Raw genomic sequence first — 125,000 nt, forward strand, 5'->3', positions numbered from 1 at the left:
TATACCCTACAAAGAACTCTTGCATTTTCCTTTCGCCAACTTGCAAGACAGATGCAGCATTGAGAGCTACGATGCTAACGTGGTGATTAGACCACAACGTGTACACTTGTACTGCACTGAGTCATATTCAGTTACGCCTTCTGCTTTTCAACGGAAAATACGACGGTTGGTGTGGAATGCAGTACATCGTGTTTACTTGTTTAATGATCTCTCTCTCTCTCTCTCTCTCTCTCTCTCTCTCTCTCTCTCTCTACATATATACATACATATATACATGCATATATATATATATATATATATATATATATATATATATATATATATATATATATATATATATATATATATATATATATATATATATATATATATATATATATATATATATATATATATATATATATATTACATATATGTATGTATATATACACCCATACAGGCATACATACATATGTAAAAAACTATGTGATTATTATTACTCTGACACGTGATTTATATGTCTCAGTACCACTAGGGTTTAGACCCAGTCTTTAATTTTCCTAGTTGTAATGTGTTCGTTTCCATATATATGTATACACATGCTATACACAAACCTCTGAACCCAAAAATTACTACCCGCTGAAAACTTTAAATTGGTCCTTGTTTGAAAAGCTTAGGAACACCACGAACTGTAAGAAACCAAATGTTGACAAAAAGCACTGAGAGAAAGCACGCGGATGAACTGTAAAGAGGTGACGCCACACCATCCCACATAAGGGAACCGTATTCTTACCTAGAGAGGTGGCGCAGTTCTATCGGCCACAAGAAGTCTTAGAGAAATATCTTTTGGAAGGAAGAAGTTTAACCTTTATGATTGCAAAAGCACACTGTTTTGCATAAGCGTTACCAATTCGACTGATGACGATTTTTAGATTTGGGATCTATAAGAGAGTGAGAGGGCCAGAGGAATGAATTTCTGTTTTCAGTTACAGGAGGATAGCTGACGGAATTTGTGTGTGCGTGTCTGTGTGTGTGTGTGTGTGTGAGAGAGAGAGAGAGATATGAGAATTTAAGTCCCCAATGATACTGGATGGTTGTTAAATAAGCTATGTGAGACAGACAGACAAACACACACACACACAGATAAATTTAGTCCTCGATGCTACTGGAGGATTGTTACGTTAGCTGAGAGAGAGAGAGAATTTTAGTTCTCAGCGTTATGGGAAGGTTGTTAAGTTAGCCGAGAGAGAGAGAGAATTTCTGTTTCAAACCTACGAGAGAGAGAGAGAAATTTGTTTCAAACTCACGGGAGAGTAGTTACTAGAGAGAGAGAGAGAGAGAAAATTTTAGTTCTCAGCGTTACGGGAAGGTTGTTAAGATAGCCGAGAGAGAGAGAGAGAATTTCTGTTTCAAACTTACGAGAGAGAGAGAGAGAGAGAGAGAGAGAGAGAGGAGAGAGTTAGAGAGAGAGAGAGAAATTTTAGTCCTCAGCGTTACGGGAAGGTTGTTATGTTAGCAGAGAGAGAGAGAGAGAGAATTTGTTTCAAACTCACGGGAGAGTAGTTAAGAGAGAGAGAGAGAGAATTTTAGTCCTCAGCGTTAAGTTAGCCGAGAGAGAATTTCTGTTTCAAACTCACGGAAGGTTGTTTCAAACTGTTAGCAGAGAGAGAGAGAATTTGTTTCAAACTCACGGGAGAGTAGTTAAGAGAGAGAGAGAATTTTAGTCCTCAACATTACGGGAAGGTTGTTAAGTTAGCCGAGAGAGAGAGAATTTCTGTTTCAAACTCACGAGAGAGAGAGAGAGAGAATTTGTTTCAAACTCGCGGGAGAGTAGTTAAGAGAGAGAGAGAGAGAGAGAGAGAGAGAGAGAGAGAGAGAGAGAGAGAATTTGTTTCAAACTCACGGGAGAGTTGTTGAGAGAGAGAGAGAATTTTAGCCCTCGGCGTTACGGGAAGGTTGTTAAGCTAGCTGAGAGAGAGAGAGAGAGAGAGAGAGAGAGAGTTTCAAAGAGGGAGAGTTGTTGAGACCTCGGCGTTACAGAGAGAGAGCTGAGAGAGAGAGAGAGAGAGAGAGAGAGAGAAATTTGTTTCAAACTCACGGGAGAGTTGTTGAGAGAGAGAGAATTTTAGCCCTCGGCGTTAAAATTTAGCTGAGAGAAGAGAGGAGAATTGTTGTTTCAAACTCAAGGGAGAATTGTTAATTTAGCTGAGAGAAAGAGAGGGAGAATTTGTTTCAAACTCACGGGAGAGTAGTTAAGAGAGAGAGAGAGAGGTTGTTAGAGAGAGAGAGAGAGAGAGAGAGAGAGAGAGAGAGAGAGAATTTTAGTCCTCAGCGTTACGGGAAGGTTGTTATGTTAGCAGAGAGAGAGAGAGTTTGTTTCAAACTCACGGGAGAGTAGTTAAGAGAGAGAGAGAATTTTAGTCCTCAGCGTTACGGGAAGGTTGTTATGTTAGCAGAGAGAGAGAGAGAGAGAGAGAGAGAGAGAGAATTTGTTTCAAACTCACGAGAGAGTAGTTACGAGAGAGAGGAATTTTAGTCCTCAGCGTTGCAGGAAGGTTGGAAGGTTGTTAAGATTGCTGAGAGAGAGAGAATTTGTTTCAAATTCACAGGAGAGTAGTTAAGAGAGAGAGAGAGAGAGAGAGAGAGAGAGAGAGAGAGAGAGAGAGAGAGAGAGAGAGAGAGAGAATTTTAGTCCTCAGCGTTACGGGAAGGTTGTTAAATAAGCTGAGAGAGAGAGAGAGAGAGATTATTGATAGTTAAAACCCGAAGAATTTAATTTACTTTGTCGTCACCAGCGATCCCGAGCAGCAATAGTCTTTTCTCTGTACCTATAAAAATAAATAAATAAAGAAATAGAAAACGTGTGTTTTTTAAGCAGGTGAGTTAAAGGGTAAATAATAACCGATTATAATATCATCATTCGTAGCAAGAGAGTCAGAAAAACAATTGACAACTGACAGAAATTTCAGACATAATGAATGCGGTCTATTGCCATAAAAAAACCTGTTTTGTTTTGCAGTATCAGTTCCTCAATAAATCTTTTACATCTGCCTTTTGATGATGATCTGAAGGTAACCAGTTTTTGCATCATTGCTCCTGCTGTGCTGCTGAGTTCATTTGCCTGCTGCCTCTCTCTCTCTCTCTCTCTCTCTCTCTCTCTCTCTCTCTTCTCTTCATATATATATATATATATATATATATATATATATATATATATATATATATATATATATATATATATATATATATACTACTGTATATATATACACATATATATATATATATATATATATGTCATGCATATACACATGTATATCATATATATGTATATATATATGTATGTATGTCTGTCAATGCGATTATACAGCTACTGAAGCATTGTTACAAATCTATTTTGCTATTTTTACAAATAACCTTTTAGCAGAGTGATTCAAATCTATCTGTCTATCTATCTATATATTGCTTGCTTGCTCGCATGACTGCGCATTCATAGAACCTAATATACGGTTCAATTCTGTGAATATTATATCGAGATTTTTCTGGGTATATTAAACAGATCCTTTCTCTTAAAATATTGCCTCATGCGTCCTAGATTTGTTACACCTAATAATGAATATCGTTGGAGGAGAGTTGCTATTTTATACACATAAATCTTTTATCTCTCTCTCTCTCTCTCTCTCTCTCTCTCTCTCTGTTTTTTCTTCCTTCATGGAGTTAGTCTCTCTCTCTCTCTCTCTCTCTCTTTTTCTTCCTTCATGGAGTTAGTTTCTCTCTCTCTCTCTCTCTCTCTCTCTCTCTCTCTCTCTCTCTCTCTCCTTCTGCTCCAGATTCTGTATCAGAGGTAACACCAGCAGCGGTTGCATACCTGTTGCTGAAGTGACTCTCCTCGCGGAGATGCAAGTCTGTATGCTAGAAGTATTCACCTTCATATTCATGTGTTCGGACGAACGTCGTTCAATACATTTTTGCAGGACGAGTGATAGTCATTCGTCTTCGGGTAAACAAAACCTTTTTAATTCATCGTCTTCTCCTTTAATTAAAAGGATATCTTTTCGGCGATGGATTAGAATTCGTTGTGACAAATTGATAAACTGATAAGTTTAATATATTTTTTTAGTTTTCTGTAGAAGAAAACTATTGTGCTAGCTTTGTCTGTCCGTCCGCACTTTTTTCTGTCCGCACTTTTTTCCTGTCCGCACTTTTCCTGTCCGCCCTCAGAGCTTAAAAACTACTGAGGTTAGAGGGCTGCAAATTGGTATGTTGATCATCCACCCTCCAGTCATCAAACACACCAAATTGCAGCCCTCTAGCCTCAGTAGTTTTTATTTTATTTAAGGTTAAAGTTAGCCATAATCGTACTTCTGGCAACGATATAGGATAGGCCACCACCAGGCCGTGGTTAAAGTTTCATGGGCCGCGGTTCATACAGCATTATACCAAGACCACCAAAAGATAGATCTGTTTTCGGTGGCCTTGATTATACGCTGTCCAGAGGACTCGATTACTCCGAAGAAACTTCGGCGCATTATATAATTGCTTGTTTGTAGTAGAAATCTCTCGTAATAATATAAAACTGTAGTTCACTCATAACAGGTTAAATGGTTTAAGGGTTTAGTTCTAATTGATATATTTATATATCATATATATATATATATATATATATATATATATATATATATATATATATATATATATATATATATACATATATATATATTATTTAAATTATATATATTCTTTAAATTTCCACGAGTCAGATTTGAGAAACTTTAGGCCGGAGACACATTTGTATCAATTGCCTTATTTAAAAAACACCCATAGGAACGTGAGTCCTAAAATTGGTAAGAAAAAAAATCCATAATTATGTAACTTTATAAATACTTCAGAAAACACATCCACAGTTATGCATCTGTACAAATATTTTTGAAAAGTTAAACTACAAAGAGAGTTTTTGAGAACCTGTACCATTCTTTTCAACAGGAGAATCTTACAGATTCTCGCAGCATCGCATTGTAGTTTAACCTATTGAACATATTTGTACAATTTATATAACTGTGGACTTGTTTACACCAATTACCCTATTATTAACAACTACGTAACCTTACGCATGCCATCCCATATACAGTAAACAACGAGACATTACTTGAATCAAGAGAAAAGTCGAAACAGTAAAAAAAAAAAAAAAATAAATAAATAACATATTCCGTTTGAAGGTTTTCATTTTAAAGGATCTAGTTTCCCTCCAAAATGAGCCGGTAAGACGAAACAGTTTTGCAGCCGTGTGAAGATAATAGGAAGGTCATTCAGAGCAAAAGCTCTTCACGGCCAGGCTCTATTGACCTAAACGAAGTGGGGCATCGGTGATGTGAGGCCTCGTTGTTGACGGCATGAAAGGCATGCCTGGTGAGCTTGCGACTGACGAGTCTCTCGCCGTTTTACCTAGTCTTAGAAGCTACGAGCGATTGAGACACTTTTAGACCTATAGTGTTCCCAACCTTCAGGTTCTCGTCTAGTCTCTATGGATGAGGTTGCTAGACCTATGTCCTTTCCTTGACCCCAGCCGGGTCGACTGGTCGGCGGAAATCTAAGGATATGGTCACACACCTTGCGAACTCAAGCCAAGTGCTGTACCACTGAGTTATGGCTGTGTGTATATTTGTGTCAATGTGGTAGATACTATTATCATGTTTATTTCTCTACAGCCACCCACTATGAAAGGAAACTTCTTATTTCTTTCTCTCTCTCTCTCTCTCCACACACACGCACACACACATGCACAGTATATATAGAGAGAGATTTATAGGATGCCAACAACATATTCCTATCGCATGAAAGGATCGAAATGTCAGAACTACTCAATTCACAGAATCTAATGTGACTGACTTTCTGGGTAAAACATGAGGCAATTGGGAGGTTATATTTCATCTCCGTCTGATCCTGTATGTATGTACTTTATGTATGTATTGTGTTATAGCAAGAAGTGAATGTAGGCACTATAAATGTAAGCAGACTGTGCTATATCCTTTAATCAACGTGCAGTACATGTCTAAGTATTCAAATGTTTATAGACATATGTATTATGCTGTAAATATTCTTTCATGTATTCGTAAACACCTATTTAAATAAGCTTAGTTCCCTGTGTGCACATTTATTGATAATATACACATGTACGTGTACGTAAAACAGCCACGTTTACCCATGCTGTACATGTGCTCCTGTGTTCATAAGAAACATCTCTATTGACTAAAGAACACGAAGAAGAAGAAGAAGAAGAAGAAGAAGAAGAAGAAGAAGAAGAAGAAGAAGAAGAAAAGATAGTTATTTCCGGAGGACGTTCACCTTTTATCGGAATTCAGGTTATCACTGATGAACGTTGGATTCCAAACCGTCGTTTTTGTTGCCATATTTTAATGGAATGACTGATTTTGGTAATGTGGCAGCCACTCTGACGTTCAAACACGGATAAGCATTAGTTTTAACGAGATATTTACATTCATTTATCAAGGAGATATCTCTAACTGCGTGTAGTGTGACGTAGAATTTAGATAAAAACTGAGCTTTAGACCGAGGAAGCTGGTCAGTTATAAGAGAAAGTTCTAAGCTCCACTTTTTATTTATCAAAATTTGAAGGGAAACTCGTATATGATTAAAGACTAATCTTTGATATTTCTTATATGACGGTGTACTTGTCTTTTACTAACATCTGATATAGAGGAGTATGCATGAGTGTCTGCATGTACATAAATGATATAGGTGTTCGTGTGTGAGTGTGTGTGTGTGTGAGTGTGTGTGTGTGTGTTGGCCGACGGTGAACAATGACACAGGATAGAAAGCTAATTTTTTAAGAAAAAATTCCAAACGAAAGCTTCGAATCCAGACTTAACAAGAAAATTATAATATACATTAAATATGGAATAATGATTTAGTTTAACTTCGGTGAAAGTAATTGTTACGGCATTTGAATGAGAGAAGAATATAGGATATTAAAAGCATTAGGAGAATTCCGCATGGAGATAAAAGGGAGCTGATGTTTCTATTGCAAGACATATGAGGAGAGGTTACTTGGTAGGTGTTACGTGGCTGCATGTAGCGAAGAAGGATTCTTTTTATGTGCTCAGTAGAGTGATAACCAAAATACTTCCTGCTAAAAAAAAAAAGGCTAGGTCCTCTTGCTACATAGAAAAAATGAGATCTTATATAGAACTTAGGACAATGTTAACAAACGAAATACCTTTGATTACAATCTTATCACAAAGAAGAAGAAGAAGAAGGGACCCCCCAGATATAAGAAAAATAAACACTAACATATTTTTGGAATCACATTTAACATCTGAATTATGAATCCTTCCAATACAAGGCTGAACCAATTTGAAAATCTATAAAAGACATTGGATGAGAAAGGTTGTGTGTTACGATCACAGCTAAAGGATACTGATGAGTAGATCTAGAAAACCTGGTGAAGTGACAGCACTCAGAGGAGCATCATTAGACCCGTAAAAGGGAGTACAACTGAGCCTTGAAACAACAGTGGATATAAACCCTTCAGACAATAATTTTAAAATTAATTTGTTGACCATCAATTCTGACCTGCGTTAAGCTCTGTCCAGTTCGTTAGGGTTGTCAAGATCGCTCACCAAGTATGCTCCTAAGGTTTTCTAAGAGTCTGAACGAATGTCATGAAAATGGAATGAATGTTCCCCGCAGAGCCCTCCTTAGAACAATGACCAGAAAGAAACACACAAGGACATAGAACATATAACTAAGTAAAATTTCGAGTTCGTAACCAACAGTAGCAGAAGAAACGAAAGGTGACACCTTTAACGTTCAGTTTCAAATCCAGGAAATGCTGTGTTAGTAATCTTACATGTGCAGAACAAGTAAAGATCTTTTGGGCAGTACCATCAGACTATAACCTTTATATTAAGTGATTCTTCACAATAATTCGCTCCTAACTCGGTCTAAACTGAACAATAAAGTCCACACATGACTCTTGACATAACATTGCTTCACTGATGAGAGACAATTTTCAGTGGAATATTTGTTCATTTAACAGAATTAATATTTCGAAAGCGATAGAACCTTGTAGAGAAATGGCGTTCTAGACATGCTACCTTCTGTGAATACATTAGCATCTCTACAAAGAACCACCCCATGTAAATAGGCACAAAATTATTTAAATTCTGAACCACGATTTATTTTTAAAAAAAGCTACACTTACTTCATTAGATGAAATCATGTCAGACAGACATGGTGTATATTTCTCATGTAGACCATATAGTGCCTCAGCAGCAAAGGTCATCGTCATTGTAAGAAAGGTTTAACTGACAGAACAAAGTTAGGTCTATTATGCGGTGCCCTTGGGGCGTGATTCCCCATTGATTTCATGGCACAACAGTTGTTGGTCTGGGCCGAATACCTTGGCAATTGTGTTTGGAAGCTTGTTGCTTTCATTATTCGAAGGATGCATTTGATTATTTGGTTATTTGAGAAGTATTTGTTTGGTTATACAGCCATTAGATATCAGGGGATTTTTCTTTTTTTAGGAAATGTCTTTCCATCGTTCTAGCATCCTTTTTAGTTTCTTTGTGGTTCTCTCGCGTCTAGCAATATCTTGCAACCATACCCTAGACCATATTGACAATATCGGTTATGAGTGTCCCAGCAAACATTCACGGATTCAATTTTGGCGCCAATAACGACTTCTTGGTGCAATGTTTGGCGGCAAAACTCTAAAAGGGAACAGAATAAGTGTTCGTATGATGATGTCTTTACTCTATTCTTGGAAGGAGATGCGTTGCCCTTCAACTCCAAAAATGTTGCCGGATGTGACATTGATGAACTGGGACAGGAAACTGGAATTCCTTCATGATAATTGTTTCGTGTCTATGAATGTACGAAAGATATATATATATATATATATATATATATATATATATATATATATATATATATATATATATATATATATATATATATAAAGGCCACGCGAAGACTCGTAATGGTATTATTGTTCACCGTAAGTGAAAGTTGTAACAGAGAATAGTTTTCAAGCCAAGTCCTCAATACACTAGAGTTTGCTTCCTTCGTATAGCTCACAATCTGATCATATTTGCAGATTTCAATCCTGATCACCATTGCTCAACATCGCTACCGATAACTTAAACTCATGCCCATATGTTTCGTTAATGACTGACAACTTAGCCGAGTCTGTTTTCATTACTACAGTATATTCATGGCCCAAGAATACTATATTTTTGCCCTTTATCAAACATAACCAACAATCAGTTGCTTTTACAGAGCAAAATGGGAGAGCAACAACTTCAATAACGTTTTAAGGTTGATTCTTCCCTTGGTCTCATATTAGAGAGACTGCATTCCGATTCCCATTTTCTGTAAATTTCCCTCAATTAAATCTAACGTTTTCACGATTTCCGGTAGAAAGCAATTGATCATTTTCCCTCCGGTAAACAAAGCGCATAACTACAAATCATCATCATTTGTAAATAATGGCCTCTCGCATCTTCGTAATCGTGATGATTATTTCCATTAAAGAAGAATTACCCGTGGTGGTCGGGCAGTAGCCTATGTGTGTCAGCGGGACGAAAACTCGCAATTCGGAAGCTCCAGCTGTCATCCATTACGCTTCTAAATAGGAAATTGGGGAAGACCGCTCTTCGAAAATTAGGGAATAGTCTGCACCGAAGCAGGTGGAAAATCTTTCGTTTCTGTAACCTGTTTACCAACAATTTTTACAGGAAGATCTCCGCTTTACATGACCTGTTTGCCTACGCTGTTTCGCCTTTTTATATAAATATCTCTTGCTTGTAAGATCAAGTCACTTGAACTTTTTCCATAAAAGCTCTTGTTTGTAGGGTCAAGTTACTTGCATTTTATACGTAAAAATCTCTTGTTTGCAATACTTGTTTGTTTACACTATGTACCGTACACTAAAATCTCTTGTTTGTATTACATATTTACCTACATAATTTTCGCAAAAATCTTTTTGCTTTAACGACCTATTGCCTACACGTTTTACATAAACATCTCTTGTAAGTGCCATCCATTCCTTTACATTTTTTTTAACAAGAAATCTCCGTTATGAGACTTTATTTACCTACACTTTTACAAACAACTTTTTTTTATTATATTTTTAAGTTTCCTTCCTTTTGCTTTGTTTACTTCCATTTTTTTACGTTTGCGTCTACACAGGTGATGCATTTAAAGGTGTATTTACTTCTAGAAGGAAGTGTTTCAGGATCATTAGTGAGGAAACATTTCATTCATCTTGACTCCTAATTTCAATCTGTGCTTTAGCAAGAGAAAGTGCGCAAGAAAAACTCTTCAGAAATCTTGTAGGGGTGAAATAATGATTTGCCACAAAGAAAAAGTCATAAGTAATTGCAAGCTTGAATTTCCAGATCATGTCAAGATTAGTGAACCCAACATCTCCATGTCAAGAACAGCGAAATTATTCCATGTCAAGAATAACGAACCCAATAATCTTCTTGTAAAGAATAGCGAACCCTGCTGCGAGTGTGTTCGCTAATCTTGACATGATCCGAATTTCTTTACATGCTGATAAGTATTATATCGTGAAACAAGTGGTAACTAATGTATTGGGTCCTTGACTGTGCATTCCCCGTAGGAGTTTATTGCCGTCAGTGCACCTCACGTGGTGCACTGTAGACATTACCTAAGGTTCTTTGCAGCGTCCCTTCGGCCCCTAGTGCAACCCCTTTCATTCCCTTTACTGTACCTCCGTTCATATTCTTTCTTCCATTTTACTTTCCACCCTCGTCTAACTATTGTTTCACAATGCAACTGATAGGTTTTCCTCCTGTTCCACATTTTAAACCTATTACTCTCAATTTTCCTTTCAGCGCTGCATGACCTCATAGGTCCCAGCGCTTGGCCTTCCGCCTAAATTGTATATTCTTTGACTGTGTATTACCGAAAGCTGCTATCTGGCACGGTATTCATTCCAAATAGTAGTAGTAGCAGTATTTTATTTTTCAGTCGAATTATTGCAGTCTGAAATATCAATACGGGTTCTCTCGAAAATCCTGTGTCGATGGAGAAATGAATATCTCTGGCACTGATGTGTCTCAGAACTACCTGTTACATAATGCATTTGCCGCTATGATGAACTAGCTTTTATATTTTTTTTTATTATTTAGAAAGCGTATGCAAAGCACAATTTCATGTTTCATCTCAAATATTTCTGTGCCATGAAGACACCACCAAACCTAGTCCATCTATGCATGTGCACGCGAGTACAGTGTGCATCACAAACTTAGATTTGCATCGGTCAACATGTTGTAAAAGGAAATGAAGAGTCCCCATGACGGGACAGCGTCGCCACTCTAGAAGAGACCTGCGCTCACGATGATATAACCTCCTTCCATTCGCTGACTTTCATAGTTTACTTCGCACGGTCTTCGATCAAACCTCATTTGATTCATCAGAGAGGGGTCCATTTTTCTTCGTCACTTGTTTATGACTTTCTTATACAACTTCTACAGTTTGTACTTATGTGACAATGGCCCTCTTGTGACAACACTGTATCTTCATTGAAGTTTTCTTAAGTACACACGCACACACTGCATACACACACACACACACACACACACACACACACACACACACACACACACACACACACACATATATATATATATATATATATATATATATATATATATATATATATATATATATATATATATATGAAAGGCCCATAAAACACTGTTTTGAACGTTTCAACCATATGTTTCGAGCACTTCCTTCTGTGCCCTGTTGGGCATAGAAGGAAGTGCTCAAATATATGGTTGCAACCTTCAAATAGTGTTTTATGGGTCTTCTTATCTTCATATTACACTGTGGTATTACAGTAAAAGACATTCATATATATATATACATATATATATATATATATATATATATATATATATATATATATATATATATATATATATATATATATATATTGGCATTTCTTATTGTGGTTTTAGTTTTATTTGCATTATAGAATGATCCAATTCCTTTCCACTAAAAAATTAAGCATAATAATTCCTTTCCTTACTTTCTCTGCGATGCTAAATAGGACCCACACAGACAAGCCCTTTTTAAAGCTTTCTGTCCTGTTGAGTACTTAAAGGATTCCTGCTAAACAATTCACCGTCACAAAAAATAACGTTGGTGTTATCCGTTCATTTGACAAATGAAGTTTGAGAAAGTTTATATAAGATCCAGGATCCACTAAGAACTTCGTACGCAGACGAAGAAAAAGTTAGACTCTCCATCAAGCCAGCGAAGGTAACTGAGAAAATCAGATGCTGAAAACATTTATGAAATAACTTATGTAGGAAAAAGAACAGATGTAATGCCATCAACTGTTAAGTGGTTACGTAAATATTAATAGAATAAAAAGCTCAATGGGGAGTAAGAGCGCTGTATTCAGGTTAGGAAGGACCTCAATGCGAGAGCTATATTGCGTTATCAATCCTAATCTGTGGCTTACGGCTAGTTATGATCTCTATGATAGATCATTGTATATACTCTCTCTCCACACAAAAAAAAAAACACACACACAGACACACTGTACAGGTGTGTGTGGAGAGAGAGAGAGAGCGAGCGAGGGAATCTACACAGTGATCTGTCGCAGGAATCATAACTAACCCTAAGCCACAGATTAGAACTGATAACTTAATATGGCTCTCATATTTCATGTCCGTCCCAACCACACTGCTCCTAATCCCCGACTGAACTTTTAAGTCTATTAACGCTTATGTAATCACGTCACAGTTGATGGCACTAAGTATTTTTTTTTACATGAGCTATTTCATAAATGGTTTCAACATTTATTTTTTTTAAGTTCATTCATTGGCTTGATGGAGATCTTATTTTCGTTTCCGTACGAATGTCTTAAATAAACTTCTCCGAGTTTCATTTGTCAAATGAACTGAAAAAACCAGCGCTGTTCTTTGTGACGGTGAATTACTTACAGAGATATTCTCTTAAGAAATCATAAGCATTAACACATAACTGTTAAGTGAATAAGGTAAAGCAAATAAAAATAAAACCACATTAAGAATTACCATAGAGGTGAGAAGGATAGAATGATAATCGAGGGAGCTAACAAGAGAATACGATAATACAAGATAAATATGAACTGGAGAGGATGTCCAGAAAGATAGGCAGAGTAAAAATGCAAAAAAATGAGAGGATTGTTGGGAAGTCACGCTAAAGAAGGGCAAGATTATTTACAATACGAAACTCAGGAAAATATGGCGAATAAAGAAGAAATTAACTGGAAACTGTAAACTGGTAAGGAGGTAAAGTGGAGAAAACGGAAAAAAACGGATTGTAGAGGACAGAGGCATGCGGAAAGGAAGTGATAAATTGAAGCTAAATGAATCTGGATTAAAAGGTTCTCAAGTTTTAAGTTCTCGTAACCCCTGGTGGAAGTTGTAAAGACTATTCGTTAGACTGTTAATACTCTTGAATAGTAAAGATAAGAAAGACTAAGGAAGTGAAAAATATAATTTGTTTTCAAAATGAATCAGTATTTTAAAGGGTTTTTGACAATTATATGAACCAAGACTCTAAATGGTTTTTAAAAATTAAGTTGTTCCTCTTTTCATCCTGTTCATTTCTAGAGCGCTGGAAAATTTCATTTAAATAATTTAAAAAAAGAATATGGTCTTTAATTCCTTTCCCACTTCAGATAAGGAACTGATTTTGAATGGCGGTGATAAGAATTATGAGTATGCAGGGATAAAGATAAGAAGTTTACGTTATTTACCATATTTGAATATTTAAGACTAAGGGTAGCCGATGTCTAGTTTCCTTTTATAATTAATCAGTTACAATGAAAAATGAACGAAGACTAACGACAACGAACGTTGCTCGAATGTGAAAAAGAAGAAAAGGGAAAAGCACCCCTAAAACGAGTATGGTATATACGGAAATCCTGGAGGCATGCCTCTTCTCTAATCATCCCCAATTTTGTCAAATTAGGACCGTTAGAATGCAATGAAATAAATAGAACACTTCCTTGTTATTGCCTCCCCCGATGAAATCATGGCTGCCACCAATGCCAAAATATGAGAATAGATTTTAGATAACAACTTCCAGTATTTAAATGCAAATACATCTATAATATTTTAAATTAAAGAAATAAATTTTAAAAATTATTAGGATTATCGACAGTGCTTGATATATTTGTGAGTGTCCAGTTATCTGTTTATACTTATTCTTGTTGGCAGTTCTGGACTGTAAATACCCTTGTAACCGTTCGTTTTTAAGAGTCTTCAAACCTAGCAAAAAATCATAATTATTTTCATTTTAACGCATTTAAAAATAATAAAAATCTTTAAAAGGACTCTATAAAAATATAAAGAGTTTAAATTTAACTCTTTTCTGTAAATAATTTGGAAAAATAGAATAATACTTTAATAAACGCATCCTGCTGTGTGCAAGTTTCTTGCGTGTCCAACGAAAGGCGTTTATGACCGTCAATTTCGAATAATTGTAGCAAGTGTACACAAAGTGTCAGAGTGGTTTTGACTCGATTCTGCTGGCGTTTTGGATGTTATATAAAAAAAATCTGTCACACGCGACTGATTTAGCATATTTCTAAACGCCAGGCACAAATGAAAATGTGGAATTGATACTCGTAAGAGAAAATAAAGGCATTCAAATGCTGATCCCCATCGGAAACCAAGATTGATTCTCCTCGACAAAGACATTGTTGTCATTCACCCGAGAAGTTATTTCGAAGTTATTTTTTGACAATGGTGAAGAAGCGCAGACGATGTATCCACTTGGCGAAGTGGCTACAGACGCGTATCAGATGCTGAGTGGGATTTAATCGTATCAACGACTAATAAGTCATCGTAGGTAGCTTAGTAGGCCTGATGAGCGGGAAGAAGACGACCATACTCTCGGGCCCATACCGAGCTACGAAGTTGGTAGGTTTTGCTTGAGTTTTTCTAAATTCATAGGTAAGATTGCGTAGGTTTTGCTTGAGTTTTTCTAAATTCATAGGTAAGATTGCGTAGGTTTTGCTTGAGTTTTTCTAAATTCATAGGTAAGATTGCGTAGGTTTTGCTTGAGTTTTTCTAGATTCATAGGTAAGATTGTTTAGGTTTTGCTCGAGTTTTTCTAAATTCATAGATAAGATTGCGTAGGTTTTGCTTGAGTTTTTCTAAATTCATAGGTAAGATTGCGTAGGTTTTGCTTGAGTTTTTCTAAATTCATAGGTAAGATTGCGTAGGTTTTGCTTGAGTTTTTCTAAATTCATAGGTAAGATTGCGTAGGTTTTGCTTGAGTTTTTCTAAATTCATAGGTAAGATTGCGTAGGTTTTGCTTGAGTTTTCTAAATTCATAGGTAAGATTGCGTGAGGTTTTGCTTGAGTTTTCTAAATTCATAGGTAAGATTGCGTAGGTTTTGCTTGAGTTTTCTAAATTCATAGATAAGATTGCGTAGGTTTTGCTTGAGTTTTCTAAATTCATAGGTAAGATTGCGTAGGTTTTGCTTGAGCTTTTCTAAATTCATAGGTAAGATTAGTAGGTTTTGCTTGAGTTTTTCTAAATTCATAGGTAAGATTAAATGGGTTTTGCTTGAGTTTTTCTAAATTCATAGGTAAGATTGCGTAGGTTTTGCTTGAGTTTTCTAAATTCATAGGTAAGATTGCGTAGGTTTTGCCTTGAGTTTTCTAAATTCATAGATAAGATTATGTAGGTTTTGCTTGAGTTTTCTAAATTCATAGGTAGGTAAGAGTTTTCTAAATTCATAGGTAAGATTTTAAGAGTTTTGCTTGAGTTTTCTAGATTCATAGGTAAGATTGTTTAGGTTTTTGCTCGAGTTTTCTAAATTCATAGATAAGATTAGCGTAGGTTTTGCTTGAGTTTTCTAAATTCATAGGTAAGATTGCGTAGGTTTTGCTTGAGTTTTCTAAATTCATAGGTAAGATTGCGTAGGTTTTGCTTGAGTTTTCTAAATTCATAGGTAAGATTGCGTAGGTTTTGCTTGAGTTTTCTAAATTCATAGGCAAGATTGCGTAGGTTTTGCTCGAGTTTTTCTAAATTCATAGGTAAGATGCGTAGGTTTTGCTTGAGTTTTCTAAATTCATAGGTAAGATTGCGTAGGTTTTTGCTTGAGTTTTCTAAATTCATAGGTAAGATTAAGTAGGTTTTGCTTGAGTTTTCTAGATTCATAGGTAAGATTGCGTAGGTTTTGCTTGAGTTTTCTAAATTCATAGGTAAGATTGCGTAGGTTTTGCTTGAGTTTTCTAAATTCATAGGTAAGATTGTTTAGGTTTTGCTCGCGTTTTCTAAATTCATAGATAAGATTAAACTTTTGCAGGTTTTCTAAATTCATAGGTAAGATTGCGTAGGTTTTTGAGTTTTTCTAAATTCATAGGTAAGATTGCGTAGGTTTTGTTGAGTTTTCTAAATTCATAGGTAAGATTGCGTAGGTTTTGCTTGAGTTTTCTAGATTCATAGGTAAGATTGTTTAGGTTATGCTTGAGTTTTCTAAATTCATAGATAAGATTTAGGTTTTGCTTGAGTTTTTCTAGATTCATAGATAAGATTATTAGGTTTTGCTTGAGTTTTCTAGATTCATAGATAGGATTGCGTAGGTTTTGCTTGAGTTTTTCTGATTCATAGATAGGATTGCGTAGGTTTTGCTTGATTTTTTTAGATTCATAGATAGGATTGCGTAGGTTTTGCTTGAGTTTTTCTAGATTCATAGATAAGATTGTAGGTTTTGCTAGAGTTTTCTAAATTCATAGATAAGATTGCATAGGTTTTGCTTGAGTTTTTTCTAAATTCATAGAAAAGATTGACCTAAGCCTGTGCTAGGGTTTTCCAGGAAAATATTCTCATGGATAGGCCAGTTGTCACTAGCCTCTTATCCAGTTTAAGAAATCTAGCTTATGAACTGCAATGTTTCAGTAAAACTGAAGACTACTACCGCACTCCTCTGGTTTGGCAACTGGGCCTACCAGTGGCAAATTTAAGTAAAAGCTCCACATGGGTTAATACCTTGATTTTGCCTATAGACCTAGGTTACTTTTAGTGTTGCTGATGAAGGAGGTGGTGGTGTTTATTGTCGGTCAGTTATTGGCCTGTTAACCTCTTAACCTCATATCTATCCAGCATGGTTGGGGACCGTATGGGAACGCGGGGTTTTGGGTGGGGGAAAATGTTGGAAGAAAGACTGGACTTCCATGTTGTTGTTATGGATTGGCTCCGCACATGCAGAAGTCATTAGGGAGCCATATGGTTAAGAAGGGATTGGCTAAGGAAACTTTTTATAAAGAACTATACTAACCTAACATAACTTAATCTAACCTAACCTAGCAGGCCGTGTTACTTAGTAGGGGGACTCAGCCCCTCGGACCCCCCAGTGAAGGAAACTCCACTTTATACTGAAAGCTCCCCTATAACCCAGCACATGTCTGATAGCATTCCAGGATGGCCAGCGTACAACTTCTGAGGTTAATTACAGGTTAATACAGTCGACCGACAAAAAATAATGTAAATTTGTTATAAGCAACCAACATACTATAGGAAAAATCAATTTTCAAAGTAATAACCCATGCAGAGCTATTGCTTAGTTCTGCCAAACATTGTCTTGTGGATAGGCTAATTAGCCAATTTTCATTAGCCTCTTACCCAGTTTGTTAATCATTCCAGCTTAGCCTATGAACTGTAATGTTTCGGTAAAACTGAAGACCTACTACCACACTCCTCTGGTTTGGTAACCGGGCCCACCAATTTACTTGCAAAATAATCACTGTTTAGTAGGCCTACCAGGCCCTTTGAGATGAACTTGAAAACACAAACCAAAGACTAAATACACTTACAAGCTAAATATATACATAAATGGAAAATGGTAAATATAACAGTTGGTGACTATTGGAACCAGGCTGTGGTTGTAGTCTTCAGTTTTATTGGCTATCCATGTTGTCCAAAAAGGATATTAAGATAGTGTTATTAGCCTAGTAGGCTAGTGGTAACAGCCAATAATGTAGGAATTAGCCCATAATTGATGTTTGTTAACATACCCTTTGGCACCATAGGCTAGCCTAGCCAGTTTGTTACTAAGTTGCATTTGGTTAAATTGCAGACTTACAGTATATTGCAGCCTTCTAGCTCACCAAATACCAGTTTACATGCAAAATGGGTTCTGTGTTGAATATAAGCCCACAAGGATGAATGTGAAAACATATACAAAAAACAGCAAATGTCATAGTAAAATTGCCAACTACTGCTGTGGCCTGATTCCCACCAGCCGCTGACCGAAGTTTTTACCAACTTTTGTTCATGTTTTTCTGTATTTGTTTTTATTTAATGTTTTTACATTCATCCTTACGGTGCTGATACTAAACATGTTGCTCGCTTTGCACATAAACTGGTAGTTAGCGAACTAGAGGGATGTGGTAGTAGTCTGCTTTATCATAAATATAAGCAGGATACGGTAATCATCTCTGTTGGTGACTGGTGGGAATCAGGCCGCGGTAGTATGCAATTTTACAATTGCATTTAATGTCATGCACAGCCATCAATCTTATCTTCTCTTGATTTTGACCAGCCCAATGTATTTGACTAGAACAAACTTTCTTCCTAAAATGCACAGGCTATAAATGGGAATCAGGCAAATATTTTTATGAATTGTGTTGGAAATAGCAAACTTAAATTTTTTTTCTCCCCATTTGCTGCAAAAATATTAAATTTTGTGGGATGCCTAAGGGGTAATTGCTTTATGCTAACGGTTTTTTTTTGTATAGATTTAACTTTTAAGCTTAGCCTGTAATTATGTACTATTATAAAATGTTTATCTGATAGTTTTTATGTAATTTAGTTGAATTTATCATTTTAGCTGAACTTTCAATTCTGTCAGAAAAGCTTCCTTAACCATCAACATCCCTGGCTCCTTAAACAGAAATGATTAGGATTGATGTTTATTTTTACTGTTAGTCTGATCTTTTTCATTACCTAGACTAAAGTAATAGACAAAATTAAAGGAGTCTTAAAATCCTCATTAAATGGAGCTCCCTTTAATACATATAAATCTGTATAAAACTTTTCAGCTCTTAATAGCCTATCTCAAGAGGGCATCTGACACATTTCCTGCAGGCAAGAAAGTGAGGCTGAGGCCTCATTGTCACCCATTGCTAGCCGAACAATACTTTTTGCCTGTGTTAAGTTTCTAGTTTCACTGATTTTTGGGAAGGGGTTGCTTGTCCATGCCAGGATGTTTATGTAGAAACTTGGAGAGACCCCATCTCTCATTGCTACTGCAGTTGACAATACAGCAGTGGAAACAGTGGTACTGTTTAGAACTTCCCTCTTCAAGTGGTTCTTAGGATCTCTAGCAATTATCTGTTACTTTCAAAGCAAAGGGTGTCTTAGACCCTTATTTGCTTGGTATTTCAATGCCATTTGCTTTTGCTTATTTGTCTTTCAATACTTTTGGGATATATTGTTTAGAAAATCACCCATCTGGTAACTTTGAAATCATGTAAATTTTCGAAGGTATATAGTTTTTAGGCCAATGCATAATCAATTTTCCAACATGTGTTTAATGATACTACTTTTGTAACAGAACAAGTGATTGCCTAAATGAAAAGGGAAACAGATCTAGGTAAGATGTCTGCTCTCTCCCCCAGTGGAATGATGCTGTTAGAGGTTTCTACAATGGCATGCCAGTTTCTCGACATTGGCGTGGACTCCGGCAGTATGAACGGTGTTTTACAGCATCTGAAGCGATTGACTGGCTACACGTGCATCTCAAAAATAATCCCAACTTTGGCAGCAGTGTGTCACGAGAACAAACAACCAAATTGTTGAGGTAAGATATTTTCATGAAATAAGCATATAAAATACATTTTTGAAATGAACCTTACCTCTCCATTATAAAGCTTTTACTTCCATGCCAGTGGGAGTTTGACAGGTTGAAACAAAACTAAGATCACTCAGTTTTCTAGGAATATCCTTCCTCTGTCCACCTATTTCCCCCTTCCCCCACCAGGGGATTAATAGGTACTGTAAAGTTTGGGCTATGAGCCCCTCAGTATGAGACATTGTCTTCTGCAACAAAAAATACTAAATACTCTGGAGAAAGGAAGCTCATGACTCGTTCCTTCGTTCGTTTATTCCCTTCTCAATCTCACAACAAAAATTCAAAACAGCTTGGGGAGCATGCAGGTCCCTCAGTTATCTTTTTAAGTATCTCAGTTCATTCAAAAATTCACAAAAATGGTACAGACCAGACACACACACAATTAAATTGATACCTCAAATCACAGTTTCAACATCAAAAATGGCAATAAACAGCAAAATAAAAGGTATAAACACAACAAGGCATAGGGGTTGAGCCTAAAGGCACGGGGGATAAATATGCATCACTAAACAAAAGGGGAAACTCAACATTTGTTTTACAACACAAATACAATTTTCAAGGATTACACATTGTACAATTGTCATATAAGAAAATAGTTAATAATAATTTAATGTGTTCCTTAAAAAGGGTAGAATTTAAGAATAATTCAAATTGATACAATGTAAACACAAAACTGGGAGCGTTTTCTAGGACAATACAATGTACATTTAACGCAATGTAAACACAATACCAGCAGCGTTCTTATTGAACAAAAACATACATTTTGTACATGCAACTTACCCGTCAGATATATACTTAGCTATAGTCTCCGGCGTTCCCGACAGAAATTCAAATTTCGCGGCACACGCGACAGGTAGGTCAGGTGATCTACCATACCGCCGCTGGGTGGCGGGAATAGGAACCATTCCGTTTTCTAATCAGATTTTCTCTGTCGCTGGTTCCGGCAACATCTGTTGTTGGTTCCTCCTGCTTAGATTTTCATTTTTCGCTTGCTGAGGATTATTTTGGACTGACCTTTGGTGACGTATTGGATCTTTGGCTTGGCATATGCTTTTGTGGATTGATTTTGATTTTGGCTTTGGTGTTTTCTGTAAGAATGTCTGATCAGAGTGTTGCACCAGTGTTTCGTGTGTGTGTTAGGTCTGATTGTAAGGTGAGACTACCGAAAGCTTTGGTAGATCCTCATACTGTGTGTTCGAGGTGTAGGGGGAATGATTGCTTGATTGAGAACACTTGTGTTGAATGTGAGAATCTCACTGATCTGGAATGGAAAGCTTTGAACTCTTATGTACGCAAGTTGGAGAAGGATAGAGTTAGGAAGGCTTCTTCTAGAAGCTCAAGTAGGTCTCTTTCTAAGGAGGTAGAATTAGAACCTAACACTCTTCCAGATTCGCCTGTCACTCCTGTTGTTTCAGCTCCTTCACCCTTTGTCGAACCTGTGGATTCGTCGTCGGAGATGGCTGCAATGAAGGCCACGATCCGCAAGATGCAGTTGCAGATGCGTGCTTTGGAGGAAAAGAAAGTGAGAAGTGATAGTGATGTGTGTAGTGTCCCCAGTGTAGTGGAGGGGGCGTCTGACCGGCTCCGCATCGCTCCTAGGCCTAGACCTCTTCCAAACTCCCAGACCCAGTGGAGGAGGAATGTCGACAGCCGCAATGGGGATGAAGAGCGCTCCCAACGGTCAGGCGTCCCTTCGGCAGCGCCTGTTGACGCGTCCCAGGCTGCCTTAGATCGCCGTAGAAAAGGGATCTTGAAGAAGTGTTTCTTGTCTTCTGCTTCTTCTTCACCTAAGCGTGGTTGGAGTTCGGCTGAGGAGTCGCGCCCTTTGAAGAGGACTTGGAAGGCTCCTAGAGGAGACGCATTGGACTCTAGCCCTGACCGTTCTCCTGTTTCTAAGAGGGTTCTCCTTCTGTTTCAAAAACAGAAGAGAACTCGCGAAGATCTCCCTCCTCTTCTTCTGGTGGTCAGGAGTCCACCAAGCAGATCCTGGTGGGCCTCCAGGCTCAGGCTCTCCTCCTGGTAGGCGCTCTCTCCTTGCAGGCGCTCCCCTCGCTGCTCTTGCTGGCTCTTTATCAAAGAGCTCTTCTCCTGGTAGGAAGGATGCCTCTCTTCGATCAAGTCCTCAAGAGACACTCTTCTCCCAGCAAGTCGTCTTTTCTGATTACAAGAGGTTGACAGCTTTGCTGGTTCAGGAGCTCTTCTCCAGCCTCCTTCTCGGAGAATCCCCTCAAGCCTGCTTCTCCTCCTTCTCCTGGCTCCATGCTTTCTCCAGTGGACCAAGGCCTCTCCTTCCAGTCCTCCTCTTTGGTTGAAATGCCCCTGCTGCTACGATCTCGATGAAGAAAGCGCAAAGGCTTCACCATTTCAGAGTGGCTCTTCTTTCGAAGAAGGATGCCGCAAGACTGTCTTCTCCTTGCCTCCCCGGGTTCCAGGCTTTCGGGCAGAGCGGGAATGTGGTCTTTAGTCAAGAGACTAAGGAACCGATGGTTAGCCCTCCCCTCATCGGCTGGCTCAGACTTCTCTTCACTGCTGGCTCTGAGTGGATTCTTCCAGAAGACTCTCCCTTAATTCGGCCAAGGCTTCTTGGGGACTTTGTGAATTGGATCATTTCCTCAAGGGCCTTTTCCGCGTTCTGGAAGTTTTTAACTTTATGGACTGGTCTCTAGGGGCCTTAGCTAAGAGGAGTCTTGAAGAGGACTCAGTCAGTATGGAGGACCTCAGCAGTGTGTTGTCTTGTTTGGACAAGGCTGTTAAGGACGGCTCTATGGAGATCGCTTCCCTGTTCGGCACTGGCCTGCTTAAGAAGAGATCAGTCTTCAGTGCTTTCCTCTCCAAGTCAGTTTCTCCTCTCCAGAGGTCTTCCCTCTTGTACGCTCCGCTGTCAAGCCATCTTTTCCCGCAAGAGACTGTTAAGGAGGTCTCTCGTTCTTTGTCTGAGAAAGCTTCTCAGGATCTTCTAGCGCAGCCGTCTAAGAGGATGAGACTTACTGCTCCCCTTGCTAAGAAGGAGAAGGCCCCCTTTCAGGAGCCCTTTCGAGGATCCAGGTCTATCAGGAGGCGTAGGCCTGAAAGAAGATCAAGACCTTCAGGACTCCCTGCCAGGAAGTCAAGTGAGAAGCAAGTCCTCCAGACTCCAGTAGGTGCCAGACTTCTGAAGTTCGCCGAAGCCTGGGCACAGAAGGGGCGGACAAATGGTCCCTCTCTATCTTGAGGAAGGGTTACCTCATTCCCTTCATCTCGAAGCCTCCCTTGACAACAACTCCGAGGAGTTATCGGCGAGATACAAGGATCCTGTGTGGAGGCAAGCCCTTCTGCTAGCCGTCGAGCAAATGCTAGCAAAAGCTGCCATAGAACCGGTGCAAGATCTTCACTCCTGGGATTTTACAATCGGCTTTTTCTTGTGCCAAAATCTTCGGGGGGTGGAGACCGGTCTTGGATGTGAGCTCCTGAACTCGTTCGTCATCAAGAAGAAGTTCTCTATGGAGACGACGTCCTCTGTTCTGTCGTCACTTCGTCAGGAGATTGGATGGTGTCCCTGGACCTTCAGGATGCTTACTTCCACGTTCCCATCCATCCCTCCTCCAGGAAGTTCCTGAGGTTCATGGTAGGCGGAAGAACCTTTCAGTTCAGGGCTCTGTGCTTCGGACTTTCCACAGCTCCCCAAGTGTTCACGACCATTCTCAGGAATGTAGCTCACTGGTTGCATTTGGAGGGGTGAGGATTTCCTTGTATCTCGACGACTGGCTAATTCGGCCAATTCGAAAAACCGTTGTCTGGAGGACCTTTCGTACGTTAAAACTGGTTCAGTCTCTAGGACTTCTTGTGAACCTCGAGAAGTCTCAGATGATTCCTCAGCAGGAAATTGTCTACCTGGGGATTCTGATGGATTCTCGGGGTTTTAGCGTTTCCTCCTGGAAAGAAGGGAACGCTGCCTTCAAAAGGTGACAGACTTTCTAGGGAAAGACAGATGTTCGGCGAGGAATGGATGAGTCTGCTGGGGACCATTTCCTCGCTGGAACAGTTCGTTTCTCTAGGAAGGCTTCACCTAAGACCTCTTCAGTTCTTCCTGAAAAATCTTGGGATCGGAAGTCCCAAGAGTTGTCATACTCCTTTCAGATCACAAATCAAGTAAAGGAACATCTCCGTTGGTGGTTAGACCCCAGAAACTGGGTCTAGGAATTCCTCTGCAACCGCCGAACCCTCGCCTAGTGTTGTTCTCAGGCGCGCGTCGGAGTCGGGTTGGGGAGCAACACTAGGCTCGGAAGAAGTGTCAGGCACCTGGGACACAGATCAGAGGTCCTGGCACATCAACAAGAAGGAGCTAGTAGCCATTCACCTGGCTCTTGCCCGATTCGAACTTCTGGTCAAGGGGTCAGTAGTCCTTGTCAATTCAGACAACACCACAGCCCTGGCTTATATCAGGAAGCAGGAGGGACTCATTCCTTCTCCCTGTACATTGCAGCAAGGAACCTTCTGTTATGGGCGGGGAGAGAACATCGTTCTCCTCACCAGATTTGTTCAGGAGAAAGGAATGTGAGAGCGGATCTGCTCAGCAGGAAAGACCAGATTCTTCCCACGGAATGGTCTCTTCATCAAGAGGTTTCGAAAAGGCTGTGGTTCCTGTGGGGAGACCTCATAGACCTCTTCGCCACCCATTGGAACAAGAGATTGGAGAACTACTGCTCCCCAATCTCGGACCCCAGAGCAGTAGCAATAGACGGCCTTCTCCTAGATTGGGATGGTCTAGACGGTTATGCTTTTCCCCCGTTCAAGATTCTAGGGAGGTGATAAGAAAGTTCATTTCTTCAAAGGGCACCAAGCTCACCCTGATCGCTCCCTTTTGGCCATCCCGAGACTGGTTCACAGAGGTACTGGAATGGATGATAGACTTTCCCAGGTCGCTCCCTCTCAGGAGCGATCTTCTCAAACAACCCCACTTCGACAGATATCACAAGAACCTTCCCGCTCTAAACCTAACTGCCTTCAGACTGTCGAAGGACTGGTTAGAGCGAAGGGATTTTCTCGCAAGGCTGCGAGGGCTATCGCCAGAGCCAGAAGATCCTCTACCTTGCGCCTCTACCAGTCGAAGTGGGAAGTCTTTAGGAGATGGTGTCGAGCTCAGAAAGTGTCCTCTTCCAGTACCTCTGTAATGGAGATAGCGGATTTCCTTCTTTATCTAAAGGAACAGTGTAACCTGGCGGTTTCTACCATCAAGGGATATAGAAGCATGCTTTCCTCAGTTTTTAGACACAGAGGTCTTAACATCTCCGATAATAAGGACCTTCACGACCTTATAAGGTCTTTTGAAACGTCTAAAATCAAGTCCCCTAGACCTCCCAGCTGGAATTTGGACGTGGTCTTAAGATTCTTAATGTCTGATAAATTTGAGCCTCCTCGATCTGCCTCTTTCAGGGATTTAACCAGAAAATCGTTGTTTCTTTTTGCTCTTGCATCTGCTAAAAGATTGAGCGAATTACAGGCTTTGGAAGGTTCAGTCGGCTTTAAGAAGGACTCTGCGATCTGCTCCTTTCAGCCTCTCTTCTTAGCAAAGAATGAGAACCCTTCAAAACCTTGGCCTAGGAGTTTTGAGGTCAAGGGACTCTCCGATCTTTCAGGACAGGAGCTAGAGCACACTCTCTGTCCAGTAAGAAGTCTCAGATGTTATCTGGAGAAAAGAAACAGCTCGGAGGTAACACTGAAAGTCTTTGGTGCTCTGTCAAGGATCCTTCAAGAGCAATTTCTAAGAATGCCCAGGCTTTCTTCATTAAGGATGTTATCAAGGAGGCTCATCTTTCTTGCAAAGACGAACATTTACAGCTCCTAAGAGTGAATGCTCATGAGGTGAGAGCCATAGCTACTTCTCTGGCTTTCCACAAGTCTTGGTCCCTCCAGTCTATTGTGGACTCTACATACTGGAGATGTAACTCAGTGTTTGCTTCTCATTATTTGAGAGATGTTCGTGTGACATATGAGAAGTGCTTCTCTCTTGGAGCTTACGTATCTGCGGATTGATGCTGGGTCAAGGAGCTGAAGCTAATCCTTTTTAGTCTAGCTATTTGGTTGTTTCTTTTAATTGTTTGTTGTGTTTTTATGGTCGGCTGGAAGAGAGTGTGGAGATACTCTCTCTTTCATCTCGTATCAATAACAAGGTTAGGCTTGGTCAGGTGGTCGGTTTTTGGTTGTTAGCTCCTTGTAGTTGTTATTATTACTAGCTCTGTCATGTAAGAGGGATAGCCCCATTGGTATGATTCAGGTAGAGGGCTCTGTCTTGTAAGTGGGTTAATCCCCATTGACACGATCCATAACAGGCTCTGTCATGTAAGTGGGTCTTCCCCATTGATATGATCCAGAAGGGCTGTCAGTCATAGGTCTCTTCCTCGCTGAAGCTCTTGAGGCATGCAGACTCATAGACAGTATCCATGAAGTCTTCTGCCCAATCAGGTAAGAACCATGGTTTTTGTTTATCCTGCAACATATGTTGTTTTCCCGTTTTTTAGTAATTAGCTGTCTCTTGCCCTCCTCCAAGGGTGCCAATCAGCTAAGTATATATCTGACGGGTAAGTTGCATGTACAAAAATGATATTTTTATGATAAAATAAAGTTTTGTACATACTTACCCGGCAGATATATACGATTATGGCCCTCCCAGCCTCCCCTCAGGAGACAGGTGGAAGAGAAAATCTGATTAGAAAACGGGAATGGTTCCTATTCCCGCCACCCAGCGGCGGGTATGGTAGATCACCTGACCTACCTGTCGCGTGTGCCGCGAAATTTGAATTTCTGTCGAGAACGTCGGAGACTATAGCTAAGTATATATCTGCCGGGTAAGTATGTACAAAACTTTATTTTATCATAAAAATATCATTTTTATATAAATAACTTGCCCAGTAATTACATGGATATTAGTTTCTTTTTACTGGCAGCTTAAAATTTTGAAATTGCCGGTCATCCTCGTTTGTTTTGGTTATGGTGATGTGCCCCGCCCACTTTCGGGTGTAAGAAGAGGCACAACATAGCAAAGAGCTTCAGTTTGTTTCTGCCGGCTGTGGTTGGCAGCAGCTTGAATTTTGAAATTTATATTTTGCTGGTTGTTTGCTCTATCTTCGATTGGTGAAGTACTTATTTTCGTAGCCTTTTGGCACAATTTAGATAGTGTTAGGCGAGTTTTGATCATTGGTTTACAACTTTTTGCCTGTTTTTGGACTTGTTTAGAATTTTCCAGGATGTCTGACACTAGTAGTTCTAGTATTAGGTATTGTAGCAAAGGCTGCAATACTAGACTGACTAAAGAATCTTACGACTCTCACACTGTTTGTGTTCAGTGTAGGGAACAAACATGTTTAGTGGACTTACGTTGGGAGGATTGTAGCGACTGGGATTTAAAGAAATGGAAGACTTTAGATTCACATCTTAAGAAACTATCTAGAGATAGGATGAGGAAAGCTATTGCTAGGGAATCTAGTAAAGCTTTAGCTAGTTAGGATTCCTCCACTAAGTCAGATGCAATTGCACCTGGAATTTCTTCCGATCCTGTTCCATCTCCTCCACCTGCGCAACCCTCTCCTTTACCCGGCTCTCATGTTTCTGATCCCAACACCATTGTCAGTCTGGAATCGAAAATTGGCACTCGCTTTGAGTTAATTGTGCAATCGATCACTAAATTAGTGTCATCGGTGAAAGTGTTAATGGATAAGAGTGAGTCAGAATGCCCCGTGGCGCCCAGTGCAAGTGCAGTGGTAGTGGAGGAGGTGGCTATTCGGCCCGCCTATTCTCCTAGGCCAAGGTCCCTGACATACTCCCCAGCACCTGGGAGGAGTCAAACTGGTAGCCTAAGGAAGGTTGGTGGGGTCTGCCCCCGAACAGTCTGTTCAGCCAGTTCAGTCTGTTGATGAATCCAGACTGCAACCAAGGGCCGTTGGAAAGGCCTTCAAGTGAGTGCTCACTGTATGTCCTCCAGCTTCGAAGATTTTAGCCCCAGCCGTTCACATCATTATGCGGACAAGTCACGCCCACTGAAAAGGCGTGCAGTGGATTTCGAGATTTCTTCTGTTCCTTGTAAGAAGGGCAAGCATTCAGCCTGCTCCTTGTGCAGTCACTGGGATAGCCCAGAGCAATTCTCTTCTGCTTCTTTAGACGACGGTTGTAAATTGGCACCGAAGCGCCTTGTGGTGCGTAGACGTTCTTTGTTGAATAAAGGAACCCCTTCATCAGGAGTTGCTCACCCAGCACCTTCATCTCTGCAATCAGCACCCGAGTGGCCAGCAACTATCGTCAAAGCGCCCAAGCTCCCGTTTGCAGATGAGCGCCCACTGGCGCCCGTTCGCCATCAGGGTTCATCACTGGCTCCTGTCTCTATAGTGCTCCCCGAGCACCCATTGTTATCCTCTCCTCCACCGCTTCATGGCAGTGTCGTCTCGGACATTGTTCCTCCTTCAGTTGACCTGATCCAGAACAAACGATAATATTCTAAGTTTGCTCCAGAAGGCTCATCCTACAGCCCACATGACAGCGGACATATCGCTTTCTCTTGTTTCTTCTGAAGAAGAGGTTGTTCCAGATCAAGATGCTCCTTCGTTGGCTTACTCTGCGTTGTTAAGGTTCCTGCTAGTGACTTTCTAAGCTTCTTTTCGCCAGCTACTCCCTTGTCTCCTGCTTCGACTTTCTTTATGGAAGCCCCCTCTAGGTTACTGAAATTGGTTCTCTCCTCTTCGGCGAAGAAGTCGCTGAATGAAGTAGAAGGGTGGTTTTCTGAGAAGAGGGAGCATGGTAAAGCAGTAGATTTTTGTTTCCCACTTTCCAAGTTGTCCAGATCAAGTTATATTTTTTATGCAACCGGAGAAGAGCCTTCCCTGGGAGTCTCTGCCTCCTCTCATGGAGACTTCTCCGGCCTTATTGACTCGGCTAGATCAGCTTTCTCCTCAGCCAAAATTATGTTTTGAGCTTCGGAACTAGGGCACCTTCTCAAGAATATTTTTAAGGTTTTCGAAGTGATGAGCTTCCTAGACTGGGCGGTGGGCGCACTAGCACGCTAGCTTAGAGACGGCCCCCTGTTGGCACAAGAAATTTCTTCAGATCTCTTAGGAGTACTTTCCTGTATTGACAGGGGTGTTTGTGATAGTACGCAGGAGTTAGCTAGTCTTTACCCCATGGGTGTGCTTAAGAAAAGAGAGTTTTGGTGTTCTTTTACTTCGAAAGGCGTCACTCCGTCTCAGAGATCAGCCCTCCTCTTCTTCCCCTTGGACAAGACGCATCTTTTTCCCCAGGCTACAGTACTGGACATTGCCTCTGACCTGCAGAAAAAGAACACTCAGAACCTGCTCTCCCAGTCTCAATTTCCATTTCAAGTCTTCCTCTAAGAAATGAAGTCATAATCCTCCGTGGCCAGGTAGGCCTACTCCTCTGCTTTTTGGGAACGGTGGGAACAAAAGGGAGCGGAACCCTGGATAGTGTCTGTCCTGAAGGAGGACTACTCTATCCCCTTTTTGAACAAACCTCCTCTAGTCCCCAAGCCTGTCGAATTGACAGCTTACTCTCCAGGCTCAGAGAGATTTGCTGCTCTCTTGCTAGAGGTTGAGTCTCTTGTTCAGAAAGAGGCTATAGAGGTACAGTAGTACATTACATCCATTCTCCGGGATTCTACAACTATCTCTGTAGTGCCCTAGTCATCGGGGGGGCTGGAGACCCGTTTTGGACGTAAGTGCTCTAAATGTCCCTGTCAAAAAGACAACATTCAAGATGGAAATAAACCAATCGGTCCTTGCATCCATTCTCCAGGGAGAATGGATGGCATCCATCAACATGCAGGACGCGTACTTTCATATTCCAGTGCATCCGACGTCGAGAAAGTGCCTCAGGTATGTGTTTCAGGGCAAGGTGTTCCAATTTCGGGTTCTGTGCTTCGGTCTCTCGAAGGCTCCACAAGTGTTCACCAGGGTATTGGCTCCCCTAACGAAATGGCTTCATTTGATGGGGATAAAGATCTCCCTATTTGTAGACAACTGGTTACTATGTTCCTGCTCAAAAGCTCAGTGTACAGAGGACATTCACACAACTCTTCTCTTAGCCCAAGAATTGGGTCTTCTCATAAATCAGGGCAAGTCTCTCCTGATGCCTTCTCAGGAGATCCTTATTTAGGAATGAGGATCAACTCTCGGGATTTTCGGGTTTTTCCAGTCCCGAAGAGAACAGACAGTGGGAGAATTTCTGCAATTAAACCTTTGCTCGGCCAATCAATGGACGAGTCTTCTAGGCACCCTCTCGTCCATGGAACACTTCGTCACTCTGGGAAGACTTCACCTGAGACCTCTCCAATTCTTCCTCAGAGCCAGCTGGAACAGGAAAAAGTTTCAGGACTCGTTTGTGTTCCTGATAACGATGGAAATCAAGGAGGACCTTCGTTGGAATTCCAGGAAGAGGCTATCAGAAGGGAAATCTTCAACCTCTGAACCCCACCCTAGAGTTCTTTTCAGATGCGTGAAACCTAGGTTGGGGAGCTCTTTTGGGGTTAAAAAAAGTGTCAGGTACCTTGTCTCAGGAACAGCAAAAGTGGCACATCAGTGTACAAGAGTTACAGGCGATATTTCTGGGTCTACAGTGCTTCGCGTCAGATGTTTGCAGGAAGACAGTAGCAGTGCATTCAGGCAGCACGACGGCACTGGCTTACATCAAGAAACAAGGGGGAACCCACTCTTTCTCTGTACGAAGCGGCAAGTGGTCTTCTTTGGTTACACCAGAATGACACTCAAGTGACAATGTGTTTTATCCAGGGGAGACTCAACGTTCTGGCAAACGAATTGAGCCGTCAGAGACAGATCCTTCCCACAGAATGGATGTTAGACCCATTAGTTTGTCTGGATCTGTGGAAGCGGGCGAAACCCATGATAGATTTGTTTGCATCCTCCAGGATTCACTGACTTCCTCTCTTCTGCTCACCAGTACCAGATCCCTTAGCATGGACGACCGATGCAATGGTGCAGGACTGGTGGGGCAAAGATCTGTATACCTTTCCCCCATTCAGTTTAGTGAGACAAGTCATCAACAAATTCCAGTCTCATCAAAACCTGTCCATGATTTTGATAGCCCCCTTCTGGTCAGGAGTGGTTCCCGGATCTGGTGGAACTTCTCGCAGACTTCCCTAGACTGCTGCCACAGAAGCAACAACTCGGGCAACCTCACTTCCGACGGTTCCACCAAAACCTGTCTGGTCTGGCCCTAACAGGATTCAAACTGTTAGGCGACTGCTCCGAAAGAAGAGCTTTCCAAGAGCGGCTGCAGACGCGATTGCGAAGTGAAGAAGACAGTCACCAGATAATGTCTACCAGGCTAAATGGTCCAGCTTCAGGTGTTGGTGTAGACAAAATAATGTGTCCTTTTCTAACACCTCTGTAGCAGAAGTAGCAGACTTTCTTCTGTTCCTATGCTCCACTAAAGGACTTCCCACCTCTACCATTAAAGGCTATAGAGATATGCTTAGCTCGGTTTTCTGCCATAAAGGAATGGACTTATCGTCTAACCAGGATTTTTTCGACCTTATCAAGTCCTTTGATACCACAAAGCTTAAGGAAAAACCTTTGCTGTCCTGGAATCTAGACGTGTACTTAAGTGGCTGGCCAGTTCACATTTTGAGCCCATGCAATCTATCTCTTTAAGGGATCTTATCAGGTAAACTCGTTTTCTGGTGGCCTTTGCCACTGCCAAAAGATCCAGTGAAATCCATGCTTTGGAGAGAAATATTGGATTTTCTCAGGGGAATGCAGTTTGCTCCTTTTCCCTAGACTTTTTAGCTAAGAATGAATCGCCACCGAATCCATGGCCTCTTTCTTTTACAATCGGGAGCTTGTCCAAGGTAGTAGGCCCGTCTGAAGAAGAAAGAGCTCTGTCCAGTAAGGGCCCTTAAGTTTTATCTTCACAGAACGAAGAACATTCGTGGTACTTCAAGGAACCTTTGGTGTTCTGTGAAATATCCTTTTTGATCCTTGTCTAAGAATGCCCTGGCATTCTTTCTCAGGAACTTGATTTCAGAGGCACATTCCATGGTGAGCGAAGACTCTCTCTCCCCTTGCAAGGTAAAAGCCCATGAGATAAGAGCAGTCACTACATCTTTGGCATTTAATTGCAATTTATCCCTCACATCAGTTATGCAAGCGATATTTTGGAAGTGTAAGTCGGTGTTTGCATTGCATTGCGTAAGGGGTATCGAAACTACTTACAATCAGTCCATTTTACGTGGCTTGCATGGTGTTGGGGAAGGAAATGTAGAAAGCAGTGTCCTTTCTTTAATCTCTGCCTTGCTTGCTTAGGGTGTTGAGTTTTTTGGGGAGCCTGGGAGTACTACATACTTGGAGTACCCTCCAGTCTGTTGGTTTCAATGGTTGGGTATTGGCGTTTTTAATTTGGTTTTTTGGTGGTTATGGTGACTATTTGCTCTGGTTATTTTGTGCAGTACTGCGTCCTGGGCAGGGGCACCTTGTTTGACTTTGCTAGCCCTCGGAAATTAGTCTGTTGCTACAAAGCACCTGCTGTAGTAGTAGGCCCTCAAGGCTTTACCACCTCGCCTCTACTGGATAAGATGAGCGCCAACCAGAGGCAGTATCTACCTATAGCAGCTCTCTTATCAGGTAAGGTTCAACAACATTAATTCAATGTTAGCAAATTTCTATTGTCAAACTCATTATCACTATTAATAATGTTTTGGGGTAGATATGTCCAACCTTCCCACCTCCATTCAATGTGGGAATCAGGTATGTAATTACTGGGTAAGTTACTTATATAAAAATGACATTTTTATAATAAAATAAAATTTATATACACTTACCCAGTAATTACATGATCAGAGCAGCCCCACCCCCGCCTCCCCTCACTTGGACATAAGGGCATAAACAAATTGAAGCGCTTTGCTATGTTATACCTCTTCTTACACCCGAAAGTGGCCGGGGCACATTGCCATAACCAAAACAAACTAGCGTGACTCGCAATTTGAAAATTTTAAGCTGCTGGTTAAAAGAAACTAATAGCTATGTAATTACTGGGTAAGTATATATAAAACTTGATTTTATTATAAAAATGTCATTTTAACATCCTTCCCACTGTAGGAGTGTGTCATAGGAAAATCCACTATAGTATCAGTAACCTAAAAATTTTACAAGTCAAGATTAACAGGTACCTTGATAGACCTCCTCCTTTGGGTATTACCTACATTAGACTCAGAGGATGATTCAACAGGATCCACATGATCCTCTAAAATCAGACTCCTTTATTTCATTAAGGGGACTACAAATCTCTACCTCACTGACATCTGATATTTCCAAATTATACAAGTTTTGCCAAGGTCTAGTTATAAAATCGCATATTTTAAAAGTAAAATGCATTTTTCCTAACATACAAACCCTTGGTCCTTTACTTATATGGGGGATTGCTTTCGACGATGCCGAACTGGCCGCTAAAGACTTAACACGGCATTGTGGTGGTATTACTACTGGCTGGGTAGTTGTTTGGTAACAGTGGGGAACCCACAGTACCAACTTCCCGGTGTCACGCATCCACTTTACTTTCCGGCCTCGTCTGATGCGGACGTGTTTTGCTGCTCTCTGCTCGGACCTTCCTGGGTGCTAAAGCTTCACCTTTTTCACGGTGTTTTTGTTCCTGTTTTTCTTTTGATTGTTACTTCAGGATAACTGAGTGTTTGTAATTATGGACGATCTATTACAAACCCATGATTTGGATAAGCTTGTGCGCTGGGTATGTCCTGGTAAGGATAAGAAATGTGGCGCTTTCCGCTGAAGTGCGGATTCGGACCCTCACTCCCTTTGCTTAAAATGTAGGAAAGGGAGCAAGGACCCCCCTGACTGTACTGTTGATGAACCTTGCGATGAGTGTAGGCTTTGGTCCCCCAAGCAGTGGGGTAGGTACTCTCGGAGGCCTAGATACAAATGTAAGGAGACTAAGGTGTCGGAAGGTCTGTCTTCGGCTCCTTCGACTGCTAATCCTTCACAGTTGTATCTGAGCCCTGAAGGCCTTCCCTTGCTGCCTATTCACAGCGCTGAATCTGTCTTCCTGTCCCGTGTCTGCATCCGCAGTCACAGAGGAGGCGAGATTGGTGGACATAGCCTACACTCCTCTCAGCTCTCCCCCTCACCCAGGGTCACTGATCCCTGGGTTAGGGGGTGCCCCATACCCGTCTTTGTGTTCCACAGGATTGGTGTCTGTGCTGGGTTTAAGTCAGGCGTGGGAGTCGCTCGAGATGGTTGGCAGCCCTTATCTTCCTTAGCTCCTCGAGCACATCAACTCTGCTGCGCTGGCGGGATTACTGCTCCCTCCCCCCACTAGCCACACGGTTGACGCTCTCACAACCACCTCCGTCACTGCTGTGCTGCTGGGGAGCATGATGACCTCGGTGGGAATGCATGGTGCGGTTCCAACTCCAGCCATCTCAGTGTCGACGGTAGCCAGACCAGTCTGCTCGGTCACTCCGCCCCCACCCGGCTACGCTCCCATGCCTCCCGCCTCGCTTCCACCGTTGCCTGTGCCTGTGATCCAGCCGACCCATCCAACTTTCCTGTGCCTCCAGTTGTTCCTGCCACCATTGTACGCCCACGGCATGAGTCTCCTGATGGTTCTCGGACTCTTGTGCCATCTGCTGTTCCTGCCCCAGCCCCCGTCGACCCCTGGTCTTTCTTCAGTAAGCTGGGGGATGTGATGCTGTCGTTGATTGAGAAGAAGAAGAAGAAAAAGCAAGCACGCCAACCGTCCCCATCTTCGTCTTCCTCTTCATCGTCGTCGTCCTTGTCTTCGTCTTCGTCTGCCTCTTCCCCCCCTCTCTTCTAAGTCCAGTTGGTCTAAGAAGGGGAGGGTGGTTCCTCCTCCCCCTAAGAAGACTGCTGGGGGAAGACTGCTGGGTCTCTCACAGGGAAGGGTACTTCAGTACCCTCCTGAGACGGTTCAGAAGCTTCATCATCTCGGACTGGTTCCGTTTCGGCGCCTTCTAATCGAGTGTTGCCGAAGGCACGGTCTCCTACGGGAGACCGTGCAGTCTCGAACCGCTCCTCTCCTATAGCGAGCTCGAGCACGGAACAGGAGAAGGGAAAGAGCCTTCAGGCTTCTCCTCCACCCAAACCATTATCCTTGCCCAAGTAGGACAAAGGATTGTCGGGGAAGGTGCCCAAGGACGTCTCAACTCCGAAGACGTCGGGAGGAACCAAGAAGGGGTCCCCGCAGCCTTCTTCGTCTGTTTCGGTGTCGAAGAAGGCTGGAACACGCCTGGACGGTAGTGACAGGGGTCTCCAATCGGCAGTCCACGCCCCTGCGTTGGTCTCCTCTGCACGCTCCAGTGTGGAGGATCGTCCAGCGTCGGAGCGTGGATCTGCTGTGAGGAGGCCGTCCCCTGATCGTCAAGACGGTTGCTCACCCAGACGAGTAAGTCTATCTAGACCCTCTCGCGATGCTCCACTGCGGGTTGGAGATTTCGAGGGGTCCGTGGCCTCCACTGGTAATACCAGCGGATGCGATGGTAGTGTTCGCTCTGCCTCTCCCGCCCCCTCAACTTCCTCGGGATTCTCTAGGAGGAAACAGGGTTAGTAGGATTGCTTGGGCTGAGGCCCTTGTGCAGTCAACATCAGGGGCGTCCAGGTCTTCCTCACTCCAAGCGAGCGAGAGGTCGTACGCCTCTGTTGTACAGGCCAGAGAGACAGGGACTGTCTCAGGCTCTCCTGCGGGTGGGGCCTTTCTGGATGACCGTCTCTCGGAAGGTCCTCTTCCGAGAGCCCCGGGCTCTCCAGAAATGCAGAGGGCTTTTGTCGAGGTCGTTGCGCTGATACGTCAGCACAGTGGTTGGAAGAGCGGTCGTCTAGGTTGGAGGAGTTTTACGCTTCCAAGAGGGAGCCCAAACCCTCCCTTGGTCTGCCGTGTCTCCCTTAGCGGATAGCGTCCTCAAGCAGGTGAACGACTTGGTCTCCGGACCATCGTCTTCGCTTCGCTCGACTCGCTCCACCAAGCTGTTGCCTCCCTCTCTCCCGAGACAGAAGAGATACTATGTGCCCTCGGAGGGAGCACTGCAGCAGAAGGTTGTGGAACCGGGGCTAACTCGTCCAGCTCCTGGGGCCACTTCAGCTCAGCTAACGGGGGAGCCTGTGCTTCTCACGCAAGCTGAGCTGAACGCCTTGGAGGGTATGGCTCTATCTGCCCTCCAAGCGATCTTCTGGCTTGACAACTGGGCCTTCACGTTGTCGAGAGTCATATCTTCGTCTGGCGCTCAGAGCGAAGACCCGACCTTCAGGAGTCTTTGCCAGTCTGGTGGGAAAGCCATTTCCTTTATAACCCACCAGACGGCAAACCTGGTACTGAAGAGAAGGGATGCGGTGTTGTCCTGGGTCTACAGACCAGTGGGCGCTGAAGCTGTAGTCTCCCTGCACAATGGACCCATTCTGGATGCCACCTCCCTTTTCCCCAGGGGAGAGGTGGATGCTGCAGTGGACAAGAGGAAGGTTGACGATCGCGACTGTCTTGTCCACCAGGCAGCGACGAAAGGTGTCACAAAGCCTTCTCGTCCTGCGGCCTGGACTGTGAGCCAGGCTAGCACCCCAGTCCCGAAGAGGTTGGGTGCTTTGGCGGGCACTGGGGAAAGTCCAGGCCTCTTCTTCTTTGCCTCTGCAGAAGGAACCGCGGGGTCCCTTTCGCCAGCCTGTCTACCCCAAGAGGAAAGGTAAGGCGAAGAAGAAGAGGGGAGGAGCTCACTAGGGATGGCGAGCCCCCTCAGATGCTGCCGTCGGTGGGGGGTTGCCTATCAAGCCACTGGGCAACTTGGCAGCCATATGGAGCGGAGACCTGGGTAGCGGATGTCCTCCGGGAGGGATATTCTCTACCCTTCGAGTCACCGCCTCCTCTCACCGACACACCAGTCCAGTTCCCATCTTACCTTCAAGACCCCAGAAGAAACAGGCCCTTCTTCAGGAGGTCGAAACTATGTTGAGCAAGGGAGCCATCGAAGTCATCGAGGATCGGTCTCTGGGCTTCTACAGCAGGATCCTTTCTCATGGAGGAAGCTTCCAGCGGGTGGAGGCCAGTGGTCGACCTCTCCCCCCTGAATCGTTTCGTTCACCAGACACGGTTCAGGATGGAGATGGTGCGAACAGTACTGTCAGCCATCAGGGAGGGCGACTTCATGCTGACGATGGACTTGATGGACGCGTACTTCCAGGTACCAGTTCATCCATCATCTCGTCGGTACCTTTGCTTTGTCCTCAACGGAGTGGTCTACCAATTCAAGGTACTGTGTTTCGGGCTGTCGACTGCTCCGCAGGTGTTCACGAGAGTGTTCACCCTGGTTTTAGTTTGGGCCCATTCGCATGGGATACGTCTGCTGAGGTATCTCGATGATTGGTTGATCTTGGCAAACTCCCGCTTGCAGTTACTACAGGACAGAGATCACCTCCTCGGGTTGTGTTGTGAACTAGGTGTCATGATCAACTTCTGGAAGTCGGATCTCATTCCCAAACAGAGGACTCAGTATCTGGGCATACTGAGCGACACGGCAGCAAGCAGAGTCTTTCCTTCACAGGCTTGGATCAGCACATTCAGGAACGTGGCAAGGCAGTTCCTAGCGAAGCAGGACCAGCCAGCTCAACAGTGGCAAGTCATGATTGGTCACCTGTCGTCACTGGAGAAGCTCGTTCCACACGGTCGGCTCCACCTTCGGTCTCTCCAGTGGAGACTGAGGGACTTCTTGGATCAGTCTCAGGAGCCCCAGTCGTTTCTCATTCCCATCTCTCAGGAGGTGAGGAACGATCTCGACTGGTGGATGGATGACAGGAACCTCTGCACAGGGACACCTCTGTCTTCTCGCCCTCCAGACATGCTGCTCTTCTCAGACACATCGAAGGAGGGCTGGGGTGCTCACCTGGAGGAGTTGCTGACTTCAGGTGTGGGACCATCACAACAAGCACCTTCACATCAACGTCCTGGAGATGAAAGCAGCATTCTTAGGTATTCATTGCTTCCAGGACCGTCTGATGGGACACTCGGTGGAGTTGATGAGTGACAACACGACCATAGTGGCATACATCAACAAGCAAGGGGGTCTTGTCTCCCGCGCTCTCCACGCGTTGATGTTGCAGATGCACCAATGTGCAGTAGCCCACTCCGTGGAGCTGTCGGCCAGATAAATTCCAGGCAAGGGGAACATTCTGGCGGACACGCTCAGCCGTTGGGATCAGGTGGTGGGGTCCGAATGGTCCCTTCACCAGTGTGGCGGACAGGCTGTTCGGCCTTTGGGGGCCTCCAGTAGTGGATCTGTTCAGCACCCAGTACAACAGGAAGCTTCCAACCTCCTTCTCCGTCGTACCGGACCCATTGGCAGCCGCAGAAGACGCCTTCCAACACTCGTGGGACAACCTCAAGGTGTATGCCTTTCCCCCATTCTGTCTGCTTCGCCCAGTTCTCAGTTGAGTTCTGGTGTCAACGAACCTTCGAATGATCCAGGTGGCTCCCAAGCATCCAGAGGCCGCTTGGTATCCGGACCTGCTGGCTCTACTCTCTGAGGTACCGAGAGAGTTTCCCCTCTGGCACAACCTTCTATGTCAGCCGCATGTAGAACGGTACCACCAGGCCGTGACCTCCCTGTCACTTCTCGCCTGGAGGTTATCCACCATCTCTTGCGAGCGAGAGGCTTTTCTCGCCGAGCAGCGACAAAGATGGCAGGATACCTCAGGAAGTCTTCTGCAGCGGTTTACCAGGGTAAGTGGGCCGTCTTCTGTGGTTGGTGTCGTAGACGGGGTTACTCTCCAGCAGGTAGCGGATTTTCTCGTCTATCTTTGTTGGGAGAAGCTCCTGTCAGTTTCAGCGGTAAAAGGATGCAGGGCTGCGTTGGCCCTGGTCCTGAAGTTGAAAGGCATTGATATCTCGTCCTCCCTGGAGGTCGTTGCTGATGAGGAGCTTCGAACGGTCTTGCGCTCCCAGGGAACTCAGGCCCCCTGAGTGGGATGTGTCTCTCGTTCTGTGGAGCCTGACTCGTGCCCCATACGAGCCACTGCGAGAGGCCACAGACAGGGATCTTACTCTCAAGACCGTCTTCTTGCTAGCCCTGGCATCGGCGAAGATGTTTAGCGAATTACAGGGACATTCCTTTGCAGTTAAACACTGAAGGAGGTGGGCATCAGTGATGCTCGAGTTTGTCCCGGAGTTTGTAGCAAAGACACAGAATCCAGCGGTCCCTGACACTCAATTTGAGTCTTTCACGATCTCATCCTGAGTGACTTCGTAGATAATGACCCTGTCGAGTTGCTACTCTGTCCTGTACGGGCGCTATCTAAAGAGAACTCGGCGTCTCAGGCCTGAGTGTCGACGACTCTTCGTTAGCACTGGGACCCCTAAGAAGGAGGTGTCCAGAAACACGATCTCCTTCTGGCTCTGTGAGGTTATCAAGAAAGCGTGTTCAGCAGCTGGGGAGGACGACACCAGTGCTCTGCGCCCCCACGCTCACGAAATCAGAGGGATTGCGCCTACTTTGGCATTCAAGAAGAACTTGTCGGTTCAGCAGGTACTGAGAGCGGGTGTGTGGTCATGCCAGACCACATTCACCTCTTTTTACCTATGGGATGTTACCCATCGGTCCTTGGATACCCTCTCCTTGGGGCCAGTGGTGGCTGCTCAACAAGTTGTGTAACTTACCCAGCTCCTGTACAGGACAGTGTTGTGTCTTGTCTATTGTACGTGCATGATTGGGCGTGAAAGGTGAGTGACTGGCTCTCTCTTCCTTCCTGTTATCCGAATTTTTACCTTTGGGCAGAGAGTTTGGGCCGTACAAGCTGAACCAGACATCAGACGCAGGTGAGTTTCATATCTTGAGTATCCTATTCTTTGTTGCCTTCCAGGTACACATTAGATGTAATGTCCCCTCTTTCCCCTACAAGGCGGGGAAGGGGTTGCGGACTAACTACCAAACCCATTCTTCATTTTGGTCCTTAGTCCCCGACATCCTCCGGTCACCCCTTCCGTGGCTGGGGAAGGTTCTCTCTGTCTTTCACCTTGCTGTACGTTTGCTTACCTACCGTAACCTCGTCACAGCAAGGGCGGTCTAGTAGACTGGTTCGTGACACTCCAGTTCTCATAACAGTGATCATGGTCCGGTGGCTATGTCCTCCTGGCTCTTACCCCAGGAGAACATAAGGTGCGGTTGAACTTCCAGTCGTTCAGAGACCTACACTCAGGTTCCTCCCACCGAATCATGAGTCCCCATATAAGTAAAGGACAAGGGTTTGTATTTGTATAGGAACAAATTGCATTTTTTAAAAGTAAAATGCATTTTTCTTAACATACAAACCCGAGATCCTTTACTCAGATTACCTACCTCAGCCTCCCCACAATCTGCCCTAGACCAGAAAGTAAAGTGAATGTGTGACGCTGGGAGGTTGGTACCGTGGGTTCCCCACTGTTACCAACCAACTACCCGGCCGGTAGTAATACCACCACAATGCCTTGTTAAGTCTTAGCAGCCAGTTCAGCTTCACCAAAAGTAATTCCCCATATAAGTAAAGGACCTCGGGTTTGTATGTTAGGAAAAATGCATTTGACTTTTAAAAAATGCGATTTCCCTTCACAGTAAAACTTTTCACTGGGATGCAGTTTTCCACAGAATGCACTCTGTGGCTTTGAAGCACTTTCTTCTGATGAGGTTTGAAGGGCAGAGGCCGAACCCTGGCTGAGCTTTTTTCGCCTTTTTTCCGTGCCGGGATCCTTGGTTTTTCTGTGGTTGAGCCCCTTAAGAACCTCAGCCTTTTCTCACCCTTCAACTTCTCATTGCAGGAATTTCAGCATCCCCTCTAGGTGTCCTCCTTTAAGTCCACTGCAAGACCAATCCAACCACATCTTGTGGGGAAGCAGGGAAAAGATCATGGGTGCCAATACCCGTCCATACTGGTCCCCTCCAACTGCAAGAGCCTCTAAACTGCAGACATGGCCTACTAACTTGTCTTATAATTTCTGCAACGCTATGATTTGGTTATCAGACTTCAGTTTCCCACATAAGGCGAGTTGCATAAGGCCCTGAACGTGGGCCCCATTGATCTCATAGGGGTCGAAGAACGTCTCTTCTAACACCTGGCAGGCTATTTTGCAATGGTCTTCTTTCTGGGTTAGGCCCTGTATTACATTTTTGCCTCACCCTCCAATACAGAACTAAGGTACATAAATTTGGAGACCAGAGGCATAGGCTAGTCATCAACAATAGCCTTGAACTGGTCTGAAATTGGCCTCCACTCTGTTAGAAAGCACAAGACTGTCCTTACCTAGCCTTTCTAGGGTTTCCGCAGCAGTAACGCAGATTTTTCCTACCTCTTGGAGAAAACTGTTGGTCTCACGTACTGCTCTTTTAACTTCTTCAGGATTCTTGATTATGCATTGCACCCTTTGATTTGTTTTTTCCCAGTCAGCCTTCTTGGAGTCGTAAAGGTCCACTAGGTTTGTCATTTCGTGCCATGAAAGATTGCCTGTTAAGGGATCACTTAAATTTTCCATGGCACAAGTCAGCCATGTTTTCACCCTCAATTGTGCCAATTCGAGTTCTAATTCTGTAGAATTTTCTGTAAAACCGTGAAATTCTTCATCACTCGGTTGTTCTCCCGGGTCTTGGGCTCCATGTAAAGTTTGGGCCATGAGCCCCTCAGTATGAGACATTGTCTCCTGCAACAAAAAATACTAAATACTCTGGAGAAAGGAAACTTGTGATACGTTCCTTCATTTGTTTATTCCCTTCTCAATCTCACAACAAAGATTCAAAATGGCTTGAGGAGCACACAGGTCAAACTGATAAAGAACTAGATTACCGTCTAAAACAGCATCGTTATGCAGTTCCAACAGGTCAACTGACAAGTGCTTTATTTGTACATATGAATGATGACTGATTTTAACCATTGCATAGACTGGAAAAATTCATCTGAGATAATTTTTTGTAACCACATTGTTAAAAGAAATATAATTGAATCTACCTTTATTAAGCATTTTAACAATCAACTTATGAATCTTAGTTCAGGTTTTTTAAATTAGATAGTTACCTTGTTCATAAAATTGTAGGGAAGTACAATGTCACCTTTTAGCAACAGCCTGTTCCAACTGCAGTTTCGGTTCTTAAGCATTTTTAAAGTATTTTTACTTATTGTTTGGTAGTGACAATTTATTTTCTTCAAACCAGTAAATATATACAATAATGATGTTTTGCTTGTTAATGGCTTTGATCTTTGTTTTGTAAAGTTTTCTTGTTTATGTCTATTTATTTATTTAATTTGTACCCTGAAGAAGTGTACGCAATACACGAAAGCGCTTGGTACATGGTCTTTAATTTTCACCTCTCATGTGGTTGTCTAGGTACATATATATACTGATACACATACTGTATATAGGTATACAATATATACATAATGTGTAGGTGTTATATTTATACGTTATATATATATATATATACAGTATATATATATATATATATATATATATATATATATATATATATATATATATATATATATATATATATATATATATATATATATATATATATATATATATATATATATATATATATATATATACAGGCAGTCCTCGGTTATTGGCGGGGTCCCGTTCTGGGTGCGTGATGATAACCGAAAATCTGCGATTTCTGGCGCTTTTTCGGGGCTTATTGGCGCCGAAAAGCGCCAATTTTTGGTTATTGGCACCTCAGAGAGGTATGTATCAGCACCAATACCCAATTATTGGTGCCGATAAGCAGAAATCAGCGATTTTCAGCGCCGAAAATTGCTGATTTTCGTTGTTAGACAAGCGCCGTAAAACTGGGTCACCATTAACCGGGGACTGCTTGTATATATATATATATGTGTGTGTGTGTGTGTGTATGTATATATAGTATTTATGACATTCATTAAACATTTATTATCCAACTAGATGTTGATGTCATTATTGTTTATTACTTTTTACTCAAAATAGGAAAGACCCTTCTTTGAACAGAAGCAGGGAAGATTGTACTTGCTTTGGCTTATCTTCATGATGCAGAGATTAAATACAATTATTGCAGAGCATTAACTCTCTGGTTTTTGCAGAGGGTGTTATGTCCTTTTAGACCTGGTTGTGGTTTTTGGGAAGCTTGGAGGTAGAAGTATATCTTTTTGTACATATGTACTTGTTAGTTATCCATCATTGGCTCTGCAGAGTTTTCGCACAGTAACCCAACCCCTCCTTCTGCTGGAGGGGGCATCCTCCAAAGAGACCTCAGCTGTCTTCATAGTGAGGATCTCATACCTGATACAAATATTTTGTTACTATGTATGGTAGCCTTTAAAGGTTGGCTGATTTTCACTTTACCCACCTCCTGTTTTAAATGTGGGAATCAGCTATATAATGGAGAGGTAAGGTTCATTTAAAAAATATAAATACTTAAGATTTATTTTTTAAATACTTACCTCTTCATTATATAGATTGCCCTCCTTATCTCTCCACATTCAAAGTGGACAGAAGTAGACTGACCGGCTACGGGTGTTTGTACCTATTAGTCCCAGGGTGGGGGGAAAAAAAGCTATACAGTGGAGAGGTAAGTATTTAAAAAATAAATCTTAAAATAAGTATTTATATTTTTCAGCAAGGTTAATTTAACTATTATTGCTTGCTTTGCTGTAACTGATATTTAATCAGCCATTTTCAAAAGGTACAGATGAAATGTTAAGTATAAAGTTTCGAGTAACAGAGTATTGTAAGACTTTCCTTTGAAATTCACATTGTTAATTTACCATTTGTTGAGTGGACATAGTTTTTATCACCTCATAGTTTTGCCTGAGTTATCAGATGATAAGATGGAAAATGCCTAAAGCTTTATCCATTTCATAAAGTAATAGTGTTCCATACTCATCACTAAAAGTACCTTTGTATTTTAGAGGAGTTTCTCTGATAATGAAAATCGTCATTAGATACAGTACAGTGAGAAAGACTTGGTTTATGGATAGACTCAGTTATTGAAAAACTACAGTATATACCCACAAGTGAGTTTTGAATATAGTAGCACTTGGTAAGTAGGGCTGTCATTAATGTGCATTATATTGCAATTGTTTACAGGAAATTTGTGAAAGCAGGGCTGATTGAGGATATTCATGGTAGCAGCTCTCATTCAGAAAATTTCAAGGATAACAGAGATTTGTATAGGTAAGCTCTTGTGATGTTTTATTCTCTGTTGTGTTGAAATTATTTCTTATTTGACATTATGCTATTTGGGACATGTCTAGTCTAGATTGATGAGATGCATGTAGTATCAGGCATACTGAGTGACGTAGCTGTGGTAACCGTACTGTACTTACATTTACAGATGCTGGTTGATAGACAATAAGATCCTAAGGTTTTGCTACTTTGAATTTTTCTTTTTTTAGTATATTTCAACTTTGTCATTTCTTGTCATGTACCTACTGTATTTTACCTGGGAGGGCATTTTTTAAGCCCCTGAACCTGCTGTTTTCAGTTGTTGGAATTTAAATCAATTACCTTATATTTTCCATGCACTGAGATTTTAATTTCCATTTATAATTTCCATTTTGGCCTCAATGACCCAGTCCACCACGTGGAATAGGTTTTAAATTGCTGTTTTCTCAAGCTACACAGAGACCTTCATTTTATATACAGTACTAACTAATTACTAACAGGACCTCATTAAAAGTGGATGGTATCTAGCAGAGATATTTATTTAAAGAAGGTTACAAGCTTTCTAGGACTAACAGTCCTCATTGTCAAGAACAATTGTGTAAGTGATAAAGTATTAACTAATTATGTACCCAGATATATGCATTTACTGTATTTCCTTGTAAACCCCACTCCACCTACATAGGATGGATACTATTTCTAACTTTCATTTTCAAAAATAGACAGTAGCACATTGAAATTTCAGTGTCTTAATGCTGACCTAATCAATTCATTATTCATTCCTGTGACAAATGATGCAGCAAGGTACAGTATTAGAAGGTGCACACTGTGATGCTGTTAACAACTTTTAAATGGAAATAGGAATAGAAATGTCATAACTGACTTCATCATTTCATTATTAAGAACCCTACTCATGGATATGTACTGCAGGGGCAAATGATAGAGATAGGTAGTAGAAGGTGCACACTGCAGTAATGTTACAACGATTAAACTAAAACAGTTAGGCTACTTCTAACCACACAAAGAGAAAAGCTTGTGTGAAAATGTTTATGATGATATTAAACTACGTAAATCATAAAATGAAGCATCATCATGCTGACTAATTAAGTAGAGAGGCTGGTTCTTTGGTTTCTAGTTCTGCATTATAGTGCAGGCTGGCTAAAAAATATTGAATTCTGCATTTATGTTCCCATCCTGTTGTCTTTGAATAGCATTAATCCTTTGGTTACCTCTTGGCATTTGAGTCCAGAGTTATCACAAACCTCTATTCTAACTTGCTGCTCTTGTTGATGTAATGGTCACTAACCTTCCTAGATGCCCCTTACCCTTTTTAGCTGAATTTTTATGGTGACTTCCTAGTGGCACTGAATTTCTTAAGAGAGAATGGTCAAATATTTAGCTCTTAAGTTATGGATGTCATGACACAGGCTTTTATGGAAAAGTTAGGAAGACAATGGTAAGGAATAAGTGGTATCCTAGAGGCTTTAAATATGTCTTCAAGTACCAGCCACTTTATAACTAGTTTTAGGTGGTGGAGCTTCTCAACTTTTGAAAAAGTCATGATATGAGATAGTTTTCTTTCTTTTTTCGTAGTCATAAGACATCGTCAGTCTGGGTTTTGAGGTTTTGGGCATGAACTCTCAAAACAACACAGCATTGCCTACATTGTACACTTCAGAGTATCATATTCTTTATTCTTTGACAGATATGACATCATAATGGTTCAGTAACCTCTATCAGTGAAATGGAGACTTCTCTGTCACCATCTATTTTGAGACTTCCTTTTTATCTCTTTTAGATAGAATGGGTTGTGATGTTAGGTTTTTGTTTTCTAACATTAGCAGTTATGACCTGGACCATCAATGGATGGTTTCGTTTGTCAATTTCGAAAATTGTATTTTAACAGAAGTCTTTCACATTTACAATTGAGCCCTGATCCTCTTTTCCTTCTGAGAGCAACCAGATTTACTGAACAGCAGCACCATCATACAATAAGTGTCCCTTGCTGTCAAACTTCTCGGTTCTAGAGGTCCTTGTTCCTCACATTGTTAAACTATGGAAGTCTCCCTGAGGATGTTGTACAATTGGAACCTCAAAAGTTCAATAGAAGATGCAATGCATTACTACTGTAAAACAATTCCCCTTGTATTTTACCTACATTTTTATGTGTTTATTTACTTTTAAATTTTTTTTATTTTTTAATATTGCAATACACTCCCTGAACACCTGAATTAGCCCTGGTCACCTACCAGCCCGAACTACATCCCTCTAGCTTTTACCCACTAAGTGGGTAATTAACCCTTTAACGCCGACTGGACATACTTTACGTCAACAAAAGTTGTCTGTCGGGTGCCGAGTGGACGTAAAATACGTTGACTACAAAAATTTTTTTTTAAATATTCGCGGAAAATACTTATAGGCATCGTTTGCGAAAAATTTTAAATCGCGCTTGAGGATGCTGGGAGTTCACGGATCACGCTGTTGTTTTGTTTACAAGTGTGACCCAGCTGCGCATCTGTAATTTCTTTCTTATCCCAAAAGAAAGCATCAGCTAACTCTGCTGAAAATTTCAGAAATTCTTTTGTCACTTTGTCGTAATTTTTGCACCGTTTTCTGTTAGCCTTTACATAAAGTTTTATATATGAAAATGTGCGCAATTTCATGTAGAATACAACAAAAAATAATTCATGGTTGTAGCTGTGATCAATTTTGACATATTTTCATATAAATCACGATAAGTGCCAAAATTTCAAGCTTCGGTCAGCTTTGACTCGACCGAAATGGTAAAAAAATGCAATTGTAAGCTAAAACTCTTACATTCTAGTAATATTCAATCATTTGCCTTCATTTTGCAACAAACGGGAAGTCTCTAGCACAATATTTCGATTCATGGTGAATTTTTGAAAAACAAATTTTTTACGTCCGCACGTTACAAATTCATGCATCATTTTGTGATAATATTTTCTCTGTGTTGCTTTGATTGTTTTACAATTTGTTATATACCAAAATCATCGCAATTTAGTGTACAATACAAAAAAAAAAAGTCATTAGCTTTAACTGTTTTGCTCACAGCGTGATTTGTATACAATTACATATGAAATTTTTTTCACTCAGTCATATATTCCAATATTTATATATGATAATGATATTTTTTTCATTTCTGATGGTTGCTTACTAAACTTCAGGCAATGAGAAAAAAGGGAGCCAAAAATGAACTCTTAATCTTAAAAACTAAGCTTACTGTGATTTTATGAAAAAACTTTCTTTCTGCTTTGGCGCTAACTCTCAAACCGTGCCGGCATACGGCAGACACTTTTGTAAATAGAGGCTCGGCGTTTAAGGGTTAACTGCCAGCATTACCAACGCTTACAGGAAAATCTTGTCAAGTGAGTTACCTGAAGTACTGTTGGCAACGCTGCTGCAAGTCCTGGCAGAGTGAGGCCGAGATCCCCAATTGCTTTCTGTTCGCCATGCTGTGTGGGTGTGTCCCACATCAGGCAAACTTTTGGTCATTTAGCCCGACCCCCATTCAAAGAATTCGGACATCAGATTATGATTTGGACTGTTTTCAGTGCATTTTCTCCTGGATAGATACTTCATTGATTGGATTTGGAACTTCTCTCCCAATTTTGACTTTGGGATCGGTACTTTGGACTCGACTGGATAAGTCAGACAAGAAAACGTCGCTGTCTGCTAGTGCCGATGCTTCCACTTTGTTTACATCTTCGACAACAGAGCCTTCTACTGCTGGAGATGCTGATGCTCATCGGTCCTACACGTCCTGCAAGCGTAGGATGAGTACCCTCTAACACAATCGACATTGTTTGTTTTTTATGTAGGAAGATCCAGTGTAGTATCAGTCAGATAGGCGGTGAGTCTTGGTCAGTAGATCAGATGGAAGAATTATTCAAAAAGTTAGAGGACAAGTTACCTGCTAGTGTGTCTAGTCTGTTTTCTAGCTTTATGACTAAATTAACGGAAACTAAAGATAAGGATAGTAGTACTAGTGTTGTAGATACTAATCGTTCTTTTTCTGCCCCCTGCCTGTTCCAGAACCTGCCCTAACGGGTGCCAGGGGTCATGGAGAACTGCAAACCTCGAAGGTAGGATCTGCTGGCCCCCCTGGCACGGAGCAGGCAGTGTTGGCAGCAGATTTCCCCCCCTTCCCTCTAAAAGCGTAAGTTCTTAGGTGGATTTAGAATTAGGAATCACTCAGACGAGTAGGAATACTACTTTAGGAAGTATTCAGGAAGAGTAGTTGAATGTGCAGTCTTCTTTGGGTTCAGGTTGGGTTGGGGTCGCTAATGTTTAGGCCTCTCATTTGGATCAATCGTCGGTTGTCGGTTTTATTTCCTGCTTCATGCTCTGTGCAACAAAAGGTTTCCAGATCCGTGGAGGGTCGTTCAGATTTGGTTTCTGATATATCTGGTTCTGAATTTGTTTTGTTTTTCGTTGAATACTCCTACTTCGAAGGTTCATATTCCTTCAGGGGTTAAAATTCCTTTTGTCTTGCGATGGTGGTAATTCTGGCGATCAAGTTTACCAATATTCATGATCATGTCTTAAAGAATTTTCTAAATTTGATAATGATGTCTATCAAGATTATCAGGGGGGCAGGGGAACAGAATCAGTCTATTTTCTTTCTTTGAAATCTATGGCCTCTTTGGCTGGTATGGAATTTTCCTTTTTTCCCCATTTTCTTCCAAGCCTTCTTCCATTGCCTTACTCAATCTTCTTTTTTGGTCTGCTCTTCAGAGGGCTCTTCAGGGTCTTGGTTTGCTCATCCTGTTTTCTTGGCTTTTAACTCAGCAGAGCAAAGGCTTTTCTTGGTTCAACCCTGTGATATTAGAGCTTCAGCAGCTCCCTCTCTCTTTGTGGTTAAGGGAAGTGGTATTTTTAACGGATCCTTCTTCTTTATCATCTTTTGCAAATCCTGTAGTTTCTCAGGCATCCGATCTAGTTGCTTCTCAGGTGTTTGCGGAGGCGTCAGCAACTCCTTATTTTCATTCTTCATGGGTTTCTAACCGTAATGTATCCTCCACAATTCTTGCGGGTGCTACGGCAGTTGGTGGTTTGCGTGCGCCAGCGTTCAGTGTATCAGCACCGATAGTTTCCTCAGCCTTTCCATTCTCTAGGATAGCTGGTAATTTGCCTTCCTCTGTTACCTTGGGTTCAGTACCTCGTAACTTCCCTGTCGAAACTACTTTGAGTTCTGGTCTAGTTGGTACCTTCTCCATCTGTCCAACGTCGGTGTTTGGCGCCCCGGTGGTTACTCCGAGTGTGGCTTCTTCCTTCTTCCCTTCTTCGGCCTCTTCTTTCTCAACTTTCCTGCAGGTTTCTCTGTCCCTCTGTCTAAGGCGTCCATGTAGGTTTGGGGTTGATTCCGGGTCATCTTCTTCATTAACCAGCAAGTCTTCAGTTCTGGATTCCCATTCTCATGCTGTTTTGATACATCCGGATTTGCGTGGTTCGGGTGTTGCAGCCTCTTCGCTCTCAGGAGTGGGCATTGTCCGCCCAGGTGTGGCCTGCCCAGGTGTTGTGTCATCGTCATTGGGTGGTGCAGGGTTTGCGCAAACTACTTTGGTGCTTCCAGTATGTTCGCAATTGATTCGTCAGGTGTCTGTCTCGCGCACCCAGGGTTTTTGAGTTCGGCGTTTGCTAGGGGTCGACCTGTCTCTTTTCCTGTTCCGGCTCGGTCGGACCAGTCCGACAAGGATTGTTCATTTGAAGAGGATGTGGTACTGGATATTAGTTTTCCTTAAGCTAATGAGAATGAGTATAAGTGGATGGTGGACTTTATCCATACTCTTTATCCTCAGTCCAAGGCTCTGGAGGAGCCTCCATTACTGAATCAAGCGATGTTCGAGTCACTATATGTGATGGAACCAGTAGTTGCTCAATCGTCAAAGAATCTGGTCTGGTTTGGCCGTGTCTGGCAGGCATTGAGGGAGGCAGACGTAGGTTAGTGGCTTTGATAGGGTCGAGCAAGTAGGATTCAATCTTGCTTCCTATTCGGGAGGGGTTTCTTACAAGGTAGTGGGTAACCCTTCTGCAGGTTTCAGGGTTCCTCTCATCGTATCTGTTGAGGCTCTTCACTCTCAGATTCCTTTGTCAAATTGTCTGGTCTCAGTTTCATCTGGGGAGGCTTGTATCTTGGAGGACACTTTTCGCAGCCAGTCAGAGGCCTTGTCCCACTCTATGTGGGTATGGTCTGGGTTGATAGGGTTTTCTCAAACAAGTTGGATATACTCCCTCCAATCCTGTACTGCCTGACACTTCATCACTTCGGTTTCAATGGGGCTGGCATACCAGGTTAACATTTCGTCTGACTGTACAACGTTCTTTGGCAAGAAGAGGAGGGACTTCTTTTTAAGATTCCACCACACTATCCGGACATTTGAAGAAGGTTCTGTTGAGGGCGCCTTTTGCACTCTGCAACAGTCTCTTAGGGAGGAGGATATCCCCTCCATGTTCAATTTTGTGTAGCCGTTGTTAGCAATAGCGTCACAGCAGCCTATGATTAGTGTGGCTGCTCAGGGTTAAGGGTATGTGGCCAGTATAACGAACTTGTTGGTTCGAGTTCGAGTCTCCGGCCGCCCAATGAAGAATTAGAGGAATTTATTTCTGGTGATAGAAATTCATTTCTCGGTATAATGTGGTTCGGATTCCACAATAAGCTGTAGGTCCCGTTGCTAGGTAACCAATTGGTTCTTAGCCACATAAAATAAGTCTAATCCTTCGGGCCAGCCCTAGGAGAGCTGTTAATCAGCTCAGTGGTCTGGTTAAACTAAGGTATACTTAACTTTTCTAACTCATGTCTCCAGTGTTGGCAATTATGCATCGTCAAGGGTACAAAATGTTGAAGCAGAGGTGCCCCTGTCCAACAGGGAACAGCTGGTACCCATTGGAGAAGCCTCTTAGGGAGAATGTCTCTCTCTCTCTCTCTCTCTCTCTCTCTCTCTCTCTCTCTCTCTCTCTCTCTCTCTCTCTCTTCCAGGGTCTTGTTGTCTCCATATGCTTTTCTCTTCGGGTATGTCTCAGGAATCGCTGGGACTTCCATATCGAGAATGCAGGTTTAGTCTGGAGCAATTCTCGCTTGTCGGATCTTCTGTGATAGTCAGAAGAAGTGCATCTGACATCCGGAAGGTCTATAGTCTCCCCTCTTCCCGGCGTTCATCTGTACTCAGATGCCTCATATCAAGGTTGGGGAGCAACCTTAGAGGAACCGAGTCTTCGGGCCTCTGGAAGGATTGGGAATGAGAGGAGTCATAATCTTCGGGAACTCAGGGCTGTAAAGGAAGCCCTCAGGTGCTTTTCAGTCTTAGTTCACAACAGATATGGTGGGTCTGCTTTGCGACATCGTAACTGCCGTGTCGTATCTGAGAACTCGGGGGAAACAAGGTCATTAGAACTTTAGAGGTGTATGCTTTCCGCCATTCGGTCTCATTCATCAGGTAATCAGGAATTGCAGGAGTGACAAGACGTCTATGACTCTAGCTCCTTGCTGGCCCTAACGCCCTTGGTTTCCGGAACTCCTAATGCTCCTTACGGAAGTTCCAATGTTCCTTCTCATGCGGAAGATCTTCTAGACAACCGCATTTTCACCATTATCATCCAAACTCTTGTGTGATGAACCTAGTTTCAGGCGACTGCCGAGCGAACAGCTAGACAGACCGGACTCTCTAAAGCTATGTCTAGATGGTGTTTCTTTCAGCTTGAGAAAGTCAACCCGTAAGCTTTACCAGGTCAGCTGGACATGTGGAAGTCGGTGTCGTAAGGAAGGTCATTCCATCTTTAGGCTTGCCATAACCAAAATAGCTGATTTTCTCTCATTCCTTCGGAAAATCAAGATTCTTCCGTTTTTGGTTGTTGCTGGCTACTGCTCAACACTTAGCAGTACATTTTTCCATCTTCCCGAAAATTTCTAGTAGTAAGATCTTCTATGATTTATTACATTCCTTTAAGTTTAACGTCCGGTCTTGCCGACTCGGGCTCCTTCGTGAGATTTGTCGGAAGCTCTAACGTTAAGACAACTGATTAGGTGTTTTCTTTCTTTTGGCTTTAGCTGCAGATAGAAAGGTGGGCGAGCTTCAGGAAGTTTTCTAGGCTGGTTTCCTAGGCGGGAAATGATATGTATTTCTCTTCTTCTGGAATTCATGGCGAAGACAGAGTCGGAGGCTGAAACTCTTGCCTCGTTCGCTTAAGGTTCTTTATCTGCAAGTGTTCGATTCCGGCGATCAAGCGGGGATGTCTTTATGTCCGATGTAAATATTAAAGTCTATTTATCAAAGGTTGAGAAACTGTCCACTTTTGTGTACACTTCTTGTCTCTTCACAGAATTCTTCCTGTCCGCTGTCAAAGAATGCGATTAGTTACTTTCGGAAAGAGGGCTCCTGGTTCCTGGTTCATAAGCGGTCACTCCACAAACACAATTGTGGGCACACTACGCGATTCTCATGTGGTGCGATCTTTATGCCCTTGAATACAATTTAATTTTGACTTTACATTATATTTAGCATTTAACAGATTTTTTTTTTCATTACCACACGGTATTCGGAGTATGTTCACTTTATCTTCCTTTCTAAGGAATTGTTCAGAGTCTTCTATTCTGGAGGCAGTTTACTTGGGAGTCCATCTCAGTTTTTTCTTCCTTTACTCGAGACGTTCAATTTGCCGCAGCGCATATACCGGCGAAGTCTCCTATCTAGGGTGCATTCATTTAGCTGTGGTGGTATTCTCTTAGTGCGAAGGCTCGGAAGGTTATTCTCTTAGTCCATATGTAACGGCAAAGTCTATTATCTAGGGTGCGCTCATTTAGCTAAGGTGGTATTCACGTAGTGCGGTGGTTATTAGGTTAACCAGATAGAGGAATTCCTTATAGGCTTTAGAATCTTAAGCAACAGTGATAGTATAATCACATGAAGTTAAGTTTAGTATGTTTTAAGTATCCTAGTCTTTGATAGTTTCCCTATGAGAGTCCAAGGGGGTGCTCTCGTAGGCTAGCCTAGGCTGTTTCGTCGGTGCTGAGATACTTCTTCGCTCGTTGGTCGTCGGCCTTTGCTGCAACCTGCAGGCCGGAAGGTCAACAGCTCGGCACACTACCTCATTCCCTCCATACAGGGTAGGCTCTGAATAGCCACTTGGGAGATTCATCGTTCTCCTCCTTACATGAGAGTTATTCTCTTAGTTCATGTGTAGCAGCTAACTCTATTATCGAGGGTGCGTTCATTTAGCTGAGGGGGTACTCTCTTAGTACAGAGGCTCTTACAGGCGGCCACTTGGAAGTCGGTGTCGGTTTTCACGACTTTCTACCTCAGAGACATTCAATTTTCTTCGGAGAGGAGTTACTCGCTGGGTCCCTTTGTGGCGACCAACTTGATCTTATAATTATGTATTAATGTCAAGGGCGGGGAGGGAACTTTAAGTGATGAATGTAGTCTAAGGAACTTAGGATTCTCTCTTGGTCAGGATTCATGGTGAGAGTATTAAGTTGGCGTTAGTACTGTGAAGTTAGGCAGATCCAGTGGACAGGTTTGGTTTCTTCAACCTCTTCTGCGCAGACAGCGGTGGCAACAGGCGGCGAAGAACTCAAAGATCCTGCACACTCAACTTCTCCTCCATACATGAGAGGCTACAATAGCCACATGGGAGGTTCTTTGTACCCCTCCATACATGAGAGTGCTTTGATTAGCCACATGGGAGGTTCATCGATGCCCTCCATACATGAGAGTGCTTTGATTAGCCACATGGGAGGTTCATCGTACCCTTCCATACATGAGAGTGCTTTGATTAGCCACATGGGAGGTTCATCGTACCCCTCCATACATGAGAGTGCTTTGATTAGCCACATGAGAGGTTCATCATTCTCTGCTATTCATGGGAGGCTGTGTTTAGCCACATGGTAGGTTGGTTTTTCGCTACCCTCTATCCATGAGGAGGTTTGAATACCACATGAGAGGTAGCTTGACTCAGACAGTACCTAGACATGAGACTGACATCGGGGGTACTTTCTCTACAGGCATCCTCACCTGCCGAGTGGGATAACCAGGTGAGGATACACTCATTTATGTAGAGTAGGCGTATAATGAGTTACCTGCTTTCCCTGTTGGCAGGTGGGAGTGAATTAGGTTGATCCCACATCCTTAAAATTTTGTTAATCTGGCTAATTCAGGTGTTCAGGAAGTGTATTGCAATATGAAGTTTTCATAATAAAACTTATATTCTAATACTTACCTGAACCACCTGAAAGATTCCTACTCTCCTCCCCACTTCAATTTGAATAGTGAATAACGCAATTGGGGATGTCAGCCTCACTTGGCCGGGAGTTGCAGCAGCGTTGCTAACGGTACTTCAGGTAACTCATTTGACAAGATTTTCCTGTAAGCGTTGGTAATGCTGACAGTTGATTACCCACATGGTGGGTAAAAGCTAGGGGGATGTAGTTCGGGCTGGTAGGTGACCAGGGCTAATTCAGGTGTTCAGGTAAGTATTACAATATTAGTTTTATTATGAAAACTTCATAACTGACCTCTTCTTTCTGTGTTTCCTATTACCTCCTGTAACTTCTTTCTAATGAACACCATATTCTTTGGAAGCTTGAATTTCAAGTCAGTGGCCCCTGTGTGCTTGTTCTGTATGAATAGGGTTCATCTTCTGAATAATGATATTAATAATGCAGCCACAAACTACCAGGAACAGAGACTGGAATGTCAGATGCATTTTTGGATTCTGTGATATAGTAGCTAATTTGTAAGCTTTTGTTTTGTTTGGTATTAACCCTGAGTTGTATGGTAAACTCCAGGTTTTCCTTGACCTTCTCTTTCACAGTATACATCTTTATACAATACTGTCCATGGCTGTTGTTATAGCTTATGCAGCATTCACTTTGCCCTGCAATTTTTAGCATTAGAACCACATAAAGATAAATGAAATGAGCTTTTTCTTGAAGTGTTGTAAATGTCCTCAAAATTATTCGGAACACAAGTAAAAATATTTTCATTATATTATTCATGGGTAGTAATGGATCACAAGTTCTCAACAAATGCAAGGGGTACACATAATGAATGTTTTCTGCTTTTTATAAAGAGATAGAGACCAAAGTTATCATAATAAGTTTTTATGACATAATCAAAATAGATGCACAAGCTTCTTAGCAATCATATAACATTTAAAAAAAGTGATTGCAAAGACCAGTGCAGCAGAGAATAATGCATATTATAAACTGATGCGTAGATGGTCAGTAAGAAAAGAGACCGAGGAATGGTGAAGGTTAGACTGTGCTTAACTGCATGACCATTGCTTTGTATGCAGCAATAAGATGACCACCTAATCTCACATCATTCGTACACCATTAAGTGATGCACCATGCAAGATTGCCTCACTTATGCACTTCTGAATGGTAACCTTTCACAGGAATTTCGGTCAGTCTAATATAAGGGAGGTTTAATGTATCATGATTTGCATTGCGAAAGAGTTTTTGTCATGACACAATATTGTCCTTAAGATATTTGCTAGTACAGTAGTCTAATGAAGAGTTGACAGATGGGATCAACATTTATTTTTTTTATGCTTTAATTTTTTTGTACTTTACAGGTTTTGTAACAAATCACCACTGAAGGCACTTCGTACCCCGCGAACTCCTGGTCGCATTGCTTTGGGTACTCTCAGCTCTAATAACCCCAATTATGTGGATGCCAATGAAGGAGCATCTCCAGAGTTAAGAAAGAGATGGGACAATTCCCCCAAGCAGGTTAGCAGTGTTTTGTATTTATCTTACTCTTGTGTGAGTAATATGAAGGTGATTTTGCTTCAGTATTACTGTATATGGCAAATGCAAACAAAAAATCAGTTGTAAACTAAATTTTTTTAACTTGTGCACATGCATGTACGATTTATGGATAAAAGGTTTGTATTGTGACTATTTTTTCATTGTTGATGTTGAGCTTTTCAAGTTTAGGGGATTAAAATTGGCAAGGCACCTCAATTAAATGATGGCCATTTTAAAAATGAATGGGAAGGGCAGTTGCATTTTTATATATTCAGATCTTAAAATTCTTAAGCTGGAGGACTTGTAGACTTGGGAAACGAAACATGGTGAAGAGTTTATATTTGTGATCCGCTTTAAGATTTTTTTATATTTCCTTCTCAGATTTTCAGATATTGTTTTTATTGACAAAACTTTAAATTAAATTCTTGATTCCTCTAGAATTATGTATCAAGGTTACTAGAGACTTTTATGTAAAAGACAGTTTCACATTGCTAAGTCTGCTTGTAGAAAATTCATCCCTGTTTAGAGTACTGTATTGCTCTCATACTTGGGATTCTCTATCCTTTGTTTCCACTAATCAAAGAGTCAAAGGCAGTTTGTGTGATTAATGTAAAATCTCCCTCTCTCTCTGCCTTAAGGTAGGATTTCTATATTTGTTATTTTGGGTAGTTTTATTTTACTGTATGAGGATAGAGTACCCACAGTTAAGAGTAAGCTGTCAATAATTGTCATGCACCCTTTTCCCATGTTTACTCAGAAACCTGTTAATCCTTAGACTGGTAACTTCCCCTTCATGTTTCTATTTTCTGTAGCTTAATATCTTTTACCCTCCAAAAGACATGTTAATGACTGCTTTCACTCAAGGTTAGGCACTACAGTTTTTGTTTTTCCCCCCTTTCTTTTCTTTGTCCCTAGGCTAAGAGCTAGAATAATAGATGAAGGTATGAGATTGCCTCTTTAATTGGTTTTGGCATAAAAGCCCTCTTGTTTGTTGTTCCTCATACTTCTCATGAAATGAACTCACTACTTAGAATTATGCTTATATATCTGCATTGATAAATCTGTTCCTTCCTCCTTTGCCCTTTGTGTTCCCTTTACCCTATTTCTTGGTGTATTGCATTTAGGATATTGATTATAAATTTTTGTTCAGTATTTCCTACCCATTTACTGAGCACTGCTGTGTTTTATGGTATTGTAAGTGGCACCCCCTTTTTTTTTATTATTCCAGCTCATTCTCCTCTTTTCCAATACCTGGGATGTTGTTTATTTTCAGTTTTGCAATGGCTCTGTAATCTTTAATGTATGAGAGGAGTCTAAAGCAATGCCATAAAGTAAAGATACTCTTCCAAAGGATGTATACTCCATCCTTTATGAAATTGTATTTTCTGCCAAGATTCTTATCAACTTTGTTACATTGTATATGCATAATTTTAAGCCAGTTAGTGCTTGTGTAATTACCAGAAGCTTTAGTGTCATATCACCTTATTTTTTGTATGCGTGCAACTGCCTATAATATGAGATGTATTAGTTTTGACAGATCAATAATTGAATTTGGTATGGTAAAATATTTTTCACCAGTCTAAGGTTACATGTTTATTTATTGCTCTGTTCAGTTTCAGTTAAAAAAATTAGATGAAAATGTGATCAACGAGGCTAAGGATAATGGAGGCATGCAAAAATGCCACGTTGTTACCAAGCCTTTAACAAAAGAGGAAACCAACAATGTATGGAAATGGGTGTTTATGGAGAGGTAAGTGTTTAATAAATATGTTTATGTTTCAATAAACTTATCATTCTTCTTACAGGAAATTCTGTTTTAAGTACAAGGTGGTTGATATAGTGAATGAATGGGATTGCATTTTATATACAGTTAAAATCTTGGTACTGAATACCATGTTTTTACAACTCAAAACCAATTTTTTAATACAGACCCACCAGTCATATGTCATATTCTCTATATAGTATTCATGTCCTGAATGTTCCCAGATTTATGTCTTTTGTATGCCAGACAGAGGACAGTCACATTATGAAAGTAGTGAGATTTGTAGGGCTGGGAGGATGGCAATCATGTAATTAATTGGTTTGTTTGACAAGTTTGTTTTGTGTTATATAAAGAGTAATTTTTTTCATCCTAATAATATTAACCCTTAAACTCCAACTGGACATATCTTACGTCGACTAAAGTTGTCTGTAGGATGCCGAGTGGACGTACGGTACGTCGACTACAAAAAGTTTTTAAAAATATTTGCGGAAAAATAGTTATAGGCCTAGTTTGCGAAAGATTTTAAATCACGCACCTTGAGGGATGCTGGAAGTTCACGGATCACACTGTTGTTTTGTTTACAAGTGTTACCCAGCTGCGCATGTGCGAATTTCTTTCTTCTCGCACTACAGAACATCAGCGACGCATCTCAGAAATTCTTTTGTCACTTTGTCGTAATATTTGCGCTGTTTTATATTAGCCGTTACATAAAGTTTTATGTGTGAAAATGTGTGCAATTTGATGTAGAATACAACAAAAAACAACCCATGGTTGTAGCTTTTATCAGTTTTGAAATATTTTCATATGTCAAGATAAGTGCCAAAATTTCAACCTTCGGTCAACTTTGACTCGACCGAAATGGTCGAAAAACACAATTGTAAGCTAAAACTTGTAAATTCTAGTCATATTCAATCATTTACCTTCATTTTGCAACAAATTGAAGTCTCTAGCACAATATTTTGATTTATGGTGAATTTTTGAAAAAAAAACTTTATCCTTATGTCCGCGTGGGGTAACTCGGCCGAAAATCTCAGAAATTCTTTCGTCACTTTGTCGTAATGTTTGCACCATTTTATATTAGCCGTTACATAAAGTTTTATATATGAAAATGTGCGCAATTACATGTAAAATGCAACATAAAACAACCCATGGTTGTAGCTTTTATCAGTTTTGAAATATTTTCATATAAATCATGATAAGTGCCAAAATTTCAACCTTCCGTCAACTTTGACTCGACTGAAATGGTCGAAAAACGCAATTGTAAGCTAAAACTCTTACATTCTAGTAATATTCAATCATTTACCTTCATTTTTGCAACAAATTGGAAGTCTCTAACAATATTTCAATTTATGGTGAATTTTTAAAAAAAACTTTTTCTTACGTCTGCTGCGCGGTAACTCGGCCGAACATCTCAGAAATTCTTTCGTCACTTTGTTGTAATGTTTGCACCATTTTATATTATCCGTTACATAAAGTTTTATATATGAAAATGTGTGTAATTTCATGTAAAATACAACAAAAAATAACTCATGGTTGTAGCTTTTATCAGTTTTGAAATATTTTCATATAAATCTTGATGTGCCAAAATTTCAACCTTCGGTCAACTTTCACTCGACTGAAATTGTCGAAAAATGCAATTTTAAGCTAAAACTCTTACATTCTAGTAACATTCAATCATTTACCTTCATTTTGCAACAAACGGGAAGTCTCTAGCACAATGTTTTGATTTATGGTGAATTTTTTAAAAAACTTTTTCCTTACGTCCGGGCGTTGTAACTCTGCTGAAAATTTCAGAATTTCTTGTCACCTTGTCGTAATTTTTGCACCGTTTTATATTAGGCCTTACATAAAGTGTTATACATGAAAATGTGCGCAATATCATGTAGAATACAACAAAAAATAACTCATGGTTGTAGCTTTTATCAGTTTTGAAATATTTTCATATAAATCACGATAAATAGAAAAAATTCGACCTTCGGTCAACTTTAACTCGACCGAAATGGTCGAAAACTGCAGTTGTAAGCTAAAACACTTACATTCTAGTAATATTTAATCAATTACATTCATTTTGTAACAAACGGGAAGTCTCTAGCACAATATTTCGATTAATGGTGAATTTGAGAAAAAAACTTGTTTTTACGTCCGCGCGTTACGAATTCATGCATCATTTTGTGATAATATTTTCTCTGTGTTGCTTTGATTGTTTTACAATTTGTTATATACCAAAATCATGGCAATTTAGTGTACAATACAACAAAAAAACATAACTCATTAGCTTTAACCGTTTTGCTCACAGCGCAATTTGTAAACAATTATATATAAAATTTTTTTTTGCACTGTCATATATTCCAATATTTATATATGATAATGATATTTTTTTTCATTTCTGATGGTTGCATACTAAACTTCAGGCAATGAGAAAAAAAGGAGCCAAAAATTAACTCTTAATCTTAAAAACTAAGTGTGCTGTGATTTAAAAAAAAAAAACTGTTTTTCCGCTTCGGCGCTAACTCCCGAACGCCGCCGGCATACGACAGACATTTTTGTAAATAGAGGCTCGGCGTTTAAGGGTTAATCATATATATATCTGTATATACACTGTGTACCTGAATCAGTGTTTGGGTGGAAAGCTGAAATGCTGAATTCTCCAGAGTGTTTGAGCATGCCATTATGGTCCAGTAGAGCTTGTGAACTGTATGAATTAGTCAGGAACAAAGTCTGATAGCTCATAGGTTTATAGATAGTATGGTCATAAAACCTGTGGTGAGCATTTTAGGTAATAGTTGTTGCAGGTTAGGAAAGGGAGTATATTCCCCATCATTGTTAATACTAGCTACTTTGACTCCCATAGAACTGGCCAATACATACATCATCATCATGCAACTTAAAAATCAGTAACCCCAGAAGTCTACATCACATGGTAGTAGGCTACTATGAATGAGAGATGGAAATGTGTTATGAAGATGGAAATATTTAAAAAGAATAATAAACTTGCTTTCTATGTATAAAACCATAAAGGACTGTATTTTACATTTTCAGACTTGACACTATTTGCAAGCGCTTGCTATTTGGTGATCTGTCTACCCTACTTGATCCTAGTGTGATTAATGGGGAAATATTGCACCATAACATGACCCAGATAACAGTCAGAGGGGTTGTCCAGGCTCCTGAAGGTCATCCTGATAATCTACCAAACTGGATACTGACTGCCATGAAATGTATGGCACACTGTAAGTATAATGTTTATAACAAAATATAATCCATTGTAGTGGAAAGTTAGTGCAATGCAATTTATGGTGATTTTGTATCTTTTTTATACAGTACTTCAAAGTAAATGTTATTTAATTATGATTATCTTTACTATGTTTTCATTTGTTATAACCCCATTAATCATACATTGCCTTTCTTCTGCAGAATGGATCCCAGTCACATCATATGTATTTGTTCATTATAAACTTGTTAATCATGTACAGTATTGTCTTTCTTCTGCATAATGGATCCCAGGTGTACCTTATGTATTTGTTCAGTATAACCTCATTAATGATACGTTGTCTTCTGCATAAAGGATCCCAGTCACACCATATGTATTTGTTCATTGTAACCTCATTGATCATATAGTCTTTGCATAATGAATCCCAGTCATACCATATGTATTTGTTCATTGTAACCCCATTAATCATATATTGTCCTTCTATGTACTGGATCCCATTTGCACCAGCTTCTACCAATTAAGATTAAGAGGCCTTCACTGTGTATGCCCTGACTATCTGGGACATCTCAGTTACTTTTTGTTCTTTATTGCTGTTTATGGGTGTGTATTTGGATATCAGATATAAGCCATTACTTTCTGTAATTAATGTCTCCTTTGTTTGAAGTGGGTATAATGATTTACATATTTAAGAACTGAGTTTCAGTTGAAATCACACAAATGTGTGTTTACTTGACCTGCAATGCATTTGGTAAGCATACCAACCTGACTGATAAAAGGCTACTGTACTTGTTTTTCCCAATGAAATCAGAACAGGAAGTTGGAGATACCTCATTCAGCACTTTCCAAATGAACCCATCTTCTCAAAGGGTGAGAGATATGAGAAGACTGACCCTCAAAGAATAGTAGGGAACTTTATTATGCTTCAGAGGTATTGGACAGCTGTTTATCTTTTTTTGTAGTAGCAAAACAAGAACAGAGACTGTCTGCCCTTAAGCATAGACTGCTGATGGAACCTCTGTGGGTGTTAAACAAATACTTCTTGCGGTTGCTCAGGTTCTGTGTTTAAACACAAAGTAATGATCCTATTGGTACCAGTGGCTTGTGAAACCTTTGAAGTGCAGTGGAGAGATGAAATTGAACTGAAAAACTAATTTATAAGTTTTTTTACTTTATGCAGACCCATTAATCATGCTTTTTGTATACAAACCATATACTATATATACCTATATTTGTGCCATGGTTGTTCCCAAGTTCACTAATCTATTCTGTCAGACATGCTGTAGGTAGTCTCAGTAAGCATGCACCCCTCTGAATCCACAGGTGTGTCCCAACCAATACCTCACTTTTTGTGCAAACTGTATGTAAGGAAGGAAGATTTTTGGGGCCTTGGAGGAGGGCAGTCATTATAGAAATAATGATTTTGTATGCAAAATCGTGTTTTGCCATGAAAACCTAATTTATTTCATCATGAATTAATTCATTAAGTCTATGGCTGAAGTGCTATTTTTGCTAGAGGCCAAGATGCAGAATTCTCCAATTTGTGTGTATGTGCCTGTTGGGTCAACTAGATTACTTGGAGACTAATAAGCCAAAAGCCACTTGTATCTGGTACGAGACTTGTAGAATAGGAGGGAAGGCACATGACTTAACACGAGACAGTAGCAAGTAACCCTGGAAGTCTACATTTCTTGACAGTGTAGTGAATGTGAAATGACGGTGAGTTATGAAGAACTGGAAGATGATGAATCCCAGGCTTCTTCCCTCTCTTGGTCTCATTAAATACACTTCCAACTACTTATGATAAGAATCTATCAAATAAAAAGTGGTGAAGTGAACTGCCATTGCCAGATACTTGTATGCAAAACAAAATAATTTGAGATTATGCACAAAGCCACATTATCATAGGTTTTCAAATTCACCTGCTGTATCTAGTAGAAGACTGTTTATTTTTGGATTGGGGTAACAGGAGACTAAAAAATGGTGAAAGGTTCCATAGACCAGTTTTGGATGCTGGTTGTTTAGGAGGAAATGGTAAAATCACTGCTGATCAGCTTACGGTGTGACCTTCCCAGTGTATAAATATAAATCTCACAAACAATAGTGAAAATACTGTCCTCAGTGTGAGGTGTAGCAAAGAGTCTTCCTGGATTGGTCCTTAAGGATGCTTTGTTAGATAAGGGGAGGTACTGCTTCGTCATTTCACCAACTTTGTGGAAATCTCATAAGATAACAAAAAGTTATGGATGTTTTTCAGTTGCACTGTGTTGGATGTCTACCACTCACCTTTGCCAGAGAAAGTAGGTGAGATTTGTTGCTTGGTGTAATGAATGGGGTACTTGTCATCTAAGTTTCTGTTCCTCATTAGCATTTCTCATAAATGTGAAGACATTATTTTTAGGAATTAAAGGATACAGAGAGGGGTCTCACACATATCTTTTAACGTGGTTTAGACTTCAAAAATGATGATGTTTCAGACCTGCTTCAAAATTTTAGCCAGTCAATTTCCAGGTTGGCAGTTCAACTGCTTTCTTGGGATTTGGCTTTGATGCTTCACAGCTTGTCCAGGTTGTCTTAGGCTCTTTTGGAACTCTTCAACACTGACATCCTTGGAAATAATTTTAATCCCTTGGGAAAATTCAAATTGATTATTTTCATTTTCTTAATCATTATGTGCCACATAATGAAAAAAATTTCTACTGGTGTATACTGAATGATATTAGAAGTATATTGTATTATTAAAGGTGTGTCAGGTCTAACTGTTACACTTTCAAGATAATTGCAGTTATCATACTTGTGAGGATTATGACAGCCCAATACAGTATTTTATATTATATCTGCGATGAATAATCTGAAAAGCTGTGTCAGTGTTTAAAACCAATTTTATTCTTTATTTTGAACAGGGCCAAATGCAGCAGATGCAACATGTAACATTCCAAACTACCCTGGTGTTGAAAGAGATGTTTTCAAGATTGTTCGGGATTTTTTTACAAATTTGGCAAGTATTTAATTTTGGTATATATTCTTTATAGCTTTATCAAGTATCCAAGACTTTCAGATTTCTCTACAAACTTGACAAGTTTACAAATTGATCTCAGTGGTTTCATCAAACTAACTAATGACAGTACTACAAGATAAAATAAAAATCATGAAATTGGAGTGATCTTCATGGTTGGAGATGTAAAATTTTTCAAGTAATGGTAATATTCTTTTTTCAGGTGGTACCATTGGTACCTTGTGAACTCTATGATGCCGTCATCAGACTCTATATTGGAGCTGAATTTCTAGATATTGCATGTAGATCATCCAGTTCAGATGGGAAAGGTAGCGTGACATATAAAGGAAATGAGGGGAGCTACATACACAACAATCTGGAAGGAAGTGATTCTGTGGAAAATTTGATTTTGAATATGAGTATTTCCAGTCAACAGAAAACCTCCACCCCATGTATTGAAACTGGAGGCCTCACATATGATGCAAATAACTCACATCACTGCAATAATAAAATGCATCGAAGGGGAGAATCAGAAAAGAAAGCTGGAAATGAACTTTACACACCTGTACTCCCTCATAAGGATTTCGAGAGTTTATCAAACCCTCAATCACTGAAGTTGCAGAAACTGAAAAACTACACAGATTTCAAAGAGGACAATCTGTACCCAACACTTTTAGAAGGGAGCTGTGAAACTTCTAGTCTTGGGCTTTACTCTAATAACTTAGATAAGTCTAAAAATGGCAGTTTCCCTGCAAAAGTTTTAGGTGAATCTGTAGTTTCAAAACAAGCAGAGACGGTGAGATCTGTGAAAACAAATGACCTTGCCAGGAGAATGAAGAAAGAGAAAGAAACAGCTGTTGAAAACTTCAATATTCTTAAGAGTAATGAAATTGAAAGATTTTCTCTGCCTCAGAACTGTTGCTTTGAAACGGCCTTTACATCTGATAGCCCAAAAACTCGTATCATTCCACAGAAATCTGTGGACACCGTGCACTTAAGAGATAGGGAAAGAAACGGAAATTCCCGCCCAAGACCCGTGAGTATCGCAGTAACATCCTTAGCAGGGCTGGATGTTCATTCATCTGATATTCACTACCCTTGGGATACTACTGTGGGAGAAAATATGTCAGATGCCTTAGACATGATGAGCAAATCCAGTGTTTTATCTTCAACTGTTAGTGGCAAGTATGTGACTGCTCCCATCAACTCCCCTCTAAGTCGTTCAAGATCAGCAGGAAATTTGCGAAGTCTAGTAGAGTGTAACACCTCTCAGAGACCCTCTGAATCTCCTGCTGTCAGTAGCAATCCTTATAAAACTTTGGCCAGTAGATTGTTGGATTCAGTGAAGAGAAGATCTTCCCAAAATACATCCATTTGCCAAAAGCAAATTAATCACAACCGAAGCCTCAATGAAAAGCATTCTGGGAACAAGTTACGTCATCTCCGAACAAAATCTGGTGGATACATGAACCCTGTTCTTGTTACTGGATCAGATAATGATGAAGTAAGGAGTATTCAGTCTTATGTTTCTGATAAAGAGAATAATCCTAGGGCAAGTCATTTCCGAACCAAATCTGGAGGATTTTTGAATTTGGCATTAGCACCATTGCAGCATAGTGTTGACCAGATGGATTCCTTTGAAACTGTTTCTTCTGCACCCACAGTGAACACAGATTTGTCCCTCCATGATGGCATTCCCACCTGTGCTTCACAGAGTTCCAGCTATCATGGTTACTGCAAGCCCGCAGATTCTGCCAACCAAAGTCGAAGTCGAATTTCCACACCTGATGGTTGTCTTAGTCATGTCTTGTCGTCCTCTTCCTCCATTGGTTCATCTGGTAATAGTATTTACTATTCTGTATGTTCACATGCAAGCAGAAATAATACGCCAACTCTGCCTGATCATCCATTTTCAGAAAGGGGAAGACGTCCAATTAGGGACAGTGAGAGTGTTTGTTCTTCACACAAAACTGTAGGTAAGGAAGTTATTGTTTTTTCTACCCATATGTTATTTTTTTCTTAGTGTCATTACTAAAAGACTGAAGTCCTCATTCTTATCAGTAAGCAAATTCAAATTTTATATAAGTAACTTACCAAGTAATTACATAGCTATAGTTTCCACTTAATGGCAGCTTAGATTCAAAATTTCGTGGGTAGCACTTCAGTATAGTTTGTGTAGGTGATCAGTCCATCCCACTAATGGAATATTGGAACGATCTAGCAAATAATTCTCATTTGTTTCCTGCCGTCTGTGGTGGCAACACCTGGTCTGGTGGTAGCATTTTCATTATTTTCCATTTATTTTACTGGATTCTGATGGAGGATTCTTTAAATCAACCATTGGAACACATATATTATAGCCTTCAAGCTGAAATCTTTCAGGATGAGTTTTTTCTCATTTTGTTTTACGTTGATTCAGTCATCATGGAGCCGCCGGTAAATGACGCCATTTGCATTGATAGCTTGTTTACCAGTTAGGCTTCTGGCAGCGTTGATAATAGTTTTGCATTAAAAGTAATTCTTGTATGTTTTGACATTCTATTATAAAAGTAAACTGTATGTTACGCATTTTCATTAGGCCATAACTTTGGCAATTTATGAATTGTTTTTCGGCTATAAACAGCTAGCGAGCTGCCAATAATAGTTTTGTTTTTAAAAGTAATTCTCGAGTGTTACGACACTCCGTTACAAAGTAATTGGCCTAGAGACTCTATTATTATAAAATAACTGGTGTTTGTTAGGCCTTATTATAAAATAACTGGTGTTTGTTAGGCCTTTCATTAGGCCATAATCTTTGCAATTTATGAATTGTTTCACGGCCTTAATATAGTGGCGAGCTGTAGATAATAGTTTTGCCTTAAAAGTAGTTCTTGGATGTTACAGCATTCCTTTATAGAGTAATCAACGTATGTTACGCCTTTTCATTAGGCATTAGCTTTTACAATTCATGAACTGTTTACTGACCAATAATGTTTTTGCTTTAAAGTAATTTTCAGATGCTACAGCATGTATTACTATCTTTCATTAGCCCATAATTTTAGCAATTTATGATTTGTTTATCGGCCATATGCTTCATGCAAGCTACCGATAATTGCCTTGATAATAGTTCTTGGGTATTTTGCCATTTCATTAAGCCTGTATCTTTTGCAACTATGATTTATTTACCGGCCCTGTGCTTCCTGGAAGCCTCCAGTAAATAAATTTCTGACATAACCATCACACCTTCCTTTGCAGAACTGAAAGTGCTAGGCAGAAAGTAGCAAGGAGAGAATTGGGGGTTTTTGTTGGCGGCTACAAGTTGACGTTCTCAACAGCCGAGAACCAGCTCATGCTACGAACCTTGTTAGTGCCGATCTCTTGCGCCAGCTTTGCCCCCAGCACCCTCTCTCATGTGCTCGGTGCCAGTGTTAGCGCCCTAGCACCAATTCTCTCTTACTAGCCGTCTTACCACATGCTCCCATGCCTGGCTCCCTTGCTTCCCTTTCCTTACCTTTGCCACTCTTATGTCTTGGTTAACAGATGTTAACCTTGTTATAGTGAAGTGTACTGCAGTGAAGGAGGTGACTACTTGTCCCCCGATGCTCCTAGACAGAAGGTCCCTGTCAAACTCCCCTGCAAACCTGGGAGGAGGCAAACTGGAAGTCCAAGGGAGGTCGGGGGGTTTCACGTGGGTTGTTGCCCCCTCAGTCAAGCCTGTTGCGGTCCCAGGTATCGGCAGACAGCCACTGGAAAGGCGTCTTGTTGGATGTGTAGTGGAGGAGGTAACTATCCGGCCCTATCGGATTTCATAAACCCAGTCCCTGTCAAACTCACCTGCAACCTGGGAGGAGGCATACTGTCGGTCCATGCGAGTCCGAAAGGGTTTGCCCCCAGATAGTTACCCGAGTGTATCCTGTTGTCTGCAGGTCTCGATGGACAGCCATTGAAAAGACGTCCACAAAGATGTGTTTACCTTGGCCGTAGTGGCGCCGATGACGTTTTTTCGGTTTACAGATCCCAGTGTGAACAAGATTAGGATTCCAGTGTGGACAAGAGGCTCCATTGACACTTTCAGGATCCCAATGTGGTTAGTTATGGATCAAAGTGTAGACTAGTGAGTCAATGGCATTTTTTTGGATTTATCTCAGCCATTGTAAAGATATATTCCCCAGTGTTATTACATCAGTGGTTGTCGTCATTGCTCTCCAAATCTGGACAGTCAGAGAGCGCCCAAATTCCAAGCTACCTAGTTCTGAGTTCCAAGCACCCAAATTCCGAGCTCCCAACTTCTGAGCGCCCGAGTTCCGAGTTCAGAGTTCCAAGCGCCCAAGTTCCGAACTTCCAACTTTCAAGCTCCCAGCTTCTGAGTGCCCAAATTCCGAGTTCCAAGTTCTGAGTTCTGAGTTCCAAGTTCTGAACTCCCGAGTTCCGAGTTCCAAGCGTCCGAGTTCCAAGCTCCCAACTTCCAAGCTCCCAACTTCCGAGCCCCCAGGTTCTGAGCTTCCGAATTCCAAGCTCCCAACTCCCGAGAGCCCAGTTTCGAGCGTCCATATGTGTTCGAGTGCCCAGTGTCCGAGCTCATGTTTGCCCGGCCACCTGTGTCCCTTGTCCACTCGTCCTCCTGTCCGTTTTGAGCCAGCTATCAGTTATCTGACACCACACTTGGGACTACAGACGCTACCTCTTCACTTTTTTACGTCGGTTTTGTCCATTCCTTTGCTTTGTTGGAGACCATTCAGCACCAACTTAGTAATTTGTTAGGCCTGTTACACTGTCCACCGAAAGTCTAGTGTCCAGTGTCAGAGCATCCAGTGCCAGAGGCTCAGTGCCTTGGATTTTTCCCATGCTCTGTCATGTACGGACTTGGAAGAGTTTTTTTTCCTTTCTTGTTTTGTATTCTCTAGAAGGGAATCTCTGGTGCTCTCTTCTTCTGCGAGATTCACACAATTGCAAAGGGTTGTCGCTCCTAAACAACAACGTTCCGACTCTAGTTTTGGAGCGCTCAACATTTTATCTTGAACTCTGCTCCTGACGATGGGCTGCCTGACCACAGTTCTTCATTTCTCTCTCTTAGACAGTAGATGAAGGTCAAGAGGGAGACGACCTCCTGATTACTAGCTCTTCCTGCATTTGGCTTCCCCTTTTGTCTGTGCATTACTTCAGTCTTTACATGTCAACTGACTTCATTATCTTTGAAAAAAAGGGGCATGGAGGCTCTTGACAGTAACTTTCACCAAGACAGGGGAAACAGTCGGACACCTCCGTGTTGTTTCTTAGCCCAGGTTTCTGAGAAGATCTAGGTTCTTTCACTTTCCTTGAAGAGGTACCGATCTATGCTTATCTCTGGTTAAGTACAGAGACCTGGATCTTTCATCTTCTTCTCAAAGATCTCACAAGCCTTTTTCACACCCAGTTAGGAAGCAAGAGATGTGTTATCCCCATTTTTTCCTTTGATTTTAGCCAAGAACAAGGATCCATCTGAGACCTGAATCCGTTCTTTCTCCCTTAGAGCTTAACGGAGATCCTTGGCTTCCAGGAGCTCCGGCCAGCTCCTGAATTCCTAACTCACCTGGTGTCCAGCTCGCTTGACACCAGCTACAACCTGGCGCAGCGCATGCTCGTAGCACCCAGGAGCGCTCACCAACTCTAAGGGAAAGAGTGAACTCTGTCCAATTGGAGTTTTTTTTAGGTATTTACCTGAACAGGACTTGATAATCTAGAGGGCTTTCTTGTCCTTTGTTGATTGGTCAAGAACACCTCTCCCTTGGATTAAGATCGCATTGTCCTTCATCCTTAAGAGAATTTCTGGAAACACTCAGATTCAGAAGAACAACTTTGCCTTCTTTTAGTGAAAGCTAAGGTTATCTGAGCAGGCTCTACGTCTTTAGCTTTCAGCTTTCAGGCACATATGTCCCTTACTTACATTTGGCATCAACCTATTGGAAGCATATTGTCTTTCATGTCTCACAGGCACATATGGCCATTACTTCCATTCTGCATCAACCTACTGGAAGTGTAATCGTCCTTCACATCTCACTACCTTAGAAGTGAAACTTTAACTTCTAGCTCTGCTGGCACCCAGCTCTTCGGGTGCCAGCTTTAGAGCTTCCAGAGCCTTGAGCTGCTTGCTTGCCTGGCAGCCAGCTCACCTGGTGCCAGCTACAAGTCTCGCCCCAGCTATAGAACCCCCAGCGCCCAGAGCTTCGGGCTTCCCTGATGCACAGCTTGCCTGGCACCAGCTACAGTCTGGCGCCAACTTTAGCGCTTAAGGCTTTCGTGATCTCCCAGCTTGCTTGGCACCAGTGATGTTTATACCAATCCGCGAGTTTCCACAGCTCACCTGGTGCCAACTCCAGACTGGCGCCAGCTAAGTAGTGTGTAACTTCTGCAGTACCATAGGATAGTGACTGGCATGGTATAGCAGGAGGAAGCATAAGATTTTTTCCTACTCTCTCTTCACCTTCTGGTGAGGCATAGAGTTTTTTAGGAGCCAGGAGGTACAAAGTACCTGGAACACCCACCACTCTCAGTGGATGAGTTGTGGTGTTATTTCAGTGTAGGAGACAGTGTATCTGGTTGTTTTTACATTGGTACTGCACCCAGGGCAAGGGCACCTATTAAAGTTTTGCTAGCTATTGGATAACAACTTAGCTGCATAACTTCTACTGATGCTTTGGTAGCCATCAGAGTACTCCTTCGCTACAAAGCCCTCACTTAAGTAGAGGCAACCCTTGGCTCTATTGCCACGCCACTACAGGTTAGGTTGAGCATCAACCAGTTGCAGTTTTATACTTCAGGCTCTCTTAACTAATAAGGAACGACAAGCTTTGCATTCATGCTAGCAACTTTTCTATTTCAAATTCATTATATGACTTAATGTTTTTGGAGTAGAATACTATGTCCATGTATCCCATGCCCTGTCAATGTGGGATTTAGCTATGTAAAGTAATTTCTTGGTAAGTTATGGGGCATAAAACGAATGAGAATTGTTTGCTAGGTCGTTCCAATATTCCGTTAGTGGGACGGGCTGATCACCTACACAAACTATACTGAAGTGCCATGTAATTACTTGGTAAGTATATATAAAACTATTTTATCATAAAAATGTCATATTTTAATGACTGTGGTTTTAATATTTTGGTAGTGTTGCAAAGTGATTTTTTAGGAGAATTTTCAGGAATGCTCATATAATAACACTGAGAGAATTAAGTTCTTAATAGAACAGATACATCACTAATATTATCACTAATATGGAGGGTTCTTTTGTCACATCATAATTTTATATCAAATGGCTAATGCTTTGCTGATTGACATGTTTCGTATGTTTACAGGGAATGAAGCATCCACTTCTTCAGCTGATGTCGAACTTTCAAAACGCCTTTCCCTCTCAGCCAATGAACTCAGTGATGGATGGGCTGATAGAACCCCTTATGGACAGGTTCCACCTTATGCACAGGGTGGAGTGTGGCGTCATTATCATTCCTCCCCAAGTAAGCGGCTGATTGGAAGGAAAAGAGGGACAGAAAGTTTCTTTGGGAGCAAAGCTTGTTTGCCTGGTATGCTTCAGCTGCTAATTGCATGTTATTAATTTTTTACATTTTATCCTTTCATGAAGCTCTGCCTCTAACACCAAGTCATTTGTGTGATTTGATTAACAAATTAGCCACATTTACACAGTTTGGAGGAAATTTTCATGGTCCTAACCTCATGTCCTTGAGTGAAAATTGTTGCATTTACTAGATTTTTACCAATGATACCAGAATACTTTTCTAATGAGAGTGCTGACATATTTTTCAATGAAAAAAGTACAAACCATTGTTAACAGATCCCCTTTATTGATTTTCACTGTTGGACCATAACTGACTGTACAGCCTTAAGTAAACTTATGACTGACTGCCGGTAAACAGGAACATTTTCTCCTTTGTTTTGCTTTAATGTGCTTTGCTTTTCAGCAGGACTTCGCTGAGACAAGACTGTTGCAAAAGCTAACCACATACTATATGTGATTTTGTTTATTGGAACACATGATCTTTTTGAGATCTAATTATATCAATATAACCCCATTATTTATAGGCCTATTTTCTTTTGTCAAGAAAGGTTCCCACAGAGAAATTCTTAGAAGGAACAAGGAAAGGAGTAGCAGTATAGTGTATGTGAGCAGTGTGCATATGCAATGAGATCCATCATGTCTCATGTGACAAATTGGTTTGTTATTTGATTAAGCTCTGACAGCAAGAATGTGTAACAGCCAGAAGGTAGTATTTTTAGTTTCTGGATCTGAATTTAGTCCAAAGGCTGATATTTAAGAGAGAAGATCTGACTGGAGCATGAGGTAAGATATAAGGAAAATTCATCGCGTTATGACATTGGGGTGCCATAATGGGATAAAGAGAGAGAGATTACCCAGATGATGATTTAGCTTATCTGCTTAGAACTCTCCCCTGAAAGAGAAACACTTGTCCTGCTGCTACCTTGGGGCCTGTCATAGTCATCACCCTCATTTTGGTGCAACAAAAAGAGCCTCTTAAATTCTGCCTCTCATGTCTTTCCTGTGTTTTCACTTCACAAAGCTCCACTCATCTCCAGCCTCCCATTTCATTGTACTCATCCAAGTAGGTCTGGGACTCCTAGCTTTTCTGGTGCCCACAGAAGTGTAGCTGACACCGTTAAATGCAATTGTCTCTGAGGAGATGTGTAGGGCATGTCTAAACCATTCTCTTCTCCCTTTATCATTATCACATGTGCATATGGAACTTCTGTAAATCTCCTTGTGGGCCTCCAACTAACTTTTATTCTTACAGCTTTACTCTTATATTACAAAATATTTCAGATACAGTTTCATTTCATTTTCTTAGCCTGATTCACTTATAACAAATACAGATCAAGCTAGACTATTGAATACAAATCCAGCCACCGGTTAGATACTTCCCTCAGATTAAAATGAGTGAGAGGCATTAGGTATATATATGAATTTGTCATTAAAACTGCATTAAAATCTAAGTTATGTTTAAAATTTAGGGATGTGGATAAGGTTCTTATCCAATGTGCACCAACATGGACTTTGTAGTTTCATCTTTGATTGCAGCATCATATGTTCTTAAACTGACCGTACTAAGCCAGCAAAAAAAAAAAAAAAAAATTTTTTTTTGGCGGGCGTCAACTGCTTCCTGAAGATTCTAGATGTAACTGCTCTGGAGTCCCTTGTCTATGGAAATACAGTTGTAAAGAGAAGATCTTTGTGGGTTTGACCCACAGGTATCAGTGTTCAAAGGCGCAGTAGAACAGACTTCCTTTCTTGAGGTTTGGGCCTTTGCAACAAAGCCACTAACAAAAGACAGACCTTTAGACCTCAAGCCTGCCATGTGAGTGACCCCACTCATCAATGCATGAATCTGATTAACTCACATTGAAAATACAAACATAAGAGACATACTGTCTTGGCAGTAAGGATGAAAGTACTGTAAAATTTCTTAGGACTTTGGAGACATTTTATATACTATAGTTTGGAGGCTCAGTGGTTTTCTCAGAATAGTCTTCTCCCAAGTTTAATCCTGATGCCTTTGAAGGAAAAATAGGCATTCTCTTACTTGGGAGAACAGTGGTATTGTCTGTAACTTTGACTTCTACCTCATATTCAGTCTTATTTTCAACATGAACTGTAATATTCTAGCCAATGCTGTATTATGATTGCAAAGGAGAATTGTAATAGTGTAGTTATCTGTGTACAGCACTTAATTCATTTTAGAATGCTAGATTTCCCCATGATGATTTTAATTATGGTTCCATAAAGCTAAAGAGGATTTGTTTTTTTGAATGATGGTGTCTCACTGATTATATGACATTCAAAAGCTAAGATGTTTCACACTCACAAATGATAAAAGAATTCATTCCAAATTAAGTCTGCTTAGATAGGATTTAGGTGTTAACTATCCTACTTTAAAGGGTATGTTATTCATTAGGAATATTCTCCAGTATTGTGCAATTACTTCGTTTACACAGGCAGTCTTTATCCTCATGAAAAGTAAGTCATGATAAGTTTCTAAAAAGTAGAGCTCATCAAAACACCATGTGCCCTTGAGAAATGTCATTGAGTATTTTACCAATTAAGGCATTTAGATACTCAAGGTGTTGACTTGAATCCCAAGAAGCACATAATAAGCCCTTAATTTACTTATTCTTGTTAACTGGTCTAAAATTAATTTTAGTTCATTGCCAGACATTCTTTATAACTACAGTAAACCCCCTGTATTCGTGGGTGATGCGTACCACACCCCCCCCCCCAACAAATAGCTAAAATCCGCAAATACTTAAAACCCCACTAAAAACACTTAGAACTGCCTATTTTGATAGTTTAAACACAAGAAAAACCCTCTAAAAATGCTTATATCTGAGTGTTTTAATAGTTTTATTAGAAAAAGTGCATTTAGTCATGAAAATTATATGAAAATACAGTAATTAGTGAATATTTCTCGGTGAAAAATACCGCGAATGGGTGAATTTTCCATGAATAATGGGTAGATACGTTCCACAGAGAAATCTGCGAATCGTGAGAACACGAATATGGGGGGTTTACAACCTAAACGATGTAGGACCATATAGTGCTTACAGGATAACATTATCTGTTTTTAAAACTAATGATTTGTTTGTTAAGGTAAGAAAGTCGCCCTTGTCATGAAGATTGTTGTTTAAAACTAAGGTTCTCACCTTCATCTATTTTTCTAGTTCTCATTACATGAAGGAGACATATACTTGCAGTGTAAGTGTTGCATTCGCCAAATACTGTACCTTGTATTTTTCATTAATTTTCATTTAAAAGCATTGACTTTTAAAATATGTTTTGAATTAATATGGAAAGTTTTGTGTTAAAAGTATTGAAGAGTAATATGTTCTTATTCAAATGGTTAAAAACTCTGAACTCATTTTGGTAATGACAATAATGAAAAATATATATACATCTTTTTGTGATATATATTTTCTTCAGTACCTGTTTTTATATATATATTTACCAAGTAATTACATAGCTATAGTTTCTACTTTAAATGGCAGCTTAAGAATTGAAAATTTGCAGTAGCACTTTTGTTTTGGTGCAGGTAAGTGCCCTGCCCACTTTTGAGGAAGAATAGGCACAGTGTAACTAAAGAGCTCAGTTCGTTTCTGCCATTGATGACCGAACATCAGTCGTTCAGCAGCTGTGTTTTGTTAATTCAGGAGTAGTTTCACCGCATGGTTTGGTTGTCTGTCGAAGGATTTGGTGAAGTAGTCTTTCATTTGGTAGCCTCCGAGCTATATTTTTATCGCTTAGCTTAGCTTAGCCTAGCCTTTTTTCAATTTTTGGACTATTATGTCAGAATGAGTGTGACCAGTAACCGGTATTGCAGCAAAGGCTGTAATACTAGGTTGACAGCATTTAAATATGACGAACATTCTGTTTGTTTTCACTACCGTGGACAGTAATGTTCCCCCGACTTTACTTGTGAGGAATGTAAGGATTGGGCCGTAAGTAAATGGAAAGTGTTGACCAATCATTTGGATAAATTAGAGAAAGCTAGGCTTAGGAAAGTGGCTGCTAGAGCTGAGGCTGGAGCTTCTGTGTCCTCTACCCCTAAACTGGCTTTTTCTACATCTTTGACTTCTCATTCCCCGATTCCTACTTCTCTTGCTCTCCCTACAATTCTGTTACCAGGCTCCCTTCCCTCTGAACCCAGTGCCATCGCCAGTCTCGAAGCTCGGATGGATAAGAAATTCGACGTTTTAGTAAGTACTGTTGCTCAGATAGGATCATAGTGCAACTATCAGTGCAAGTGCTAATGCCTGCACCCGGGTTAGTGTTGTGGAGGGGGTGGCTACTCATCCCACCAGTGCTCCTAGATGGAGGTCCCTGCCAAACTCCCCTGCACCTGGGAGGCGGCAAACCATAAGTCCAAGGGAGGTTGGTGGGGTTTGCCCACGAGTAGTTGCTTCCTCAATCGAGCCTGTTGCTGGTCCCAGGTATCGACAGACAGCCACTGGAAAGGAGTCTTACGGATCTCCTAAATTCGGTCACTGTCAGACTCTCCTGCACCTAGGAGGAGGCAAACCGTAAGTCCAAGGGAGGTTGGTGGGATTTGCCCACAAGTAGTTGCTTCCTCACCCGAACACGTTGCTATTGCCCAGGTTTCAGCAACCAAACGCTTGAAAGGTGTCCAATTGGATCACACCTTATCTTCCAGTGGTTCGGATTCCGAACCCAAAAGACACAGTTGACGTTTTCAGGAGTCTTCTAGGCCCCTGAAGAGGCATGTTACAGACATGCGTACAGCGGTACCTCTCAAGCACCATAGGGATCAAGAGCCCTCTTGCAGCTATTAGGATGACAGAGAGTTCCCATTGGCTCGTAAGAGCTCATTGACTCGTAAGCACCCGTAGGCTCACAAGCGCTAATTGGCTTCCAAGCGCCAATTGGCTCCCAAGTGCCAATTGGCTACCAAGAGCCAATTGGCTCATAAGCGCGCTTTGGGATCTCCCTCTCCCATTGGATCCGAGCTTCCAGTGGCTCATAAGCTTGCTGCAGGTTCATTTCACGCTGTAGCTCCAGACATCCCATTGGCTCCTAGCTCTCCAGCATTGGGATACGAGTCTGAGACTCCATATTCAGACGTCCCGGTTGCTGCAGGTCAACCTATTTTGGCGCCTTCTGTGTCACAGATCCCCAAGGCTGCATCCTCTTCACCTGTCGCTGATCGTGTGAAGTCTGCAAGTACATCAGCACCCCAAGACACTTTGCTTCCCATTCACCAATGTTTGGACAACATCCTGGAACTGTTGAAGAACCCTCATCTTTGAAACCAGAAGAACCACAACAAGATTTGGCCCTTTCCGCTGTATCTTCAGCAGAGGAGGAACCTGAACCAGAAAAGCGTTCATCAGCTTATACCTCATTATTGAATTATTTTCTGTTCTGCTTCCCAGCATATTCCTCTACTCCAGCCCCTTCTTCCCCGGGATCGGCGTTCTTGGCATGTCAATCCTCGAGTACCACTGGACTCCCGTGGATGGCCCTCTCTGTTTCGTCCAAGAAAGCGTTTTCGGGTATCGACTCTTGGCTGTCTGAGAAGAGGTAGTTGGGCAAAGCTGTATTTTGTTCTCCTCCTCCTCGGTTTTCCGAAAGGAGGTATGTATTTTATACAACCAGGGAAGCTCCCTCCTTGGGAGTTTCTGCTATATTCATACATACAGACTGGCTCAGAGTCCTGTTGTGTGAGGACAAGGCAATTCAAGATGGGGCACAGGAGTTAGCTGCTCTTTTTCGTCATGTACACTGAGGAAAAGAGACATGGTGTTCTTTCACCACTAAAGGAGTGACACCGTCCCAGAGATCTGCTCTTCTTTTCGCTCGTCTGTACAAACCAGCCTTTTTTCCTCGAATGATATTAGAGTGGGTAGCTACGGAATTGCAAAAGGCTACTCTCGACTTGCTTGTGCAGTCGTCCAAGCGAATGATGGAGTCTAACCAAACACCTGCTGTTTCATTTAATCCTCGGCCTCTCTCTCTCTCTTTGCGCCCATGGGCAAATCCCAGATCAGCTTGCCCTATCAGCAAGAAGTCCTCTTCTAGACCAGTCTCTAGCAAGTGAGACTTCAGTCCTCCATCTGCCTGTGGGTGCCAGACTCCCACACTTCTGGAGACAGCGAGAGGCCAGATCAATAGAACCATGGGTACTATGGGTTCTCAAGGAAGGATGTGCGATTCCCTTCAAAAAGGAAGTCACAGCTCCTCTCCACAAGAGAGCTATAGAAGAGGTAGAAGACTTGTCATCAGGAGGGTTTTGCAATCACCTCTTTGTAGTCCCCAAAACCTCCAGGGTTGGAGGCCGGTCCTGGATGTAAGCAGTCTGAACATCTTCGTCCAAACCACGAAGTTCAGGATGGAGACGAACAGCTGAGTTCTTGCTGCAATTTCCCAAGAAGATTGGATGGTCTCGATAGACATGAGAGATGCTTACTTTCGTACCCCAATACACCGGGATTCCAGGAAATTCCTGTGATTTGCTCTCAGGACAAAGTTTTCCAATTTCGGGCTCTAAGCTTTGGGTTGTCAACAGCCCCTCAAGTCTTCACCAGGGCAAATGGGCATGAGAGTTTGTCTATATCTGGATGACTGGCCCAATGTTCATCATCCCAGAAGAAATGCACGGAGGACCCTCTCAGAACCCTTCAGTTAGCCCAGGAGTTGGGCAGGAAAAGTCCCGAGTCCCTTCTCAGATGATAGACTCTTGGGTTTTTTGGGGTTTTTCCATTAGAGAAGAGAATATTACCATGCACCCAAAGAAGTCCATCATTTTCAGAGTCTTCAGACTTGCTCAGCCAATGACTGGATGAGCCTGCTACGGACTCTCTCCTCTATAGAGATGTTCTTTCCTTTGGGGATACTGCATGTGAGGCCTTTGCAGTTCTTTCTGAAGGTCAGTTGGAACAAGAAGATTCTTTCAGGTTCCTTTGTATTCCCCATCACACAGAAAATAAAAGATCTTCAGTGGTGGCTCGTAGAAGGAAGGTTTCACTCACGGAAGTCCCTATGTCATCCAAACCCGGACCTCTCATTATTCTCCGACACATTGGACCTAGGTTGGGGAGTGACACTAGGATGATTGGAAGTGTCAGGGAAGTGGTCCCTTCAAAAAGGGAAACTGCACATAAGTCTGTCACTGTGCGAGTTAGCCAAGGATCTCTTTCTTTGGGTGCACAACAATAATACAGAGACACTCACCTGCTGGGTTTAGGGCAAGTTAAGCGTATTAGTGGACGAATTGAGCCGTTGCAGACAGGTTCTACCCACGGAATGGTCGCTGAATCCACGGATGTGCACCGACCTGTTGAAACGGTGGGGAACACTGTTGATAGATTTGTTTGCAACATCCAGGATCCATCGCCTCTCCCTGTATTGCTCTCTGGTGCCAAACCCTCAGACTTGGGCAACGGAGGCGATACCTCAGGATTGGTCACACCTGGAAATGTATGCCTTCCCTCTGTTCAGTCTAGTAAGAGACATGATCAACAAATTTAAGACTTCTCATCACACATCAGTGATCCTAGTAGCTCCCTTTTGGCCTCAAAAGGAGTGGTTTCCAGACCTTCTGGCACTTCTGTCGGACTTTCCGTGGCTCCTTCCACAGAGGAAAGATCTTCTCAGACAACCTCACTTCAACAGATATCATCAAGGTTCATCCATTCTTGCTCTGACAGACTTTAAACTGTCAGGAAGCTTGTTAGAGCAAAAGGATTTTCAAGGAAAGTTGCGAATGTTATCGCAAAATGTAGATGCGACTGTTCTTCAAAGCACTATCAGGATAAGTTGGCAGTTTGTAGGAGATGGGGTAAAGAACATAGCATCTCGTCTTCTACCTCTGTAGCCCAACTAGCCAAATTTTAACTTTACCCAGGATCCTCGAGAGGCCTTTCAACGTCTACGATAAAGGGTTACAGATCCATGCTGAACTCAGTATTCAAGCATAGAGGTGTGAACATTTCCTCAGACCCAGACATTTCAGGCTTAGTCAAGTCTTTTGACACCAGGAAACGGAAGTCTCAGCAGCCAGTGTCTTGGAACCTAGACGTAGTTCTACATTGGTTGTCAGGCCTGCCTTTTGAACCTATGCAGATGTCCTCCTTTAGGGATCTATCTAGAAAGACACTTTTCATAATTGCTTTATCACAGCGAAAGAGTCAGCGAGTTACAAGCCCTGGAAAAACAAGTTGCTCGTTTGCAAGAGACAGCTATTTGCTCGTATATATTTTAGGCTTCTTAGCCAAAAATGAGTACCTGTCTTAACCCTTGGCCTCATTCTTTTTTGGTCCAGAGTCTTGTAGAACTAGGAGGACTGTCTGAACAAGAGAGAGTATTATGCCCAGTGAGATCATTAAGACTTTAATAACATCGAGAGACCCAAGAATATTAGAGGGAATTCTCATAACCTCTGGTGTTCTGTCAAGAACCCTTTATGTCCTCTCTCCAAGAATGCTATCTCTTTCTTTTTGGAGACATTATTGTAGAATCTCACTTGGGAGTTCAGGAGAATAATTTACCGCTGTTAAAGGTAGAAGCACTTGAAGTATGGGCAGTAGCCCTTCATTGCCTTTTTAACACAATCTCTCTCTAACTATCATAATCCAATCAACTTATTGGAAGTGTCACTCGGTCTTTGCCAACTATTATCTACGTGACGTTGAAACTGCGTTCAAGGACTGCAGTACATTGGGTCCATTCTCTGTGGCTGGTGTGGCACTAGGGAATGAGGGGTAGGAGTGATCCTCCTATTTCTCTGTCTCCTAGCCTTAATTAAGGTTGTTGAATTTTTGGGAAGCTGGGGTTACTTAGTACCTGAAGTACCCTCCAATCTTCATTTTTAATGGATGGGTAATATATGTTTTTTAAATAGTGTACAAGGAGTATAATTTTTGGTCGTATGTTAGTCAATGTCTATTTTTCGCCCAGGGCAGGGGCAATGGTTGTGTTTAAGCTTTGTTGAGTCATAGAAGCACTCCCTGACCACAAAGCTCCCACTGAAGTAGGGACAATCCTGACACTACTGGTCATGTCCCTACGGGTCGAGATGAGCAACGACCAAGAGTCAATATCTTCCTGCTCTTGCTCTCTCCCCAGGTAAGGTTACAGCAAGCATTACCACAATGCTAGCTTTTCTTTTCTATTTCAAATTGCATTTCTTTATAATGTTTTTGGAGTAGCACATGTCCATTCTTCCCTCCTCCTATCAGTGTGGGATTCAGCTATGTAATTACTTGGTAAATATATATAAAACCTTATTTTGTAATAAAAATGTCATTTTTGTATTTTATATAGAATATTTCCTGATTTCTTTATTGCCAGTTGTTTTGGTGTGCAGTTAAGACTTTGGATACTTAACTTGTTAAAAATGGGCTTTAACCTTAGTTTGGAATGCATTAATTGTATCTTGAAACTTATTTCAAGATACAGGTTGACCATCACTAATCCAGCATCATTGGGACCTGGAGGGTGCCGGATTAGCCATTTGTTAGGCTAGAATACATGAAACCCAGTAGCTAAGCACCTCATCTTAGAATTAAAGTATCCCATAAATCAGTAGAAGTTGGTTAATAAAGAAAAGACAATTATCAAATACAGGTAGTGCTCGAGCTACGATAATTCGACTTACGATATTTCGAGTTTACGATGGGGTTTGCAATTAATACCGATATGAAAATATTTAGGGAAAATATTTTTAGATTTCGCGCAGGCAGCAAGAGAGACCAACTTACAATAGACCAACTTCTTTTCCTGCATCTCTTTATTCCATCTGCTAGTTAAAAAAGTAAAAGAGAATGATAAAAGTATTGTTAGTAACGTTATACTCTTGCGTAAATCGCATGCCATAAACAACCGAACAGGAAACTTTGTTTTGCTAATAATCGTATCGGATAACAACTGTTGTGCTTGTATTTCAACCATCGTATGGTAATACACAATTACTGTAATTATGTTACAAATGACATTAAGTAATGTACAATAGGACTGATATATTTTTTACACTATACCCTTATTCGCTTTGGAGAAAAGATCGGCAGGGAAATATACTGCTACAGTAACTTTAAGCTGTAAGTTGTAGCTGAAGCTGAGAAAACAATGTTAAAGCTGCCAATGACTATAAATTATCGTGCATCGGCAACATGGATGAAACTCAACCGTAAATAAAACTGGAGAGAATGTATTTTAATCAAAACTACTGGTCATGAAAGAATACAAATTACTACTGTTTTCACACCGATAAAAGATAAATACGTAAAGCTCGTATTATGATGAAATCAAGAGAAAATAGCGAACGGAATCTTGATTTTTTTTACACAAAACAAACATTCCCCCAAAACGACCAGCCGCGATTCCCAAGAACATCATATATTAACAGAAAAATAGCTAAGTTAGTTTCACAACGAGACGTATTTAAGTTATATTTCAACTTAAAAACACTTCGTATAACGAAAAATATCCTTGCCCCAAATAAATAAAGTATCCATATTCATTTACGCTAACTAGAAGAAAGAAAAGCGCTTTGAACTTAGTCAAATGCGGCGAAATAAACACCGCGATATCGATTCTGAAAACAAAACACTGATCGCAATTTATATTACAAAAGCAATATGAGAATATACGCAATTGGAAACAATGTATTAAAGCATAACTTTTTAAAAGATCCATGAAAAAGATGCACATTTGCTATTTTGATGTTTGTATAATGTGAATGGAGTTCAGTATCATGTAGGCTAGGCTACCAGTTTGTTGATGCAGCACACTGAGCCACCAAATCGAAGCGGCCGGCGAGCGAGATAGCGCAGCGACCCGGGAAATTTGAAAATCAGTTCGGAAACATTAGAAATTACTCTAGCCGAAATTTGTGCTGGATTACTGATTGTTCTGGACTGCTGATTGCCGGATTAGTGATGGTCAACCTGTACTTGCATTGGTGGAATTTGGCTCACGTGCATGTTTTTTACCATAATTGTAACATTAACATGTGTATGATAAACACGTTGCTCAAATGCGTACACAGCAGTCATAAGAAATATTACTTCATTCTTTCTGTAAAATGCCTTTGCTATATTAAAATTGTTAAAAAATTATAACTTCGTTGACATCATAATTGCCAGTCAAGTAAATATTGTATGATTGTTAGCTGGCAAACAAGATCTTGCAAACGGAATTGCTGTCCCACTTCCTAGAGCTTGTACTTCATTGCTTGGTCTAAAGCAAAGCTGATCCTTTCTTGTGTGCTCAGATACTTGCAGAAAACATATTTTAAGCACCAGACACCTTAGTTATTTTGTTTGTGCATGGAGTTAAATTGATGAATCTTGGTGTTGTAGTCTGCTAAATATAGATAATGTATTTGTTGGCTGAATTTTGTTTTGCAACCTTCATTTGATTTGATTTTAAAAAAAGTATAGGAGTATGACATAATTCAAAATATGGGTAAGTTAGACCTGTGAGAATCCTGTGTTTTGACATAGTGGTCTTGTTAAACTACCTAATAATGGTAAGTATATGAGTAAATTTGGTTAAAATACAGTATTGTCTATGTTTTTTTCCACCAGGACTCTTAACCAGAGAAGGGAAAGAGGCAGCCATCACTTCCATACAACTCATGATATTGATGCTTGAACCAGTTCGACGTAGAAAACTGCATCTTCTTTTGAGAATGATGAAGAAGATGTCACATAATGAAAAGCTGGCTATCTCAGATAAACAGACAACAAGGGCTATGGTAAATGTTTGTGCTTTATATCAGGGATCTCAAAGTCTACATATATTTTATTTTAAGTTACCTGCATGTTGTCAGTGTACTTGTTTACAGGTTGTTTGTGACATGACTGTTTGAGTACTTCTTCATTGCACATTGTATCCCTTAAAGTTGGCAACCATAAAATGCCCACTATATTCTGCCTCTTTCTATCTGCAACAGATCTATCACTGTATGGTCTTCTTATGCCAATCTAAATTTAATACCACTTGTAGAGTTTCACGACCTTCATGTACTTAGAACTTGCCAGTAAAGGTTGATAGTGTTATTTTCGAAGGGAAATCCTTTTAATATGTGAATTGTTGTGAGATTTGTTAACATTACAGTATTTTGGCAAAATAAGAAATGTTGAATGCTATCACTTATATTGTCATTTTTTACCCTTTTAGTTTTTTGTTCTTAAAATGACTAAATATTTTTGCAGGTTCTTGATACTTTCACACGTAGTATTCTTTTGTGTAATCAAGAAGCTGACTATGATGAACTTTTGTCATTGCGAATCGTATCTTTCATGATGGACAACCATGAAGAGATTATGCGTCCTCCACAAGATATGGCAGTTGTAGTGCATCGTAAACTCACACAAATGCAGCGTAGCCAGGTAAAAGGAACTTCATTCTAGTTTTCATTTGTACTGTATGGTTTGAAAACAAATCCTAAAGCAGAACAGTGTGTGAATACACAAATATAAGCCTTATGTAATTGGTGCTCTGATAGACATTTTTGATAGTTTACCATGCCCTTGCTTCTATTTGGATTCCTTGTACTTTGTTTCCAGAAAAGTCCTGTACTTTTTTCATACAGATGTGAAAATTTGACAGTATTTCTTCCTCAGCATTTTTTTTTATGCTCACACAAAAGCAGCAAGGCTATATGTGTTTGTTACAGTGATGTAACACACAAAGGAGCGAAATTGAATTAAGATGCTAGCAATTATTCTCCTGTGATCCCTCTCTCATCCTTTGGGTTTCCATGACTTCTATAACCTTTTTCAACCTTCTTTGTCTAGGTCTTAGCCAGATATAAGTACTTGGTTGTCCACCCTGTAGCATTTAGAAATATGTCATTATATGATAGTTTAGAAATACTTCATTATAAGATAGAGTTAGTGTTAATGTATAGTGATTGTTTCACATTTAGTTGATTTCATGGAAATTGTAGAAGATATATATGTTGCTAACTTGAGTTTTTATTTTGTAAGAAAACATGCATGGAGCCAGAGTAATAGTACAAGTAATGGATGTGCATGGAAATCAAGTGAAGTAGATTATTTTGGAATATTTTGTTAAATGGTTAGGTTTTAGTTGTTATTGTCATTTATATCCACATATGTATCTCAGAGAAGGGGTTTTATGATAGTACTGAATCTCAGGGACAAAAGGAGGTTTTTGACATTTCCTGAGAAACCAGTTGCTCCATGTGCTTGTCTGTGGAAGAATTTATAGTCACTGCATGGCTTCATTTATATGATGTAGACTAGGCTGTTTGAAGCCTAACTCCTGTTTGTCTGTACAGTACAGTATATTCTTTTCTGATAATAGTCCCAGGGAGTTTATAGCATACTGTGTGTCTTGAGTAGCACACTGTAAGGTAAGTTTTGTGGGAGCTTCTGCCCCCAGCTGCATTTCTTTCTATTTGTTTTGTTATTGGCGTGACTAATTCTAGATGTTATTTCCAGGAACATTAAAATATTCTTGAAACCTGAGTAAGATGGTAAATCCCATTTATTTATATTTTAAAGCAAGATTGGTCATTAGAAAGGAAAATTGGCTTTCACTGAAAAGTGTAAATGCTTGAAGATAAGAGCTATCACTACTTAGCTTTTATTGGTTCCTTTTTTAGTGGCTGGCAAAACAATAATTCTATCATCTGAAAGGAAAATTGCTTTCAAGTTGTACTGCATTCATCTTCACTGATTAAACATTTGGGAAGTCATAGAAATGGATAGGCATGTAAAAAGTTATTACTGCGAGGATATGGTAATACTTTTTAGATGATGGAATGGAATGTTTCAGCTCATTCTTTGTGAACATTCTAAATTGTTCAACCACTGTAATCCTTTCTTCCTAGAAACACACTATAATGCTTTTATGTCATAGAAATGTTTGTGGTATTCATAGCGTCTTGATGTTGAAGAATGTAATTTCATCATTCTAGAGAAGTGGAAAAGTGTCCTAAGCACTATTTTAAAGGGTACAATCTTATTCTTACTTTTTAAATTAGATGAGATGGGTTGCTTGACTCTTCTTTTGTTCTACTTTCCTGAGAGTTTGAGTAATGTTTGACATACTGTAGTGTCTATAAGCATGAGGTGTATTTTTCTTGAGGCTTTGAATTACACAAGTTCAATGGAAGCAGACTAGTAAATGGAATCTCTATTCTTTGATAAAGTGTATAGTAGAAGTGAATAATGTACGATGTGTAATGTTGCACACCTGGTAACCAGAGAAAATTATGTACTCTAATATTCTGAAATATGTTTATTGAATATGCACTCAATATGCATGAGGCCATTTTGAAATACTGGAGGTACTAATACAGCCTTAATAAAGATAACATTCATAAGTCACTGATGCTTAATTTATGAATCAGGGATAGCATGATTAAGGTGATGTAAAGCTTGCTTAAATATTATCAAGTTATAGTGGTGAATATGGTGCAGTAATTTTTAGATTGGGAATTTGGCAAAAATGTACAAGACAGATGACTCTTAATATCTAATCTTGTAAAGGGAAAAGCCAACGTAAAAACAATGATGTGAAGAAAAAATTAGAGTGGTTAATCCAATAAAAGACTTCCTTGCAGTTTTGTTATATAAGGTAATCATTTGCCTTGAGCTTTTCTGTCACTTGAAAATCATATACTTTTGACCATTTAACAAGTTAACTGAATAGATTATTGGCAGGAGAGTAACCATTCTCCATTAGTTATTGAAAATTACCTATTCACACTGTCTAATGTTATTTTAAGAAAATCTGTGGAAATCTAGTATATACTGTACACTGTATATTCAGATTTTCATTTACATCACATAAAAGTCAGTTTAGAAAGTATGTTGATAACAACAGGGATATCAGGAGTACTGTAAGGCAATTTTTGCTTGATTTTGGGGTTGGTGGTGGGTTTATGCTCATGAGGGTACAAATTTTATATAAAAGGGTCATGGACCCAAGGTTACCCCCAAATAATGATGGTGATGGTGGTGATGAGATAAATATATAGCAATTTAAGCTTTGGTACTGGTGAAGGTGCACATACACACTGGTGATATTTCATGGTATTTATGTGGTGCTTTTGTTTCTTTAAAGTGGTGTTCATTTGGAAGTTTTCATCTTGTCATTAGCCAAAATTGCAATAGAGAGTGGAATTATTTGTATTTATGATTGTTTTCCCTCTCAGAGTTCTTATTTTTCCTCTTAGATTTCTTCTTATTGAAGTTGTTGGCACACATTTCAACATGAAGAATTGCATCCTGATACTTATCGTTGTACTTGTGGCACATAGCTTCACTCATTTTCTGTAGGATAAGTATTTAGAATCAGGTATCAACACTAGTAGGAAATTTTCTTAATACTCGGCAAGCCTGACTCTCTTAAAAGACAGTTACCTGCACAATCAGATTCAACAGAATAAAATACATATGCATTAAAAAATGTGATAGCAAATAAAAAAAAATTAATAAACAAGCTTACATAGAGCAACACTGGAAGTAAGGGGCACTAAAGTACAGTGATGGTATTAAAAAGCAGCATTACATTCTTTCCTAAATTTTGAGCATAGTTTGGCATAGTTAACACTTTTAGAAATACATATTATCCACTGCTTAGCATGAAAGGGAATTAAAGGCCTTAGGCCCCATCCACAAGACCAGACTTTGTCTCGGAGACTTAGTCCGTTGGCAGACAAATTCTGTAAACAAACAAAAGTATGTTGTCCACACAGCCGTTTCTGGCCAGTCAAGTCTGGGTGAAGGTGAGCACCATTGCAGTATGGTTCATAACCAGAACAGAAAGTAACTGGGACTCTGTGTCTTATTGATAAGCACGTGTGGAGAAAAGAGCACTGGGTAAAGGGGAATGGTGTAAAAGCTGGTTCATGGAAAAGGAAAGATCTGGGAAGTCATGCAGCCATTGTAAGTGAACTGTAAAGGGGACCCATAAACACTTTCAAAATTATGAAAGAATGGTCCCCAAGACCCTTCCATTCTCTACTTGACAAAGTTACCCTCTAGCATTCCAGTGAGGAAAATGAATAACAGAAGTCATAATATGATATCAGAAAATTAACAAAGAAAAATGGAAGGTAAAAAAAATGAAAAAATAAATGTATGTTAAATAAGGTAATGCTTGAAGATCAAGAACATACATCATTATTGCATATAACAAATGACCATACATATGGATGAAATACAAATATTATATATAATAGCTAACATTTAACATTTAAAATAGAAAAGCATAAGTATCCCATGGCTGTCAAGTTAAATTTAATTCCAATATATTATGATCCACATGTTCACAATCTCTGTATTTGCCAGTAAATATTTTCATTCATGTTTAATATATAATTACTTTTGCAATATAAAAGTTTGTTATTCTTTTTATATACAATACCTGTTTCTTAAAATAAAACTGAAGCACTGGCTCTTTGCATAATCATTGTCACAATTGTATTCCCAGCAGTAGTGTGTTACTCACCCCAGGCGAAGTCTGGTGTCTTTGTTCAAAGTTCTCTACATACACTTGAGCGATGTGTACAGCAAGTCTGGTAATGGACAAATTTCTTGCTTTTGTCTGCGAACAAAGTCAGCTCGTGTGGACAGGGCTTTATATACTGGCAGTGTGACACATGGCATCACAGCAGAATTGGGCTCTGGACACAGATTGGGTTACACACAATAGTTCTTAAGATTAATATTATTATGAGTAGTTTAATGAGACCACTAGCCACATATTGAGACCCTTGTAGGACTGTCTGAAGGATTTCCTCTTAAATGACAACTGTATATTGCAGCACCTTAGAGCTAAGGAAGTTGGAAGGCTGAGTGCGACGAGACCAAAGGGAATAGGAGAAAAGTAATAAAACTATTAATTACAATTGTTAAAGATGATATTACAAAATTACATGAGTTTTTTTATTAAAGCACTTATTTTGTAAAACTTCTTTCTGTGAGGTGATTTTCATTATTGTTTAAAATAAAATGTATTTTTAATTGATAGCATTAGTATGATGCACAATGGGTCATGTTTATGAAGGCTTAATCATTTTTAAAACTTCCTAGTTAATAACAAATGTGGATATCTAAGAAGATTAAGGTAAAATCAGTCCTTGTTCATGGACTTTTGGTGTACAGGTTGATGTGCAGTATTTGTACAAATACTGTACTGTAGTACATGGAGCATATATATTTCAAAATTCATCTGTTCACTTTGATGCCACTGCCTGTGAAGGGGTGTTTAAATGTCACTGATCATCAGTAAAGTAAAAGATGAGTGATCTAACTGGTAATAGGAAATCATTATCACAGCTAGAAATTTGTGCAGATTTTACAATTTTATGACCTGTTTACATACAGTTCATGAGGTGAATGTTTTACAATTACATATGAGCATTGCATGAAATAAAATTACCAAATTAATATATGAACAATATTAATTAGTAGCATTATTTGTCATCACTGGCCAAAGGACAATTTTGGAAATAAAGAAGAATCATCCTTATTTAACATACCTCTCTATTATGGCAGCTGAATTCTGTGTAAGTGGGAAATTCAGCTACCATAATACAGAGGTAAGTGTTTAAAAAATAAAATTTATTTTCAACATTTATATTTTTCTCAACAGGTTTATATATCCATCATTCGGGGATAGACAATTCACTGCAATTTTTTAAAATCCAACCCACTGAATGACCAGGCTAAACTAATTACTTGACCAGGGGCACTGAATACACTGAGTTTAATTCTTTCTTTTAGACCTCTAATTTTGGGTCTTTACAGCTAATTAGCAATAACTGACCTATAATTGTTTCTTAGTGCTTTCAAAAGGCTCTTGGCTGAGGTAATTTATGTGGATTATTAAGATAGGCTACCAGTTGAAACAGTATCTTAATTGGTGGTTACCTGATAAAGCAATTGGGCATTCCATATGCTTATGCACAAAAAATAATCGAAATACTGTACTATATCATAAATCCCTGAGGAATCAGTAGATTGAAATCCTAAATGAAAGTTGTTTTGAAAAGTTCTCTTAAGCTGGATATAGTTTGTGGTTAACAATATAATCCTTTTATGCATTACAGTGCTATTTTACAGATTTGCATTGGTTATATACATAGATTCAGAAAACCCAATCTTGTTCACATTGTGCGGGGCTTCCTTTTGATGCATTGTTATTGTTTATTACTTTGCTTAAAGCACAGTACTGTCTCTTATGTAGCTTTTTGTATAGTATTAGATGTGCATTGGGAAAGGTTTTATCATACTGTGCTTCAGTATGCCAGGAAGTTGCCACTGTACTTTATACTTGAACTTGGTCATTCAAACAGATAATAGTAGATGTAGCACTTGGTAGCTATGATGCTTTGCATTTCAGTGTCCTTGTAGTCGCTGTTGGTGGCAGTGGAGCTTTGCATATTTAAAATGTATTGTAATTGCTTTTTGGGTGGACAGCAGCATGCCTTTGTGTTCCTTTGCAGATTGTGTACGATTCTACTCTGTGGGACAGGAGTATGACACTCACTTATTGCCAGCAGGTCTCCCAGGAACAGTATGAGCGACAGCGTTTGACGGGCTCACAACAATTTTTAGTACAGCTCCTGGATCAAATCCTTATGAATGACAAGCTGAGTAATAAGGAAAAGAGAAAAAAATTGAAAGAGGTATGTGCATTGTGATTACAGTTCATAAAGTTATATTAGTTTTGATAGGAAAATAGTAACTTCAGAAAGAGTAAAAAATGCATGGCTTGCTTATATAGAATGTTGTAGTGTGCCTATCAATCAGTCTTTTAAAAGACCACATTTTATGAGCATTTGTTCGTTAATTTATATAAGGATGTGTTGAAAAAAAGGCCTTTAGTGTACAAGGCATGATTGCTGTGGTGTTTGAAAAGACTACAGTTCCAGTTCTAAACAGGGAAAGTAGGTATAGTGGGATAATTAAAAATTGTATCTGGCATTTGTCAGACTCTTTAGTGGAGCTCAGACCAGTGGCTTAGGTCAATGAGTTAGATTCTTAAACACTTGCTTGTCAGGACGAGGAGCTGTCATTTTTCAATACAAACCACCATTTACATTATCCCACATTCATGGTTATCAAGAATCAAGATGCCTCATTCCTGCTTTACAAGATCATCTGCATGGTTAGCAGTGCTGTACATGCACCCCACAGATTCTTGAATTCCAGGCAGGTAAGGACGTATAGCTACAAGAAATCGGTAGGGTTGTGAGGTGTAAATGATGATTCTGTTTTTAAAAAAATTTATTTTATTAAAATAAATTACATTTGCTTCAACACCAACCATCATGTACACTAGACGGAATTACAATTTAGGCAAGTAATTTGACAAGAAAAATGGGCTGCCAAAGAAAACTCCCTACGTAGTGACAGATACCTAGGATCTGACTTAAATCTCATGGCATTGAGAGTAACAATGGAACCTAAAGCTCATTGATGATAATTGTTGTGGCCCAAAGGCTATTTTGTGATCATTTACCCAGATACTCGTGTACCTGAAAAGGATTTGAAAATTGTTGTTTAGCAAAAGAAGTATTGTCTCTTTCTGTTGGGTTCCCTCACAAGGCATGATTTTGTATGAAAGAAGCAATGATTAGGTTTCAACAAAACACCAAAACTTAATAATGGTCTACTGCATTTCACCTTTTTTGTTAGAAACGTCACTGAAACGGACTTAGCAGTAAAAGGTAAAATAATAAAGTAGAATACAAACTACATGTATAAATAAACTTTCACAAGAAAAAATGCAATTAATCCAAGTAGAGAAATAGATAGTATACCGTACTTTCTTTGATTATTGAGTCCTTAGATAATCAGCTTCATATGAGTGAGATAAAATTGGCCAAAATATAGATTAAATCAAATAACAATCAAATATTTTGATTAATTGTAATGTATATACCAATGTAAAGCTAGCCAAGCACCAGATTGATATTAACTTCTAACCACAATTAACTAGCATACCACTCATTAAGTAGTTCATGTTACCATCATAAGAGAGGCAACATTTAAGCAAAGAAAATGGAAGTCTTACTCCTCAAAACATTAAATACACTGTAGGGGCTTTTTATAGTACACAATTGGGGCAGTATATTGGGAACAGTTTTGAAGGGTTTTGTAAATTAAACTCTGATTTTCCTTAACCTAATTTATTTCCTTAACATTACACTTATTTCCTACTTACTCTTAATACTTACCAAAACAATCTTCCTATACTTAAACTTAGCCTAACTTAATACTATAGATCACCAAAACCTATCCTTAGTTCCTTAACCTAACTTCTTATAGTTTTTGCCCAATAATTTTAAGAACCTAATCTAATTTTATTTCTTAATCCTCAAAATGGAAACACATCCAATGCTTGAAAGATCAGTCTTCAAAGTCTACTTGGGATTGTCCTACAAAGATCATTTGAGAACCAAACATGCTTTTCTTCAAGTAGTATTCTGTACACAACTTCACTGTAACCTGATTCACACTGTGATTCCTCTCTCAATGTTTTTTTTCGTTTCCTTGGAACAAATCTATACCAATCAGTTTATAGTGTCTTGTATTAACATTTTCTACTGCAGACTTGAATAAGTCAGCCTCTGGTTCACACAACTAATTTGTAAATAATACTTGCTGCTGCAAAGCATGGCAAGCATTCAGGAGGGAAATAAAGGCCTTGTTTCCTTCACTGTTTCTCAACCAGGTTCTCTCAATCCAAGCACTATGGGCATTAAGGTGAAGGGGAGTCTACTCTACCCTACCACTCTCAAGCAAACTGCAAGTAAAAAAAGAAAAACATGAAAACTTACATCAGACATTCATAACAAAAACACAAAATAAACATAATAAAAAACATCACAACAACAAAAACGGAACAGTCAATTCACACAAACCGTCTTTCATCACACAAACCCAAATTTAACCTACCACATCACATATAAACATTACTGATACATAGACATGAGTAATGAAGTAGTGTTAGCAAAAATGCAATGGGCACTCACTTTAAATAGTCTTAACACTCATTAATCATTTGTTTACCTGAGTCTACAATTTAAGTACTATAAACTAGAAATCATTATAATGGTCAACTGAAGACAGTTTTTTCTTCTAGAAAAAAATTATAAACTATAATTACAGTACTTTTCTTCTCATTCATTCATTTCTTCTCATTCATTCATAAAGTACCCTCCAGTATGGCACAGCGATGTGACAAAAACTGTCTACTGGTATGCATGGCACAGCTATGTGAAAAACCGTCTACTGGAAAGAGAATCTACAGAAAGAGAAATTTATGACTTACTTATCAATTAATGATAGGTGAAATAGACATGAATAAATTGCAATAGTTATTAGTGTAATTAGTAGATAGAAATATAAGAATGGCAAGTTCAGAAACACAAAGCATTTTAGACCCAAAAAGTTAGACTTATGTCTAGAACATAGGATTCAATGAGGCTAATGCATGGTTCTGGCACCTATCCAACAGACAAGTCTTTTAAAACTGGAATACGGGCTAATGTAAATATGGTGGTAGGTTTGCTGTGGAACAAGTACTTTGATTTTTCATTTACTACAGTTAAGTATTTTATCTAGATGCCTTGGGAATTAGGTATGCTGGATAACTGAGAAATTTTAGTAACTTAGGATAGGCTAGTTGTCTGTATGACAAAATAAAATTCACTGGAAGGAAATCTGATATGAAGTTAAGATATGGATGAAAAACTTCTTTGAAACTGAAACCAGGCAATAGAAAAGGTGTAGAGGACCATCAACATGGTCACCAAAGAATTGGCAAGGATAGGTTTGTAGTCTCGTTGATTACAGTAATTGTACGAGTTTGTTTTGAGATAAAGGTTACTTGGTGAATAACGCCTCATAACATATAATGTTAAGAGTTCATCCCAGGTATTGTGAATTATATTGATGAGGGTTATCTACTTCTTGAATTTGAGTTATTTTCAGACATGGCAACATTTCACCTTTACTGGATTCTGTAAGTGGTTTTTTCTTACTTTCTACTGAACCATTTGTGTATCTGTTCCTGGTTATGCTTATGGGTTATTCCTTCATCAGCAGAATTAAGAAGAAGCTGTTTGCAATGCTTATTAGAGCTAGGTAGTCTAATGCATATACAGTACTCACCCTTCCCCTTGATTACTGAAGATTGATGACTGAAGGTTGTCTAGGAATATTGAGAAATGAAGGTGACAACATGTTGTACTGATTTATAGACTTGGTTGCATTATAAACAGATGGCCCTCACATCTGGTTGTGAGTACCCAATTTGAGGGATCACCAAGAGGCTGTCTTTAATGTGCTCTATTTTCATATGCTATAAGAAGGTAAATGAGCCACTGGGTGATAAAATATATTGACAATAATTGTTCCTGTGAGTTAGATTTCCAGATCTTGGAAATAAGTGGAAGGACTGATCTATATTCTGAATGCTTGGTGCCACATATACTAAAATGGTTTTGTATATACTGTTAATTTTCTATTTGCATCTTAATTTCATATTTTACTAGCTCAGACTTAGCTTGGTTGCTCTTTGCTATCAAATCCAGGTATATAACATAATACCAAATGTTGTCACCGTAATATTAAATAATTTAATTTCTGGGTTCGACCTGTGTCAGCCAGTGAAATTGGTTCCATTTAGCACATTTCTAGGTATAAGAATTGCTACATATACCAGAGAAAAAAGCTATCTAGAATGCTGGGGTTACTACCCCCAGTTCGCTCATCTTAAACAGATGTCGATATACACAAGGGATGAGCTATTACCACTACCACAGGCCTTCGTCCAACAGACTTCTCAATTCTCAAAATCACAAATTGGATGGGCCGTTACACACCTGTAACCAAGAATACTCACCCACTCGCAAACTAGGCGTCATCACGAGAGTGACACGTCATTCAAATTTTAGCACTACCCGCGTAAACACGTTTATTTTGTGTGTGATTGTTTTTCCCTTTTTTGGCAGCTCATGTCTTCCACCGAGATTTTCTCACCATCTAATTCCGGTTGGATTGTTGGTCTTTGAGGCAATTTAATTTTGGTTTTACGAAGTTTTTTCTTAGCGTTTTGCAGCGCTGCGTCATATGCAGCGTATGCTTTATGTTTGCCTCTCACAGTTTTGATCTTCAATCTCAACGTTTTTTATATTATCTGTTATTCTCCTTTTTTTTTTTTTTTTTTTTTTTTTTTTTTTTTTTTTTTTTTTTTTTTCCATATAGTTTGGAGCTTGTGTGGAGAATTTATTTTTGTATTGTGTTGCTGGTTGGGGCCGAGATCGTGTTTTTGCCTATCCACTATCATGTAGGCTATGGGTCTCCCATTTTTGACAATAGAATTTGGGTCCCTTTTATCAGTTTCTCTTCCCCTCCAGCTTAAAATTTACTCGTTGGTGTAAAGTATTTATTCATGATGTTAGCTGTTTTATACAAGGCAGGATGACATATATATTTTTAGATTAAGTTTTGCATTCGTTTTAAGGCCCAGGCGGCCATTTGATACCGTGACGGTATCCTCATGCCTCTGATGCTGCGCATATTCTTGGCCTGTCTTTTCGTCAATCGCTTATGTTTTTATATGCGTATTTAGATATGTTTATCCTTCAGGCTCCCCTTTCGAATGTTTTATATTGTGTCTGTTTTTGTATTGTTATCTTTAGAGGTAGCTTTTTAGCCTATCTACTTAGGCTAGACGTAGCTGTGCTCTTACATGTTAGGCTACCTTAATCTCCCGTTCAGCCATTAGGCTTTGGAGGTTAGGTTTGCCCTGTTTACGAGTTCCTGTAGCGTGAGAAATCCTCACTTTTTCCTCCTACCCAGTTTGTTCTAGTCTCGTGTGGCTGGCTGAGCTAGGACCTAGGTCCTTCTCTCCCCATTCCAGTGGCATACCCCACTGGCCTCCAGATCTAGTCCAAAGAGCTTGGGTTTTGGAGAGTAGGCTACGGTCCCTTACTTCTCTCGTGTATGCAGCTCAGTTATCGTCATCTGATTTGTGACGTCACCTGTGCGTTATCCCTGTATGGGGAGGGTAGCCGCTCACTTTTGTTTGCCCCCTTAGGTGGTATATTCAGCGTCTGGAGGGTGCTACCCACTCGACCGGTCGTTGTTCCGCCAGGTCTCCGTCACTTACTCCTTTTTTCCATCCAGACGGTGTTTTGCTGGCTCGCTCCCAACGTTTTACTGGTTGGCAGCATGTGTGTCGAACATTGTCCCGGGCATGCATGATAACATATGGGGTAATTACCATTCATCTCCGCCGGTCTAGTCCTGTTTTTCGCTGTTCTTATCACTGCAGTGGTATGAACTGCGGTTGTTGGGGAGCCATATCTTTTCCCCCTACTCCGCCATGGTGACTTCGTTCCCATAAATGTAAATACAGCGAAATTCAGTGACTATTATTGCGAGTATCATAACGCCCCTTTATTTTATTTATGATTTAATTTAAAACATTCGTCATTTTTAGCAGTAATTTACTTTTCTGCCGGAATTCCGGAGGGTTTTGCCTTGTTTTCCTTGTATTAATTTTATGCTATTAAGAATTTCTCTCGTCACGGTCTTATTCCAGTAGCGCTGTTCTAATGATACTCATTTACCATCATTCTGCTTACAGATGGTAATTGTGAAGAACTGGGGTGCTCGGCCATTCTCCAGCAATCGCTCGTCATGAAGTGTGCCGCCGCACTCTAGCTGCGCAGTTCATGTTGGGATGGAGTTGTTTGGCACCCAGAAGGCTGCGAAATTTGTTACGCCCTTTACGGACTGGCGTCCGATGAGTCGGTAAGTGTCGAGAGTCGGCTAATCTGTAGTCTCTTTCGATGTTATTACCTCTTATAGTAACTTTCTTTGAGAAGGGATTTTCAATTAATCCTACCTTCTCTTCCAGGCTAAACCAATAATCCTCTCAGCAGCGCTGTCGTCTCTGAAGTCCTGGGTGGGCGGATTCGGGAGGAATGTCGCAGCCGGCAAACCTTACGTGCTTTCGGAGGAGATATGTAATCTCCTCTACCCTGGTGCCCAGATCTCCGCCGCTTTACCGAAGGACTTAGCCGCCCCTATCATTGAAAAGATCCGGCTGGATACGCAACCCTCCCAAGACGACGCCCTGTGCGGAGAGGTGGCGAAAGAGGTGGCGGCTATTAATCTACATTCGGAACCCATGATTGTCGAAGTTGATGTCCATCAGGTTGAAGGTAGGGTGGTAAGTGAGACAGGCGGGGTTGGTTTGAATAATCCCTTTCTTAATTCACCGTCTTCTTCTTCCTCTTCCTTCCAGGGATTCCTTTGAATCAGCTAACCTTGGGGACAGATCTCAATCTGTTATGCCCAAGGTAAAATCACAGAAAAGAAGGATTCTCCAAAACCTCCTAAACCTCAAAGGTCTAATCCGCCAGCTCCTCTCATTCGTCTCCGGCTCCCAAACCGGTGGCGCCAATAATAAAGGCTGCTCCCCTCATAAGGGGTCGAGATCCAGAATTTCAAAATCTAAGTCTCTACCTGACTTTAATTCTGAGGGCCTTTGTCGATCTTTTGATGCAAAAGATCGACTCTAAAGTGGAAGCTAGGCTTAATGATATGGCTACAAGCCTGCGGTCTTCCGGAGAATCTATGCAATCATTGACAGAGAAGGTGCAGGCCCAGAGAGTTTGCTTTCCGGTTCATCCAATCCGAGCAGCGATCAGTCCCATGTTGTCCCGGATGCCTCCAAACTGCCTCCCTTTGATAAAGGAAACCCGTGGCGCCTGGCCTTACATGCCCCTTTGCATAATGACACTTTGACCATCGGGTTTAGGCACCCGTCGTCTGGAGGAACTGGAGTTCTTTCCAGCCGACTTAGTTCCCCCCTATCCAGGTTTTGCCAGGTTGACGGAAGAAGCCTGGGTTAGGTCTGATAAGGTCCCTAAGGAGACAGTTATTTTCCCAAAGGATCAAGCTCAATCCACCCTGTTGCGCGCTCTCACGAGTTGGGAGTGTGAGAACACTAAACTTACCCCTTTCAAAGGGACTTTCACGATGTTCTCTACTGGTGATGCCATTCCGACTCCTTGCACTACTAAAATTGCGGAGTTGACCATTCAAGCGGGATTGGATGGCAAGCCTATGCGTCAGCTCCGGGAAACGGATTCCACTTCTCTCCTTTTCCCCGGAGATTCAGAGTGTTGGTTGGGAGCTCCGACAACTTTTACGGTGGGGAAACTCGATCCCGAGTGTGCCTCCGCCCTGTTCAGTGAGCAGTTTCCTAGAATTCCGGAAGCTCTGCTCAAAGCAGAATTTGAGGCCAGATGCAGGTTAAGTCGTTCCCTGCACTCAGTCACCATGTCAGAAGTAACAGTTTTAGCCTACCATGACGAGCCCTTGTTTCAGGTGGTTACAAAGTCATTTCTGGCTTCCTTCCAGTCAGATCTTTATGACTTTGTAGTAGCCAGACAAAATTGCAGAAAACACATCTTTACGGAGACCACCATCAGACATGAACCTAATAGGCTAATAAAAAGTTGTATCTGGGGACCTAATCTCTTTCCAGAGGATGAGGTCAATAATTTTATGGCAGAAGCTACCAGAGCCAACCAGAGTCTCTGTTCTCGTTGGGGCCTTCCTTTTAAGAGGAAGTTTTCTGAGACCTCCGGACCTCAGCCTAAAGGAAAAAGGTTCAGGAGGTTCCAGGGCTTTAAGAGACCTCAAGCTCCGACTGTGCTTCAGGCTGTCCCAGTCTCACAGGTCGGTCAGCCCTCCACATCTAAGGCGCACCCCCAACAGCAGTTTGTTTTGGTGCAACCGAATCAACATGCTTCTGCTGCACCAACTTTCGTGACGTCCCCAGCTTTCAACGCCTTGTTTGAGAGCTCTGGGACATTTCGAGGCTATAACAGGTATGCGAGAGGAAGCAGAGGTAGAGCAATGTCCAGGTCCCTCTCACGAGGAAGGGGAGGTCGCGGGACCAGGGGTAGTAGGACTTCCCCTAATCAATGAGACACCCCAGGTAGGAGGGAGATTGTATCTCTTCAGGGACCGTTGGACCTTCAGCCCGTGGGCCCACAGCATAGTCTCGAAATGCCTGGGTTGGAGCAGGTGCAAGAGGCCTCCTCCACCAGTCAGGTTCCTTCAACACCCATCCCAAGACTTACAGGACTTTGCAAAAGAACTCCTGCAGAAGAATGCAATAAGGAAAGTCAGACACTTGAAATTTCAAGGCCGTCTGTTCAGTGTTCCGAAGAAGGACTCAGACAAGTGGAGAGTAATTCTGGATCTGTCCCACCTCAATTCATTCATTCAATGCGACAAATTCCGCATGCTTACAATCTCGCAGGTATGGACCCTACTTCCTCGTGGGGCTGTCACCACCTCTATAGATCTTACAGACGCATATTATGACGTCCCGATTGCGAGAAACTTCTCCCCTTACCTGGGATTCAGACTAGGAAAGCAAGCCTACTCCTTCAGAGTCATGCCATTCGGGCTCAACATCGCACCCTGAATTTTTACCAAACTGGCAGAGACAGTAGTCCAAGAGCTGCGGTCCCAAGGGATCATGTTGGCTGCGTATCTGGACGATTGGATAATTTGGGCACCCAGTGCCAAAGAGTGTCAAAGAGCAACCCATATAGTCATCAATTTCTTGTAGTACCTCGGTTTCCAAATAAACAGAAAGAAATCACGCTTAGTTCCAGCAGCTCAATTCCAGTGGCTAGGGATTCATTGGGACCTCAGCACTCACAAACTGTCACTACCACCAGTCAAGAGGAAAGAAATAGCCAAAGCTACCAGACAGTTCCTCAGAAACAAACATGCCTCTCGTCGTACCCAGGAAAGGATTCTCGGCTCCCTTCAGTTTGCTTCAGTAACAGACTTGCTTCTGAAAACCAAACTGAAAGACATAAACAGAGTATGGCGAAAACGAGCCAACAGGCGGAGCAGAGACAAACTTTCTCTGATCCCCCAGATATTGAGGAAAAGGCTTCGACCATGGTCGACAGTGGTCCATACAGACGCCTCCCTGAGCGGTTGGGGGCGGGTATTCCCAACACGAGAAAGTCCAAGGAACGTGGTCGACAGTGTTCCACCAGTTCCATATAAACATCCTAGAGGCAATGGCGGTGTTCCTAACGTTAAAGAAACTTCGACCAGCCAGACAGATTCACATCAGGCTGGTGCTAGACAATGCAGTTATAGTACATTGCCTGAACAGAGGAGGCTCCAGGTCGGGCCATATCAGTCAAGTGATGATCGCAATTTTCTCCCTAGCAAGGAAACATTGTTGGCATCTGTCAGCCACCCATCTGGCAGGTGTCCGAAATGTCATTGCAGACTCACTGTCCAGGACAACCCCACTAGAGTCGGAGTGGTCTTTGGACAGGAAGTCGTTCGGGTGAATTTGCCTTCAGGTACCGGGTCTCCAGGTAGACCTGTTTGCCACAGAGAGCAACCACAAACTTCCGTGTTACGTGGCTCCCAATCTGGACCCTCTGGCTTATTCCACAGATGCAATGTCAATCGATTGGAACAGGTGGCAAAGGATCTATCTGTTTCCCCCAATAAATTTGTTGATGAAAGTTTTACACAAGCTGAGATCATTCAGAGGCCAAGTAGCACTAGTGGCACCCAACTGGCCAAAGAGCAGTTGGTTTCCTTTACTCCTAGAATTGAAGCTCACTCCCAGACGTATTCCCAACCCACAGTTGACACAAGTAGTACAAACTCGGATTGTGTCAGCTTCCTTAAGAATTCTCAGTGCCCTGGCTTTATGGACTTCATGAAATATGCAGTGCATAAAGACGCTAACATTGACCCTCTTAATACATTATTCATAGAATCTGATAAAAGAGAATCTACCCTCAGACAGTATGACTCTGCAGTTAGGAAATTAGCTTTGTTTTTGAGGGAATCCAGTGCTCATGAAATGACCACAAACCTAGCAATCTCTTTCTTCAGATCATTGTTCGAGAAAGGATTGGCCACTAGTACCGTTACTACAACAAAATCTGCTTTAAAAAGAATATTTTTACATGGTTTTAATATTAATCTTTCAGACTCGTATTTTTCATCAATTCCTAAAGCATGTGCGCGCCTTAGACCAGTAACCCGTTCACACACGGTCTCCTGGTACTTAAATGATGTACTTAAATTGGCATCAGACACTGATAATTTTTTGTGTTCATACCCGAGTCTGTTAATGAAAACACTATTCTTAGTAAGTCTAGCCTCAGGTGCTAGAATTTCTGAACTGTCTGCTCTTTGAAGAGAACCTAATCATGTTGATTTCCTCCCGTCGGGTGAAGTTCTGTTGTCCCCAGACCCCAGTTTTTTAGCAAAGAACGAAGACCCGCAGAATAGGTGGTCTCCTTGGAAGATTGTTCCTCTCCCACAAGATTTATCCTTATGCCCAGTCAGTGCTTTAAGGGCTTATTTAGATAGGACGTCTAATAGAACTTCAGGTCCCCTTTTTGTTAGGGAAAGTGGAGGCAATATTTCACTCAAAGCCATCAGACAACAAATTCTTTATTTTATTAAACAAGCAAATCCGAATCAGTACCTGGTCCATGATGTTAGAAGCGATGGCCACTTCATCTAACTTTTTTCATTATATGAATTTTGATGATCTTAAGAAGTATACTGGTTGGAAATCACCAAAAGTATTTAAACGCCACTATCTTAGATCTTTAGAGGCTCTTAAATTTTCCACAGTTGCTGCGGGTAATGTTGTCCTTCCTGGTCCAACTCAAGTTTAATTCATGACTGTTCCCTCCACCCCCTTTTTTACCTGTGAGTTTAGTCCCTAGCCTTCCTGTCTCACCTGCTTACCCTGCATCTAACCTTGGGTCAGTTCTGCCCCTTAGCCTAGCCCATTCATTTTCCACAATTGCCTCATTGTCATTTATTTTTGTTAACCTTAAGTATCCTGGTTGGATTAATATTATAAATTTCTGAATTTTTTATCTGTGTGCCTCTGAATTTTGGTTTTGTGGATAACATTTTGAATTGTCAGTATTAAAACACAGTGAAGTTTTCTCTAAAAGTTTTATTTAGATCCGTTGTGTATTCTTTGAGGCGGCCCACCAAGCTCTCGTATGGCTAATTCTCTGTCACTATTTAACTGGCTGACACAGGTCGAACCCAGAAAAGGGATTTTGACAAAGGAAAAATCTATTTCTTGGGGAAGACCTGTGTCACCCAGTGACCCATCCCTCGTTTTTTTCCCACCCGGGTGATACACTCAGCTTGGTGGGTGCTAATTTTGGGATGACGTGTCAGTCTCGTGATGACGCCTAGTTTGCGAGCGGGTGAGTATTCTTGATTACAGGTGTGTAACGGCCCATCCAATTTGGGACTTTGAGAATTGAGAAGTCTGTTGGACGAAGGCCTGTGGTAGTGGTAATAGCTCACCCCTTGTGTATATCGACATCTGTTTAAGATGAGCAAACTGGGGGTAGTAACTCAGCATTCTAGATAGCTTTTTCTCTGGTATATGTAGCAATTCTTATACCTAGAAATGTGCTAAATGGAACCAATTTCACTGGGTGACACAGGTCTTCCCCCAGAAATAGATTTTTCCTTTGTCAAAATCCCTTTTTTGAACACCTTAGAATAGCAAAAAAAATCAGATGCTTTGGGGTCTGGCTTTCTGATAAGTAACAAAGTCTGCTGAGTAACAAGGACCCTACATTATGCACTGCACTTGAATACATCATAGATACCTTACAGTTAAGAGCAATTACACAGTCTTAACATCCACCAATCTGTACCTTACACCTAACATTCAGTTGACGAGATTTATTTAAAAATAGATCACATCTAAAATAGCAGCATAACAGAAAATAACAATAATAATGTAGCTGAAAAGTACAAAAATCTGTTAGACTGAAGTATTACTGTATTCCTTTTGGTGTTTGATGTATGCCTTTTTTTTCCTTTCTTTTTTTTATCCAAAGTCTTTAAAAAAATCTAATACAGTTTAGTAATGCCAAAATTGAATGAGTTGTCATCTGGAAAAAACAGTTCCTGTATCATGCTTAAGCTAAATTTCAAGTTTGTTTCCGAAATTTTGCCTTATCTCCCTCATTTCTTTGACATTCAAGTTCATATTTTGAGAGGAGGGTTTCAAGTTTCAAAATCTGGTAAATTCCCTTCACAATTAATTAGGAGTTGCCAGTGAACTTATCTGGCGTATTAGCTGGTTAATTAATTTAGCTTGATGACTAATATTTCCAACTATTCTTTAGAATGATCAAAGATTGATGGAAGAATTCATGTTCTTGCAATAAAAAACAAGGCAACATGTTAACAATGTAAAGTTTCATAAGTGACACGGTTAGTTCTTAAAAGGTTACATGGTTTTACTCTGATAAATGAAATGTAATGTATTTTTTATTTCATCAGTGCATACACAGGAGCCATTGTATTATACACTAATATTATTATGCTTCCTTGCAGTTCAAATCTCTTTATCCAGAAGTATATAAAGAACGGTTTCCTCAGGAGGCAGTGGAGAAGACAGAGAACCGAAGTCTCAGATTTAAGAATCTCATGAAGTTTTCCTCGTTCACTTCACTCAGAAGACGTCGAACATTGAGGTTATAGAAGGACTGAACTTTGGTATGGCTTTGACATTTTAAGAGGTCATTGCATTGTGTAAGTTTGGGTCAGTTTTTCCTTCAATTGCCCTACAGCTCTCTGGCATATAATGCAAACTTAAGTTCCTTTAACTATCCTTTAGTGCTAATAATTTCTGTAAATCACAGCATAATTTTGTGGAACTACACAGGTGAGTGTATCCATGCAAGAAAAAGCTATCTTATTGCTGAAACATTAGTACAGACCATAGTTTTCAGGAGACAAGTATGGTAAATGTAATTTTTCTTGAGGCACCAAGACTAATGGCCATATTGCTGTAGTTCATAAATTGATGGGCATGATTGTTTGCTAGAAGGTTCATTGGACAACATTACATGATTAATAATGAGATTTTCTATCATTTTAAACATAATTGGTTTTTTCAAGAAGTTCATTTATGCTCATGGTCTTTTAAACACTGGAAATCTTGTGTTGGACTTTACATAACGTAAGTTTGCAGTTATGTTTCACAGGCAGTGTTTGATGAATTTTGTGGAAAATTTTTTTATTCTAATTCTGTAGGTTATAGTAAACAATGCCATTTATGATTTTACCTACTTGCAAAGGCATTCAGGAACAGGTGCTTATGTAGCTGAAAAATATTGAGTACAGAATTATGGGATAAAATTCAAGACATTGCATTGTTGTCAAATATTCTAATGGAATTAACTGAGACACTGGAGTATGTATCTAATTATAGCACAATAAAAAAAAACTGTCCCAGGTGGGATTTGACCTTTGCTTTACAAGGGCTCTGTTCTAAACCACTTAGTTGGAATGAAATAGGTATTGATATTCATGGGATATCTAAGATACCTTATCTTTCTGCATCTTTTCCCACTTCTATGTGGGGCTATGTTTCCAACAGCTTTCTTCCACCTGGTTCAGTCATACACATCGTCCTTCGACAATTGTTTGTCTCTCAGATCTTCCTTGACTTCCAACCACCTCCGCTTCAGTCTTCTTCTCCCTCCCATTTGGCACCTACATCTTATCACTTTTCTCCTTACATATGTTTCATCACATGGCCAGTACTATTGCAGTCTTCTTTCCTGTGCCTTCTTTGATAGTTCTACAACTGTAGTAGTTCCCTTATTCTTTCCCTCTTGATCCTGTCCATTTTTGTCACTCCACACACCTATCTAAGCATTTTCATCTCTACTGCATCCAATTTCTTCTCTTGTGCTTGCTTTACTGCCATGTTTCAGCTCCATATATCATTGCTGGTCTCACAACTGTCTTATACACTACCTTTATGTTGATTCTGAGATCTTTCTCCAATTTCTCCATCCAGCCTGCAGTGTGTTATTTCTGCATCCAAATTTCCATCACCTGCTATTGTTGAACCAAAATACCTAAATTTTTCTACCCTGTTCCTTCTGTACTAATCTCAGAAAGTTAAAGTATACCTTAGTTTAACCAGACCACTGAGCTGATTAACAGCTCTAGTCTTGGTCTTCATTGAACCCTAGGTATTCCGTCTTTCTGCTGATCTTTAATCCTCCGTCTTCCAGTACTTTCCTCCATTGCTGTAGTTTTGACCACGCTACCCCTCTGTTGGTGCTGCATAACACTGTCATCAGCAAACAGCATGCACCAAGAGGGTTGATCTCTTATTGCTTAAGATAACACATCCATAATCAGGTCAAAAAGATATGGATTTGAAGCAGACCCCTGGTGTAAACCAACTCTTACTGGTATACATTCCGTTCACCTAACACTGCTTCTAACCTGCATTTTTGTTCCATACATATCTTGAACCAACCTCACATACTACTCTGGTTTTTCCTTTGCTCACATAAACCTCCAGATCTCTTGGCATGGGATTCTACCATATGCCTTTTCCATGTCTGTGAATACTTTTTGCAGTTCTTTCTGCTTTTCCCTGTGTTTTTCCATTATGCAGTCCTTTCTACTTTTCCCTGTGTTTTTCTATCATCTGTCGTTCTTCATCCTGGCATGAAACCGAACTGTTCTTCACTTACAGATGTTTCTTCACTAACCCTTTTGATCCATTATTCTTTCCAATATTTTCATGGTGTGAGACAATAGCTTTATCCCTCTGTAATTTTCACAATCTTGGATGTCACCCTCTCTTTACAGATTGGCACAATAAAGCTTTCTCTCCATTCTTTCTGCATATTTTCTTAGTAGGTCACACAGGATGTCCATTCCTTCTTCTCCCAGCCTCTTCCACACTTCTGCAGGAATTCCTTCTGGTCCTATTGCTTTACCATTTCTCTTTAGTGCCTTCTTTAACTCCTCCCTCCTCTCCTTTGGGCTCGCTTCTTTAACTAAGGGTGCCCGTTACCCATAGCCCTTGCCCATTTATCACAGGGCAAGTGAGGCCCCTGCACATTGCCTTCAGTTGATGCCTTCGCACTACCGATTTCTGGTGAAAGTCCACGGTCATATTTGGTTCAGGCTGAATTTTACAGCTGGATGCCTTGCCTTACGCCTACCCTCATTTATCCCAGCTTGTCTCCTGTGTCTAAAATATACATATATAATACTATTACTCTGTAACATGCAGTGTGCCATATATTTTACACAAATAGAAGGTAAAATTTATGTGTTGAAGGGTAAAATGCTGGCTATTAAGAGAAAAGGTCCTCCTAATTTCTGTTGTATGTTAACAAGTGATCTAGAGTTGCATGGATAAACTCACACTGCAGAGCTTCATTAAAATGAAATACATGGGTCTAATTAGTTTTGAAGCCACTGTGATGATAGAAAAAAATGTTTATTTACTTGGGTAAAACTGGAATCTTCACTAAGGAGGAGTAATTTTTAAAATTTCATTGAAACAAAAAGTATAAGTTTGTTACTGTACAGTATATATGTATTCTTGTATATAACCCTTCTTAACAAAATATCTGCTTTGATATCATCAGTCTTATGTCACACAACAATTTCCCAGTACTGTATATATATAGTCTATATAATTCAAGTATAAGGTAGGCTTAGAAAGATGAAAGGCATAGGATTAAACCATTTCAATGAAGTCAAGGTTTTAAGTATGACCTATTATAAGAATATGAATTTTATTTTATCAGTGGAAGTTAGTTTTTGAAATGAACCTTACCCCTCCATTATATAGCATTTACTTCCGTGCCAGTGGCAGTAAAAACTAAATAATGGAGAAATAAGTATTTAGAAAATAAATCTTATATGGCAGAACTTTGTGAAGCTTCTTAAAGACAAAAAATTGTGCCATGGTCTAGTATATTGGGAGTATAGGGAAATTAGAAACTATTTTATGCATTTGCTCTTATGCAATACATTTTGCCTTCTTATCATGCTATTGTTTTTCTACATGTACCTGTTATATCCCCTTCTTTTGTCATCTTTGTGTGTGACAATATTTCCTCAAAGAATTTGTGCAATACATGATATGCTTGTGGAAGTTTTCCTGCATGAATGTCTGTAATTTGCTAAAGTATTATATTTATGATTATGAAGAGAATTACAAATCAGTGGGAAACATGTAAGAGTTTTAGTTTATCCTGGTTGATACAGTTTATATACTTGTTTTCAAAGTCAACTGTAAGTATACTTTGTAAAACATTTTAGAGAAGGTCTGTAGCTAGAGCAGTTTATTCTAAATATAAATATATGTATATTTTATCTAAACATTCCCTTCCTGTATTTGTGTGGCTGTTACTGCTTTTAGTTTTTCATGCATGTTTTAGTTCCTTTATTTTATGTAACATTGTTTTTACTTTTTACCAAACTTAATGACACTTCTTTACTAGTATAGCAGGATGTATTTTGACTGTATCACTAGTATACTGTATTCTCAATACACACTAAAGAAAGGAGAAGCCTAAATTAACAGAATACCATAGGCATTAACACTGAACTGTAACAACAAGCAGAAGTTTGGCAAAAATTAATGCAAATTATTATGTTAAAGTGGGAGTCGACAAAAGAAATGCCAAATTGTGCTGACAAAATACAAGTTTTTATATGGATTTGTGTTACTGTACTTTACTATTCTGCTGTGCATTTATTTTTCTGGAACCTTACAGAAAGAAAGCACAGGATATGTTTAATCAGAAATACAAATGAGGAAGGTGGTGTGGAAATGCTGTTAAGAAAATAAACATACTGTGTTGAGAAAGTTATTCAGTATAGAGGATAGTGAAAAGAAAAAAGGTTAGGGAAAAATGAGCAGGTAGCAAAGTAGATGACAGGACAGAAATTCTATACAGTTGGACAAGATAACAAAGATTAAAGGGAGTTGTCATACTGGTCCAAGACAAAATACAGTATGTAAAAGAATGGTAGTAATAAGTAAATGATAATTTAGATTAAAATTATCCAAGGAATACATTTGTATTTCTTTTCTAGGATCATTCACCATATCATAAACATTTTTTGTCAGCATTTTTGTTGATGGGGTTAGTTATGAAATTAGTTTAATTCTCTCTTCTCTGTCTACCCAATTGCCCTTCAGGTTTAGGTCTTCATCCATCCCCTTTTTTCAGAATGTGCTATGCCTTTGTTCCACTACTTCCATATCTACTGCTTTTCTCACCAACTGCTCCTCATTCCTTATTTGTCATGTCCAAAAACCGAATCAGATTTCAGTCTTTTTTCAGGCTCATTTGCAATGCAATCTTCCCAGCCATGAATCTCTACAATCCCTTGTCAATACCCATGTTTCTGCTCTGTACAATACTGCAGGCCTTGTGTTTCAATCTTAAGCCTTTGCTCTCTACTAGTGGTACATTTTTATACCAATAGTGTAGATATGTCTCCATTCCATTCATGCTGCAGCTGGACAGGAACAGTTGGTCAGAAGAGTAGCAGATATCAAAGAAGTAGGACAAAGGTTGAAGAATGGGATAGATGAAGACTTAGGCCTGATGGGCATTAAAGCAGAAAGAGTGCAAGACAAAAGAGTGAATAGAACTCGCATCTAACTCCACGAAGGAAAAAGCTGACAAAATCTATGATTATATAAGTTTCCCTGAAAGAAAAAATCCATCCCTAAATATGACAAATTTTTTAATCAATCTGTATTTTTCCTAACATACAAACCTGAGGTCTTTACATAAGGGATTTACTTTCAGCACAAGCTAGAGCCAGCTGTTTAACTAAAAACAAGGCGGATATTGGTAGTTGGCTACCAACGGTAGGGGAGGAATCCCTGCCATATCCTTACTGTCCAGTTGGTATGCATTCGCTTTACCTTTTGGCCCAGTTAGCAAAATGAAGGGTGGCTAGAGGTGGGCCATTTATGTAAAGACCTCAGGTTTGTATGTTAGGAAAAATACAAATTACTTTAAAAGTTTATACAAACCCTTGTTCTTTACACAGGGAAGACTTACTTCTTGGTGGGAGGATTCTGAGCAACTCGGAACTAACTGGTAGTTCACCTCACCTGGGGCATCTTTCCTGGTCATGAAAGAGCAAAGGAAGGAGACCCATGCTTCTGATCTGTTGAACAAGTGTGATGTTCAACTGCCAGATTTCTGGCCCTTTCGAATAAATGGAAAGTAACATCACTGATTCAAAGATAGGCTTGGATGAATCCATATTGTCGGGGACAATAAAACTGAAGATAACCAATGGGTTTGTTCACTATCAGTCCCCCTCTCCCATTGCTAGACAGAGGGTAGGAGTTGCATCTATTAATTCAAAAGGAGCTAGATTATAGACAGGATACTTAGTCATCTAGAACACCTGCATGCACACCCATCCAGCATGTGACAGCTTGCTAGTCGTCCCTAGAAGGGTATAAAAGATAAGGTAAGAGGCCAATCCTACACACACCCCCTCTTTTGCAGCCATACACCTTAGGCGAGATGCCACCTGTCTTTAAGAGCTGGGTGAGCTACATGACTGTTGTTGAGCAGCCACCACAGAAAGATCTATGCACAATGTCCCGAAAGTAAAAAGGAGGCGAACGTGGTCTGTTGTGACCGCATTCCCGTCCTTAGTACCTGTCCAACAGGTCCTTCCTGAATGCGATGGGCAGACCAATGCCCCTGACCTTACAAAATCTAGCCCAGAATGTATTGTCATCCACCATGACGGCTGTGGAGTACGTCCATTTGATCATTACATAAAGTCAAAAGAAATGAGGCTCTTGGGCACCACTTGGCTGAACCAGAACTCAAAGTTGTTGACTCTTAGTTGGAGGTGAAGTCCTTAATTGGTAACGCAAAAGGCCTTCGGGCACTTAGTAGCCTTATGGTCCTTAGAAACAATGCTCATACACTGTTGATCACCCAGCAAATCAAGCAAAACGACGGAAAGTCGTAAGCCAAGACTTGAATCATGGATGCGAAAGATGTCTCCTAGACATCTCTTTCGGCGACAGTTGTAAGGGTCTGGGAGAACGATCCAATTCATTCAGAAACGGACGTTGGCTGCTCTAGGAAGATTGCTGTTGAAATCCTCTTGCATGAACACAGTTTCACTCAGACGTGATTGCTGCAAAATCACGGACGTGAGTGGGGAGGGAAATTAAGACATGCCCACTATTCTACACGAACATGGGTGGGTGCTGTGTTTCAGATGTTCACAGAAGTCCCACCAGTGATGTTCACGGAAGCATCGTCTACGCCATTTGTCCGACCGTGGAGGTAGAATCGCTCTCGGAAGTTCAATCTTGATCGCCAGGGGACTTCTCTTGAAAGGTAGAGTGGAGGCACTGCTCAGCAGTGCTATGGAGATGATGATCTTGACCACAATCTCGTGAATGTGTGGGCTGTTACAGACGTCCCACGGATGTCAGCCAACCGTCCACACAATTGTTGTGACAGGAAACATTCTCTGAAGAGCAATCTATCCACTACAAAACCTTCAAATAAACAGAATAGAAAACTTTCAGAAGAGCCGTCTCATTCTTCTCTAAACCTCCATGTGAACATGGAGGGGGAAACGGCCCCAGACATGCCATGCCAAGGCTATGTTCCCTAGCAGGAATGTGAGGGAATGATGAAATATCCACATACTTGACACTCACTCTTGCTAAGCTGAAGACTCTCCAAGTCTATATCCATAGATAGGGGAGGGAAGAAAGCAGCGAAAACAACCAAAGAGAGTTGTATCTCGGTCATGCAACAATTGTAGAAAGGACACAGTAGTGCAACATCTGCACGATCGTGCATCTTCATCTTTGGAGAGCGAATCTTTGGCTAAGGACGTTCGGTAAACTGCAGCAACGTCAAAAAGTCACCGGCGTGAAATATTGTGGCAAGGGCAAGGCTACATCTGTCTAACTAGGACCTCTCTCTTCCTCATACAATGTGAAGCAAAAAAAACAAGGTCGTGCAACATTGCATAGCCATGAATTCTTCCTTCCTTGGAGAGCGTATCTTCAACTTAGACTTCCATAAAACTGCAGCAGCATCATTGAAAACGGCAACCAGGAACTGTTCTCGAAGGAAAATTGTAGGGAAGAGAAGTCAAAGTATGCTAGGAACTATTCTGGCACTGAAGTTATGTTTGTCTGTGTCCTGAAGGACAACATAAGGAAGGGGGAAAGATGATCTGGATGGGAGCAGTATTGGCAGCAGATGCATGGTAGGGGAGGTATGTCCAGGGAAGACATGGTTGTGGCCTACAGTAAAAGATGAAGGAGAAGGTTCGACTTCTGCAAACCCAATGTCAAAAGCCGGGGAAGGATGAAGTAGCTCTTGAAGCTATGACACACAGCAACAAAGCATACACACCCAAACTGAAATTGACTGGCTGAATGCGACTTGTTGGCTGTCACTCCAATAGTGAGTCATCTTCCTCCAGTCACTATGTATTCTTCCACCAAATGTCTCTTGAAAGGTAAGAAAGAAGACGGAGAATCTGCAATGCAGCATACGAAGACGAAAAGAGCGAGGGAGGTGAAGAACTTCATTAAAGAAAGCTTTCTGGGACTTCTCATCCTTCAAAACAGGAACAAGAGGAGGGGGAGGGAGCGTAGAAATGCCCAAATCCCCCCCCCCAAGACGAAGCAAGAACTGTAGACAACAGCTACTGGTTTAGAGACGACTTGCCGAAATCAGAAACTGTAAAAAGGTCCTGCAACATCAACCTCCGCTTCTTCCTCATGCCAAGGGAGAGGGGGGGATCCATGCTGGAAGGCAAGCAGAGGTCTTGTACAACGAGTTATGGAACCACTACACTGTAGCAAGAGAACCCTCCTTCGTCTCAATACCTCTCAAGCTATGCATCATCTGAAAGACTAAAATTACAACATTCCAAGTAATTGTTTGTCGAAAGAAAAATTCTGCTTGTTCATAGAGAAAGCACTTCAGAATCAACAGATAAAAGATGTAGAATATGGATGTTCGATAAAACAAAGTTGAGAAGATATCTAAAAATAGAATTGGTGGCAAGAGACAGGCCCGCCTCCTTGGGTGGATAATAGAAAAAATATATAACAATAAAAGAACGAACACCAAGGCTAAAACCAAGCTGGGTTTGCGTGTATGAAAAGCCAAAAGCAAGGTAGAGAGGGAATTAAAGAGAAAGGCTATAGGCTAAAACTGAGTTGAAAACAACTACGTAGTATAACTATGTAGGCAGCAAGAAAGAGTGAAAACAACAAATAGCAACAGAAAATAACTTGTTGCATTATTTCAAAATAGGCAAAATATCTCAAAACAAAAATTATATTAAAAAACAAAAAGAATTAAGAATTATCTAAGTTGAATGGCAGGCAACAAAAGAAACACATCCGTCTCAGACGCAGCCAAAGATAAAGTGAATGCATACCAACTGGATGGCGGGGATTCCTCCCCTACCGTCAGTAGCCAACTACCAAGAATTCAGAACAATCAGGTCACCTGCCCTGTCAATTTGTGTGTCACCTATAAGCACCTTTAGTTTGTTGATATCACTGCCATCACAACTAATACTATGATGAAAGTGTTTTCTTATGTAAAATAAAATACCAAAACAATATAATCTATCCACTGCACAACAATTCCAAAAAGAATTTTATTATGCAACCAGTTTACATACCTTCCATGTTTGTAACATTTTTGTTAGTCAAGTTATTTTTCTTTGAATATATTACAGTATTACTGCCATTTGATATTGCAAATAAGGTGTTCCTTAACATATGTGTACTAATCAAAATCCTGTAACTCTGCTATACTGGTCATAAATAGTGGCCTGTTTAATGAAGACTTCTATCGACCTGGAAGGGCTTAGCTTCATGTGGTACTGCCTGACCTCCAAGCTTTTATACTGAAAACATCTCATACCCAACTCAAATAGCATTATATGCCAAAGATCCAGTCCAACATGCCACTTTCATCTGTTCCTCTTATTCATCCTTGTTGCCATCCTCCTTGGTCTATTGTATCTGGAGACTGGTCTCAAGACAATTTCTTCACCTGTTGGTTGTGAGATCACTTATACTTCATCCTTTTTCACCCAGCCCTCTACTATCCTCCTTGGTAAGCCTGCTCATGACACTAATGCCTTCAGTATATATTAGTAATTTCAAGTCTTCATGGCACCAAACCCACAAATTCTTTTTAACATTATCAAGCCACAATTTTCACCATGGCTCTAGAAATGTTAACCTTCTGATATCATTCCAGGCCAGAGCAGCCATGTAAATGGCATCTTTGATGCTGAAATTACGCTGGAGATCTGTATAGAAAGGGTACAATTTAGTAGCTTTTTTACTAGATACATGATAGCTGCTGTTAAATTTCTGAATGACCTTTTGGCCCACGGGTAGGATTAGAGAGGTGACACTGACTGGCACAGATACATAAAAAATACTGCCATTCACTAGTTCACTGGCAAGAGGATGGGTATGACAGTTGTTTAGTGGGAATACAGCCTCATAATCAACAGGAAGACCTACCTTCCTTCAAGCTGAAATTCACTACAGTATTTGTACAAAGTACTATGCAGTAACAGGAAATCAGTTAGAAAAGTCTATTATAATCATCCAGATTCTCCCCTGGGCACCATATCACACCAGCAAATGTTGGACATTTTTCAATGCCTGGGTTCTTAAATTTGCAATGCTAAACAATCCTAACTAAGAGGTTTCCTTGAAAACTGTAAAATAAGCCATTTACAAAGAACTTGGTTATTCAGTAAAATGCTTTTTTTTTTTTGATGACTTCCTACTGAGTTGTGGCTGAAATTTCCTTAGTCATGAATGCAAATACAGGTTATTTAAGGCTTTAGACAAAATGTGGAGGAGCTGACTTTGCGCTGCTCTTTCAGTACTGTTTGTAAACAATGCCCAATTTTTTTTCTAATTACAGTACATGTTTTAGGGACTACCTGCAGTACATTTTCCATCTAAAGGGGCCACTTCAATATATAAAAATATCATTATTTTCCACCCTTTTGTGTTTTAAACATTTCTACAACTTCCTCCTCTAATTTTCCCATCAATGCTAGGTTATCTACTTACAGCAGCGCCTACAGTCCTCCCTTTCTAGACTCGTTTGTAGTACTGTATCCATCATTACCACGACAAACAGCAAAGGGCCTAGGGTTAATAACTGAACACTAACATCTGTATTCATTCCTCTGATACACCCATTCTTTTCACTCTGATAGCATCATTACCTCAATGAGTCTTTCTGGTATGCTCTATTTTCATAGTGCCCAAGGGATTGCTTGTCTTGGTACTATGTAAAATGCCTTTTCAAATCTACAAATAAGTGACCTAACCTATTCCTCTTCACACTGCACTATTCCTGTAGTTGCCTTATTACAGACTGCTTCTGTTATTCATTTCTCTGGCAAAAAGCTAAACTGTTAATTAATGGTATTAACAATTTTTCTAACTTCCTCCTTCGCTTCCAATATTTTCATAGCATAGCATGCTGTGGCATTCATGTTCCTCTACTATTTTCACACTGCAGTGCATCCCCTTCTCATATAATCTAGTCAACTCATAATCTCAATACCCTTTACTTTTAACTTTTTAAACTGCTTGTTATTTGTGACCATCCTCAGGCTTTTTATACTTTTCACCTTCCCTCGAGACATTTGAATAACTCAGATACAGTATTATATTCTCTATTGGTCTTTCATATGAACATCCTCTGGTTTGTAGTCATTATCTTGATGTATTAAGATAATTCTCAAAATAACGTACTGCCTTCATCTTTCTACTATTCAATACTCTTCAACTTAAGTTTCTCCACTTTCATCTTTGCACAGCATAATTTCCTAATTTCAAATTTTCATCATCTTTCCACAGCCACTTCAGCCTTTCTCCCTTTTCTTCCTGCATGCAACTTAAATCTCTTCTCTAACTGCCCTCTGCACGAGCTTGAAGGCTCTCTTCTTATTTCTTCAACACCCTTTCATACATCTTGATTCCAACATAATCAATCCTTTCACAACCCTTCCCTGTCACATCATGTAACAAAACTGCTGTCTTTTGTATGGCTCCTTCCATTTGTTTCCACCGGCCACTTTTTGAAAACATATTTGCTGACAATTTCTCTTCATACCCTATTTTCACTTCATTTGTCAGTTTCCATGTTTTAATTCTTTTGGCTATTCATCTTTCTTTCCCTTACCATCAAATCAGCTCTCAGCAGGCTACTGTGATGATAATCCCTCACCTAATATAAATACCGAATGTAACTTTCTTCTTTGATGTTGTCTGCACTTATCCTAGTAACTCTTGTGCATACTGCACTAAAATCAGTTTCTGTTTTGGCCAAACTACTTTGATAAAAAGTGTAGGGCAGAAAGCAATGTAAGCAAGGGTTAAGGAGATGTTGCAAAGAAACTATACTATCATCTGGAGCATACCACACTAATTTCATGAACATGTAATACCCATGTTCAATATGTACAGTAGCCACAATATGCTGCAGTATTCTTTTATAAGAATGTTCTAGGTGGTGGTTGCATTTATGTTAATATGCCTGGAAATTTGCTTTATGTAGAATACATACTGGTCATAATACCAAAGGCAATGGGAGTTATATTTATTAATTAAATAGGCTTTTAGTTGATGAACAAAAAATTGTACATACCACGAAAGTAGGGGTCCAGTTACAGTATTTGGAATTTTCAGTTATTTAGCATGGATTGCATAAAAAATAATGAATAATCAGACTTCTGCCATACTGTATTAGGTTTCCACTGAAACCTCTTAGTATCTATCTTCCCTTTCCCCCTATTTCATATAAAAGGAATTAGTGGGATTAAATTTGATGCCTCTGCTTCAAGTTTTGATGATAACAGTTGTGCTACCAATCTTGGCTAGCTACATTTATAGAGGAAAACCACTAAATACGTGTAATTATATGCATATATTCCAGTTGTGCAAAGGCAAACTGGTGTTAATTATCAAAACTACTGACTAATTTTTACCCTCAAGTTATAAAAGAAAATTGAAAATAAGCAAATAAGAAGTTTTTGCCATAAAGAATGGTGCGAAGTCTTACATACATGCAGCAAAATCAACTTCAGTTCCCTAAGTGACATCTGATGGAGACTGCTATGCGCAGAAACGTATTTTCCCAGTCCCAGCGCAGCTGACAAATAATTTTCTATGGTGCTTCTTGTTTATCCTGCAGAGGGGTGATTACTGACTCATTGCCCACTTCTTTGCTGTCTTTAAGATGACCATGTCCAACCCTTGGCCCCACTGGAGGTTTTCACTTTACTAGGTGTACTGTCACTTCGTAAACTGGAGCCTTGACGGGGGTCTACAACAAAGATAAAAATGGTTGAATTAATTATTACTGTATTTTGGTGTATGATGGCAATGAGTAAATACAAATTTTAATGTGTATCAAGCATGTTTTCATACCTTACAACAAATATGAATAGCCTACATAAAAAGAGAAGAAACACTTCCATGTTCATCACTAAATCAAGTATGAACACCACATACAAAGAATTTGCTCAATATGAGTTGTTTTATTTACATACACTCCTACATTTTTCAGACATTCTTTTTTGTGCTCCATGAATATGAAGGCCTTTTAGCTGTAGCTTCTCTTCCACACCCCAGCTACCAATTTCTCAAGTCTCTTTGCTTACTCCTCAAAAGACTTAAATGATCCACATTTCTCAACCAATCACCCTCCCATTTTCTTCTTGTGACCAATGTATCTCAAGATGTTCTTAAGCATTTTTTCATCTTTGCAAAATTTTACCACATTGTTAGAATATTGCTTTCATACCTGCATGTCCACAGCCTCCAAGAGTCTCAATCTTTCTCAGACAAGATTGCTTGAAGCGGTAATGGCCTATTTCCTAACCAATAGTAACTATAACTTAGGCAGCCATCAAAAGTTATTCTGTTTGGCCTTCTATGATCTCTTTTTCAACAAAGAACCTCCATGCCTACCCTTAGTACAAGTACCTCAAGAACTTGTGCACACTGCAAAGCATCAGAATCTATACTCTGTACCAGCAACCTTCAATTACTTTTCTGTTAATCTCTGGCAGTCCTTGTGAAAGTAGCATTGATACTGATATTCTCAAGTCTAAAGAGTGTGTAATACTGCTTCTGAGCACCATGCACAATTGTCTTAGTAAAGTACCTTGGGTTAGCTTTACATATATTTAATGTATGCTTTACATTGACTGTTTAGTCATCTGTTAAAATTCATTTACTGTCTTTTTCATTCATTTTCCATTTATTCACATAAAGTTATCCATTTTGTGAACTTTATTTTCAAGTTAATTGGTTAGGTTTGTTCTGTACAAATACTGGCTTATTTCTAATAATAATTCCATCCTATAAACTGGCAACTGAATTAGTCTTGTACTTGGCTTCTCTCCTTATATAAAAATATTAAGCATCCTTGAAGACATGATACAGCCTCGTCTAAGATACTTACTTCAAAGACACCACTTTACCTGACCCTCACATCACAAATAATCCCTTCTTATCTATATCTACCACACATTTGGCATCTATCATAAAACTTTTAATTGTTCACAACATATTACCTACAATATATCATCCTGATTGCACTGTATCAACTTTATTAAAAGCCACATTGTTTTTATTAAGATTACTTGTCTCTGCTAGGTATACCGGGCAATGTTATGCTTTCATTATTTCCATTCCTCAAATTTGCAGTACCGTGGAGGCCCTCCTCAGCTAATCAGTCACACAATCACCACCATACTACAGCATCTCCCTTTCAATCCCTTCAGCTCTTCATGCCTAAAACTTTTCAAAGCTCTCCCTACAGCTTCAACATAAATTTCTTCTAGGTTCATTAATGTGCTATGTACATACCTCTATCCTCATATATTCAATCATTTTACAAAATACTCACTCCACCACCACAAGGCTGTTCTCTGCAAAAGTATCTCTTAATTTGCATGTTTTATTATAAAATCATTAAAATTTCTCTCCATTCACTTCCCTTAAACAATTTTTTCTCCCTGAAGCACTTGCTCACTTTCAAGATCACCAATAATTTTTAGTTTTTCCCTTCTTTTATTGTGCTTGACTACCTTTGCCATAATCTTACGTGTCTACACCATCTTGCCCTAGTGTTCTGATCAGCACTTCATGTAACCTCACTTTTACTTTACTAATCCTTTCATTATAATGTGCTGTGTCATCCCACTGTGGGCTTCCTCTGTTCCTTCCTTCCCAGATGCATAACTTTCTGCCTTTCATTTTTCATCCATTTCATCTCGTCTCTTCCATCCCTTCTGTACAACTTCTTTAACTTTACCTTGCTGCAGTTTCACCTCTTGAGTGCTATCCTTCACAAGAGCCCTATGAAAGTGTACAAATTTGACACACAGATCTCATTACACTAACTTACTACATTGGATGAATCATCCGCTAACTCAGTGACCCTGTCCTTCATGTATTTTGACCACTACCCATGAACTTATTCCACTTGAGCATTTTCAAGCATAGCATAATTTCATCCATTTCAGTAATGCTATTCACATTCTCCTATAAAACTCGCTTGTCACTCCATTTCTTCCTATACCTGAGAATCTTAGCCCCTTCTCACAAACTTACCCTATCACCCTCTCTTATTCTTACAAATATCAATCATATGAAGTCAATGTCATTAAAGAATTATGAGTTTTTATCGTGTACACATCTTTCACTCACTTTTACCTTTTTAAGAATTAGAAAACATCTACAAACAGAATGAAGATTAATTTGGCATATTTTACTTTAACCCATTACAGTATTTGAGAGCAGAGTTTTCATACCAGTATCCTAAGTCTCAGTAATGCGATTTGTATGCAACTCAATGCTCAAATCTATCGCAAATTTACTGTTACCAAGATATTTACTGTCCTTTGTTTATGTTTTACCATTCATTCCACTGTGGCTGGTACTGAACACAGCACCCATGAGTGTGGTGCTGGTGTTATATAAAACTTTACAGCAAAAGAAACAAATATCAGAAAAATTTAAATCACACATTAAAACATAGGAAAATGATGCTTTCAAGTCCAAAATGTCACAATATTTTAAAATCAAATTTTACCATTAACTTACCAGTAATCAACTCTGTATGATGACCTTCATAAATGCCTGCTTAAATAAATAAACTGCTAGACATCTGCCACTTGCTTGTATAAATAAGTTACAAAATTTGTAGACTTTCATGAATAGTTTGAAGACATGGCATACCTACACCATAACTACTGTCTGTTGGTTGGTAAGCATCCAAAGATTCACATCAGGCTTGTTAATCCCTGTCACCTTACTGCACTTGCCTTTACTACCTTGCTGGCATAAGCTAGTTTAATCTAAACCAACCAATACATTAACATGAACACTTTCAAGCCCTGCTAGAAAAACTGACCAGGGACTAGCTGTAAATGAAACATGCAAGAATTACCACATGGTTTGCCTAAGGGTATAAATACTGTATTTCTTGTTTCTTAAACATGCTTACCTATGTAGCAAGGATCATATCCCTCAACGGTAGAAACTGTAACGGTGACCGTCTGAGTGGGTGTAATGGTTGTAGTTGTAGTGCTGACATTAGTGACGGTCGTTGTGGTGGTGCCGCTCTTCTCAGTAACCGTAGACGTCTGGCAAAAATCACACACACACAATACACAATAAATTTATCTTTATTAATGACACTGAAGTAAGAGAATGATGGATACTTTTCCTTTGCTAATATCAAATTAAAATGCCTTCACTACAATTTACAGTATACTTTACTTTTGTCATGACACATTTTAGGACAGTATGCTGTTCTCATGTGCATGTCTTCATGGACATAGTTTCCATCTCAAGAGCATTTGTTTTAGGTGTAAAATTTGCCACCACAAAAGGGAGGTCTGTTTAAGGAAACATAAAAAAAAATTCCAGGGAGTTTAAATGTGACCTTACATATCTTCATGATAGCAACCTAAAACATCTAGCATATATTTCATAGCCTTATGGAGTTCATGTTTGATATACATTTCATTAACTGTCCACTTTCATTTTTCAACAAACTACTTTTGTCATAATGTTGCAGATTTTTGGACAAAATTTCTTATAAAATCAGGATAATGAATTCAAAATAAGTTCTATAAATGAGTTAATAAAAGGATAATGGTCCCGTCTCATAATCACTCAAGTTTAGACTGATAATCACTTGAATTATGTCTGCAATATCATTTTATGTTCATTGTTAAAGATTTAGAAGGGTAAAATGCAGACTAAGACAGTTCCTACATTTCCATGTAGTGCATTCTTTACCTAGCCAAGAATGCAACAGGGAGGAGATCTACATCACCCCCTGTATGACTGAGGTTTTTAGGTAATGTAATATGACTAATGAAAATGTCTATTCATTAAATGTTGGATAGCTAATGATTTGTCAATACTGAGGAGTCCACAACTTGTGAGAATGTGCATTTAACAATGTTCATTTCTATATTTACCTTAGTTGTGGTTGAAACAGAGGTAATCGTCTGTGTAGTGGTCACTGAAGTAGTCACAGTAGCAGTAGTTGTCTGTGTGGTCGTGGCAGTGGTCGTTACTGCTGATACAAGAGTAGCGGTAGTAGTAGTAGTTGCTGTCGTGGTTGTTGTAGCAGTCGAAACAGAAGTAACTGTATTAGTAACAGTTGCAGTGGCTGCAGTAGCCGTTGTTGTTGTTGTTGCAGTTGTCGTTGAGACTGAAAGCTATTGGGGAAAAAGCGTTTTATGTACTGTACCAGAAAAAAATTGATATAATTAAGTACTTTCACACAGAATCAAAAACTAAAGATCAGTACAAATGGAGAGTGCAACCCAAGTGATTGGGAGGCCACTAGAATTACTGAAGTCTTTCTTTGATTTTATGAAATTTAAGCTGTCAAGCCCAGCACTGGGGCGCTTTTGGCCATTCAGCAATCAAGCTTGAAATGAGGGAGTTGGAGTAGTTGGACAGATCCATAAAACAAAGGATATGTAATGCAAGAATCTAAAGGTGGAGCTGGGAGAAAACCCCACAGTTGCTCTTAAGAAGTAACACAGATCTTGGACGTCAAGACGGAAGAAATGAAGAGGGAACAGAGGTAAAGTACAAAGACTAAAAAAGGGTATAGCTAGGGGTCGAAGGGACGCTGCAAACCCCCTGTAGTGATGTATATTGTGCACAACATGAGATGTACTGATGACTCTAACCCCTTGAGGGGTTGAGGTCTTAGTACTTAGAACTGTTTGAGACCCCAAAGACAGCACCCACTTTAAGCTTTAACTGGTCACTACTAATGCTTGAAAGGTTTTACCAAGAAGATCTACAGCAATGGTCTAAAAAGTCTCTAGCAATATCCATTAATAATAATAATATTATTAATACAGTAATACTATCTTATTGTATAACACAAGTAGATAAAGTTTTTCAAGACATTATTATGAGATAAGTGATTCATACCAAATACAATGCAATACTGTACTTGTGTGGAATGGCATGTGAGTGAGAAAAAGGTAATTTAGAAATCAGAACACAAGTTTTAATCAAAGTGAACAACATATTTGCCTAAAGTTCCATCTTCCAAAGAACTGGAGTTGATAAAAGCACCAGGAAGATTACTGCTCTTTCAACGTCATAACCTATGACTGAAGGCAGCTCAAGAAAGTTAATTTCACATTAACCGTTTTCTTCCTGTAAAATTCCTCTCATCTAGCTAAACCCAAAGGAAAGAACATTTGAAGTTATCAAAATCTTCCATCTCGCAAAACGCCGCAATTAATCTTATAATGACGAATGATAATTAACATGTGTAAAAATACTTCATGGAAAAAAGTCACAGAAACTATACATAATTTTTTTTATGACACCGTGTGTGTGTGCATGTTTTACATTCTGTATACGAAGAGTCTTCATATTTTTTGCCTTATTTTATTTCATTCATTTTTTTTACCTGAGTCACAGTAGTTGTAGAAGCAGCCTGAGTAACTGTTGCCGTAGTTGTGGTTGTAGTTGTAGCTTCTACAATCTTGGTGATATGGTGAACGTTGGTATTGCATCCCTTAACCATTAAATAATAACGTACAGCAAAAACATTAGTTATAAGAATAATAATTTTTAATAAAATAAAAAATTAAAATGTTAAGACTGACTTATATTACTGCCACCTATTTCTGATAGGAACAATCATGATGACAAAGATGTACCATAAATAAACAAAACTCATTTCAACTTTCTTTTAATGAACTAGAATATAAAATTTAGGCCAAAAGCCAAGTGCTGGGACCTATAAGGTCTTTCAGCACTCAAAATAATGTTGAAACAAATGTTAGGAGAGGGTTGAAAGTAAGATGGAAGAACGAGAATATAAATGGAGGTACAGTAAAAGGAATAAAAGGGGTTGCGGCTAGGGGGCTAAAGGGATGCCGCTAAGAACCTTTAGTAATGACTACAGTGCAACGTGTGAAGAGCACTGGCGACACTAACCCCCTGTGGGTAACAATAAATTTCCATTCATGAAATAACTGCATGCCATCTCTTTGTACAACTCGGAAATTCTTTACCGATTCCATAAGAATCCTGGTTTATCTTTTATCAAAGAATGGAGGAATGGGTGAATGATCTAATTTTCTCAACACTGACATCTTGGTAGCCAAAATATGAAGTAGCACATACTTTTCGGTTCAACAGCAGTGACAAAAAAAAAATAAGAAGAAATCTGACAAGAGTTTAACACTGAACATGAATCCTTCATGCACTTCTAGTAATTTACCATACTAAATTACACACACAAAAAAACTGTATTACATATAAAATATTAGGAATTAAACTTCATACCGGCTTTCCGTAAGATGACCAGTAGGCTTTTACGATCAAGTATTCTAATATACTGGATGTGCTTTATACATTTATACATACATATATGCATATATATATATATATATATATATATATATATATATATATATATATATATATATATATATATATATATATGTGTATATATGAGTGTGTGTGTGACAAATTCAACAATAATTTGTATTTTTCCCAACATACAAACCCACATCATGTGATAGGAGTATCCTTAGGCGCGCATGCGCAGACGGCTATGGTAGACTTGCTTTTAAAAGTAGCACTAGCTATAAAAGAGGCCCGCAGGACCATATAAATATATATTATATAATAGATAGTTAGATATAGATATATAATTAAATTCAGATCTCACCTAAACCGGCTGTAGTCTTACCTTGCCTCCATAACTTGGCTTGTTCCAGTGTGCCCCGTAAGGTGTGGCTGTGACCATCACAGACAGAACGGATAGTAAAAGGAGTACCAGCATCTTTGAATTTCCTGTAAACAAAAATTGTATATATCTAGGTACTAAGCTTTTCACTTGCTGAGAGAGAGAGAGAGATAGTTTGTTTCACAGGAAAATGCACTTTTAATTGAAGCACAATCTCTAACTCATTTCACATACTAACTCGAAGTGTCGAAAAATATTTTCTTTGAAATATTTCTAATTCATACGTAATAATGTATCTTTACAAGTACTAAGTATCTTCAACTAAAATGCCATTATCATCTTCCAATGTGTTATCATCCGATTTGTAAATTTTTCTTAATAATCCTTATGAATGACTCATGAAATTCCAGACGTTAATCCATGCACTGGGGAACCTTCGGCCATTCAGGAGTAGGAGTGGTTGGACAGCAAGATGGCCTTACCGCATATTCAGATTGTTTTAGGGCACAATTCTCTATAATAACTGATGACCATTTTTTAAGACTCCTTCTTCACAATATCATACAATTATAAGACACTATTTATATAAAAATGCATTTTTAAAGCAAGTTATTTCACGCTTCATAAACATCAGGTTACGGTATATAACTCTTGAAACCATACACATACGTGCTGTCCTTTGAAGAAAAATTCATGACTGCACAATTAAGTAGTATTGATATGGTTGCGTACTATTATTATTATTATTATTCTGTTGAAAAGAATGGTAGCATCATTTCAACTAACACAGCCATTTTTTCCAACAGAACCTCTTTAAACGAGTGTCTACTCCCTTTATATATTATTATTATTACTATTATTATTATTATTATTATTATTATTATTAGCAGCAGCAGCAGCAGTAGTAGTAGTAGTAGTAGTAATACGGTCGTACCATTCTTGTTAACTGGATGGCTTTGCTCTTTGGATAAATATTTTAGAACTTAGTAAATACACAGAACCTCTAAAAAAAATCAGTAATTGGAAAAATGTTGATTCTGACAAAGTTTTCTATTGTATCAGTTAAAGACTTGATTCATATGTTGGTTGAATACCGAACAAGCATATAAAGCACGCATAACTGCTAAATTTGATATGCATTCTGGGACTGGGTAATGCGGTTAGCTTGTTTGAGGACTACAGACAGTATAAATGACAAGTATGTTTTGTGTTTATCCTGAAACATTTCCTAGACACGTACGATAAACTTCCTACCTTTAAAATCTTTGTAGTTTTTGCAAAGAAATGGCCACGTCTCCTCTCAAGTCAGAATAAGAAATTATTGGAAAAATAGATTATGATCAATTCCGAGTTGATAAAAAAATTTTTTACAATTTCCTCACCAAGTAGTTTTCTTATAATTTATTTTTTTTTTTTGCCGCGTATGGCTACAACCCATTCTCTAATAACATTCGTGCTTGTAGTTTTATCTGTAAAATTTTGATCGTTTTCAAGGTGTTTTGGTCTATTATCTGAATGCAAACAGTGAAAGGAAAACCAAGTCAAAAGTAATCCAATATTCACTTTTCATACATACCAGAAGCACTGGAAAGAGAACAACTATTACCTGTACAGCAGTTACGAGCACTGTTGCTGGATATTACACGAAATCGGACCTTTATATGAGACTTTTCCACCATAAGGGCACAGCATCTCTGACGTCATCACTCGGGCTGCTTCCTACTGGTCCAGTCCCGCCGATTGTTTACCAATAGACAACCAGAGCAGAAAACGGGTCATGGCTTCTACGCTTGGATTAATCGCTCTCATATCGATCCAGCCAATCGTGACTAGTTCCGGTTACAATTCTCCGGGACTTCCGCTTTCCATTTCCAGTCTCCCGGTCTTGTTTTGACGTCTCCATTTTCGACGAATTAGCCCCCCCCTCCCCCCCATCTCTCAGACATCTCGTTTTGACTTCCCGATTTTTGACGGGTTTCCCGTCATTTATCTCTCTCTCTCTCTCTCTCTTTTTCTCTTACGCTCTCTCTCTCTCTCGTTTTGACGGGTTCCCGGTCATTTCTCTCTCTCTCTCTCTGACGTACCGTTTTGACTTACAGAGTTTTGACAGGCTTCCCGTCATTTCTCTCTCTCTCTCTCTCTCTCTCTCTCTCTCTCTCTCTCTCTCTCTCTCTCTCTGCTTTGCTTTGGTTGTTCTGGCAAGCTTGAAGGTTTGAGCAGTCACACCCGAGCTGACGTGATTTGTGGGTTTTCAATATGGCTGAGGCACTCTTGATAAACCCAGACAAAGAGATGATTTATGGTGTGTGTATGTCACCCATTGTCTTCCTTTCTTGTTCTGTTTTGTCGACTGAACTCGTTTTCCTAAGCGAGGTTGCTTCGTGAGGGCTGACTCTTGCAATGACCTTTGGGTGCATATAAACTTATATACATATAAAATATATATATATATATATATATATATATATATATATATATATAT

The 125,000-nt window shown here is 40.1% G+C and overlaps 2 protein-coding genes across 5 annotated transcripts in view; one reads left to right on the plus strand and one right to left on the minus strand.

The window, feature by feature from the left end:
• Nucleotides 1-14,451: 14,451 nt before the first annotated feature.
• Nucleotides 14,452-106,406, plus strand: LOC136832037 (DEP domain-containing protein 1A-like). 4 transcript variants are annotated; one of them, XM_067092535.1, is made up of 13 exons: nucleotides 14,452-14,951; nucleotides 19,662-19,843; nucleotides 43,979-44,065; nucleotides 55,646-55,802; nucleotides 57,434-57,570; nucleotides 60,622-60,812; nucleotides 63,694-63,788; nucleotides 64,009-65,761; nucleotides 71,096-71,320; nucleotides 82,866-83,035; nucleotides 83,496-83,672; nucleotides 89,768-89,950; nucleotides 102,741-106,406. In XM_067092535.1, exons 1-13 carry the CDS (start codon nucleotides 14,898-14,900, stop codon nucleotides 102,885-102,887), a joined length of 3,558 nt encoding a protein of 1,185 aa, XP_066948636.1. In that variant the 5' UTR covers nucleotides 14,452-14,897; the 3' UTR covers nucleotides 102,888-106,406. The 4 variants fall into 4 exon arrangements, with proteins under 4 accessions (XP_066948636.1, XP_066948638.1, XP_066948639.1 ...); XM_067092537.1 differs by having other exon boundaries at nucleotides 71,096-71,254; XM_067092538.1 differs by having other exon boundaries at nucleotides 71,096-71,254; nucleotides 89,825-89,950.
• An 8,439-nt stretch (nucleotides 106,407-114,845) lies between these two features.
• The window catches only part of LOC136832038 (spore coat protein SP65-like), a 46,410-nt gene continuing 36,255 nt past the window's right edge, over nucleotides 114,846-125,000 (minus strand). Inside the window, exons 3-7 of the mRNA XM_067092539.1 lie at nucleotides 122,522-122,625; nucleotides 121,229-121,336; nucleotides 119,763-120,005; nucleotides 118,778-118,916; nucleotides 114,846-115,585 (exon numbers count right to left, since the gene is read on the minus strand). Of these exons, the coding sequence (XP_066948640.1) occupies nucleotides 115,494-115,585; nucleotides 118,778-118,916; nucleotides 119,763-120,005; nucleotides 121,229-121,336; nucleotides 122,522-122,614 (675 nt within the window). The 5' untranslated portion in view covers nucleotides 122,615-122,625 and the 3' untranslated portion in view covers nucleotides 114,846-115,493. The remainder of the gene's footprint in view (nucleotides 115,586-118,777; nucleotides 118,917-119,762; nucleotides 120,006-121,228; nucleotides 121,337-122,521; nucleotides 122,626-125,000) is intronic.

The sequence above is a fragment of the Macrobrachium rosenbergii genome, chromosome 49 (genome assembly GCF_040412425.1).
Source record: "Macrobrachium rosenbergii isolate ZJJX-2024 chromosome 49, ASM4041242v1, whole genome shotgun sequence".
Taxonomy (NCBI): Eukaryota; Metazoa; Arthropoda; class Malacostraca; order Decapoda; family Palaemonidae; genus Macrobrachium; species Macrobrachium rosenbergii.

Excerpts from the sequence above, each read along its gene's own strand:
- LOC136832037 (XM_067092535.1), top strand. The coding sequence starts at position 14,898 with ATGAGCGGGAAGAAGACGACCATACTCTCGGGCCCATACCGAGCTACG. Across the intron at positions 14,952-19,661 it reads CATACCGAGCTACGAAGTTG|TGGAATGATGCTGTTAGAGG; the intron begins GTAGGTTTTGCT and ends TCTCTCCCCCAG. Across the intron at positions 71,321-82,865 it reads GAGCAAAGCTTGTTTGCCTG|GACTCTTAACCAGAGAAGGG; the intron begins GTATGCTTCAGC and ends TTTTTCCACCAG.